At 40.2% G+C, this 138871-nt stretch overlaps 10 protein-coding genes and 1 non-coding gene across 21 annotated transcripts; 3 read left to right on the top strand and 8 right to left on the bottom strand.

The window, feature by feature from the left end:
* Positions 1–845: 845 nt before the first annotated feature.
* On the bottom strand, positions 846–2445 carry LOC129761577 (uncharacterized). The gene is made up of 2 exons (XM_055759314.1): positions 1492–2445; positions 846–1415 (listed from the first exon to the last, which is right to left on the bottom strand). Exons 1-2 carry the CDS (start codon positions 2443–2445, stop codon positions 846–848), a joined length of 1524 nt encoding a protein of 507 aa, XP_055615289.1.
* Positions 2446–3297: 852 nt separating this feature from the next.
* LOC129762935 (tetratricopeptide repeat protein 17) lies at positions 3298–8178 on the bottom strand. The gene is made up of 4 exons (XM_055761566.1): positions 7883–8178; positions 6905–7809; positions 3890–3980; positions 3298–3744 (listed from the first exon to the last, which is right to left on the bottom strand). Exons 1-4 carry the CDS (start codon positions 7991–7993, stop codon positions 3475–3477), a joined length of 1377 nt encoding a protein of 458 aa, XP_055617541.1. The 5' UTR covers positions 7994–8178; the 3' UTR covers positions 3298–3474.
* A 9021-nt stretch (positions 8179–17199) lies between these two features.
* On the top strand, positions 17200–43378 carry LOC129767027 (ubiquitin carboxyl-terminal hydrolase Usp2). Of its 7 annotated transcripts, none has more exons than XM_055767654.1 (11): positions 17202–17784; positions 28330–29024; positions 30300–30791; positions 31237–31453; positions 31520–31666; positions 33964–34186; positions 34249–34401; positions 34466–34638; positions 34705–34857; positions 42243–42321; positions 42397–43378. In XM_055767654.1, the coding sequence occupies exons 2-11, from the start codon at positions 28371–28373 to the stop codon at positions 42464–42466; spliced, it is 2361 nt and encodes a 786-aa protein (XP_055623629.1). In that variant the 5' UTR covers positions 17202–17784; positions 28330–28370; the 3' UTR covers positions 42467–43378. The 7 variants fall into 7 exon arrangements, with proteins under 7 accessions (XP_055623610.1, XP_055623629.1, XP_055623625.1 ...); XM_055767650.1 differs by having other exon boundaries at positions 30285–30791; XM_055767635.1 differs by having other exon boundaries at positions 17200–17784; positions 28330–30791.
* An 11380-nt stretch (positions 43379–54758) lies between these two features.
* On the bottom strand, positions 54759–54896 carry LOC129763670 (U4 spliceosomal RNA). Its single transcript, XR_008741007.1, has one exon. It is a non-coding gene; the product is annotated as a U4 spliceosomal RNA (small nuclear RNA).
* Positions 54897–58453: 3557 nt separating this feature from the next.
* LOC129761825 (nascent polypeptide-associated complex subunit alpha, muscle-specific form) lies at positions 58454–73526 on the bottom strand. The gene is made up of 3 exons (XM_055759611.1): positions 73078–73526; positions 69615–73012; positions 58454–59841 (listed from the first exon to the last, which is right to left on the bottom strand). The coding sequence occupies exons 2-3, from the start codon at positions 73010–73012 to the stop codon at positions 58671–58673; spliced, it is 4569 nt and encodes a 1522-aa protein (XP_055615586.1). The 5' UTR covers positions 73078–73526; the 3' UTR covers positions 58454–58670.
* Positions 73527–75181: 1655 nt separating this feature from the next.
* LOC129763495 (uncharacterized) lies at positions 75182–76251 on the bottom strand. The gene is made up of 3 exons (XM_055762619.1): positions 76012–76251; positions 75833–75945; positions 75182–75762 (listed from the first exon to the last, which is right to left on the bottom strand). The coding sequence occupies exons 1-3, from the start codon at positions 76043–76045 to the stop codon at positions 75448–75450; spliced, it is 462 nt and encodes a 153-aa protein (XP_055618594.1). The 5' UTR covers positions 76046–76251; the 3' UTR covers positions 75182–75447.
* Positions 76252–85252: 9001 nt separating this feature from the next.
* LOC129761187 (3-hydroxyacyl-CoA dehydrogenase type-2) lies at positions 85253–109284 on the top strand. Of its 2 annotated transcripts, none has more exons than XM_055758904.1 (3): positions 85253–85394; positions 108272–108436; positions 108500–109282. In XM_055758904.1, exons 1-3 carry the CDS (start codon positions 85386–85388, stop codon positions 109091–109093), a joined length of 768 nt encoding a protein of 255 aa, XP_055614879.1. In that variant the 5' UTR covers positions 85253–85385; the 3' UTR covers positions 109094–109282. The 2 variants fall into 2 exon arrangements, with proteins under 2 accessions (XP_055614879.1, XP_055614884.1); XM_055758909.1 differs by lacking the exon at positions 85253–85394 and adding an exon at positions 100488–100622 and having other exon boundaries at positions 108500–109284.
* Positions 85259–107422, top strand: LOC129761172 (TAR DNA-binding protein 43-like). 3 transcript variants are annotated; one of them, XM_055758890.1, is made up of 3 exons: positions 85259–85394; positions 98977–100622; positions 106381–107422. In XM_055758890.1, exons 2-3 carry the CDS (start codon positions 99044–99046, stop codon positions 106722–106724), a joined length of 1923 nt encoding a protein of 640 aa, XP_055614865.1. In that variant the 5' UTR covers positions 85259–85394; positions 98977–99043; the 3' UTR covers positions 106725–107422. The 3 variants fall into 3 exon arrangements, with proteins under 3 accessions (XP_055614865.1, XP_055614860.1, XP_055614871.1); XM_055758885.1 differs by having other exon boundaries at positions 85388–86129; XM_055758896.1 differs by lacking the exon at positions 106381–107422 and having other exon boundaries at positions 85388–86129; positions 98977–100837.
* An 11069-nt stretch (positions 109285–120353) lies between the features above and the next one.
* On the bottom strand, positions 120354–121868 carry LOC129761576 (uncharacterized). Its single transcript, XM_055759313.1, has 4 exons — positions 121716–121868; positions 121489–121622; positions 121210–121333; positions 120354–121151 (listed from the first exon to the last, which is right to left on the bottom strand). Exons 1-4 carry the CDS (start codon positions 121866–121868, stop codon positions 120354–120356), a joined length of 1209 nt encoding a protein of 402 aa, XP_055615288.1.
* Positions 121869–122025: 157 nt separating this feature from the next.
* Positions 122026–129776, bottom strand: LOC129766555 (heat shock 70 kDa protein cognate 2). 2 transcript variants are annotated; one of them, XM_055767128.1, is made up of 4 exons: positions 129619–129776; positions 128963–129150; positions 127997–128392; positions 122026–123492 (listed from the first exon to the last, which is right to left on the bottom strand). In XM_055767128.1, the coding sequence occupies exons 2-4, from the start codon at positions 129134–129136 to the stop codon at positions 122149–122151; spliced, it is 1914 nt and encodes a 637-aa protein (XP_055623103.1). In that variant the 5' UTR covers positions 129137–129150; positions 129619–129776; the 3' UTR covers positions 122026–122148. The 2 variants fall into 2 exon arrangements, with proteins under 2 accessions (XP_055623103.1, XP_055623107.1); XM_055767132.1 differs by having other exon boundaries at positions 129646–129769.
* A 232-nt stretch (positions 129777–130008) lies between these two features.
* Positions 130009–130595, bottom strand: LOC129763114 (small lysine-rich protein 1). Its single transcript, XM_055761887.1, has 2 exons — positions 130261–130595; positions 130009–130190 (listed from the first exon to the last, which is right to left on the bottom strand). The coding sequence occupies exons 1-2, from the start codon at positions 130516–130518 to the stop codon at positions 130122–130124; spliced, it is 327 nt and encodes a 108-aa protein (XP_055617862.1). The 5' UTR covers positions 130519–130595; the 3' UTR covers positions 130009–130121.
* Between the last annotated feature and the right edge of the window lie 8276 nt (positions 130596–138871).

The following is a 138871-nucleotide window of genomic DNA, read 5'->3' as shown; positions in this document are numbered from 1 at the left end:
TAGATGTCGTTCTGGAATTTTGTATGTGTTTAGATTTCGCTTGCCAGTGGCATAACTTCCTCCACTAAGGGTGACAGCTGCGCTTCTCTCGAGCATGAGAAAGTAATGCAACTTTTTTCGAGACACGTAATATTAACAGAAGCGTTTCTTTTGAGAATAGCGCAAAATGATAAGAAGGGTTTATATTCCTAGTAGTTTCAAGCCACCAATGTATGGCTCTGTGTGCATGCTATGGCGAACGCTTGTTTGGCGCTTGGTTTGCGTTGTACGAACGATTCCTAGAGGTGCGATTCCTTTGAAACAATACTATTTCAGAGATTATTCTACTAAGCAGTTGTTTCTAAAATTTCACAGCATTATAGATTAATATTCGAAGGTATAAACAAGCGACTTATATAAAATAACAGCGTAGTTCTACGTCAACAATGCGGTCGTATCTTGGACACAACCTCCTATATTTTTTTTGTCTTTATTTAAGAGACTTTCAGCCGTAGGCTGGTTCGTCTCTGTGAAGTACAAGGAAGAGTCCTTAAGGAGCTCATCAAAGTGGCGGGGAATATGGTACCCTTTTATTATTACACCCTACGCATGGGGGCTCAGGGAGCCACCCAAGTGCAGGGAGCCACCCAAGTGCAGCTTTCATTCTCCTTGTCCGTGCTTGGTCTATGCTTGGTGAGTCAGTTGTTGTTGATTCCACGTCCGTGTCCATGTGGGTTGCCTAGTCTTCAATGGTTTCGTTGTTAAGTTCATTTGTCTGGTTTCCGTTTCCGATTTGCTGGTCCGTGGTGATTTCTCCTTGTCGTTACTGTTCCTTGGTTATATTTTGTTATACAGTACGATGTGCTTCATGAATATGATCGTGACATCGTCTCCAAGGGCGCCCCTGATGCTTCCAGGGATGTCATAAGCAGTCCTCGAATTTTCGTACTCTTAAAATCCCCTCTACTCATATTGTAAGCGAAGGCTGTATGACCGGTTCGCAATCTAGAGACCACCTGTTGATCTCGGTGACCTCTAGGGTCTTCCCATTTTTTGATATCGGCCTTTATTTTACGCAGAACATACACACGTGAGTTGTCTTGTCCGGTTGTGTACCATTCTTTAGCCCACCTGTCTTTGAGCATTTTGGTAGTCCATGCTTTGATGTCATCTGCTGGGACCCTTTTGGTGTAGAATTCCATCAGTCGACCAGACCCAGAGAGTTGGTCTGCCTTTTCGTTCCCGGGTATACCGGAGTGGCCCGGGATCCAAACGAAAGCAGTATCCGGTCGGGCATCCTCGAATATTTGTTGTATCCCAGGATGCATCGGCCTCTCCGATTCCAGTGCGGCGACAACGCTGGCTGAGTCAGTTAACACGGCTATGGGATGGTCTGATTGGAGTGTCGCGGGCGGCGATATATGCGGCAGCCGTTTCTGCTAAGAAAATATTACACGCGTCTGGGAGGCGGTAACAGGTGTTGAGGTCGGGGCCCGATATACCTATCCCTACTCTCCCTAGCGCGAGTGATCCATCCGAGTATCGAACGGTGTGATTTGCGTACTTAGTCCTCAGTAGCTCCACGACGGTTTTCCGGATGGCTGCGGGGTTCGAACCTGCTTTGTGTTTGCTTTTCACTGTCGAATCTATTTCCATTGGTGTTCGATTCCAGTCCCTGGTTCCACACCAGTGGATTTTGGAGATATGTGGAAGCTCCAGGTCAATCGTTTCACGGTGAAGGCGATTGGCTTCGACGAGGAGAAAGCCTTCCCTGTCCGACCCTGCTGTCCTGTTGGCGAAACCGATCAATCTATGGCAAATTGTGTTTTTGATGTAAAAACGGAATGGTAGCTTTCCACCCTCGGCGCAGGCTGCATCTGCGGGAGTGGACGGAAGGAGACCGGATGTGGTTCGAATAGCACGATGGTATGTGGGGGCGAATTTATCTAGTAGGGTCCGGATGCCTAGTATGGTGAGTTCCAGTCCGTATGTGAGGCGAGAGTTCACAAAGGCGTTACATACATTCATTCTTACGTCCCGGTTGGCGTTAGCGTGCCGGCCAGCAATGCATTTGAGGAGGTTAATGCGACTGAGACAGTCCCTCTTGACACCGTCGCAGTGTTGGTTGAAAGACAGCTTCCGGTCGATGGTGACTCCGAGGATCCGTATAGTTTTTCGTTTTGGAATACGTTTATCATCGATGTAGATCGGGGTTTTGCTGATTCTATAGTTGTGACCACAAATGTGGGTAAACTTGCTTTTGGAAGGTGATAACTGGAAACCCGCTGAGGAGGCCCATTTAGCTACCCAAGAAACGGCTTGGATGAGCTTTTTCTTGACCAGCTTAACAGAGGCACCCACGAATGCCTCTTGGTAGGCTTTTTTGAGGAACAATGTCACGGCTAGTATGGAGCCTTGGACTCCAGTTTCCTCGGCGAATTCCCTCGATTTTTCGTTTCCAATCATTACTCGGAAAGAACGAAGGCTCAAGAAAGTTTTATTAATAAATTTCTATGATGTTTGTTCTCATCGGCAATAATTTCGTGTTTTGGACATCACCCTTCTTTATCTACTGTTTTTGCGGCTCGCAACACCATGACTAACACGGGTTTGTGGCCCCTATAAGAAAAAGTTGAGTACCGCTGCCTTAGACGATCATGCCAATAGTAGGCACATCATAGGGGAAAAATAAATATGACACGACCGAATCAAGCACTCTAGATCCAGAATGATTTTGACGTCTACTAGATAGCATGAGCAGGTGGTACCATCTGGTGGAAAAATCTGGATTTTACCACACTATTGTTGCAGAACACATTGTACTAGTTAGGATTTCTATCTAACGAATTAACTTTTTTTTAAACAAAATTGTCGAAATAAAAAATAATAATTTCAAGACTACACTGTTATATTGATTCATGCTACAACGTATCTACATGGTTCTTTTAACAGCCGTATAAATATGGCTCGTAAGGTAAAATCATGTTACGAACATGTCACTTCACCGGGCAGCTGATCGACGAGTAGGTGGAAACAAACAAATCTTCGCCCGTTTACACGTATCGCACTGCACCGGACCTGGTCAATACAATAAATTCTCGCGGCAGCCATATCGAATAACTGGAAAGCTCTGAGTGAATGTGTGCCCTTCGTGTTCCCCCTCCTGGGCCAGAATATGAAGCATTGGGAAGCCCTACTGGTTAGAAACCCTTCAAAGAAACTACACTGTGTACGGAACAACCAATCGTACATCATCACGGAGCGGTTGTTGCGACAGGATAATCTCATTACGATGGACTTAAATTGAAAATGGTAACATTTTATCGTAATAACAAACTCTATTTCTCTCTCTCTCTTTATTGTGTAATGGAGAGCAAACAGACTGATTGTGCATTTATATTAAAATTTGTCATCTGTACAAAAAACAAAAATAGCTCAGTACTGCTTTGATTATAAGTATAGAAAATCTCATACTCTTCCTAACTAAAAAAAAGCTCAGAAATGCTCCACAAAAATCTTCTTGTAGATCCCGAGCGAGTTAATCTTGTACGTGTTGATCAGTTCCTTCTTGAGATCGACATAGTTGTTGAGTATCTCGACGGCGAAGTCCTCCATCAGCATTTGCACGTCCGAGATGAAGTCGCACGACAGCATCGGTTCGCTCTTCCCCTTCGTCATCCGGGTGGTGCAAATTTGACTCCGCTGGATGAGGAAGTCCACCTGTTTGCTGTACGCCTCGTCGTAAACGCGGGTTTTCAGCGGGGCCTACGGTTACGATATGAAGGGGAGGGGGAAGAAAAACGTTAACAAACGGGGCTCGCATGTGGTTATGTAAGCAAACCGTATCGGTTATGTAACCGTATGAATAGAGGGACGAAATACTAATGTAGTTTGATTGATTGGCACCTACCTGTTCCCTGTCGAGCTTGCCGTGATATTCATCGAACTCATTCTGGAGGGAGCCGTACCGTTCCAGGCCCGGGATGATGTCCTGAAGCAATCTAGTTGGAGGGGGAGAGAAGAAATTATGTAATCAAAATGGAACACATAAATATCATAATTCAATGCATGTTTTGAATCCATGGCTCGAAAATCATGAGAATAATGTGATTTCAATTAGAGAGATGCGTTATTTGTTCAAGTTTTCGACATTCGGTATCGAAATGAAGATGATTTTTTGGATGTCTCGGAACTCAATGTAACTAGGTTGAGCCTTCGAAAAGCATGTTTTGATTGAAACCAGAAATAATCGTCAGGTGAAGTCTTTTGCATGTCAGATCAATTGTAGAAAAATGGTATCACTCATGCCCATAGAGGAACACGTGTCTTCTGTTAAAAAAAAAAGAGCGTAATTATTAGCTCCAACGGATCAGTTTAAACAAATCCTTCTGCAGCTTCGAAAACAAACTGAAACACCGCTGGAGGGGATTCTTCAGACTTCTTGAACGACAATTATAAAAAAAAAAAAGTGAAAGGTTCTGAGACTGACACTGACGGAAAGTTAATGTAGGACTTTGAGGACAATTGCTTTCGAATTGAGTTTTTGTAGCTATTAAGAAATCCACAAATTCAATTTATTCAATACTCTATACAGCAAGGGTTCTGAATCTAGAAAAACCCTTTGGTATTTGAACTGAACTGAACTTTGAACGAGTTATAAGAGTTGTAGCGCTAGAAAGAACCAACCATAAATTATTAATACTTTATTTTCAATAGTAAACTGTAGAAGATAACTAAATAGATATCCCAACATCAACACAAAAACTTAACATTCTCTGGTTTTCTTGTATCCGATGTTCATAAATTTACATACAAATACTTATTAATATTACCGTCCTTCAGAAATATTAATCGATCGGTCGCCTTTTTTCTCTCTACATGATGGAGACGTACATTGAGTACGATATAACTAGACAACAATCTTCCTAATAAAATCTCTATCAACTTGTAACCCTTTCATCCAGGCTCTCGTCAGAACTTTAGAGATATAAGGTGTCGCTATCTTCCAAGTCATCTCCTCTTCTCTGATTCTGATAAGTACTCAACATCATCAAACGTAGAAAAATACTTGATATGCATCGACTCACCTTGTCCGTCACGAAAAAAACAAGTGAGAACGAATTAGGAAACCAGACCATGGAGTTAAGATCTATAAGGGACTTCACTTTGATGAACGAGTCAGTCGCTTATCGGTCACCTAAATGAACCTGTTCTTTTGAGCTGGCCTCTCCTTCTTTCGCTCACCGATATCGATACCTGCATCAAGAACAACATTGAATGTTGGCTGAGACCCAACAAACAACAAACAGGCAGCTTCACAGCTATTCATGTCCTGGCATAGGTACCGTTAGATTAGATAGGGCATTTTCTAATTTGTATGGCTTTCTTAAATTACTTGGAGAAGGAAAACTGCTTCTTTGAAAGTTCGAAATTGTATGTCAAAATAAGATTCTCACCCTCCAACGCTGTATGTAATAATTTGATTCGCGCGTAATCTTTAATGTTTTCACTTGGGACTCAACCTAGGTTCCATTACAGAATATGTTTAATCCTTTCGCTATGAGCGTCGTCTATGCTGATGAACAGGAAGTATATAAATATTACAAATGAATTGCAAAAATTCATTAAATTGAACATTGACAGCTTTGCCGATGTTTTTTTGCAAAATGAGCATTTTGCAGACACGATTATCGCTCAAGATTCTTTATTCACTTGTTATTTGCATGTTGGAATACATGTTTGATACAAAAAAAGTAATTTTTCTGTCATAATTTTTAGTAATGTTCTATCGAACATTTCTTAATAGATCGGAAAGATGTTTGCATCAATTGATAGGAAATATTTCAACGTATCTATTACAGTTAATAAAATGTTATTTTTCCTGAGATAAGCAATTGAATAACTCTTAAATGTCAAATGATATCTAAACCCCCTAACTGCCCCGTTTTGATTGGCTCGATTTACGGTTTCCCCAACACAGCCATCAAAACCATGGTCCCTGGGGAAATTGGCATTGTAAATACATGCAAGTTGTGGGAACTTTTGTTCCACCGCAAACCCGTATTTTTCCATTTTTACATTAGGATGACCATTTCCATTCTAGGGTTGTACGAAAAATCTACTTTTTCCTCTTTCTTCCAAAAATTACTTTTTTTTTTAAATTCATAACTTGAACTACTAGACCGATTCAGATGATCGACATATCAAGTTAAGCCAATCACCTGTTTTTTTTTTTTTGAAAAAATACTATACCTGCAGAAAACTCGAATTCTGCTCTCGTTATTTTTGATTGTATTCGTTTTTTATTGTTTTCATAGTCTCGGAACCAAAGGCGCTATTATTTTATATCACATTAGACTGATACATGCTGTACAATTATCCGATAGCGTGGCCCATACCACACAGAGCATCAAGCTAAAGTCCCTTAACCCATTACTGCGCAGGTGTAGGTTATGTTTACTTCGCGACTTTCGCGGAAAACTCGAACATTGCAAGCTTCAATACGCAACAAAACAACAAAAATGACACTGACACAAAAAACACTCTTAAATTGTCATGTGGTATCATTTAAAATGCGCTTAACACTTAAGTTTCATCGAAAACAGTTTTTCAAAAACGGGCATTTTTTCGTATAAAATTTCATACGTTGGGCACTAATGGGTTAAGATAAAAAAACGAACGGAAAAGATCGATTTTCGTGATTTTTAGAGTACAAAGAATCGATACAAAAACATCGAAACAATTAGAAATTTTGTTTCATTCCAATGAATGAAACAAAATTTCTAAACATCGATCAAAGATCACCCAATCCTAGTTCCGGAACGTGATGAAACGTGTTCTATTCTGCTGATCTTTTCATGGGCCAACAAATTCAAGTTCAGTCTCATCGAGACATTTACCCCTAAAATCCATCATTCCTAATTACCTCTCCATAGTGAGCAGATTAATCTTGAGATCCTTGAAGCAATTGATCGACTTCTTGATGTAATCGTTGTGCTCCGAGTAGACCGAATCCAGCGTTTCGGCCGCTTTGTACGCCTCGAAGGACCGGTTGAACTCCGACAGCAGCATGTAGGTGTTCCCCAGTGCCATCTGATTCTCCGGCTCACTTGGCTCGTGATCTACGGCTGCCCGCAGCACCACCAGCGAATCGTTGAGCTGTTGTGAACGCTGCAGGATAGTGCCCATACTTAGCAGAGGGATATCCTTGTACTTTCGGGGGGCGAGAACCACCGCTCGCCGGGTGCACTCCAGTGCCTCCCTGGCGTTGCCTTTCCGGCGCCAGTAGTACGAGGCGATTGTGTGATGCTTCCACGAGGTAGGATTGTTCCGCAAGTCTTCACCCAGCGCCTGGGGTGATTTGACCGCGGGTATATAGTACTCTAGCGATTTGAACATCTCCTCCGGGGCCATTTTCAGCTGACTCCGGTTGTGGATACCATCGAGATGATCGAAACTGCCAACGCTTACAGCCATCTTCATGTAATCCCCACACTTCGGGGCAGGAACTTTCCCTTTGGCGGCTAGGGCCTTTGTAGTGGCAGCACCAGCAGCAGCCGAGCCCTTGTCGGGAAACGTTATTCGGTTGATGTAATTCATGTTATTGATCGTGCTCAGTATGTCCGATTCGTCCAAATAGAAATTCGGTATACAGCCAATCTTATTCGTCAAGTCATTGGTATAGGCGTCCAAATTGTTCATCTTCGCTGTGAGATTCGACTTGATGGCAATCAGTTCGCTGATGATCACGTCTATTTTCTGCTTGTATACATTCTGGTTGAGAAAAGCGATCAAATCGTCCGAACGACGCAAGTAGAAGGGCGAGGTAAGCTGAAGTGGAAAAGTTAGATGATCGATTGCTAAAAATATCCACCAGTGAAAATCAATCTATCCTTCTGCATACCTGTGGCACGATCTGTCCATTGGTATTCAGCAAAAAATGTGTGCTGGCCTCGGTGTTATGATAATAAACGCTCTGTATCAGCAGTGCAAGACATAGCAGCCTTGATAACATCGTTTCAAGAACAGTCCGCAGGAGAACCGATGGTTCTCTCGATTCTTATGGATTCACGCTGTGTCCCGACTGTGTCCACTGTAAGTTCTTTCCGTTCGGTATTTATTTTCAGACTGAAATTGAACACCACAATTGAACCGCCGATAAACGCTTTGCATGCACACTTTTATACTGTGTTTTCATGCCGACAGCAAATGACAGATTGCAGCAGTAGCACCAAAACAGTCGAGAGAGAGCGGGTGCTGTGACAAACACAAAAGATGCTCACAACAAACAAAGGTACGCTCACCAAGGTATCGAGATACACGCTTATGGATTTTATACTGAAATTCTTCTAAAACATTTTTTTTTTGTTTTTTTCTTGACAAGAATTCAAGCAATTCTGGCAAAACTATTAGGGTGGGTTTAGACTAGTGATATATTCATGTGAAGAAATATGATGAGATTTATAGAAATCGCATCAACCGTTAACACTAGCGTGAACTTCTATAATGAATATATTCATATTTTCGGTGAATTTATTCACCTGAAGTAGAACTGCATCCAACTTTAGTGGTTTCTCACCAGTGAGAAATTTACAAGCGTTTACATATGCTCAATTTATTCAAGTTATATATACCTCGAATAAGTGTATCATATTTATTCTCACCCGTTTACACCTATTTTCAGATGAATAAATCCATCTATAGCTATAGATCTCCCTAGTGTAAACCCGCCGTTAGAAGTATCTCAACAAGCTGTTTCTGTACGACACCAAGCCATAGGGTGCTCATACACTGTTTGACCGAAGCCAAATATTTGACTCTTTTTGACAGATAAAATTTGGTCAACGTGTACAGATCAAATATATTCTACACAAAACACGACAAGCAAATATTCAATTATTGGATGCCTAAAATATTTTTTCAGTCTGTTCTTCGAACCTGTCGGTACATGGTTAGGTTACCTTGAATATTTCAGTTGATTTTTTCCATGTTCGGTGTTTGATATTGTTTACTACTGTTGAAAATTGAAGAGTGGCAAACAAAATAGTGTTTGTACAAATATCAAATCAAACCTTATCTGTCAAAAAATAACAAATATTTGACCTCCGGGCAAACAGTGTACGGCCACCTATAGTAGTAACTAAAAAATTTAGAAGAAAAGCTATTTGTATCAAGAGATGAGAACTACATATTCAACACAAGAATGAACGTGAACGTGAACAGATGGTGAAGCACTACGATAGTTTCACGGTGAACTTTATTGCGAACAAATAACTCAGAAAATCGTGGTGAACAAAATGTTCTTGTTCTCGTTCTCGTTCATACTGAATGTTTGCCAGTAAATCTGTATATATTAGGCTGTCAAAAAAGTCCTGCGGTATTTTTTTTGAACTTTCATTTGTTCATAAAATTAGTTACAATCATCTGTTTTAAGTCAAATATGCGCCGTTTTGTTCGATGACTTGTTCCCAACGAGATGCCAACTTCATAATACCCCTGTTATAGAAGCTCGCCTCCTTATTGGCAAAAAACCCGGATAGCCAATTTTCACAGGCCTCTTTTGTTGCTAACTTCTGACTACCTAGCTCGTTCGCCATGGACAAAAACAGGTGGTAGTCACTTGGTGCAAGGTCCGGACTATACGGCGGATGCAAAAGAACCTCCCATCCGAGCTCCCGGAGCTTCTGGCGCGTCACCAAAGAAGTGTGTGGCCTGGCGTTGTCCTGATGGAAGACAATGCGGCCTCTGTTTATCAAAGATGGCCTCTTCTTCATGAGTGCTACCTTCAAGCGGTCCAGTTGTTGGCAGTACAGGTCCGAATTGAGCGTTTGGCCATAGGGAAGCAGCCCATAAAAGATTATTCCTTGACAATCCCACCAAACACACAGCAGAACCTTCCTGGCCATTAATGAGGGCTTGGCCACCGTCTGAGCCGCTTCAGCGGACTTCGACCACGACCGTTTGCGCTTCACGTTGCCGTAAGTGACCCACTTTTCATCGCCAGTCACAATCCGCTTCATCCGCAAACGGGTCGATTTTGTTGCGATTCAGCAGCGATTCACATGCGTCGATACGGTCAAAGATGTTTTTTTGCGTCAACGTGTGTGGCACCCATACATCGAGCTTCTTTGTGAATCCAAACTTCTTCAAATGGTTAATAATGGTTTGATGACTTATCCCCAGCTCTTGGCCGATGCTACGGCTGCTACTGTGCCGGTCTTTCTCGGCTAATTCAGCGATTTTGTCGCAATTTTCGACGACAGGCCTTCCGGAGCGTGGCGCATCTTCGCCGACCTCTACACCAGAACGAAAACGTTGAAACCATCGTTGTGCGGTGGAAATGGAAACTGTATCGGGTCCATAAACTGCACAAATTTTATTGGCAGCTTGAGATGCATTTTTGCCTTTGTCATAGTAGTACTGTAAAATATGTCGGATTTTCTCTTTTTTTTTATCCCATTTATTTATTTATTAGGCTCATTAGCATTTAGCTGTAACAGAGCCGGGTTTAATCGTGTACATGTACATATGTTTATGTTTCCATAAATTGTGAATTACACAGTAGTTAGTAGTAGCCATTTAGGCGTTAAATTATCTGTTCCATTACATTATGGTAAATTACACAGTAGTAGCCATATAGGCGTAAGGGTATTCTTTCTGTTCTTCCATTGTTCAGCAGACCGGACAGCGGAGACAGTTGATATTGATCATTGTTGGGTTATTTATAGAACAGCAGCCCGATGTTTCTTGCAGAGCAGAGCAGTTGTATGGATGAATCGATCTTTGTTCCACCGTGGATCGATTTCCATCGCTGATGATGGTTGCGTGGACGTAGTTATTCTATAACAACACAAAGATGGTCAATTGAGGGCCCTGAGTTTGAACTCACGATCGATCGCTTGATAAGCGAACGCGTAACCAAGTGGCTACGAAGACCCCCGATTTTCTCTTTATTTTGCTCCATATTTGCGACACTATAACTCACGAACGACTTAACCAAACAAAACACTATCAAGGACTATATTATAGCGCGCAAAAATACCTTTCCAACAAGCTATAGTATGACTCGATACAATGAATACAACTAGAACTACGCGCTTACAACGACACCTCGCGGAAATACCGCAGGCCTTTTTTGACAGCCTAATATATATAAATGGATTTCTGTCTGTCTGTCTGATTCTTATGGACTCGCAAACTACTGAACCGATCGACATAAAAATTGGTATGTAGGGGTTTTTGGGGCCGGGGAAGGTTTTTATGATGGTTTGAGACCCCTCACCCCTCTCTAAGGAGAGGCTGCCATACAAATGAAACACAAATTTCTGCATCACTCGAGAATTAATCAAGCAAACGAACCAAATTTGGCATGTGGAGGTTTTAGGATGCAATAAATGATTCTATGGTGGTTAGACACTCCACCCCCCCTCTCTAAGGGGGGTCTGCCATACAAATGAAACACAAATTTCTGCATTACTCGAGAATTAATCAAGCAAACGAAACCAAATTCGGCATGTGAAGGTTTTATGGTGCAATAAATGTTTCTATGGTGGTTAGACACTCCACAACCCTCTCTAAGAGGGGGCTGCCATACAAATGAAACACAAATTTCTGCATTACTCGAGAATAAATCAAGCAGACGAAACCAAGTTTGGCATGTGGAGGTTTTAGGGTGCAATAAATGATTCTATGGTGGTTAGATACTCCTCCTCCCTCTCTTAGGGTGGGCTGTCATACAAATGAAAAACAAATTTCTGCATAACTCGAAAACTTTTCAAGCAAATGGAGCCAAATTTGGCATGTGAAGATTCTAGGGGGCCCGAAATGTTTCTATGATGAATAGACACTCCTTCCCCCTTTCCAAGGGGAGAAGAGGGCTGAGCGGAGAGAAAAATCGGAAAATTGAATTCCCATATGTTCTGCAATTAGCTAGGGGTTGTTGGTCCATTTCATGTTGGCGCTAACGAAATTGATTTTTGTTCGAAAGTGGAAAAGGATTTTCAGACGGAATAACGCATTCCTATATCTTCTATCTATATAAACAAAAATGGAAGGCCAAATGTGTTGGTGTGCCCTAAACCCGAGGAAGGAATGGTCCGATTTGAGCTGTCTTTATGTTGTAATATTTTCTGTATTAAACATGTATTCCATGCAACGGAGAAACATGTTATTTCCCAATGCTTGAAGAATCTGGAAACAGAATTGTGTCTGAAAACAATTTTATATTATAAGGACGAATTTTTGTAGACAATTTATAGTAAAAGGAAATTGTAAAGGGTCAAAGGGTAATCAATCAATGAAGAGTTCAATGATTGGACTCACTAACGTTCACTTAGTAAGAAAACGTGGATGTTTGAAAGTATTCAAATCAAAAAATCTATTTTGGGCGGGACGAAGTTCGTCGGGTCAGCTAGTGATAAGTAAATAAACATTGAGCTTCAATAAAATAATTCGCATAAAATGTACAATTGTTCACGAAGCAACCTGAAGAAACGAAATTGTTCGACCCGTGTAGAGATCCACTTGAATGAAGTTGCATCCATATCTAAATTTCCACTGAAAATTCAGAGGTTGCTCAACATTTACTTTTACAGTTCACGGAAAAATAATTTTCAGAGTGCCTCAAGACATTCGAACGTGAACATGAACGGGGAAATATTTTGACGTCTTATACAGTGGTAGACATTCGTTTAGCCGCACCCTATTTTTCCTCAATATTTTTAAAATAAGTCAATTCTTTGTACAGTTTTGCTCATAAAAGACGATTATTGTTTATTTTCATCGAATTCATTCTAAAAAAAAAAGACGGGTGGGTAATGTCGGAGACATAACCGGAGTGTCGTAGGACTGTACAAAGGAGACAGCTTTTGCTAAATATATATTTTAAATATATTGTTTTATGTTCTTCTCCTACGTGAATACCTACCTATCTACCTGAAAATGGATTAGTTTACTATTTACTCTTTATGAACATGTTGGGGGTTCTGAAAAGAACCTTTGGTGTTGTGTTTTTGCGTTTTTTTTACAAACTTGATTCTTGATTTTTTTCTGAAGGCTTTGTACTTATTAAATGTTCAACGTCGGGCATCTTTCGGCGTATACACATATCGTACAATCAAAATGATGGCTGTGATAGGGAATGCATAGGTGGTCATCAGCTCATTCACTATCATATATTTCACTATTGAGCACATTACCGTATCTTAAACTGTGGTTTCGGAGACGAATGAATTGTAAGATTTGTAGTCTCCGCAAACAAAGTAAATAAAAATGAAAAAGAACTGAGGTTTTGGAGACGAACTCTACGATCTGTTGAGAAATAAACGAGCTATAAGCGTTCTGAAAAACCAACAGTAAATACAGGGACGAATGACCTTCGGATTAAAGTCCTTTAAAAGAAGAACAGAGCCGCAGGAAATACATAGTTCATCATGTTGCTCCTTAGTTATTTTTCTATACAATGCAGATGTAACGTTAGTCAATTTTCAACATCAGTTATCAACCAAAGAAAGCAGTTCTTGCTACCGAGAAAATTCATTAATGCCATCCTGCATACAATGTGTTGTAATTTGAAGCCACTTTTAATTCGGAAACCATGCATGGGTTTGTGAAAACTGAATGTTCAATTTAAAAGACCCCAACCACCAATAAGTTCAAGAACAAGCATAAACAAAAAAAAATCAGTTTATATTATATGTGATATTATGTCACTTTAGAATGCATTGGAGTTGTGAAAAACTTTTAATAACTCTTCTTTGAAAGGTTTAATGGCCCTGAAAAGCGCCATGTTTTACGGTGGCTGGTTTTGCCACCAAAGCAGTCTGTATAAACAAACTTTTTCCTTCTTCTACCTGCTGTTGTTTTGCGATTGCGTTTGTCACTCGCCACTCGCTGCAACTACCTGTTGTTGTCTTGATGTCCACCGAACCGAATGTGTTCTGTTTTGAATGCGGGTTTTCTTATCGTCGCGAGCAGCTTTGTCAGCTAACTCGATCACTTCGGCGGCCGAAACTATATAACGCCGACTATGTGGACTGGTGCACTGGTACTAACGCGCTCGGCGTAGCTACCCTTGCGGAGCAATTGGCGAATACACTTACGGGGAATTGCAGACCAACACGGTTCGAGCGGGATTTTGCCTTTCCCTTCACTTTTCCTCCTTTGTCATGTCCAGACATGGCTGCTTGTATTGGTTTGTTGATGTGATGTGATGCGAAACGAACGAAACAACGATCATTCTCATCGAAACCGTACACCACACGGTTTCGATGAGAATGATCGTTGTTTCGTTAATTTTTTTTCTTTTTCCTTCCCAATCATGCTTCATTGTATTTCGCTGCTGCTCTGGTGGCCCGTTTTGGTCGGAACGATTTGAGGAGCACAAAATGGACCAATCAAAAATGGGCACATAGTTATATATAAATACTTGCATAAGCGGAGATGCCAGTGCTTCGCTTGACTTTTTGATCGTTTATATTTTTTCCGAAAAACCTACAGCATCACTACAGAGATTTGCAGAGAAATCAATATTCAAATTTCCACTGAACTCATCATCCATGCTTTGGAATAAGTCTTTACTCAACAAATAAGGAAAGAATATCAGCAGAGGAAGACTTTTTTTTTAGAATTTTCGCTAATTTTAATGATATTTAGTACGGTTATAGATATATTTACCATAGTCCCATCTTTGAAGTTTATTCAACTTTGAATCAGACGAACAAATTACGTATAAAATCTTTTTATATTGACTGTGGACTCAAAAGTTTTCTCTTGAGTAATTTTACATTCTGAAACGTATTCCTACATTAATAACTCTGGTGATACATCTACATACACATTATCCTCAATAAAGCAATGTTGTTCCCCAAACTTAATCTCGTCAGAGAATCTGGTTTAATGAAATTTTCTAGCAATGTTTTGGGAAGCCACGAGGGTATTGAGAGTAGAGATAAAAAAGTTAAGTACAAAGTTTAACCTAATGTAAGATATATACAAGTGGAGCCGGAGAACTATCATGACAGGAAACTTTCTCATGGAAACCAGTATATTTATTACAAATAATGTAAAGAGTACAAAAATCAGGAAAAATCAGGATCATTTCAGAAAAATCAGGATAAATTGAGTATTCGTCAGGATATCAGGGAGCGTGCTAAAAAGTCTGGGAAATCCTGATAAATCAAGAAGGTTGGCATCTCTGTTTGTAAGTGTTATAATCCAGAAAAGGTCTGAATATGCTCGAAATAATCATCTGGTGATCGATTGAAAGTTAGCTCGAATGAGGGGCGCATTGACACAAATAGAAGGTGTATTTTATAATCCTTTGAAACATGTGATTCCGTAAAAATATACTATAAAACTACGGTAAATCATGAAAAAGGCAATTTTATTTATATGTTTTGAAACATTCGAATACCTTATTTTACACAGGAGCGTTAGAATTATTACTGAATTAGAGCATTCAAAAAAGTGGGCAAACCATGATCATATTAACCGCGTTAATTCGAAAATCCGCGTTAAAAAACCTCGTAAAAAAACCGCGTAAAAAAACCTGGGTGTATATTAATTTATTACCTTTACATTGTCATTCATAAGCTGATGCGCCATGGTCTTAATAGGCAATAAAAATGTACATAATTTAAGAAAAATATAAAAAAAGAAAGAAAAATATAAATATATAATTAAATTTAAAAAAATTGAGAACAACTGTTATGCTGTTGTGCGTGGCGAAATGACCAATTGCGACAATCCTTGTATTTAATTTATTAATGAACCCGCTGTTTGGAGAATGTACTGAGGTGTATAATGTTGCTCAGGTGGGTGCATCTACTGTATCACTATTTAAACATGTTGCGGCTTCCCCAAATTAAACTGCCTTCTGATTAATCTGACTATAGAGGCGAATGAACTGCAAAGTTTAAAGCCTCTTAAAAACAAAGAAAGAAGAAGATTAATCTGACTAGTCTGACCAACTTCTTACGTTGCACATCTAATATTTATCTTGTAAATTGAACATTCCCAAGTATTTTTTTCAAAAAACACAGATAAAGACTTGGTGATTATGCGTAAACTCGATTTTTATGCCCTGCGGCTGAACGTATGGAAAAAAACGACGTCTGAATGTTTATATCCACCGATGCCGCTTTGTGTGTGTGTGTGTGTGTGTGTGTGTATGTGTGTGTGTGTGTGATTGTGACGCACGTCCTTTCAGTAAAATTGACTTAAATATAGTATCACTACAGCAAATAAGTATCTCGATAAAAAGAACATTCCTAGTTGTTTTGTAAGTGTTTCAAGTTTTTTTTTCAAGCGCGGCTAAACGAATGTCTATCACTGTAGTAAGTTAAGCAATATGCGTCACATAAAAGCTCTTGTTCGGTAAATAGCTTGCCTAACTGTTTCACAAAGTTCATGTTAGTTCTATGAAATATAATAGAAAGATCGCAACTATATTTAAATCATCTACAAGAACGTCGATTGATGATGAATCCGCTTTTGCCCTATAGAAGCTACGAATGTAAACAAATGATGTTTGCCCAACAGATGCTCTGCATGTATGTGAAGCAAGAGCCCTATCAATCAGTTCAACTGTTATACAGTTAATCCGCGTTGACGGCATTGAGCTTCGTATTACGGAATGGGGGAGTTGGCATGACAATAAGGGTTTACAGAAGAAATGAACACACTTTAAAAATAAAAATTATGAATGAAAATATGTTTTCCCAAATCAAATTAGTATTCTATGTAAATGAAAATCACTTTCGCTTGCAAGAAGTGAAAAAATATCATACAAAAATAGTGTCTAAAGATAATTTTATATTATAATGGTAAGTTTTGGTGAGAATATTTGAAAATATAGAAATACACTGCATTTATTTAGAAAACAGTTTAAATTAGGGTTAGAAAAACGTACTTGTAGTAGGTAAACAACGCCAAGAAAAAATTTTCATACACATTTTAGCAATTTAAAACTGCCTTAGGGCCGACTAATCTGAGAATGAGAATAGTTGGCTTCATACAAACTAATGTCGTATCCAGATGTCGACACCATTCCGCCGTCAACGCGAATTTTCATCATTCGAATGAGGTACGCCCATAGCTCTTCGTGACACTCGTGTGCGCCGGAGCATGCTCTACCATTTGACACAACACCCCCGCATTGGTGGGTGTATTGGGGCGCACAGTATTCCAATAACAAAATTTTGACATTTCACATTTTTCCTTATTTTGGCAGTCGTCTCTAGCTGTCCGTTCTGTACACTGCTTTTGCTTGCGCAAGCCCCAATCGCGTGGCGAATTATTCCTCTCTGTACAAAATAGACAAAAAAGGCAATTGGGGCACACACACCACCACCCACTCGGTAGCAAGGATAAATGTGACATTTCCTGGACTTTTTTTATGCGCTGAGATAACGGAGCAAACGGACAATTTTTCGCAATTGCGTGTCGAAGTCGTGTCACCGTGAGTGTAGCAGTTGTGTGTGAATCACGAGATTCGGAGCAGTCAACATTGGGGACGGTCCATTTTTTTTTCAAGTTCAAATTTTCACCCGTCTCGCGCGCCTGAAATAGAGAGGAGGCAGAAAGTGATTTATCGTGACAAAACACACGCACAGTGACAAACCAGAGCAGCCAGTGTGATTGCGTGTGATTAGCCATCATCATCATCGATTTTCCAAGGCCTCTTCTACTACAACATCACCGCGGGCGGAGAGCATAGATCACCACCACCCACCCCACTTCATCCCCGCAGAGGCAGGCGCAACCCTCCCGCAAGTGTTGTACTATGATCGTTCTAAATTCAGACAGGTTGGTTGAGGTTGTGTTTGTGTGAATCACACGTTTGTGCGAACATATTTCGCAGGTGCAGGTGCAAACACCGCGGCGGCACGGTTTTTTTTTCACGAAAGCGCCTCGCGTTTGGTATTCGGTGGTGGCGTTTTTCACGACCGATTGGCGGCGCGTCAAAGAGTGTGACGAAATGCACCATGCGGTGACGAAAGAGAGCGTCAGGAAAAGCGTGTCGCCTCAGCGAAATGTGTATCGATTTTTGTGGGATGAAGCAGGGGCGGCGCGGGGGCGGAGTGAATGCATGAGCTGTACAATGGAAAATGAGCGAAATTTTCGCACTATAAATTTCCATGCTTCATCGCCGCGCGTAGCGCTGCGGAGTAGGGTCCATTGGTGAGAGTTGGACGTGCAGAAATTTTTACTTTCTCGTGGTCCCACACTGAAGTTACGAAGTTCACTCGCGGCCCACCTGCTTTCCTCGCCTGCAGGAAGGTGGATTGATGGTGGCGGGGGCATGCGTGAGATTAGAACAAGTGGATGGGGGTGGCAAGGTGATATGGCTGGTGATAATCGCAGCGTGCGATCGCCGAATTTGACGTGTGTTCGGTTCCTTTGTCCACAGCAAAACGGTCTTCGTTGGGTCTTCATCCTACCAAATTGTATCGGGTGCATGTTTTTTGTGATATAATTCAAATAGGTTCAATAAAAAAAAACGGACAACTAAAAATAGCCCGCAGTCTCTCGCGCGAAACACGTCAAGGAAAATGTCTATGCTGCCACCTCTGTCACTCTCCCTTGGCGGTGACTGTTTTATTTGTGTTGCTGCTCATGGCCGTGAGTGAGGCGTAAGTGTCGGATCGCCACCGCTGTTGCTGCTGAATTTCTCGCGACGATCTCCAACTTGTCGCGCGGGTGATAAAAAAGCCACCGGAATATCGCGAATGTATGATAATGGCGGTGATTTCCCATTGTTGACACTCGAGAATGACGTAATTCGAGCAATTCGGTGCGCGTGCTTCTGCTATTATTGTTTCGCAGTCGCGACCCCAAGGCTGCCATCAGCCAACAACGGGCAAGAGTCTTCCCCGAGTGTGCAAAATCTTGAGCTCCCCGAAACATCGGGTTCGCGTAGTTCATGGACGTGATCTTTGTGCAAGGATAAATCCTTCACTCGCTGAGGTTGTTACCGATTTGCCCCACTTGTGTTAAATCGATATTTGCTCCTTCGCGTGCCGCGGATGCCTTCATTGTATAAACAAAGAAGCTTTTGCGTTTTGGTTTGGTGTGATTTTTCCAGTGTAATAAAGGGATATTTAAGGTTTTTTCCTCGCTGTATCATCTAAAGCTGATTAAATACTCCAGTAGTCTTCAAAAATTTGAAAAGTTTTGTTTTGTTTCTGGTGTTTTGGAATAGAATGTCGTGCAGTGAATGACCCAGACGAAGTTGTTGTCGACGTTCTTCATAGGCTCTACATTCGGTAAGCATGTGTTTCACATTGAACTGCACGTCTGCGGTCCTCATCAAAAAAGAGACTTCCACGTAGTCTGGATAAATCAGAGAAATTAGTACTAACAGCACTCTAATCATCACCGATCCACCACCCTTCGGAGGAGGAACTGGAAGACTTCTTTCAACTCCAAGAACGAACGTATCGAGGATTCGTCGTCGATGATGACTTCAACGCAAAACACACCTTTTGGGAATCAAGGCTGATAACTACTCGTGGTATGACATTGCATCATGCGGCGAACCAACATACTGGCCAGAGGATCTAGCGCCGTGGTTGTTGTTTCCGGACCTGCTAGTATTCGCTTTAATCGATGCTCCTTGTGGAGTTGTTATCTTCATAGAACAAGACATGAATCATCAGACATCATCCAATCTCACCAATTTTTCAACGAACTGGACAAAATACAAGACATATATTTCTTCAAGCTTTCCCGATCCGATCTGGATGAAGGACATCATATCGAGGACACGGTTAACGAGCTCGGTGAACTAATGAAGAATGCTGCGAAGATAGCTAATCCACTTATGTAGACCCATAATCACAAAAAAAAATTGTAAGGGGTTGTATCTAGGACACGACCGCACATCTTCGACGTAGAACTACACAATTATATTAGGCTGTCAAAAAAGTCCTGCGGTATTTCCGCGAGGTGTCGTTGTAGGCGCGTAGTTCTAGTTGTATTCATTGTATCGAGTCATACTATAGCTTGTTGGAAAGGTATTTCCAATAATATAGTCCTTGACAGTGTTTTGTTTGGTTAAGTCGTTCGTGAGTTATAGTGTCGCAAATATGGAGCAAAATAAAGAGAAAATCCGACATATTTTACAGTACTACTATGACAAAGACAAAAATGCATCTCAAGTGGCCAATAAAATTTGTGCAGTTTATGGACCCGATACAGTTTCCATTTCCACCGCACAACGATGGTTTCAACGTTTTCGTTCGTGGTGGTCGTCGAAGATGCGCCACGCTCCGGAAGGCCTGTCATCGAAAATTGCGACAAAATCGCTGAATTAGCCGAGAAAGACCGGCATAGTAGCAGCCGTAGCATCGGCCAAGAGCTGGGGATAAGTCATCAAACCGTTATTAACCATTTGAAGAAGCTTGGATTCACAAAGAAGCTCGATGTATGGGTGCCACACACGTTGACCCAAAAAAACATCTTTGACCGTATCGACGCATGTGAATCGCTGCTGAATCGCAACAAAATCGACCCGTTTCTGAAGCGGATGGTGACTGGCGATGAAAAGTGGGTCACTTACGACAACGTGAAGCGCAAACAGTCGTGGTCGAAGCCCGCTGAAGCGGTTCAGACGGTGGCCAAGCCCTCATTAACGGCCAGGAAGGTTCTGCTGTGTGTTTGGTGGGATTGTCAAGGAATAATCTATTATGAGCTGCTTCCCTATGGCCAAACGCTCAATTCGGATCTGTACTGCCAACAACTGGACCGCTTGAAGGTAGCACTCATGAAGAAGAGGCCATCTTTGATAAACAGAGGCTGCATTGTCTTCCATCAGGACAACGCCAGGCCACACACTTCTTTGGTGACGCGCCAGAAGCTCCGGGAGCTCGGATGGGAGGTTTTTTTGCATCCGCCGTATAGTTCGGACCTTGCACCAAGTGACTACCACCTGTTTTTGTCCATGGCGAACGAGCTAGGTAGTCAGAAGTTAGCCACAAAAGAGACCTGTGAAAATTAGCTATCCGAGTTTTTTGCCATTAAGGAAGCGAGCTTCTATAACAGGGGTATTATGAAGTTGGCATCTCGTTGGGAACAAGTCATCGAACAAAACGGCGCATATTTAAAACAGATGATTGTAACTAATTTTATGAACAAATGAAAATTCAAAAAAAATACTGCAGGACTTTTTTGACAGCCTAATATTATGCAATATTATTATTATTATATATTATGCACTTCGAATATTATTTTAGAATGCATCGATATTTTAGTAATAGATTATGTTCTTCGTTACAAATAAATTTGACGAACGTCCTTTTACGTTTAATATGATGCCTAGGACTACCAAAATATGTAAACGGAAGAATTGTCATACGATCATTGTATTTTACATTTCCCTTTGAAATTATTGCACATCTCATGTTTGCGATGTTCTCAAACCGCGAAAGTTCATTCACCTCTAGTATCTGAAATGACTACTTTCCCAGGCTTCTTAGTTCAAAAGTAAGGTAAATGATTTTGGTTTGTTCAGTCGAAAATATGATCATGGTTTGCCCACTTTTTTGAATGCTCTAATTCAGCGCTCCTGTGTAAAATAAGGTATTCGAATGTTTCAAAACATATAAATAAAATTGCCTTTTTCATGATTTACCGTAGTTTTATAGTATATTTTTACGGAATCACATGTTTCAAAGAATTATAAAATACACCTTCTATTTGTGTCAATGCGCCCCTCATTCGAGCTAACTTTCAATCGATCACCAGATGATTATTTCGAGCATATTCAGACCTTTTCTGGATTATAACACTTACAAACAGAGATGCCAACCTTCTTGATTTATCAGGATTTCCCAGACTTTTCAGCACGCTCCCTGATATCCTGACGAATACTCAATTTATCCTGATTTTTCTGAAATGATCCTGATTTTTCCTGATTTTTGTACTCTTTACATTATTTGTAATAAATATACTGGTTTCCATGAGAAAGTTTCCTGTCATGATAGTTCTCCGGCTCCACTTGTATATATCTTACATTAGGTTAAACTTTGTACTTAACTTTTTTATCTCTACTCTCAATACCCTCGTGGCTTCCCAAAACATAGCTAAAAAATTTCATTAAACCAGATTCTCTGACGAGATTAAGTTTGGGGAACAACATTGCTTTATTGAGGATAATGTGTATGTAGATGTATCACCAGAGTTATTAATGTAGGAATACGTTTCAGAATGTAAAATTACTCAAGAGAAAACTTTTGAGTCCACAGTCAATATAAAAAGATTTTATACGTAATTTGTTCGTCTGATTCAAAGTTGAATAAACTTAAAAGATGGGACTATGGTAAATATATCTATAACCGTACTAAATATCATTAAAATTAGCGAAAATTCTAAAAAAAAAGTCTTCCTCTGCTGATATTCTTTCCTTATTTGTTGAGTAAAGACTTATTCCAAAGCATGGATGATGAGTTCAGTGGAAATTTGAATATTGATTTCTCTGCAAATCTCTGTAGTGATGCTGTAGGTTTTTCGGAAAAAATATAAACGATCAAAAAGTCAAGCGAAGCACTGGCATCTCCGCTTATGCAAGTATTTATACCATACTTATTAATTCTTTTACATATCCGGCCTTCGCCCGAAGGAAGGAAGACATAGAATTATGGATATAAAATTATGTTATAATGGTTTGATTGAAAATGATGTTTTTGTTTTCCCAAAAATCGATATAAACTTTCCGGGCAACCCAATATGAGCTATTCTGATTTATCCTGATTTTTATTTTCATTCTCCCTGATTTTTTCAAATTATAGTTGGCAACCCTGCTTACAAATATTGTAAACATCATGCTTGTACACAATTTGTATCAGATTTACATAGGCGAACCATTAAATTAACGCAATTTGATGAACTCAATCCTGATCATGAGTTGTCCAATTCAATGATCTTATTTTGTCCACAAGATTTCTATGGCAACCACTTGGCGCGCTGTAGTTTGTTTATTGTGTCCTTCGCGGATAGCAGAAATAAAGTTTCTCTGTGTTGAGTGTGTTGAGGGTAACACCTTTAAAACTTCCAAGAAAAGGTAATATTCTGAAGAAATCCTAAATTATGAATGGATCAATATGATGGCAGTAAACTCAAGCAATGATAAATGCAATATCTACTTGGGAATTCAAATGTTTTCATTCAAAAATGGTGATTTCTAAAACCGGACAAACCATGATAATTTTTTGGGCAAACCATGATCATAGTTCCTCTTTTAGGAAAATCATTAAAAAACATAAAAATTAGAATAATTTCAACACCTTATGGTAGAATTAGCAACTAGGGACATGGAGCTTTTCAACAAACCCAAACTCGTATCGATTATGTGTGATTTTCATGAAGAAAAATCGATTTGCATTTACTAGTAGCGTAAAAACACCCCAAATCGGACAAACCAAGATCATTTACCCTACGTTTTAGGGAAACATATTCCTGTCTGCACAACGATAAGCGAGTACAAAAGTACCCAACACCAAAAAATATCCCCGACTTACATGTATTTGCAAAGCGGATTCCCCCAGGCACATTAATTTTAAAGTGTTAGGGAAACACAGCTCACTGGGAAAAATACCCCCGACTTGCATGTTTTGACAAAGCCAGGGTGTCGACTACCTTGAAAATCCTTGAAAATCAGGGAATATCAGGGAATTCAAACAATGTCAGGGAAAATCAGGGAATTTCGTCACCAATCTGGAAAAAAATGTAATTCCGCCAATTAGAATTCCGATTATTGCAGTAATTGGAAAGTTAATGATACCAAAAAAGTTGTATTTGACTAGTTTGACTCTATGTAGACAAACTTAGTCTTTCCGAAGGGTAAACAGCGCAAAAGTAGACGACTTTTACGTTCGCGCTGTTTTGCTGGCATTTGGCGTCAGTATTTGCAGTTCAGCTACAACCAATTCTCTTCCTTGCCTTTTTCGAAAACTATTGGTAAATTCATGCTTGAAAATCATACTATCAGAGCTGAGATGATGTGGTGCCTGGAAATAGTTATGTGTCACAAATCACTCCGCACTGCTGAAAAAGACATGGTTGTATTGAGATGAATGTTTCATGAAAGCCAGAACGCTAAGAAGGTCTAACTAGGGTGTAATAAAATGAACATTATGATGAAGTTTGACTTGGTGAAACTTTGTAAGCTATACATATTCGTTGGTTTCGACGAGTCTATGAACAAAACTACACAGAAATTACCGATTGATCTGAACGTCAGATTTTGGGATGAAGAAGAGAAGGATTGGTCAAGAAGGCCTGGGAAATATATATTTAAACTAACTTCTTCTTGATGGGCGGTATAAACGTGAATTGGTCACATTACGCAAGCTGCAACTGGTCTTTCAAAATTTAGAAAAAAAAACTCTTGAATATGGATAGCTTCGGATTGCTTATTTTGCACGGTTCATCAAAGGATTGATGGATTCAAAAAAACTCGCCAAATTTTCACGACACACAAATCTTGAAATTTCGTCTGATATGCGAAGCAGTGGTTTTAAAGCTTATGAAGCGTTGATGCGTCCTTGATCATTCCATCATTGATTCCGATAAAAAAATGGAGGGAACACGATTCGAGAAGCTTTTGACTATTGACTATTATGATATTTGACAGATTTTGGACGTATCAGCGGAAGTTTTTGGAAATCGCACAGAAGGGATCCGAAAGATAAAGCGTTTCGTTAAAATCGTAACAGTTTCATGAAATTGATCCGAATCAAAATGAAAATGTCTTATTCTGTACTAGTATTTGAAGTTCTGTCAAAATAACGTTGAACTTAGTAAATCCTTTGTTTTGACGTGGGACTACGTCTAACCGGAATATATGGAGGGTAAAATGAAAACCTAAACACAGAACATGCAGGAAAAAATGAAAGATTTCGAATGCTTATAGCTCGAACATTTCGTACTGGATAGGAGAGATGTTTGCATCACTTGATAGGGAATATTTCTACGCATCTATCGCAACTAACAAAATGTTGTTTTTCATTAGATAAACAATTGAATAACTGTAAAATATTAGGCGTTATCTAAACTCCCTAACTGCATCGTTTTGATTGGCCCGATTTACGGTTTCCCTAACACAGCCATCAAAACCAAGCAGCCTCGGGGAAATCGGCATTGCAAATACATGAAAGTAGGGGGACTTTTGTTCTCATCGAAAAATGTTCCCTAACACAGACTTTAAAACCAAGCAGCGAAATCGGCATTGCAAGCACACGAAAGAGCCTAGAGGCGAGTGAACTGAAAAGTTTAAACCCTCTTAAAGCCAAAAAGAAGAAAAAGAACACACGAAAGTAGGGGGAGCTTTTGTTCCCACCGAAATGTGTTCCCTAATAGAGATTTCTAAACCAAGGTGCCTGGAGAAATCGGTATTTCAAATTCATGCAAGTCGGGGGTATTTTTGTTCCGACTGGAATGTGTTTCCCTAACACAGACTTCAAATCCATGAAGCGTGGGGAAATCAGCATTGCGAATTCATACAAATCGGGGGTATTTTTGTTCCGATTGAAATGTGTTTCCCTAACACAGACTTCAAAACCGAGGATTCTGGGGAAATCGGCTCTGCAAATAAATGCAAACTGCGAGTACTTTTGTCCTCGCTTGCCTTTGTGCAGAGTGGAATATGTCTGTCCTAACATGATCTTCTAAACTTAGGAACCTGGGAAAATCGTGCAGCCACTAGAAGCGAATGAACTTCCCAGTTTCAAGTAAATTCGAGATTCGAGAAGTATGTACACTTTTGGGATGTAAACTTCAGAGGGAAATGTAAAATAAAATAATCGTTTGATTATTTTTTTTTTGTCTTTATTGGAAAGATTTTTAGCCTTAGGCTGGTTCATCAAACGTTTGATAATTCTTCCGTACATATATTTTGTTCTAGTCATCATACCAAACGTAAAAGGTTCGTCATTAAATTTACTTGTAACGAAGAACAATCAATCACAATAAATGAATTGACTTTACACGGCATTTGTTCATTTTTTTCACTCACAGAGCAAATATATTGAACTCAATTGAATTTGGAAACTGTTTCATTCAATCAAGAATTTAATCAATACAAACGAATGATTGCTAAGCTAAGGTAGTTCCACGTGAACCTTGCGGTTATATCATAGATATAACCCACTAATTTTTTTTTTTAATCTTCTACGACACTTCTCAGTCGTCGTTTAACTAAATTAAAAGTCACAAACAATTCATTTATTGGAAAATATCGACAGTCGTTTGTAAATTTCATTGTTTAAGTTAATTGAATGTTTTAGGAACTACAGGTTAAGTACTATTAGAGAATTAGATTACTAGTCTACATCTGGATTTTTTCTGAAAAAAATATGGAAAATCAGGAAATATCAGGGAATTTTTTTCGGATTTTGAGTCGACACCCTGAAAGCGGATTCACCCAGGCACATTGATTTTGAAGTCCGTGTTAGAGAAACACAGCTCGGTGGGAACAAAAATGCCCCCGACTTGCATGTATATTTGCAGAACATATCTACAGGAACATCGATTTTGAAGTCTGTGTCTGGACCGTAAATCGGGCCAATCAAAACAGTTAGGTCGTTTAGATAACGCTTGACAATTCACAGTTATTCAATTGTTCATCTCATGAAAAATAATATTTTATTCATTGTTCTAGACGCGTAGAAATATTATCTATCAATTGATGCAAACATCCTTTCGATCTGTTAAGAACTGTTCGAGTTATAAGCATTCGAGATGCGGGTAGGGTTAGCACACAAATCGGCAAAACAAATGTATGGGAAAAAAGAAGTTCTTCCAGTTTTCATGAATTTAAACCGTTTAAAGATTAGCGAATTGTAATGTATAGTATATCAAGCAAATCTTTCCGATTTTCCGATTCGATTAGTATGCAAATCATGAGAATTCGTTCACAGTGAAAAAAAGTTATTAACGTTAATTTTGTTTCATAAAAACGTGACCTGTTTTCTGATTTGGCACCCTTCCTGAAAGACGTACTTCTACGTCAAAAATCATCTTTATAAGCGATCGTCTTTGTTAATTCGTTTTCAACAGTTCTCAAGAAGTTTAAGCTTCTAAAAGCTTCTTTCATTAGACGCAATCAATTCACATATCGTTAGAAATGGTTTCAGACACAGCCCTAGTGTCGGCAATGTTTCTAAGTAATTTCACTCCACGATGAAAGCAAGTACTTCACATGAATTCCAATTCCAAAAACAAGAAGTGGGTTATATCTGTGATATAACCGCAAGGTAGACGTAGGACTACCGTTGGCTCGGTAATCATTCATTTGAAATTGCATCTGAATCAATTCTTAATGCATGAATGAATGAATATTTTGAAAGATTGCTGAAAGATATTCTTGTTACTGTGTGGGTGGATGAGTATAAGTATGGAATTGTTATTAACATAAAATTCAACTCTTTCTAACTTGTTGGTGGTCCCGAAACGAACGGATGGAATTTGAGTGGCCTTGTAAAAGCAACTGAAAATGCTTGATACATTATTGTTTTCGTGAGAATAACACGAGATTTTTCATGATCACTCCATACGCAGAATAGAAACTGAGGAAACCATTTCACAGTGAAAACGAAATAAAGTCTATATAACCTTGCATAAAATTTATTTCGTTTTTATCGTGATGTGGAAATATTCACTGATGCTAGTGAAAGTACTCACGCCTTGCGTTGTCCGCTATGGATTCCCAAACACTTATGCAAGCAAGCAAAAGCAATCACAGCTTGCATGTATTCGCTATGACAGTTTCTCCAGGTGCCTAGATATTGCGTCCGTGTTCGGGAACACATTGCGATCCCTTATGGGTTCCGTACATCATTGATTTTCATACCATTGTACGATAGGATCGCACGTAAACATTGTTGATGATATACGTTGTCAAAGATCTATTTATGTGGAATAATGGTGGTGGTGAACAAATATAAATTCGCCTGTGGTGGTAGTAACTTGTAAGAAGAACGTTCAGCAAACTTTCAAAACATTCATTCATTCATTCATTGAGAATTGGTTCAGATGCAACTTCAAACAAATGATTAAAAAGCAAACGGTAGTCCTTCGTATACGTTGCGGTTATATCACAGATATAACTTATCTTTTTTAGACGATTTTATTTTTATTACGGTGGGCTTGTTAGGGTACTGTAGAAATGTTTAATGAATGAAGAAATCTATCATTTTACATGACTAATCAGAATAATGGCTTGGGTCAAATTACGTTTAGCCCAACGTTTTGCGTTTTGTACAGTTCTCCCCTATGTACGAAAGACTTATTTGCGTTTTGGTTTGTGTGTTTTTTCCAGCATAAAAAAGGGTTCTTTTCTTTTCTTGTTTGCAGATTTGTCCTGTTGAAACGTACGAAGCGCGAAACCGTCTAATATGCCGGTGATATCAGCGTACTCAACAAGCGGAAGTAGTTACATCTCTCCATCGGTCTATCGCTACAAATCTAGTCTGACCGACCGGAGAAATTACACTACCAGCAGCAGCAGCAGTATCAGCAGTAGCATCTACCGTAGGGGATCCTACCACTATGATCTACCGTCTTATTCGTCCGCTTACCCATCGTACCGCAGTACCGATCGTACGACTGACACAGAGCTATCGTCCTCACTGTCAACGCTAGCCACATCGACGGCAAAAGATACCATAAAAGAGTGTAGTTCAAGTGCCCAAGCGACAGCAACAACAGTTAACCAAAAAGACAGCAGCAGCAGCAGCAGACCTAGTCGTTTCTCGACAGCCTATAGTAGTTATAGTTCGTTAAGTTCCGCGCCAATTCGCACCGATTACAGTTCGCGAAGCAGTGCCCGGTCGTCCGACAGGCGCTACACTAAGGACCGAGACAATAATTGTGTGTGTGCAGGTGGCGCAACAGCCTCATCCAGCTACGTCTCCAATCTACGCAGTACAGCACTCAGCGGTGCTGATACCTACCAAAAGTACGGTGTTTCGACCTACAAACCGAGTAGCATTCTCGCCGCGTGCACATTGAAGGCTTCGTCCACCTCTTCCCCGGTGGACACCAGCAAGGTAAACAACAAACCCCAAGCTAGAGATAAGAACAGCAACTTTGTCGCCAGCATCGTCGCAAGCATTAACAATAACCCTACTAACACAAATAGTACCACCACAACAGGTGTTATTAACTCACTACTAGAGATTAACTGCAGACCCACACCGGCAGCTAACAATACCGCTGGCGTCAAACCGGCTGGCCAAACATGCTTTCTAAGTGCCGCTTCCGAGAGCTCTGCTAGGGGCAGCAGCGTTAACGCTACCACAATTACTACCACCACCACCACTACTACTACAATTACTACCACTACCTCCTCCACATCTTCTGTGTTACTGTCATCATCGTCATCATCTTCGGCGCTGTACGACACGCCCACCACGGCAAAACCTGTCCGCAAACCCCAAGGTACTGTTGTCCCGTCGTTCAAAACATCCCGAGCGGATCCGGGCTACTCCGGGCTAGGCAAATCACCACAAAGTTCGACCCCGGGTAGGCCTCCGGTACCGAAGAGTGCACTCCCCAGAGAACCCCGAAGAGAACTGCTCGGCCTTTCAGGCTACCGGAATCAAAACTTCCTCAAAAACGAATGCGATCTGGTGAAGCGTGAGCTCAGCAAAAGTGCCTCCGATATAGCGTTCAAACGAAGCACCACCCAGTCGGCGTCGGTCGTCCGTCCGACGCTCACGATTGGCTCGACCAACAGTCTACTGCTGGACTCGAATGCTGATGAACCAACAAACCACGGACGGCACCCGAGTTACCTGACAAAGCTGGAAATGACCAAGGTGAAACCATTCCTACCACCGGTACCAAGCTATATCAGCACCGATCAGCCCAAAGATCATGAGGATGATGACACGAAACATCAGCAAAACAACCACCACCACAACCATTACCATCATCATCACAAGTCAAGCGCAGAGCAGCCGTCCTTCACCACTACCACAAACACCACCACAGCAGGCGTTGAACTAAAACCACTCGATAGACCATGTGTTTCTACATCCTCTCCAGCAACCGTTGTTGCCATTGCCGATTGTACTCAAAAGAATGCTACTACTTCTCTTTTCAAATCACCATCTTCACCATCTTCGACTACGACAACATCATCCACAACTACAACAACAACAACAACTACAACTACAGAGTCGCTAACAACAACTGCATCCTCCTCCTCCTCTTCGTGTCCATCTTCAACCACCACCAGTACTTATTATAGTAATTCTCGTTCCGCCGACGCAATGAAATCGCTGCACATCACTTCCGAACTGGAGGAATCCATCACGCAGGCCACCATCAAGCTGCGCCCTTCGCTAAATGGAACGTCCGCCGGCACCGACGGCCCCAGGTTGGTGGCCACCGTTTCTACCACGGATGACCTGAGCGATGGGGAGTGCCACGTGACGGCAACGATTCGAATCAAACCCAAGTCTAGCATCATAACTCACACCCACACAAGCAGCAGCACAAGTAGCAGTAGCGGCCACAGCAGCACCAATGGTAGCCCAACCAACGCCAATAACAATAGCGTGAATGGCAACAACTCAAACAACAACAACAATAATTTGGATGATGGCGAGAGTGGCAATAGCAGCAGCAGCAGCAGCGATGATGAACGTGATGTTCCCAATGGACCCAGCGTAAATGGCATCGTGAACAACAACAATGAAACGAATGGCAGTAGCAGCATCAATAACGGCATAGATACAACGGCGAACATCGGTGCCAATTCGGTAGACAAAGAACCCAACAAAGCAATCGATGATGAAAGAGTTTCTTACGTAAGTAGTATCAGTCTTTCTCTTTGGAAAGTTTTCTCTACCACACACACACCCCGCCAATTTCCACACACAAACTGTGTTCGAGCTTCCTGCTTCCAACCCAATCCCAGAACCCGAAGCGGGAGGTACTAATTCGATTAACAAACCGATTGTATTGGCATCTTATTCAACAGAAGATGCACTTGTTTCTTTTTCATTTACCCAAGTTCGAAACCTAACCTATTACGAGAGTTCTATTTTTGTTGTGCGCGTTGCTTGTAAGCTTTCTTTGTTTCCAAATGCTGTCGAGCGAAACCTCAATACCACATGCACAACACACGAGACACCGTAAACAAACACGCACGAACAACTATACAAAACAGCAACACACATACACACACCGCTTCTAACGCAGCTCCCCTCCGCTCGTGTTCGCTAATGTATGGTTTACAATGTTTTGCTACAGCTCCGTGCCGGTACCGCGTCCAAGAGTATCCATTCGACCAGTCACCTCGGAGGCTATCGGAGTCGGGACTATGAACAACCGGGCTTCGGTAGTTCCCTTGGTAGCAGCTATCAGCCTCGACTTGGATCCACTTCGACGCTAGCGAAATCCAGCTACAATCGAAGCGGCAATAATGATGAACCGTCGAGTGATTCTGTTCGGAGCAGCCGGAAGGAAGGTAAGAACGCGAGATGCCGTGCGGTGCGTTCGACATGCCGATGTCTAAACTAATTTTTTTTTCTAGGTCTCTGCGGTCTGTGGAACATTGGCAACACCTGCTTCATGAACTCTGTGATACAGTGCCTGAGTCACACCCGGGAGCTGACCAGTTTCCTCCGCAATCAGTCCTCGACCGAGCGGGGAACCAGCAAGGAGCACAAAATTCTTACCGGTAAGTTAACGATTATGGTTGCTCTTTTCAACTTCATTTCAGAATCGTTCCTCCTGTTCCCGAGCATCTGGAGAAATGTTTCAGGTGTTTAAACTTCAGCCACATGGCGAAAGACTGCTTGTGGCCAGATAGATACAAACTGTGCAGGAAATGTGCAGGAATGGAGGGACACTTTTTCAGCGACTGCAAGGAGCAACCAAGATGTATGCTCCGCGAAAAAGAGGACAAAAATGACCATACGACGGGAGTCTCCAATTGCCCTGTGTACGGACAAGCCAGGGCCAGGGATGTTGCAATTATCGTGCAGCCGTATCACGTTCCATCCAGTAACGGCAATTGGGTGACCGATAAAGCAGGAATGGCTATCATTCAAGTTATGGGCCGATATCCCATTCAGGAGGTAGTCTCGAGGTCTCACCAGGGTTTCGAGATCACAAAGATCAACGGAATTTTCATCTGCAGTTGTTACGCATCTCCCAGATCGACGATAGACCAGTTCCACTACATGCTGGATGTGCTCACCGAGGAGCCCGCCGAACGAAACCGAGTCGTTGCAGAAGGAGATTCCAATGCTTAGGCAGTAGTGTGGGGAAGCAGATGCACCAAAGCGAGAGGAATCAGTTCACTAGAAGCTATGGCCAATTTGACAACGAGGACACCACTAGTACCTTTCGCAGAGATGGTCGGGAGCCCATCATCGACCTGACCTTCCGCAGCTCTTCGTTTATGATGAAAATGAGGTGCAGGGTATGTGAAGGATACATCCACAGTGATCATCAAGCCATCCGTTGAACCATTGACCAACGAAACTCCGTGGCAGTGCGGATAAATATGACATGCCCATCTGCGCGGAAGACTTTTTCGTCGAAGCACTACGTGTGGAGAGCGACGTTTGAACATGCACGCGGATGAACTGTCAGAAACGCCAGCAAAAGCATGTGAACAACAATGCCAATAAAAAGGGAACCCAGGTATAAGCGACCTACAGCCTATTGGTGGAGTGAGGCACTTGGCGTGCTTCGGGTCAACTGCCTTAGCGCCAGAAGGTGCTTCCAGCGAGCAAGCAACGACACCAGAGAAGAGCGGATAGTGGAATTTAGAGAGGCTAGGTCCACTCTTACACGGACGATGAAGCGGGGCAAATCTAATCTTCTTCAGGAAGTTATTCCGGGCAATGTTTATCGAGTGGTGATGGCGAAGTTCGGGGGCCCAACGACACCCTTCCGGAATGTGTCCAGAAAAACTAAAAATTATCGTGGAAAGGTTATTCCCGCAGCACGACTCGACGACCTGGGTGAAATTGATAACACTGAACGCAGACAGGTGTCGAACGATGAGCTAGTTCCAGCTATGAAACGTCTCAAAACGAAGAAAGCACCTGGCCCAGATGGAATCTCTAATGTAACTTTAAGAGCGGTAGTCCCAGCATTCTCTGATATGTTCAGGACATCAGTGCAGAAGTATCTAGAGTAGAGGGGCAAACCGTTCAATTTTACGAGACCCTAAGACGTTCATGCTATTTGTATCGAAATATGATGATCTGCGAAATTTCTACGGAATAAGCGGGAACGTACGAGAGGTCTTAAGCGATGTCCCGGCGGGAGTAGCAGTGCTTTTCTGCTACCTCAAAGATGCCGAAATATTACCGCATCTAACGCATGAACAATCAGATCAGCCACGACGAACCATGTTCCTTTCCCTCCACGATGAAGGGGAAAAATAACATCTTAGCATCTTCAACGGTACAGCTTCCTCTCCACTGGCCTGGAGCCATGGTCCGAGGACATCCTTACCATCTGGTCTAGCAAGCAAGTAGCAATCGGAGAAAACCAGTATTTTTGTCTAATTATTTAAAAAATGTTTTATTGTGCTTTTTTGTTGTTATTTCAATTTATGCAGTCATTTTATGTTTATGTTCTATGAATATTGATTGCAAGTTGTTGTACCTTGCGGCAATGTCTGCGGGCGTCACTACAGAGGCGAACCTGCCCAGGAGGCTGAAAGTCTCTCAAATAAAGAATAAAAAAAATGCCTCTAGCCTTGAAAAAGGCTAATCAGTAGATCAATCAATAAATTGTCCTGGGATTGAATACACGAACTTCCGCTTAGTAAAAACGTAAATGTTCGAAAGTTTCGCATCAAAAAATTAATTTTGAGCGGGACGAAGCTCGCCGGATCTGCTAGTACTATAATACAACTCATCCGACTCAAATATTGAAGTGGTGGAACCTACATCATGGGATACATACTACAAGTTTGCCGAATAATTTACCGTCTCGCATTGCCGCCCCTTTCAGAGTACACCAAGCTGATCAAGGACATGTGGAGCGGAACCCAGCGAAGCGTCAACCCTTCGGAGCTGAAATACGCCTTCTCGAACAAACATCGGATGTACTCTGGATCGGCCCAGCAGGACGCGCAGGAATTCCTGCGATTTTTCATTGATTCGTTGCACATCGCTCTCAACGTGTCGGTCAAGCGAGAGCCCATCTCGAGGGCCCTCGAGGATGACGATCTGAAGTGAGTAATAAGCGGTACACCTGCCTGGCGAGTGCTTGACGCATTCCACAATTCATTTTCAGCAATCGCATCAAGGCCACCATGATGTGGGAGTGGTACTCGACATCGGAGAATTCCGTGATCAAAGATCTGTTCGTTGGGCTGCTGCGCAGCACACTCAAGTGTACGTTTTGCAACGGGGAAAGTGTGACGTTCGATCCGTTCTGGGATCTGAGGTGAGTATCAGAGCGATTCTGAATAAATCGATTATAGTCTCAACTTTGTCGGATTTGGTTCCAGTTTACCCCTGCCGTCGACCAACTCTCGTTGCAAGCTGGAGAACTGCTTGGATATGTTTGTCAAAGAGGAAGTGATGGACGGAATCGATCAGCCGACCTGTTCGCGGTGCAAAACTCGCAGAAAATGCACCAAAAGCCTTACCATTGAACGATTCCCCAAGTATCTAGTGATACGTAAGATATAAGATACGATAAATGAATTGCGACAGGTTATGATTTACCACTATTTACTCTTGGCAGATCTCAAACGCTTCTCGGAGACCCGATGGAGCAAGCTAACGAACGTCATCGAGTTCCCCACGGGCGAACGTCAACTCAATCTGCAGCCTTATGCCTCCGAAGACAATACCGGACCGGTGTACTACTCACTGTACGGGATCTCTAACCACATGGGTAAGATGAGTGATTCTAGTTGATTCTGGGCGATGGTAACCTACTGAAAGTATCATTTAGTGGTTTAGAATCCCTACCACACCACTGTCCGATGTTTGATAGGAGTAGAGCAGTTTTTCTCAACTAGGCGGACTCTTCTGGTTGGCCCATCTGGTGTCTATTTTGTGTGTGTAACAATAATGAGAACGCACTTTCACAGCATTTACGATTCTTCCAAATAGTCTTTCTTGACGTCGAAATTTGAGTTCAATTTTTTAAATTGGCCTTTATCAAGACTAGTGGCGAAGAATCTGTGAAATTTTAAAGCCTCCATAATTCAAATCATAATCATCACTAATCACGTCACAGTCTCGCTAAAGCTACCAGAGAGCAGTTTTCCTCAATGCTGAAGTCAGTCACAACTGTTTTGGATGAATATGGAATGATAAATATCGCACACAATGGTGCAACTTTATTCGGTACAGAACGACTGGAAGACTGATTTGGTCCGCCGCGGTTGCTGTCGAAGCCGCCACCTCACCACACATCCGGTTTGGTTTGGATTTTCGGTTGTTTTGATTGTTTACGAACGTTGGAAATGTATCTTTGCTGATAGATACTGAAAAACTACTCGGATATTCAGTAAGTTCAGTCTTTCAATGCCGCTCTAGACAGCGATCAATCCACAGTACATGTTGATTCTGAGAGGTAATTTGAAAATCTGCTCAGTTTGGCGTTTTATCGCTTCGCGAAACGTATGCGTCTCTCATTCAATGAAACCATCTGTTCATCAGTTCTTGTCACTGTAACCAAAAGTTTGTATAAAGAATTTCATTCTTGAATATGTTTGTTTCTCTCCGGTTAAAATTTCGTAGTCCTACGTTAACAATGCGGTTGCATCTTGGATATCATTCTTCTTTTTTATTGACGTAGGACTACGTCTTTCATTAAGGTCAGAAAACAGGTCATGTTTTTATGAAATAAAGTTAACGTTAGGACCTGTTTTCGCTGCGAACTGATTTTGACGATTTGCATTCCTATCGAATTAGAAATTATCTAAGATTTGTTTGATATGCTATACGTAGAATCTCATAGTCTGTAAATGGTTTAAATTAATGAAAATTAGAAGCATCCCCATTTCCCAATACATTTGGTCTGTCCATTTGGGTGCTTACCTACCCGTGCTGCCAATAACGGACAACTTATGCAGCCGTGAGAATAGAAACAACGAAGGGGATAACGAAAAGAGAATATTTGCGCCATTAACTTCTACCCATGCACAGTAAGTACGCTGTAGCTAGCGTATGGATATTGCATCTCCTCTGAGGAAAATCTTCGGTCTCCTTCAATACCCAAAGCAGCGAACATCGCTTATTCTGCTCGTTTTGTTTCATCTTCGTTTCCCCTCGAGTTGTGGGCGCGAGCGAACACTTCACACGCTGTACATCTAGGATTACAATCAACACATCGAGCCGAGCCATTCGCGTTGACGGCATTGAGCTTCGTTTACTAGGGGAGCGTCAGACTCCGCCTAAAAATCAATACATTTTGTTTTGTTTTAAAAATGAAAATCATTAATGATAATTAATTTCTCCATATTAAATGGGTGTTCTGTTTAAATGAAATACACTTTTGTGTGTGTGTTAAAAAAATTCATACGAAAAATATAATGAAACGTTTCAGTAAAAATGTCAGAAATAATGAAATAAGATTCCTGACTCGTGTTTCAAGTAATTAAATAACATTATGCAGAAATTTTCATTCAAATTTTATCATCCTAAAACTGGCTTCGTGCCTTCTAGTCTTATAGAGATTACTCTATCGGGTTTGGGACCAAAATTATGGTTGAGAAGGGCAAAACGATAGTAGGTGTATGTACATATTAAGTTGCTCCAAACCACCAGTATTTGGCTTTGTGTGTTTGTTAACGTTTTTGACCGAGTATTCAAGAAACGTTTTCTCATAAACGGTCAGGTGGAGGCGATCTGGCGTAGTGATAACATCCATGCCTCTCACGCTAAAGGTCACGAGTTCAATTCTCACTCCCGACATTCTTCCAAAAATGGAAGTAAAAGTGACGAACCAGCCAAATGAGTTGAAAGTCACTATAATACAGATAAAAAAATAAAAAATAAATAAATAAACGGTCATTCTCGCGATGTTCCATTTTGGAATGGAAGAGCTCTAAGGTTCTAACACTACACCGTATTCCTACAGCACTGTTGTTACAGGGTCTTTCAGATTAAACGCTCACGCAACAAATGTGAATAACTTCTACAAAAGTGAATCGATTTTTATTTTTGAAGAACGAAAACAAAGCCTATTTAAGGACATTTTCGATGTGACCACCCCCTTTTTGGATAACGTATTTTAAACGGTGAACAAAACTTTTCATGCACAACTCTAACATTACGATTTCGATGGTGTTAAAAATCAGACTTATTTCTTCCTTAACCCTTTCGCGCTCAAGGGAAATAGTTTTTCCTTCTACAAAAATTGTTATCGATTGTTCAGTTATTATTGAATCGATAATTTTTTTTACTGAAGGTCAGAAGAAAACGTATGTCCAAGGCAGCAAATGTGTTTCTGAACGAATAAAAAAAAAGAACTGTCAAACATGGTCCGGTTTGACTTAACTCAGACCACATAATAAATGTGTTATGTGCAATGTCTACTTGTGCTCCACAAGTAAACGAAATTGTTTCGTAGAATACCACAACTAACTATTTATTTTACTTTCCTGATCATGTTCATTACGTTTTTTGTATTACAGAGCAATACAGAAAAAACCGATATAATAAACCTAACTCTTCGCTTATTTACTTTTATGGTCCATAGGGAAAAATATTTCCCATGAAATTATCGGAAAACTATACACCCTGCTATGTTTTTCCGGTGATATTCTCTTACTTTACACCCACAATAGCTAAAATATTGTGTTGTATTGGCAAATTTAGTCTTCGACATCTTATGGTCCTGAGAAGGTTAAGTTCTTCCAAAATTTGTGGCTTATTCACATAGCAACGGTCCTTCACTTACCCCCCGAGGAAATAATCGACGACGAGAAGTGTTGAAATTCTTACCAAAAGAGGACAAAGTTTTTTAAGGCTTCGGTTGCTCGAATAATACGATTTTACTAAAAATACACGTTCTTGTAAATTGACACTAATCTTGACACTAAGAACCATCCGCCCAGTAGCCGAATATTATAGTCCCGAAGCGGGGAATTCAGTGTTACCATCGACCGAGCGAAAGAAACAATTCTCATAAGAAGCTATTCGATTTTTTTTTTTTTTGAGTGAGCGTTTAATCTGAAAGACCATGTGTTATGCTTTACTTAGAACGATCGAAGACAAAACGAGCGCTAGAATTTGATGTGTGTTTGTGTAAAATGAGACGCCCATCCCACAAGTGAGTAGCGATGTTTCGTATCTGAGATCTGCGTCGTGCTCAAAAACCGCTCTCATGGTCAATGAGTTTAGTGCACTTCGTTCCAAGAGTGAACACGAGTTTGATATTCTCCGTGGGACGCTTGTTTGGTGCTGGTTGAATGAAGATGCACGAACGATATCTATAGGAGCGATACCACAGGAGGAATACTAAACAACATGACACTTGATACTTGCAAATATTGCCATTTTTGTTGTTTTTATGGGTTGCCAAAGCTATACTGAAGTGGTTGAGGAATGTGGAATAACAGTGGGTGGGTGGGTTCACATATTTAATTGCATGTGAACGAATGTGTGTGTGTGTGTGTTGAATGCGAAAAAGACCGCCGGAAGTGCGTAACAGAATAAAACAAATTGCGACATATGACCAGCAAGTATGGAAAAGTTCATTCGCTCATTTCTCCACCTAATTATAAATCACTCTTGTATCTGCTTGGAATAATCATGGCGAAAAGAATGCAGCAAGCAATCATGAGATTGCACGATGAATCATTTTACACTCCCCGACCATCTTCCTTCGGGACTGATAGTGAACATAACAAAACAAAAAGTGGAAAACAACATACAATGAATGGATACTCCTTTGGAAAGATCGCACGAAACAAAATAACGAGTGAGTCGAAATAGACTGAATCTGTGTGTATGTATGATTTTATTTTCTCTTTTACTCTTTTCCTTGTCAGCATTCAAGTGCAATGAATCCACCTTCCCGCTCACCAATAACTTGCGTTAATATGGCTTAGATCGTTTCATACTAGAAACAAAAAAATTTCATTGCAATAGCGCACAGGAAACAACTCGATCTCAACTATCTACCTATATTTTACTGCCGCGATCGAGGCTCAATGATTGCTATTTGAGTGTAAAACGAATGATTTTACAGGGACACTCGCTGGCTCAATCAAAATTTCCAATTTGATTCTATCACCATCTAACGTCATTCCAAGAGGCAAATGAGGGAATACAAAATTCTCTGAGAATAGATGAGCGTAATCGAGACAGTATTTTTCCGTTCAAATCTAGAATGAACTTTGCGAAGATTTTAGGTGAATGTTTTCTGTCTGTTTTCTGTGAGGCATAAACGGAGAACAGAAGGGTGAGTTTTATCTGTGGATGAGTGTTGTGAATGAATTTTGATGCGATTTTGCCCATACCTGATGATCAGTTGGTGTATTGTTCTCGCAAAGGTAAGGTAACTCTTTTCAGGCTCACCGAAAATTTCCACTACTTTCGTTGCTTTTATAAATAATATCCTAAATGATAAACAAGCAAATTAATGAAACGAATGCGTAGTCCTGCGTCCTAAGCGGTCGGGTCTATTTTTGCGGCCCGCGACCAGAGCTTGACAATTTCGTAACTAAATGACGAAAATGACTTTTTCACTTCTTCCTTTTTCTTTAGTCAATTTCAATTTCAATTGTGTGTATCCACTACGCATGCTGAAACATCGATACTTCAATTTCGTTTTCGTTCTGCTGTCGTTTCCTTTGAATTTGAAACCAGACACCTGATGATTGAAGGTGCCCTACTCATTTTCATTTGAATGGGCTTTACGACGCTTTCAGTTTCACATGTGAAAGGACAGCTCTCAATTGAAAGTTTCATTCGATTTCATTTCTCCAAACTGGATTTTTCCGGGACCGTCTGCTAGTATACTGCACACATTGTCATTTTCATTAGTCTCATAAATACAGTTCGAGCTCCAACGAAATGTTCATTCGAAATGAGACATTTTCATCCGATATACAAAACCTTTCATTTTCATTTGACGATTTGATAGTTTCGCATCGGTGCACAGTGGTCCCTGAGAAAATTTAGGCGGCCAAAACACAGATTTTTTATCTAAAAACCCAATTTTTGGTAGACTGGGGTTTTCGGATACGCTGAGTTCATTTTTCAACTCTGTTTCACCAAAAAACCAAAAAAAAGAGGAAAAATTGATTTTTCGAACCATCGGTTAACTTTGAAAAATCATAACTCAAAAACTAAAAAAAATGCGCCTAAAAAATAGTGCGCCTGGGGTGGGGGAAAAAACGAATAGTGCGTTCGGTAGCTTGAAGTGTCTGCTATAAACGTACGAAAACACGTTTTTTTCACTATAGTACACCCAAACTAGCGTTGGCAGAAAACATGTCATCTTTGGCAGAAATGATGCCATTTAGTGTGCTGGAGAGTCAAATGCGCAAATAATGAGCTGTTTCAAAAGCTTAAAAATGGTTTGTATGTATGCGTGCAGACATCTCTTTCTGTTTTCTTTTCATTTGGGATTATGCCAAAAAAAAATTGGGATTGTGCCAAAAAAATACGACGTCAATAGGGATCGAACCAAGGCCGGCTGGAATGCAAAGCTATTTTACACGACCATGCTATCCACATGGCTAATGATGCTTCAGTAGTTGTTCAGCAAATACGTGATAATATTGCACCTGATTATAAAATGAAGTTGGGAAGTGTTTTCTAAGAGTAAAAAAGGAGCGCATGAAGGAGAACAATATCTATCTCGGTCTGGGCCGTGTATGTGGCAAAGTATGCGGAAAGATTATTTGTCTTTTGTTTCGCTCGCTCGTATTAATCTTATATTGCTGTACCATGTATATTATACAAATGCTTACCAGTATTTGTGAGTCATGACATTTTCTGTTATGTTATGTCTCATTTAATGTCATAAATCGGGATAACAGAACATGAACTAAAAATCAATTTTGGGTGTAGTTTGCGAGCAGCGGTGGTTTGAATGGAACGTGGTTTGTAGTGCGTGTCGGAAATCATGTGTGACAAAAAACACGAACTACAACGCACCTGCCCATAACGCGCAGTCGGTGAAGCAATTTTTAGCCGATAAGGGCACTGGAATGCCATGCTCGAACATGTCCTGTACTCGCCAGATCTAGCCCCATGCGAATTTTTTCTATTCCCCAAGACCAAATCAGTGATGAAAGGTACCCGATTTCAGTTCGTAGAAGAGGCGAAGGAAAAAGCGTCGTGGCTTTTGAAAGCCACCACAAAGGAAGAGTTTCAGCACTGCTTCGAACAATGGAAAAAACGTATAGAAAGGTGTGTGAGGAGCCAAGGGGAGTATATTGAAAGGGAGCATATCATTGTAGCGTAATTTTTAAAATATATATACACACTTTGTGTGAAGTTATCACATACTACAACCAACCGAATTTTGAAACTGACAACAAATGTAAATTCTCCGTTAAAAATGCTTCAAGAATCATAATGAGCCAAAAAATTCGTTTAAAAACTCCACCAAAACACATGTTAGAAAAACACATGCGAAATAGTGGCACCGTTGCCAGAGCAATGAGGCGCGCGCGGAATCGGGTGAAACACTTGATCCTAGATGCCTTGAACATCCTTGAATAAGGAACAGTAGGTTTTTTGTGTTTTTATGCAACTTAATTTTTTGGGTTTTGGCCGTCTAAATTTTCTCAGGGACCACTGTGCGGTGTGAAGAATGAATGAAATGGACGTAAAGTGAAACGAGACTGTATGAAGGTGAAGTGACATTCTCTTTATTGGACGTGAAGAGAAAGAGTAGCACTATTTTCAGTGTGCACGAGTTTGAAGCACATTGATAGGCGATTAGCTCATTATTGAGTGACGATGTGTAAATTGAAGTGAAATTGTATGGCCTTGTTCGCGACACCATTGTGATGATTGAGATGAGATGAGATATGAAGTCGTATCTTCATATCGACTCGAGTACAAAATTGGAGCTTGAATATTAGCTGGCCATCTGAATAAAGCGTTTTTGTTTCTCAATTAGTATTCAGTATTCATAAGAGATCTTATGAATGCGACAAAAATATTTGATTTGAGATTCAATGGGCTCCTTTTCCATTGTGAAACGAGGAGCGTTTTTTTGTAATTAACAAAACTTTAATACATGAATTCCTTACTGAGTACTCTCCAAACATAAAAATAATAAAAAATCACTCTTTTTGCTACTAGGATCCACTGCCGGCGGCCACTACATTGCTGCCTGCAAGCATCCAGTCAGCAAGGAATGGAACGAATTCAACGATAATATGTAGGTTTTTCTAACTGTTACAAAACAATCAAGTCACATTAACTAACACACTCTTACTCATTTTCCAATTTTCAGTGTCAGCGAGACGTCCGAAAGAAGTTTGGTAACATCCAGTGCCTACGTATTATTCTACGAGCGAGCGTGAAAACTCTGAATCTACGATAGAAGAACGCGCGTGTGCAGATATACAGACAAAAAAAATTTTTGAGATTGTATGAAACTACTTTCTCGGACAAAAATGAAGACATAACAGTCATACGCAAAGCATACAACACGTTCAATTGACAATTAACATAATATATGATATATTAACATACGAAGAAGCAAAGTGTATTACATTTGATTAGCAGATAGGAGACAGCTCTAAGGCGGATCCGTCGCCTGGAGAGGGAAAAAAACTAACATAACTATGTGAGAATTGTTAATTACCATCCGAGCGGCAGTAAGGAATTTTAGCAGCGAGACGAAATGTGAAAACAATTTTAATGAGATGACTAAATGAAGTATATCACAGTTAGGGAGTGACATTGCAAGAAGAAGCCACAGATAAGTAACAAAACCAACTAGATCTATAATATTTATTTTCCTATTTATTGAGAACAGAAAAAACAGAACATTAATATTTATCGTAATATGACGAGATGAGGCCTGACAAAGCCACAGCTTTTGTTGTTGACTATTTTTACACACACCCTCACACACCTCATAATACTTTAGTTTTTTTTTTCATCCATCCCAGTTTCTCAGAGAGAAAACCAAAAAAAAAACAAACCTGAGCAGATTGTTGTTAACTTTATTCTAATAAACTATTTCAATGAAAAAAAAGTTTAGTCAGAAATGTAACCGAGATTAAACTTCCTCCCAGAGTTGAGACGAAACGAAGGCAAAAGTAGAAACAAAATAAAAACCCAGAGCAGAGAAATATTATTTAAATTTTACGCCGTTGAATCGAGACACAGAGTCGGGAGGAACTGGGATTGTGGAAACAAGTGTCCCGAACGTAACCATTGCGTTGCGTTGTGTTGATACCAATAAAGAGCCCGATAGTGAAATTTCATTGATGTTTTTCATTCTACTACTGTATAACACCAACAACAGATATGTTGCATAATCATCAATATATCTCACCCCATCTTTTATCACTGGAATTATTTCGAAAATATTTCTGCAAGAATGGACTTGTCAAACCATTTCTACAGGTATACTTGTCATGGCAAGAAATTCCAAAGCAAAGAAGTGCCTCAACGATTTTAACGAAACAAGCATCGCACGATCAAGATGGAATGTTGGTACCCCAAGACGGTTCCATGATAGGTGTAAAGTGGGCTAAACTGAACTTAGTGCAGATCTTGCGAATAGTGACCGGAATAAATAGCTCCAGAAAACAACTGCAACAGAAACAACCACTCAGAAAAAGTGTAATGTCACAAGTAGACTAGAAATATTTTGGACCGGGGAAATCATCATGGGCAGAAATGCCGCAAAGAAAAAAGGATCCCATTATAAATTTATTATTTCATTTCACACGCCAAATGAGTATGTTTTACTAGTCAAGCCCTTTCGTTTGATACCCATATTGATGAATTGAAAAAAATATCCCATTTTGTGACGGCGGTCATTTTGGTTTTACATTTTTCAAAAATAATTGTGTTCTACTAGTCAAGCCCCATATTGATTGGGTTTTGATATAATATGTAGCCCGCCATTTTGTAGCGACCGCCATCTTGGATCATGGAATGCGCATTTGTATAACGACAGCAGAGAGGTGTGCTCCAAATTTCAGATCAATCGGTCAACAGGAAGGGGGACAACCCTACAGATAAACATACAAACATGTTTACAATAGGTAATGCTAAATAAAACCGTTTAAAAGTATCCCAGCAAACATTACATCGTATAATTTTGCACGTGCCAAGTCTTACAAGAAATCCGAATAAATCATAATCGCATATAATATTAGGCTGTCAAAAAAGTCCTGCGGTATTTTTTTTTGAATTTTCATTTGTTCATAAAATTAGTTACAATCATCTGTTTTAAGTCAAATATGGGCCGTTTTGTTCGATGACTTGTTCCCAACGAGATGCCAACTTCATAATACCCCTGTTATAGAAGCTCGCTTCCTTATTGGAAAAAAACTCGGACAGCCAATTTTCACAGGTCTCTTTTGTGGCTAACTTCTGACTACCTAGCTCGTTCGCCATGAACAAAAACAGGTGGTAGTCACTTGGTGCAAGGTCCGGACTATACGGCGGATGCAAAAGAACCTCCCATCCGAGCTCCCGGAGCTTCTGGCGCGTCACCAAAGAAGTGTGTGGCCTGGCGTTGTCCTGATGGAAGACAATGCGGCCTCTGTTTATCAAAGATGGCCTCTTCTTCATGAGTGCTACCTTCAAGCGGTCCAGTTGTTGGCAGTACTGGTCCGAATTGAGCGTTTGGCCATAGGGAAGCAGCTCATAATAGATTATTCCTTGACAATCCCACCAAACACACAGCAGAACCTTCCTGGCCGTTATGAGGGCTTGGTCACCGTCTGAGCCGCTTCAGCGGGTTTCGACCACGACCGTTTGCGCTTCACGTTGTCGTAAGTGACCCACTTTTCATCCCCAGTCACCATCCGCTTCATAAACGGGTCGATTTAGTTGCGATTCAGCAGCGATTTACATGCGTCGATACGGTCAAAGATGTTTTTTTTTGTGTCAACGTGTGTGGCACCCATACATCGAGCTTCTTTGTGAATCCCAGCTTCTTCAAATGGTTAATAACGGTTTGATGACTTATCCCCAGTTCTTGGCCGATGCTACGGCTGCTACTGTGCCGGTCTTTCTCGGCTAATTCAGCGATTTTGTCGCAATTTTCGACGACAGGCCTTCCGGAGCGTGGCGCATCTTCGACGACCTCCAGAACGAAAACGTTGAAACCATCGTTGTGCGGTGGAAATGGAAACTGTATCGGGTCCATAAACTGCACAAATTTTATTGGCAGCTTGAGATGCATTTTTGCCTTTGTCATAGTAGTACTGTAAAATATGTCGGATTTTCTCTTTATTTTGCTCCATATTTGCGACACTATAACTCACGAACGACTTAACCAAACAAAACACTGTCAAGGACTATATTATAGCGCGCAAAAATACCTTTCCAACAAGCTATAGTATGACTCGATACAACGAATACAACTACCCTTAGAAAAATCCTTGGTCGAAAACTACTAAATACATTTGGTAATGCAAAATTAGTAGAATGTACAAATTTTTTGTACATATTGTCAACAAACCCGCATCCCTACCAGAAATTAGTATATTTTACTCGATAACATTAGTAAGCTTGGACATTTTTTTTTTATTAATCCGTTTATTTTTACAGGCTCAGTTACATAGGTTTAAAGGAGCCACGCTCTTAAATATATTTTTACTATAAAATATTAACATGTTTCCTTAATTCTATGGTTAATAAAATAGGAAACCGATTACTCGCGGTCGACTCGAGTTTAGAAGGGTGACACACTTTGATTGGGAAAAGGATGGGATGTAAGGATATTGTAGCAATGTTCACACTCACACTCGCATTTACATTCACATTCTCATTCACACTCAATTCTTAAAACTATCCTTACATCTAATATGTATTCACAATTTAACTTATTCTAATGTTAGTAGGAACGGAACCGATAGTTCGCGAAGGACGAAAAGGAGGGGTAAAGGATGTAAGAACATCACACTCGAAGATCGATGGCTTTAAGGAAAACATATATTTGGGACATATAATCAAGATCTAGCCGAGCCAACACATCTCTCACCGGCACATTGGGTTGCTTTCCTCGAGCCCGAAGGGAGTTTTCTAAATTCGATCTGGCGATAAGATACAACTCGCACGACCAAACAACGTGTTCGATGTCGTGGTAACCATGGCCACAAACGCAGATATTGCTGCCGGCCAGATTGAAACAAAAGAGTAGCGCGTCTAACGAACAATGATTGGACATGAGTCGGGAGAAGGTTCGAATAAAGTCTAAGCTTGGATATTGTCATATCTGAAAATTGGTGAGAAAAGCGCGTATTAACCATTTTCATTGTTCCCATAAGGCAATACGGAGGTATAATAAGGATATAATTCTGATACGTGCATTTTCGGCGAGAAAATGTAGCCGATATTGGGCTTCCGAATCATGGTTCTGCTTGACATATGTGTTTATTAGTACGGTCGAAAATGACTATAGATTGGTAGTATTTACCAAAAAATTCGTTATATTTACTAATTATTTCTCTCAGTGTAGAACTACGCGCTTACAACGACACCTCGCGGAAATACCGCAGGACTTTTTTGACAGCCTAATATCAATCAAAGTATGTATCGTGTATATTTGAAATCGCATAAAATGTAAAAACTCGATTTTATATACCATTATCAAATTAGGTCGCAATTCGGTATAATAAACATTAATTTTATGATGTACATTGTCGTAAAATATATTTAATCCGCATCATATGCGTATATTACGCTGATGCAGTTTGTGTGTCGTATAAGCGTACAATTTAAATCGATTCAGTACTGTAGTAAATTGTGTTGCATGCTGAAAAAAATCATGAAACAGTGAATCAAAATAGATCCTAATAAAGAACATATTACATCATATTGAAATGTCAATGACATGCTGATGCACTCGAAAGTTTAAACCGCTGTTGAATTAAATTTCAGATAGCCGCGCGAGATAGCTGGCGGATGATAATCCAGACAACCGGAGTTCGAACCCACATCGGAGCAGTTTTCACCAAACATCAATCTGTGCCATTTTAAACATTCATATTCCACTCCCAACACAAGTCAATCAAACAATGATTATTTCTACAAACATAAATACTCATATATAAAAATGGCGATTCGTGAGGCTATAATAAACATTTCACAAAAATATTTTGCGCCATTTGTTTTTTTTTTCATGTCTGTAATAAATCGTATATGAATATGGCAAAAGTCGTATTTGGTTCTTTGACAATTCATGAATATACCCAGCAAACATTAAATCGTATAACTTTGCACATGATAAGTCACATATAATTTCGTATCAAATCACAATCGCATAAAATATCAATCAAAATATCGATCATATATATCTAAAATCGCATAAAATGCAAAAACACGATTTTCCATGTCATCGATGGATTGAGTGGTAACGTTGTCGTATCAAATCGCATATCAGTCCAAAAAGCATCGCATATCGTTATATACGGCTTTATATGCGTACAAAATATGGCATATACGTATATCGCCTCCACTTTTGTGTGTATATGCTAGTTATCTGCATCATATATCATACAAATGTGTCTTGGTTGTATGTATATCGCCTCCAATTATAGCTATTCATACGACTTAATGTTTGCTGGGTATTCATATTAGATCGCAATTCAATTTCAACATACCCAGCAAACATTAAATCGCATAACAAGCGTATATACAACATCATATGCCCTAAAATTTGGTTGGCATATAATGCGCCTAACTGGCATATGCATGCAAAAGTGGAGGCCATATACATACATGGCAAATGCTTACCGAATTTGTTTGGATGAATATGCAACTTTGACCGGCTATAATAGCGACTTTTGCAATACTCATATACGATTTATTACAGACATAGAAAAAAAACAAATGGCGCAAAATATTTTCGTGAAATGTTTATTATAGCCTCACGAATCGCCATTTTTATATATGAGTATTTATGTTTGTTGAAATAATAATTGTTTGATTGACTTGTGTTGGGCGTGGAATATGAATGTTTAAAATGGCACAGATTAATGTTTGGTGAAAACTGCTCCGATGTGGGTTCGAACTCCGGTCGTCTGGATTATCATCCACCAGCTATCTCGCGCGGCTATCTGAAATTTAATTCAACAGCGGTTGAAACTTTCGAGTGCATCAGAATTTCATTGACATTTCAATATGATGTAATATGTTCTTTATTAGGATCTAATATGATTTACTGTTTCATGATTTTCTTCAGCATGCAACACGATTTACTACAGTACTGAATCGATTTAAATTATACGCTTATACGACACACAAACTGCATCAGCGTAATATACGCATATGATGCGGATTAAATATATTTTACGACAATGTACATCATAAAATTGATGTTTGTTATACCGAATTGCGACTTAATTTGATAATGGTATATAAAATCGAGTTTTTGCATTTTATGCGATTTCAAATATACACGACACATACTTTGATTGATATTATATGCGATTATGATTTATTCGGATTTCTTGTAAGACTTGGCACGTGCAAAATTATACGATTTAATGTTTGCTGGGTAATCGCTATTATAGCCGGTCAAAGTTGCATATTCATCCAAACAAAGTCGGTAAGCATTTGCCATGTATGTATATGGCCTCCACTTTTGCATGCATATGCCAGTTAGGCGCATTATATGCCAACCAAATTTTAGGGCATATGATGTTATATATACGCTTGTTATGCGATTTAATGTTTGCTGGGATAGCATAAAAAGAATATTTTTGTGTTCTTGATTTTTTGATTATTCTGCATAATCCATTTTTACATTTAAATGCCTATTCTATCAAATTCCGTTTAAAAACCCTATTTAAATTGAACGAGAAAAGTCTCACCCAGATCTGGGTGACGGGGCTATCGAAGTGTTGGCAGGTGTTGAAGACGGCAATGGACTGTTATTCTTGGAAGATTCGTATCAAGATATTTTTGTATGATGATTTTGATTTTGATTATTTTTGTTTACTGTCTGTTTACGTTTCGAGAACTCCTAAATGATCTGATCTGAACCTCTAAATCTCTAAACCTCTCTATAAATATATCTAAAAAAATAATCACATAATTTTGAACTACAGTGGAACCTCGATTATCCGCGAGCGGATGATCCGCGGTGCGGATTATGCGCGACAGCGAGTTTCATTGTAAATCCATAGGCCTCCCCGGAATTTGTCAGTGAGTGATAGACTCAAACACTTTTATTTTGATCACTGCTTTTACATTATCTGACTACTGTTCTACACGACCTTCTAGATCAGCGGTACTCAACCTTTTTTTCAGATGGGCCACAAACACGTGGTAGTCATGGTGTCGCGGGTCGCTTGTGTCTAAGACTCGACCGCATTGTTAACGTAGGAATTATGAATGCCGAAAAACAAACATTATAGTAATTCAAGAATGAAACTTTTTAGCACAAATATTTGGTAGCACTGAGGGCCGTTGAATGAATGCTCTCAGTGAGGGAGAGGTTTCATTGTTTGCGAATGTTTCGCAAACTTCCAGTTTCCACAGAAGAACACAGCACTCACTGCTGAAAATAGCTTTTTCACACCCGGCTTCAAATGCGTTGCACTTTGATAACATTTTAAACCCTGAAACAATGCTCGATATCACGAAAAATTAATTGATCGATCGGAATGTCAGCATTAAATCATTCACGATTTATTAGTCATCTTGCTAGTGACCATTTGGCAGCGACAGCGGCAGCATTCCAAATGGTCTTTGTCAAGGCCGAATGTTTTATTTAGTTTTCCAAATTGGCCTTTTTTAAGGCTAGAGGCGTATTAACTGAGGAAGTCTGAGAATCTGAGAGAGCCTCTATAATTCAAAACATCATCATCATTACACCAATAAATCCGAACACGCTTCCAAATTTACTGAATCTCTCTTCCACCATAAATTCAACAATTTGTACGTGTGATTCAATTATACGCAACAATCTCCAAATATCTGTATGAAAACTCGCACCATGTTGGTTTTCATACCGTTATGTGAAGATTGGTTATATTTTTCATATTTTTTATGCTTAACTTGTGCAAGCTCTGCACGTTCGTTCAACATGGTAGCAATACAGAAACTGAAACCAGCCAGGGTAAGCACGATATTTATACTACTTTCACGGCCATCCGACGACATGCATCATCTACAGAGTTCTTATGATTTCATAAAAACTTATAGATTTTTGTGATTTCATTTGTTGGCTATTAAAGCTGTGAAAAATTAGGTCAATAATTAACTAACATCACTTATACACTTTTTATCTTTTAAAAGTAATTGTAATACCACTTCTCTCAACCGGCAAAGAGATGTTAACGCTCGAATCCTTGCTCCCCAAATGTTACCATATCGTTTTCGAAATTTTCAACTTGCACTCCAGTACAGATGCAAGAATGATGTGGTGCAAAAATAAGGAAACACTCTCCACCAGACGGCGTGAAAATCAACACAGTGTCTCCACCGAACATACATCACTATGTGGATACCAGTCTTTCATTTGTCCTTTCTATCGAACAAATCAGCTTTGTCTAAAATCAGTATTGAGAAAGACTGCGGTCTGCAAGTTCGAATTATAGAGGCTTTAAAACTTCAATTTATTTGGCTTTAACTTTGAGAAAAAAGCCTATTTGGAAAACTAAACTAAACTCTGAATCATGAATGTTGTGAAATAGCTTGTTTATACTCGATAAATTAAAAAAATGCTGCATTTTCAATTTCTATTTCATGAAAGGGGCTGTCCACATACCACGTGGGTAGAAAAAGCACGATTTTAAACTCCCCCCTCCCCCTCCGTGGACAAGCGTGGACATTTTCATACCCCTCCCCCTGTTGTCCACGTGGACATTTTTCTTGATTTTATTAGAATAATTCGGGAAATAACTGAATTGCGCATGAATTAAATTTTAATTCCATTGAGGTTTATTTTGTTTCAAATTTTACTTGCTGAACGTTTGCCGTGGCTCATTGGTTTTTTATGACAGAAAAATGAGTAGTAAAACAAAGCAAATATTCCATATGAGTTTAATTTTGAAATACTTGTATGTTTTTTGTTCATTGTTTTTGAAAGGCATAAAAAACTTTGCAGTTCATTCGTCTCTAATTAAAATACTTGTAATACTTTGTTTTTCTATTATCTTAAAGGCAATCTGCCATCTGGTTTGTCAACACGGAAACGCACAATATCCAGTTGAACAATCCGCATCCGAAAATAAATTACAAAATTCCAAGGATTGATCTTGAGCAAAGCCAATCGAATAAAATTAAATAGATTTAAAATCACTATCAGATACAATTTAAGCTCACGATTTTTGAACACATGCAAAGAATTGTGTTACTGTCACATAGAATACATATTCAATACTAGAAAGTTAATTTACCTACACAGATTTATTTCAGAAGTGTGCTTATTTCATCTGGAAATCTTGAAGCTTCTTGAGGCGTTGGCAGTAGCAACAACAATTTTTGAAGTGGCTCGTATCTTGTGTTATAATATGAGCTCCATCAGAGCTCGAGTTTTTGAAGCGCACAAAAACGAACAGAACGATTTTATATACTCTTTTTCTATCATTTAAAAAGAATTTCAAAAAAAGAAAAGATAAAGTAGGAAGCATGTACTGATATCTATAGATCCTCACTTGACAACGGATGAGGAGTAAAAGGTCGAAATTTTTCAGAGATTTCGGAACGCCTGAATCTTCGATATAAATGATGACATTAAGATAAAAAATACAGCATTTTCAAGCTACAAATTTCTAGTGTGTGATGTGTATATGTGTTGTAGATAAAATACTTTGCAAGAAAAGATAACGCGTTTATAGTTTGTTTTCAAAGTTTCTCTAGATTTTGAGAATATATGCTTAAAAGCAATCCAATCAACATGATTATTTCGCGTCCATTTTATTCATAGAGAGTTTCAGTAGAACTATTTACTACAGAGGTATTCTCTATCGAATGAAAAATTATCCCTTGATTTCGAATTAAGAATATTTCATGAAATAATGAACGCACAGCAAATGATGGTCAAATCTACTTATCGCAATCTTGGAAATATTTAATACATGATCCAGTTGATGCTTTGACGAATGCATTATTTTATAACAGAGTTATAGCGTTTCAAAGATCACTCAAAACATTTTCGACATTTCGCCACAGGAAATGTCGGTTCATTCACACAATCAATTCACTTTTAGTCATCAGCGCAATAGAAACCTTTTCCGCAATAGTTTCAAAGGGTACTAATACCTTATTAAAAATATTTTCAATATCTATATATATATTTTTATTTTTCAACTGCTTATTGACCATCCTGCATTGCGTGTCTAGATAGCTTCCAAAATGCTCGTGGGGAAAAAAAATCAAAAAACTCACGACTCAATAATTTTTTACTAATCTTGCACGGTAAGTTATTTGTATTGCTCTTTAGTTTTCCTCCACTTAAATCCTTATTGAAACGTCACAGTTTACCAGAGAGCAATTCAACGCCAAATTAATCCTCCGCTGCCCCGATCCTCCCCATTTTATTGAAATTTCGTTCATTTTTTCCAAAAATGGCCCTGAAGCCTGTTGCCCGATTGAAACTTTTTTTTTTGAGAAATTCATTAACCTTCTATTATTTTTTTTTATAAATGTTCAAACTATTGAGAAAACTTTCTCATAAATTGAATAAAATATCGAAAACTATTATATCTGTTTAAAATAATATTATTATATATAGGTTATTTGGTAGCTGATCCGAAAAATTTGAAGAGATAGGGGATCATAAAAAATCTTCCACGCTGATGATCAAATCTTAACTACGAAAGAATTATTGAACTTTTCCTTGAGACCGGTTTTTTGCCTTAAAATGACTGAACTGAAAAGTCAAAAAGTGCGCACGATGCTTTCATTTGAGGAAAACTTGCATAAAAATTATGTTGTGAACACATTTAAATTAGGGGAAGATAACAAGAAGGATAATAGTGTGGTGTCAAGGAAGGAACTGTAGAGTGGTTGGAGAGCTTCAATTTGGCTGTTTCTATCAGTTCCAGTTTATCATGCATTTTTGTAAAATTAATTAAAAACACAAAATTTGAGTTGGTTCCTTACATTTAAAAGTTGATCCTGGGTTCTATTAATTTTACAATTACATTCTATGCAAAATTTTCTTATCTTTCAAATGAACAGTATAATTATTCTAAGGAGCGTACTTTCTAAATTAGAGTCAGTTCAAGACATAAAATTAAATTCAACAATGTCCTAGTTGAGAATTGACTACATGCGTAGGATTTTTTCATCAAATATGATCCTCTATCACCTCCTGAAATATTCTATAATTTATCAGAACACTGGCTCAACGACTAGTGATGCATAGACAATCTCCTGCAAATGTAAATATTTATTCCTAGAAATTAATGGAATGAAAATACTTTGGAAAAATGATTTTACACGCAATTCTTTATGAAAAACTATACAGACGTTATTATCATATATTGTTCTCGAGATATAACAAAACGTATAGAAAATTATAATTGATAAAAATCATTTACGCATATCATGGAATCTCAACCATTATGGAATCGTTTAATTTTTATAGTTTTGGCTATGAGGGCTATGCATACCCCATAACTATAAAAGTTCGATCATAGGAAATAGTTGGTCATTCACAATTTACGTGAGATATTTTTATAATACAGATTTCACTGAAGAAGATCCATGATATGAGAGAAAATATATGAACGTTTGCCTGGGCAGCACTCTCAGGCTTCTCAATCCGTTTATTGATAAATACGGAGAGAAAATTCTTCCTGTCCACGTGGACTCAGTCTATACCCCCTCTCCCCTCTCCGTGGACAAGAGTGGACATTTTCTTACCCCCTACCCTCCCTAAAGTTGTCCACGTGGTATGTGGACAGCCCCAAACCGTGTTCTGTTTTCTGATTTTGCACCATTACTGAAAGATATAGCCCTACGTAAAAAAAATATGTGATGATTTCATAGGTTTTCGTTATTGTTACACATTAAAAATAGTTCAAAATAAAGTAACACCAGATGGGCCAACCGGAAAAGCCTGCCGGGCCACATGTGGCCCGCGGGCCGCATATTGAGTATAGCTGTTCTAGATGGATAGTTTAATAATTTCTGTGTTGATAAAACATAGTTCTCATGATGTAATTTCTTTTTCTTCGTGTTTGGAACTCATTTTTAGTCCTTTATTGCGTTATCCGCGATTTTCGTTATTCGCGGTGAGCTAGCCAGACTATTCCGCGGATAATCGGGGTTCCACTGCACTTAAAACGACCTCTGCAGCGTTTAAAGATGTTCTCATACGGAGTATGTTCGGTATATTTTGTGCAATCTCATCCTTATCCAAATATTTTTTCGATGCAGCAACATGCGAAGATACCTCGAATATATAAAAGCCCAACGCACTTCTCCACCAAGTCTAACAGTTGATGAGTCTTCAAATTAGTGAACGTGTCGCCGATCATAATAATTTCGATTTGTAATGAAGTAAGTGTACCCCTTCTCAGACTACCATCCCTGAAGACAGTTCTAAGTTTGTTCTCAATCTCAACGAAAATAATTGATTACTGATTGTATGTAACTCCTACCCTTACTCGGTCATTATTAGAATTATCTAAATACGCTTACAAAAATATATTTATTATAATATAAACCGTTATCAGAAAAAAAAACTGTTCCATATTCCTTGTAGAATACAAGATACACTATTAAATAGGATTTTTTTTCAACTAGCAATAATCGCACCTCGGTAAAACCTTATTGGTTACGATATCTCCACTGCGCAAACCTAATAGGATATTTATTCTTAACGAAAAATTTAATATTCGTTCATTTATTTATTTATTTTTTGCTTAACGTCTTTACAACATGGCCTGATTCACAATTTTTCTCCAATTAACTCGGTTCGTGGCTATCTCCCTCCAATTCCGCGGGCACCCCGTCCTCACCATGTCATGCTCCACTTTGTCTAACCACCTTGCTCGTTGTACTCCTCGTCGTCTCGTACCAGCCGGATTCCCGATGAACACCATTTTTGCAGGATAGTTGTCCGACATTCTTGCAACATGTCCTGCCCAGCGTATCCTTCCAGCTTTGATCACTTTCTGGATACTGGGTTCGTCGGTGAGTCGCGTGAGCTCGTGCCTCCACACGCCGTCCTCCTGTACACCGCCGAAGATGGTTCTCAACATCCGCCGTCCAAAGACTCCGAGTGCTCCCGGGTCCTCTTCGAGTGTTGTCCACGTCTCTTGCCCGTAGAGGACAACCGGTTTGTACAGGGAACATTTCGCACGACTGCTAAGTCTGTTTGACCTTAAGTGTTTGTGGAGACTATAGTAGGTACGACTCCCATTGATGATGCGTCACCGGATCTCGCGGCTGGTATCATTGTCAGACGTTACCATTGAGCCAAGGTAGACAAATTGGTCCACTACCTCGAACTCATCGCCGTCGATCATTACACTACTACCTAATCGGATTCTGTCGTGCTCGGATCCGAAAGCCAGCATGTATTTGGTTTTAGACGCATTGATTTTCAGTCCAATTCTCTCTGCTTCGTGCTTAAGTCTGGTGTAATGTTCAGCTACCGTCTCAAATGTTCTGCCGACAATGTCTACGTCATCAACGAAGCAGATTAATTGACTGGATCTATTGAAAATCGTACCACGCAAGTTAAACGCCGCTCGTCTCATAACACCCTCTAGCGCGATGTTGAACAGTAGGTAGTCACCTTGTCGAAGCCCCCTGCGGGACTCAAATGGATCAGATAATCCACCCGAAATTCGCACACAGCACTGTATTCCATCCATCGTAGCCTTAATCAGTCTAGTCAGCTTCACGGGGAAGCCGTTTTCGTCCATGTTTCTCCATAGCTCTTTCCGTGTCATTGAATCATATACGGCTTCAAAGTCGATGAATAGCTGGTGCGTGGGGACTCTGTACTCACGGCATTTCTGGAGAATCTGCCGCAAGGTGAAGATTTGGTCAGTAGTAGACCGACCTTCGATGAAGCCGGCCTGATAACCTCCCACGAATCTGTTTGTCAGTGGCGATAGACGACGGAAGATGATTTGGGAAAGCACTTTGTAGGCGGCATTCAGGACGGTGATTGCACGAAAATTTTCACAGTCTAGTTTGTCCCCTTTCTTGAATATAGGGCAAATAACCCCATCTTTCCACTCCTGTGGTAGTTGTTCTGTTTCCCAAATTCTGACAATCAGACGATACAGATAACTAACCAATTTTTCCGGGCCCATCTTGATAAGTTCCGCTCCGATGCCATCTTTGCCAGTTGATTTGTGTTCTTCAACTGTTTAATAGCATTCCTTACTTCACCTATCGTTGGGGGTGGTACATCTTCAACATCAACGTAATCGCTTCCATCGTCATTTTGGTTCTCTGCCTGTACTGTATTCAGGTGTTCATCGAAGTGCTGCCTCCACCTTTCGGTCACATCACATTCATTCGTCAGTATACCATCCTTATTCCGACACATTTCTGCTCGCGGCACGAAGCCTTTTCGGGATGCATTGAGTTTCTGGTAGAACTTTCGCGTCTCATGAGAACGGTGCAGCTGTTTTCCCGGAAGAGTTGGGTTTGGTCTCTCCGCTTCTGTCCATATCGTTCCACGTTCTGACGGGTAGCTTGACGCAGCATGAGCTCCCGCGCAGCGTTCTTCTCCTGTAACACTTGCTGACACTCATCATCGAAGCACACGTACCGTCGTCTTTGTTTCACTTGTCCTAGGATGTTCTCCGCTACGCTGTTTATGGCTGTTTTAATCATGCTCCAACAGTCCTCAACAGGAGCTTGATTAATTTGTTCCTCTTCCGGCAGCGCAGCTTCAAGCGAATGTGCGTAGTTTTCGGCGACATCTGCTTGTTTCAGTCGCGTAAGATTATACCGTCGCGGGCATCGGTACCGAATGTTGTTCACAACGGAGAGTTTTGGGCGCATCTTAACCATCACTAAGTAGTGGTCCGAGTCGATGTTAGCGCCTCGATAGGTTCTGACGTCAGTTATGTCCGAGAAATGTCGGCCGTCTATCAGAACATGGTCGATCTGAGATTCTGTTCGATTTGGTGACCTCCAGGTGTATTGGTGGAGGAATTTGTGTTGGAAGAAGGTACTGCGTACGGCCATATTCTTAGAGGTGGCGAAATCGATGAGTCTTATGCCGTTTTCATTTGTTAACTGGTGTGCACTGTACATACCTATTACAGGTTTGAACTCCTGCTCTTTACCGAGCTGGGTATTGAAGTCTTCGATGATGATCTTGATGTCATGTTTTGGGCAGCGTTCGTATTCGCGTTCCAGCTGCGCGTAGAATTCGTCTTTGTCATCGTCGGGACTTGTAAGGTGAAGGCTGTGCACGTTAATGATGCTGATGTTGAAGAATCGACCCTTAATCCTTAATCTGCACATTCTTGGGTTGATTGGCCACCAACCAATCACTCGCATCTGTATATTGCCCAACGCGATGAAAGCTGTACCTAGCTCGTGAGTGTTGCCGTAGCTCTGGTAGATGGTATGACCATCGCGAAATGTTCGTACTGTAGATCTTCCTGCAGCGCTACGATGTCAAACTTGCGGTTTTTCAATAGTTCGGAAAGCACACGAGTGCTTCCGATGAAATTGAGAGATCAACAATTCCACGTCCCGAGTTTCCAATCGTTAGTCCGTTTTCGTCACCTGGGTCTGTGTTGATTAGTCCGGTTCAAATCTTCTTGTGTATCGTTCGTTGCTTGGTGTTTTAGTGGTGCGGCGTGCAAGGCCAGCGACCAACCCCATCATCCCGCAGGAGGACCATCGTGATACTGCTGCTTTACGTCCCGAGTACCACCAAGACTGGGCAAAGACGCTTATAGCGGTGTCAATTCGCTTAAAGGAGCTGTTTCCGGGTTTTTGTGGCTTTTCTTGGGGACTGGCAATGCCCAATGCTCATCCCACCACGCCCTAGACAGTTCCCCTTTACCAGTGCAAGCCAGAAATACGATCTATGACGATAGAATTTCTGACCCGAACGGGAATCGAACCCGAAGTCCCCATCTTGGCAAGCGCAACGCTTACCACTAATATTCGTTCATGAATTTTATTTAAAAATGTGTTTATTTCTTCCTTATATTTAACACTTTATTTGCACCATGTCACATGCCGTTTCTCTTAATTTTGTATTTGCTTATAAAGAGCCGAATATCCGACTCTCCGGTCAAACCACTATCCGTTTCATCACTAATAAATATACGGATTGGATTGTTGTAGGATTGTTCTTGATCAGTATTTCCGATTCAAAAAATCGGTGAACTTCGTTGATTAAAATAAATAAAAACAGCAAGAAAAACAAAAGGTTTGATAATTCATTTGTCCGGTTTATTACTTACAACATTTCATTTTGTCTAGGGCTAATTACATTCTGCGCAATTTTCTCACATCACATCACTTTGATTAATGCTTAATAGATACATTGAAATAATATTTGTAGAAAGTACACACACTGTGTGCATTACACAACAACTAGACCAGATTACCCTTAACTAGAGCTAATCTACCATCCCATCCACTCGCTCAATCTCTGGGATTTTTCTTGTCCTTTTTCTTTCGCTTCTTCTGCTTCTCGTCGCCATGCGGTTCCTGCTTTTTGCCGATACAAACTCGGCAGTACCAATCCTCGTTGGAATCGGGCGGAACTTGAATGCCAACGCAAACCCAGTGATACCACGCATCGCACCCATCGCAACCGATCATAGGCGTTCCGTCGTCCACACGGCCACAGGCCGGACAAATCCACACCACGTTCCCTTCGGCATCCTTCACATTGCTCGGGGTGTTCAGCGGTGCGGGTATCGTGACGCCCAGGCTCGACGTGACAGAACCGTGAGATTTGGATGATTTGGGCTCTTTCGGTGGCTTCTTGGAGGAATGTGGCGTCGAGTCTGGGTTAGTGGCCGCGGGGGCACTCGCAGCGGTAACGTTCGCAGCTGGTCCTGCCAGCGGTGACGGTTTCGGTTGGGAGACCGACGGAGGGTTGCTTGTAGTTGGATTGACCGAGAAAAGATCGATACTGTCCGGGAGGGGTTGTATACCACGGGGTCGTGGTTTCGACGATTGCTCCGCACTAAAGTCAAGCTTCCCGGAAGTTTTACCCGGATGATCCGTCGACTTGGGTAGCTTCGTACCGTCCTCTTCCTTGGATTTGCCCTTGGTGCTGGGTGTCTTCAGTTTCGGGGGTCTCGTCACTAGGGCTGATATTCGTGCCAGCTCCGGCGAAGCTTCCCGCTTGATTTCGACCGGCTCTATCCGACTTGCAGCAGTCTCTGCCGGACTACTAACGACAGGGACAATATCCGGCGTGCCGGATCGGGGAGAGGGTGTCGCGTTCGAACCGAGCCTCAGCATCAACTTCGGCACGGAAGCCGACGATCCGTCACTGTTATCCCGCTGATCAGAGCCGGTGACAGTATTGTTGCTTGTCGTCACAGCCGATCCGCCTCCATTGCTCGAAGTGTGCGGATCCCCGAATCCAAAGTTGAACGGACCAAGATCGAGCGCTGCGGCTGCCGCCCGTTCCTTCTCCTTTCGCTTCTCCTTTTTAAGCTTCTCTTTCTTCTTCTCCTTCTTTTCCTTGCGTCGAATTTGGTCCATCAGGGCGGCCTCATCTGCAGCAGCACTCGCTCCACCGTGCGAACCTACGTCCGAGTTGGTTTCCATGCCGTCTGGATGCATCGAATGAGATGATCTAAAATGGCAAAAAAAGTCATGTTGTTAGCAATATTTTATTTTCTCTTTTGACCGATGCTATTGACAGACCAACGTTATTCGCCAGATTGTCATGCATTGCATAAACATAGCCAGCTAGGCAAACCATCCATTGTTGAATTACCTTCTACACGGTTTAGGATGGTTGAATAATGAATCAGAATCGATGTAGGGTAAATGATCTTGGTTTGTCCAGTCGAAAATATGATCATGGTTTGTCCACTTTTTTGAATGCTCTAATTCAGCGCTCCTGTGTCAAATAAGGCCTTCGAATGTTTCGAAACATATAAATGAAATTGCCTTTTACATGATTTATAGTAGTTTGATAGTATATTTTTACGAAATCACATGTTTTAAAGGATTATAAAATACACCTTATATTTGTGTCAATGCGCCCCTCATTCGAGCTAACTTTTAATCGATCACCAGATGATTATTTGGCACGTATTCAGACCTTTTCTGGATTACAACACTTATAAATATTGTAAACATCATGCTTGCTCACCATTTGTATCGGATTTACATAGCTAAACCATTAAATTAACGCATTTTGATGAACTCAATTCTGATCATGAGTTGTCCAATTCAATAATGTTGTTTTGTCCACATGATTTCTATGGCAACCGCTTGGCACGCTGCAGTTTGTTTATGTTGGTTTATAGTGTGCTTCGCGCATAGCATAAGTATGGTTTTTCTGTGTTGATTGTGTTGAGGTGAACACTTCTAAAATGCCCAAGAAAAGGCAAGATTCTGAAGAAAGCCTGAATTATGAATGAATCAATATGATGACAGTAAACTCAAGCAATGATAAATGCAACATCTAATTGTGAATTCGAATGTTTTCATTCAAAAATGGAGATTTCTAAAACCGGACAAACCATTATCATTTTTTTGGGCAAACCATGATCAGAGGTGGTCAAACCATGATCATAATTCTTCTTTAAGGAAAATCGTTGAAAAAACATAAAAATTTGAATAATTTCAACACCTTATGGTAGTATTAGCAACTAGAGACTTGGGGCTTTTCAACAAACCCAAACTCGTATCGATTATGTGTGATTTTCATGAAGAAAAATCGATTTGCATTTACTAGTTGCGTAAAAACACCCCAAATTGGTCAAACCAAGATCATTTACCCTACGCATGAAGTTAGCAAAGCACAACAGCAAAAGTTAACCTATTTATTAACAACCGGCAAATTTTTTTCTACACATAAAAACATTGGTGATATTTGAAAATGGTGTTACCGAGAAAAAACTTTTGATGCCAATTGTCTTAAAATTGTATGACACTCTCGACGTATGACACTTCGAGACATTTGGTCGGTGTTAAGTCGGACCGGACCATGTGACATTATTATGATTTCGAGAAAAACGTACTTGATGTTCAGAGCTCTGCAATTTCCAAAGCATCTATCTTTTTCGTTCAATATTGTTCTCAGAGATGTTAGCTACTCTCTGGTAATAGTTTGACACATGACACAGTTATTTGCATGCCTATACGTACATGGTCCACTCTGATTGAACCAAATGAAGCATTTTTTATTTGGTTCACGAAATATAAAAAAAAACAAACAAAAAACAGAAACAATCAAATGAACAGAATGCCACAATTAACAAAAAAAAATAGAGGAACAGAATGCGAAGTCAAAAATTTTAAATGATTTTTGGTATGCTGTAACTTCGTGAAAAATTAACGCATATCGATGGGATGCATATCATTTTGAAGCTACAACTTTCAGGTATTAGAATATTTTTCGTACATATTTTTATCTTGGTGCGTGTAGGTGTAGAGGGCAACAATATCGGGAAGAAAAATCGATTTTTCTTTTTTTTTTCAATAATATTCTGGACTAACACAATTTTTTGCCAACCAACTCAACAGCAAAGTTCATAGTGTCTAAAGATAATTTTATATTATAATGGTAAGTTTTGATGAGAATATCTGAAAATTCATAGGAATTAGTTTAAATTAGAGTCAGAACAACGTACTTCTAGAAGGTAAATAACGCCAAGAAAAAAAATTCATACAAATTTTAGTAATTTAAAACTGGCTTAGGGCCAACTAATCTGATAGAGAAAAGTTGGCCTCACACAAACTAATGTCGTATCCAGATGTCGACACCAATCCGCCGTCAACGCGAATATGAAACGTTCACAGATGTTTAGGGAATACACTAGGCTAAAAATTTGCCTGGAAACGTTAGAACTTACTGCGATATTTGCAGAACTACAGTTGATTTTGTAAAGCACTATGAAAATCTTGTTTTTGACCCTTTTTTGAAATCAATGCAAAAAAATTAAATCATTTTTTTTTCGTCAAAGTAACAAAATGTCCTTGTGCAGAATTTATTAGAGATTTTTCAAAACTGCCTTTCGATTTACGATGCGATGGTTGTTCATTGAATTATTCATCATCAAAGACGAAGCGGTAATTTTTCTTTCAAACTGAAATATCTCGGTGTGGGAAGGTGGTACAGGAACGTTCTTGGAACAAAAAAAATTATAAGAGTGTCCAAGATACGACCGCATTGTTGACGTAGAACTACGCTGTAATTTTATATAAGTTGCTCATTTATACCTTCGGATATTATTCTATATTGCTGTGAAATTTTAGAAGCAACTTATAGTAGAATAATCTCCGAAATTGTTTTTTTCATTGTAGAATCAGTTGACGGTAATTGATTGATGATTCATTCTTGCCCTCGCAAAACAATCGTATGTCGCAATTTATTTCATGTCAATGCATTGAAAATTTACCTCGAACGCTATTCCGGTGGCCTTTTTCGCAATTGAGATAGACTCGGTTACAGTCGATTAAATATATGTTGCACCAGATCCATTATTCCACATCTCATAACTACATCAATATATCTTTGGCACCGCATGGAAACAACAACAATGACAACACATGCAAGTATCAAATATCATGCTACATGTTATTTAATATTGCCTCAAAGAAATCGCACCTCTAGGCATCGCATGCCAAACAAGCGTTCGCCATAGAATGCATACAGAGCCATGCATTGGTGGCTTGAAACTACTAGAAATATAAACACTTCTCATCATTTTGCGCTATTCTCAAAAGAAACGCTCCTGTTAATATTACTGGCCTCGAAAAAAGTTGCATTACTTTCTCATGCTCGAGAGAAGCACACCTTAGTGGAGGAAGTTTTGCTACTGGCAAGCGAAACCTAATCACATATAAAATTCAATAACGACATTTACTTTCTTGGTGACTGAACACGCGAAATAAACTCTTTTTGTAAATAACAACCTCGAAAACAGTAGCAATGCTTCATTATGATCAATATTAGCGCAAATGCAATCCTAGTTGAAGGCAGGTTTGCGATTGGCACGCGAACTCAAATAACTTATAACATTCTAGTAAGACATTCAAGATGCTTGGTATTCCCCAAACAATTGTTTGGCGCCCAACCTTAACGCCTGCTTCGCCATAACGTCAGTTTAATGCATTGATACATTCTCAAAGGCACCAACAAAGCCCTTATGATGACAGAAAACAAACAATGTTAATGATTTTGGTAGCTGCCTGGGTAACGGCGTTTGCATTTTCGACCGACGCGCCGAAATCGCCTACTTCGCTGTTGTTCGATGCGGCGTCACACTCGCGAAGGCTCGTTTCTGTACGAGCGCTTTTCACTGCACCAACATCGCGTGCATCATCAGATGACGCTTGCCTCGAAATTTTATTGTCCCTGGCAATGTGTTCGTTTTTTGCAGGGTTCGAGCCTGTCTTCCTCTTCTTCTTGCTCATCATACACTACGCGAAGCGTCCAATTTTTGACGCGGAAAGGAAACACACGATACGAATAACGCGAAAAAGGAATAGAAAAACCCAATGGCGATATCCAAGTTGGATTACCACTGATGGGGTCCAAACTTAGATCGAAACGCAGCGAAAGCAAAGAGAACTGCATTGCTCAACAGTCCAATGCCGAATGAAAGTTTGCCTCAGCGAGATCCACTGTTTATACTCTAGGCAAGTATTCCCCTTCATTCTTCTACTTTTCCTTTGTTCACGGAGACTTTTAATCCTACGATTTCCCCTCCGTTGGTCATCGATAAGTTGCTCGTTATTGACAGCTCTGTTCGGGAAAGCACACAAATGGACAGAACAAATGTATGGGAAAATGGAAACGCTTAAAGTTTTCATGAATTTTAACCATTTACAAACCAGGGGATTCTAATGTATAACATATTAAACAAATCTTACGGGATTTCCGATTCGTTTAATATGTAAATCGTCAAAATCCGTTCGCGGCAAAAACAGTTATTAACGTTAACTTTATTTCATAAAAACGTGACCTGTTTTCTGATTTGTCACCCTTAATGAAAGACGTAGTTCTACGTCAAAAAGAGCTGATTGATTAGGTTATATGGATTTGCTGCTCAGTTGGTTCGCAAGAAATTGTGTCAGTCCAGAATATTCTTGAAAAAACAAAGAAAAATTGATTTTTCACTTCTTCTTGATATTATTGCCTACTACACCTACACACACCAAGATAAAAATATGTACGTAAAATATTCTAATACCTGAAAGTTGTAGCTTCAAAATGATGCGCCTCCCATCGATATGCATTGATTTTTCACGAAGATACAGCATGCGAAAAAAAAATTAAAATTTCCGACTTCGCACTCTGTTCCTCTAATTTTTCTGTCGAGTGTATTTCATGCTGAAATGCTGAAGAACAGCATTTTTCATTGATTCAGTGGTAATCCAACTTGGATATCGCCATTTGGTTTTTCTATTCCTTTTTCGCGTTCATTCAGAGTGGACCAAGTTTATTTTTTAATATACTCAGAATGTGCACATTTTACACTAACGGGTTCGAACGCATTTCAACAAGGTACGTATTAGCTTCAAGAAAAAGTTTTGTTGGTTTGAATTCGGCGCTTGGAAATTGTTTAAATTCAATATGCAAACGGTGGACACATAGTCCATTTTGTCTACACATGTACATGGTCCGCTCTGACTGCATACTATGAAGGGTTTTCGTTGATCAATCATAACAATTTCGATCAATTATTCCTGTTGTATGCGTGATTTTCCAAATCTGATAAATGTGGTATTACGTAATGGTTAACCAAATGTAATCAATAACTCGAAATTTTCAATTTTGCGACTTGGTCTCCTCTGACTTAACACCGACCATTTGACATAAAAAAAATTTATGATGTACCCACACCAAAAAACTCAAACTTTGACCGATTGGCACCACCATACTTTTAGTCCGATTGAGCTGATATTTTGCATATTTTTGATATTTTGATGTTTTGCTGGTATACCATTGTGTTTTTTCGAGGCGAACATTTTGTATGGGGTAACTTTGAAATTTTAAGGTCGATTTATCCCATACAATCTATTGTCTAAGGTACACTGCTCTTATTTATTAGTTTATTCATATCTTTTCGTTGCAAATTCGATCAGTCATTACCAAAATGAACATGGCTGGAACAAGGATACCCATATTTCTTCTTGTTTCTTACTCCACCCAACAGATTTCATTTACTATTTTGCGATGAATAAAATAAACGCCGATCAGAAACGCATGCAAAATGATAGGTCGAAAACAGCACACGCAGCGCTGCACTTTTTCATCCTATTCCTATTGACAAAAATGTTAGTCAACTGTTGACTGACGGAGTACGATGCAACACCATGCCTGTTACTGGACTTCGTTAATATGCTTTAACCGATCAAGTAGGCGGTAACATTGTCAGTAACGAATTGATGATTGTCGCAGATTGCATTTTATCTTCATCGAGCAAAGCTTCGGTTTTCGTTCCAATTGCTATTTCGTGTATTTATTGGAGTAAATGCTATGTCAAACATGCGATAACGTGCGAGCGATAGCAAATCATTTAGGCAACAGAATAAACATTTGACCAAAGCTTGAGCAATCTCTACACGCTGAAATAATGAAGAAATTTCTCTCTTCGTTGAATTTTCTGCCCGATATCCAAATTCGCGTGTTTGAAAGTTCGTTCAGACTCATTTATATTCTTTGTTCCCCTCAAGTCTCAGCATTTTATATGAGAATGGTGTTCAAATAGCTCAACGTAAACAAATGCACCCTGATAAATGTATGTTCCATTACATCATGTGACATGGTATTTCTCGTCTTGACGATCATAGTGCGCTGACTTGCGACATGCTTTGACCGTCGAAACACTCTGACAAACTATTTAGCCTTAAAGAGTGAAGAGTTTGTTTTGTCGTTTATGTTTTGTTGCACGTCGTTTGGTGGTAATGTTGCAGTGGTCGTCATAGTAGCCCAAATATACGCAGTGGCAGGTTCAGGAAAAGCATCAGTTCTCGAAACCACAGAAGAAGAACGGATAGTTGAATGGCTATTAAGCCAAAGCAAAAGCTGGACTCTCCGTGGGCACAAAGAGCGCGTTATGGATGAAAATCAACTCGTTCCAATCCATTCAAAAACGGTATACCGGGTTGTAAATAGATCAATGGGTTCATTAAACGGCATCCAGGAATATGCCCCCTTTGCGGTCGTTTGTCTGCTCTCAGCCACCTCAGCAAGGGAGTATACTAACCTTGTACTTTATGCATCAATATATCAGTTCACACTTTTCCTAAAAAAATTCAATGTTTAGTGAATCTGTTCACGAACCCAAATGATGCTCCTATGAATAATACTTAACAGTACTCAGTATAAACAAAATTTGTCACCAAAATTTGAGGAAAGGCTTGATCGAAATCTCCATCTATTGAGGCAAAGAGCATTGTTCTATAACCAACAGAATCATAAAAGACGGAAATCGCCAAACTAATTATTTTTGTGATACATACTCACATATTCTGCGTATAATCCCATAAAGCAATATATCGGTATTTTTTCAAGTAAAAATAATTCCGGTCGGAGGTCGTAGAATCGGGGCAACACCGCCAGTTGGATTTTTCGTTCTTATTTAGATTTTAGAGTAATATTTCAAAGCGGGATAGAGGCGAATATTATTTATGGTGTAAAAATTAAAATTACCGAAATTACCGGTTATCGATTGTAAAATTATAGGTAATTCGGTAATGGAAAATGACCCGGTATTACCGGTAAAACCGGTTGACAATCCCTAGTTTCGACGTCGTATAGAAATTTCACTAACATTATTTTCATTATAAAGAAATGGTTATATCTCGAGAACGGTTAGTCCTCGGATAAAACATTATACCGCCATTCCATGCCAAACCGATAGAGTGGTTCTCAGATTTTCGTCAAAATCATATCAAATTAAAGCCAATCACCTGGTCTTTTTTGAAAAAATACCATAACTGCAGAAAATTTTAATTCTGCTCTCGTTATTATTGATTGTATTCGTTTTTTATTGTTTTCATGGTCTCGGGACCAAAGACGCTATAGTTTTTTTAAATATTTTTTCTGGAAAGCTAAGGATTTCTCACGTAACATATCTCGAAACCAGGGAGGCGTTTTTTCGTTGTTGAGTAATGATTTTTCAAAGTTACCCGATTGTCCAAAAAATCATTTTTCCCTTTTTTCCCAAAAATGACTTTCTTCAAAAATTTATTACTTTTGAACTACTGGACCGATTCAGATGATCGACATATCGAATTAAAGCCTACTATTTTTTTTTAAATAACAAATTTGCCAATTAATTGGATTTTAATCACATGCATCCAGACTAGTCGCATAGAAATGTTGAACGAAAACTGAAAACATGTTAACTTTGAAAAATCATAACTTAAAAACGAAAAATAACACCTATCTAGTGTTCGGATATATAATGTGAAAAAACCTCAGCTTTCAGGGAAAAATATAAAACAAATATGGCGCTCATGGTTCCGAAACGATGTAAGTTATAAAAAACAAATATAATCAATAATTACGAAAATAAAATCCATTTTTATCCAGAGTGTAATATTTTTTCAAAAAAGACTAGCTAATTGGCTTTAATTTGGTATGTCGATCATCTTTTCATCTAAAAGATGAAAAGTTATGATTTTTTGTAGTGGAAAAAAATGGAAAAAAAAATAATTTTTTGGCCCATCGGTTAACTTTGAAAAATCATGACTCAAAAACGAAAAAAAAACACTTCCCTGGTTTCGAGATATGTTGTGTGAAAAATCCTCAGCTTTCCAGAAAAAAACATAAAAAAATATAGCGCCTTTGGTCCCGAAACTATGAAAACAATAAAAAACGAATACCATCAATAATAACGAGAGCAAAATCCATGTTTTCTGCAAGTATAGTGACCAGGTGATTGGCTTTAATTTGACATGTCGATCATCTGAATCGATCTAGTAGTTCAAAAGTTATGAATTTTTGATAAGTCATTTTTGGCAAAAATGCGAAAAAATGTTTTTTTTTTTGGACTACCCTAAAATGGAAATGGTCACCCAAACAAAACAATGAAAAAATACAAAACTATCACTTTTGACGGAAATCTGAGAACCACATCACCATATCGGTTTGGCATGGAATGGCTGTATATATAGTTTTTCATGTAGAATCGCGTTTTTAAAAAATAATGGTTTTGAATAAATTTAATTTTCGAGAAAAAATTTTTAACAGTACATTTGAAATTATATTTTTCCTAAATGGTTCATTTATTTTCTTACAACTTTGCCAAACATCATATTTTAATCGGACTTCTTGAGTTACTACTTATTAATAAAAAGTTCAATGTTTCTGCATACGCACTCATAAAAAATGGGTCGTAATTAAAACTGGTCATATGATAATGAAAATTGTGATTTTTGATAGCTTCCATCATTTGTACCAAATTTCAATAAAATCGAAGAGGGTCGCGTCAAAATTTACCGTCTTTCGGTTGATTTGGGGTGGAATTGCTCTATGTCTTGGCATCCCTTTTATTCCTTTGAGATACAACGAATTTTGTGAAGCACCTAAAAAAGGCATTAATATCGCCGGACGGCAAAAGAACAAAAACTGCTCAAGGAAACCATATTCTATTTGAAGAGGAGCGGTACGAGATCGTTCTATTAGGCAAGAATGGAGAAGTGTAATTTGCAGATATCAAAAAACTGTCAGCGTTATGAAGGCTCGGAATTATGGAAAACAAACGGAAACTTGACGTTGCACTTAACATATTAAGGACCGCAAATGAATCTGTAAGACATGTGCCTGGGACCGCACGTTTTGAGGCAAACTTGAACGCTTCATTTGTTCGTATTCCACGAGTGAGATCGTTTCCTTCGGTGTGAATGAGACGAAAGCCAGCCATCGGTAGGTTAGATTCTTGACAGACCAAGGATTCAACCATCAAGTGCAGAAATTCCGTGATCCATCCGTAACAGACGGAACGCGAAACACGAGAAAACTCGTGAGCGGTCCTTAATATGTTAACAAATGGACTGATGGACAGAACCACCAAAATTGACTGTGGTTGTTTTTCTATGCATCTTCAAGTATAAACAGAATTTAATTCTGTGAACGACACAAAAAAATGTACCAAGACCAAAATTAAAGCCAGAGGGTTTAGCAAACGCAAAGTTGTTTTGGACGGGACTGCGAGAGTAATAACAAAAAAAAAATCAATTGCTGTTAATGACTTTATCAATAACAATGTTAAGCTAATGCTAGTCTAAATTTAGTGGAATGCGTACATAGATAAGCGTGTATATATTCCGCCAACTAAATCGGAACACTTTAACAAACGAACTTTAAAAATAAAAACGAGATCAAACTTCAAACGATAATCCATCCATCCCCTCTACAGGCAAATTACACACACTTACTTTGGCCGTTCCCGGTCGCGATCCTTGCTCTTGTTTTTGTCCTTCTTGTCTTTCTTCTTCTTGATCTTGCCCTCCTTCAGCTTTTTGTCCTTCTTGTGTTCCCGGTTCTTGCGCTTCTCGGATTTGTCGGATTTCTTGCCGAGGCCGGGACCACCACCAGTGGTGGTGGTGGGATCCATCGGACCACCGGTGGTGCCGCCAATCATCGTCGTGACCGCCGTCGTCGTCGATTCGCTGTTGCTGTCCGAATCGGACCCGATCACAATGGTTTCGCCTGGTGTTATCGGGGGAACGTTTGGTGCTGCCGCGGCCAGCAGGTGATGCATCGGTTGCGTTTCCGGTGCCATCCCGGTGGTGAGCCCAGTTTGTGGTGGAATCAGTGGTGGCGCTGACGATGGTGTAGCCGGTGCGGATGGTCGTAGAGGTTCCTGCCTGATGTCCAGCGTCTGATGTCGAAACTCTGGCAACAGTGGGGCCATACCGGGGGAGGCGGATTGATGGGCATTCTGCGGCGGCACCCGAGACGGTGCCGCGGTGACCGATTTGGTGCACAGATTGAGAGATTGTTCCTGTGGCGGAACGACGGGTTGGTGGTTGAGGGGCGATTGGTCTTTGATCACCGCCCCGATTGCTGGGGATTGCTGTTTGCGGCCCGACGTTGGCGAAGGCGATCCTCCGACTGAGTCGATTTGCAGCGAGGGAGGCATCAGCGGGGCCACATTGCAGTTGCTTTTTTGCAGATCCAGCGGGGTGTGGGCCAATTTCGTTTCGGGATCAAGATTTTCGAAGCTCTCGGCAACCGGTGCTTTCGGTGGACGCGGATAACGAAGCAAATTACCGATGTCAAAGCGTGGTGGCATCGACGGCATCCCGAAGGGTCCGGTCGGCAGGAACGATGGCTGTCCCGGGAACGGATTGAAGAGAGGGTTATCGGGAATCAGCCCTGGTCCGGAGGGCAGCGGGAACATTCCGAACATCGGGTTGCGAATCTGTGAAGACAGAAACGATTGCGGCATCGTTTGATTCAACAGCTTGCTGTAAGAGGCCATCGCTTTCGGGAAGGATTTATCGTCCATCGATGGGGCGGATCCCACCGGCATCGACTGTTGCTGCTGGTGCTGCTGGATTTGCTGCAGCAGACTCAAATCGTCCATAATCTGGGCGTTTTTGTTTGCCTTTTTAGACGCCGTCTCCTTGGGCTGCCGCTGGCGCTGCCTTTTCTTCTTTTCCTCCTTCGCTGGGGGCAGATTGAAGTTGGGAAAATCGCCGAAAATTTGCCCCAACCCGACGGCGGGTAGCTTCCCGGAATCACTCATCCAGGAAGTAGACGAACTGGAACTCGACTGCAGCTTGATGTCCGGTGTTTTCGGTAAATTGGAGGGAGTTTTGGGTGGGGAAAATTCGCGAAACAACCCTCCCGCTCCAGTGCCCGAATGGTCGACGGAATTCATGCCCATGTTGAAGGACAGCTCCGACGAGGAGACCGCATCTTGGTAGGCGAAGACCGAGTTGGACTGCTGACCCTTGGGGGGACGCTTCTTGTTGCCCATTGGCGTTGTGGTGAGAAACTGTGGCTGATGGGGAGGACTTTTATCGTCGTCGATTACAATTATGGGCCCTTGGGTGGTGATGCCGGGAGATGTGGTGTCCTTTTTGGCCACCTTCTTGAAAATGTTCAGCTTGTGTTTATCCGGAGAGGGCGAATGCATCGGAGGGCCTCCTCCTCCGGAAGGGCCTGGTGCGGGCGTTATCTCCAAACTGGGATGGAGCTTCTGCAAGAGATCCAGCTGACTTTGGGCCGGACTATCGGGGAACTTGGGCTGCGGTGGGAGAGCCTGTTGTTGCTGCGGCGGGGGTGAAAATAATGACGGTTGAAAGAGTCCCGGAAGTGGCTTTTTGTTTGGTGTAAACATATCGATGATGTTCTGAGCGTTCAGGGGAGACGACTGGAATTGCTGCAGCTGCTCCATGTATTGTCGCTGAATATCCTTCTTCGTAAGCTTCTGGCGCTTCGGTTTGGGTGGTTTGGGTGGAGTGATTTGATGCATCTGCGAGGGAGGCTGAGGAAGCTGATGGGGAGAAAACAACCCGCCAATGTCCCCAGCTCCAGGACTCATAAGCATCGGAGGAGGGATCGCTGATTTTTTTGGTGTTTGTTGTTTCTTCTTTCGGGTCTTCTCCTTCTTGGGTTTTTCCATTGGTGGGGCAATGGGTAGGGGAGGTACTACGGGCTTCTCGAGTTCAATCGGCGGCAACAATGGTTCCGGTGGTTTCACATCCGGAACTGGCGTAGGAGGCTTTGGCGGAGGCTCAAACGCAACCGGCAAGGGTTTGATATCCTCAATCACACTGGAAACCGGTGGCTCTGCCACCGGAAGCGCTGCCACCGGAGTTGGCGGCCGGCTGGGAGTATCCTTCTCCCCGGAATCCTTCTTTTTATCCACTTTCTTCTCCCGCTTCTTCTCTTTCTCGGCTGGCTTCCGCTTCGTCTTCTTGCCAAACTTCTCGTCCATCCGGGAAACCGGCATCGCACTGATAGCTGGCGGCGGAGGTGGCGGAGGCGGTTTAGGTCTTTCCTCCGGAATCACCGGACACTTCGAGTCCGGCAGTTTACCTTCTCGCGCGGGCGAGATAAATCCCGATGTGGTCATTATAACGCTACTGATCTCCCGAGTGGGTCTCCCCTCTTCCGTTAGGTTCCTCGCTTTTTTAACATCCAAAGAACCACCCTCCGCACCCACATCCAGTGGCTTCTTGAACGTGACCACCTCTTCGTTCGCATTTGTATCCATCAGAGCAACCTCCTCCGCTCCTACCTCTTCCATTTTCTCCACGAAATCCCCGAATTCTGGCTTAACCTCCCTCAAAACATCGTCCTCCAACAGTGCCTGCGACTGTTGCTGATGATGGTTATAATGACGATGCTCCAAATGATGTTGCTGCTGCTGCTGCTGTTGCAGCAGCTGTCTGTTCACATCCTCCTGCTCCTCCTCCAAATCCACCAGCATCGGGGGCATATACTCGGGAATGTGGACCGGCCTCGTCAACACCTCCTTGCTGCCTGGCTTCATAAAATTCAGATGGGTAACCTTCGGAATAGGATACTTGGGCACCTCGAACATCGGCTCGATCGGATCCACAAACTGCACATACTCTCCCACTTCGCTGAGGTTCAAGCCTACCTCGCGGTAAGCCAGTGCCACATCATCCAGGTTCGGCTCGGTTCGATTGTACAGCTCCGAGTAGCGATGCGTCAGCCGGGTTATATCCTTCAAATACTGATCCAGGATATCGACCAGCAGCTCCAGCGGGGTCGACTGAATCGAGTGCCATCCGATGGTCTGGCATATCTGGGCCACGACCACCTTCAGCAGTTGATGGGTGTACTCCTGCGACATCTGAACAAAAAAGCCCCGGAATTAGAGAAAAATCAATTCCACAAATCAAATTCCCCAACTAATACCTCTTCGCGACGACGATTTGTTTATGTTTACGCAGCACTGTCTCCAAATACTAAACTGTCAAACTGTTTACATCACAGTGTTCGTTCGGGAAACCAATCGCAAAAGCAAGAGCGCTGCGAGTAGCGGTACCTACGGAAAAACAGCAGCACACCAATACACACGCACCCCGCGGTGCACTTTTGCTTTTGCTGCTCTCACAAGACGATCACTCATGGAAACACAAGCCACAGAATGGCAAAATTTTCACGCTAATTTTTCGCCACCATACCGCGCGGTTCGGGGTTTCACTACGCGTTCGCGTGATGCGACGACTTTCGAGCTGGCCAACGGTACCACTTTTGGGCGCTTTCGTGCGCGAAATTCCGATGAAATACAGCTGCTTACGGTGCGCGGCGATATCACTACTGCACGTAATCAAAATTGTCTTCTGCTCCATCAGCGCGCTGATGAGTCGCACTTTGGGACAAGGTACGCACAGGTTGGCAGGTGGGCGGGATTTTTAGAGGGTATGAGCCAAGGCAGTTGTATAAATGTATAACAGGTGAAGCAACATCATCACTTCAATAAGAAGGGGATTACGGTTTGTGGAGCAGGGGTTGTTTGTTTTGTTATTGTGGATTATAGTGGATGAACTGGATGAGAATGAAATTCTACAAAATCATCCCTTCTTTTTCACATAAATTCGCGAAAGCCGAACATAGTAGGCATCGTTCGAATAAGCGTCGTAGCAGTTTGTAAAAGGTCGCCGGCAAGAAGGTGGAGTTAACAGGTGGCTCGTAATTTACACTATTTAGAAAAGACGTATGAGGAATGGCAAGACGAAAAGTTTGGATTTGTTCATGTTATTACTTACGTTGATATGGTTACATTTGATTTCGTCGAAGGTATTTGAAGCAGTATAATAAATAAACAGTTGTCGTTGAAAATTGTAACCTAGTAACCTTTATGCATATGCTTCCGCCAGCTGGCTCGGCTAATGTGATTCAAGGAATGCTTTGATCGTGGTACCGACATGGTGCATAATTTGCAGCTTTGTTTTTTGTGCTGGTTCATAACGGCAATCAACCGTGCCGGCGAAACTGTAGTCAATGTTTAGTGTTGATTGGATACCATCTATGTAAATAAGTTCAAACTTACGGGATACGTCCGAACGGCAATTCTGACATTACGTTTTACCTTCCACTTCACTTATCTTGGTCGCCGGCAGCCTTCTGATGGTTTTCCTGTTCCTTCGACCGGGTAGAGATTTTCATCAGAGCTGTTTGTAAACAATACCGACAGCAATTCCAATATGACTGAAATTGCATTTCATATGATTGTTTCACCTGGTATTTATAGAGGCGCCTTGGTATGAGCTAGGGGTGATTTGAGGAATATTTGTTTCGGTTGAAAGCAATTATCATGGAATATTCAGTAAAAATCGATCAAACTTGAAAGTTTTTTAGTTTCGTATTAAAGAGAGAATTTTAAACTATATTTTAGTATAATTTTTATTGAATTGCATTTCAATTACATTTATTTGTATCTTTTGGCATTTTGTGGTTTCGTAGTACTAGATTAAATATCATTTCCGAAGATCTTGAACTCCAATATAGGTCGGACTCGATTATATATAGTCGACCATTTTTTTCAACAATTATTTTCAAATCCTATACATATTGTGCGTCTATTCCCTAAGGGCGATTACACATTATCCGGTTTCTGCCGGACCGGTTTCAAAAAGAGCCGCTGGGTTTGGACGTATAACCGGATAACAATGTGAAAGAGTCCTCGCACTACACAAAACCGTACATCATTCACATACACATACATGCATTTATTTATATAGTGGAATGACAGGTAAACATTGCAAATATTTCAGCTACATGCAGCTGATTGCATATGGAAAAACCTGAAACCACAACTGCTGCGGCAACCACGAGCCTTCCCAAATTTGTGTCCATTGGAGAGTACATTCGGCCGGGGTGTGGTACGCCAGGCCTCGCGTACACTACTCGCACATCAGAGCGGTGTTCTTATGATAAATAAACATGAAAAACCTACTGGATAAAAAACATGGCTGTAATAAACAGTATTACAAAAAAAACTCCAGTTGCGGTGTACTTATCCACAAGCTAAGCTCTTTTATTTCCAAACATACACAACTAGCATGATTTATTTCACACGCTCTGTTGCCACATATTTTTTCAACAGTCTCAGAAATACGGTTAGAGAAAAGTGTACAATTTGATGAACCAATAATTATATCATTTCGTAACAAGCTGGGGGGGGGGGCTACTTAATTATATGTGGTATGTGTTCAGTTCCTGTGATTATCCTTAGAATTTACCTACGAGAGAATATATGCTTATTCATCCATTCTAGACTGTCTATTTTATTCCACCATTGCAGTAATAATTCTTACGATTAAAATTACATAGTAATTTTCCTTCAAACACTATCTCACTATCTCTTCGTCCAGAAACGTGCTCAGCATACATATGTCGCAATTCCTGGTGCACGTACTCCTGGAGCAAGGGCAGCTTCTCGAACGCATTTCGCTTCAACGCACAGCTGTTATTAAGCGGATCGTGGGCGATGAATGACGAATCAGAAATACCAACAACTGGGTGATTTCGCTCTATCTGAACCGATACTTTTGTGTCGGACAGGGGAACATAGATCGTGTTCCGGGTCAGGTCGAACTGTGTGGAATACCGTATAAGAATTAAAAGAGAGAACTATTTTGGTGTGTTTAATTGAACAAAAACTGACCTTCACATTTAGCTGGATGAAGTCGCTCAAAATTTTGCCCTTGATGAACCAATTGGAAATTTGTTTCACATCCTTGATCTCGATCAATACTGATTTAGAATAAGGGAAGTTGTCTGTGAACAAAACAAAAACAGAGGTTAATCAAGAACTAGATAAATTTGTCGAAAGACACTACCCACCGTTAATAACACAATCCATGGCAATATACTCCATGATGCCCTCGTGCGCCTGTGACCATTGCTTCGCTTTGATCAGAAAGGTTCATTACTTAACTTGTTCCATAGCAGCGAAATAAAAATTTCGGCATCCATATCACTTGCGACTTCTGAATTGACTCAAACAAACAAACGTCAATACCACACACATACTAATACATGAGAGGAAAAATTGCCTGAATTGTACTAATACTAACAGACATGACAAACAACTGTCAAATCGCGTTGGGCGTTATGCTCCGCTTTTGGGAAATGATAGTGATAATGGATTTTCAGGTGCAATAAACACATATATAAAATAAAAAATTATGAATGAAAATTAACTTTTTCTTATAAAATATGTTTTTATGTAATAGAGTAGCACGTTTTTTGCAAGAGAGGAAAAACCCCGGAACAATAATTATGTTTGATAGTGATTTTATATTACAATATTGAGTTTTAGTGAAAATATCAAGAAAATTATACAGAAATGATTAAGCAAGAATCAGTACCGCGGGTTATAAGAAATAAAATAAGTAATGAAATAAATTTTCATTAAAAATTTAAACAACTCAAAACTGTTTTAAGGTCTAATAATCTTATAGAGAATGATTTGCCTCCCCAAACTGATGTCTCCACCAGACGTCGACACTATACTACTTTCATCGCGTATAATACTTGTCCGGTCGCCGGACATTGTAGTCGCAGTAGACGGCTGCATCACGGCGCCGTAAAGAGGTTGGTACGGTCGAAATTTGCCATTTGGGTTTCAGACCGGTCCGGCAAAAACCGGATAATGTGTAATCGCCCTAACTGGACACGACGATTAGAAATAGTCGCACTTCAAACGGTCGTAAAAAAGTCGCGTTTGCATTTGACAGATAAATCTGTTATATGTGACAAATCATATTATCGTGTTTACTTATGTTTTTGCAAGCAAGTATTTTCGAGAAATTTAAGTGATGGATAACAGCACGCAAAATCCAATTCTTAAAAACGTTCAGCATCGTCGGGCTAATATAAACACAAAATATCATTGTCCATACGGCTACTACTTCCTGGGATTATCACGATTATCACGCAAAGTGTAAATCAACCATTAGTTTCTAGAACGTATTTTATGAACGAGAAGGTATAATAAGACTAATAAGCAAACGACAGAGTGCACCCGTGGCCGAGTGGTTAGCGTCTCACATTATCATGCCGGGTGTTCGGGTTCGATTCCCGTTCTGGCCGGGGGATTTCGGATTTCGTCAAAGAAATTTCCTTCGACTTGCACTGTGGTCATGCGTATTCAAGAGCTTGCCTCTCGGAATACATTCAAGGCGTGTTATTTGGCTTAAGAAATCTCGACCAAGTATTAATAAATGACGCTAGTTAATGCATACGTTGAGACGGCAAAAGTTCCACAAGGGAACGTTAACGCCATTCAAGAAGAAGAAGAAGCAAACGACAGAGCTTTTCCGAAAGTTTGATGTGGACAAACGAACCTGGCTGATGAACCTGGTTCTATACTACATGCATATCAAATGACTTCGAAACCCTTGGACGGAAACTACGGCCAGACTATCCAGATAAAGTTTCAATGTGGATGATGGATGGTGCTTGTATACATTGTGATGCGAATATTATAAAATTCCTCTCTTCTGAGTGCTGTTCAACGCACACTTATCAAAATTACCTTAAATGGCTGCACGAAATTATTTCCAAAATGCTGTTATACTTTTGGCGATAAATTCAATTAATCGTCTATGTACTAAAAGCTACAAAAATGATCAATGTTTTCTTTATTTTATTCATCAAATAAATCCGTGCAAGAAAATCGGTACTAAAATTAGTGATTAATATCGTTGAGTTCTTGTATCTGTGCATGAACATAGGAAGCTTTCATAACGAGGGAGTCAGTTCGTTCATACAAAGTATCGTTAGATGACAAAATACTCTCGATAATATTATAAGCCAATTGTAGACTATGATATGTCGCTTGAAGTTGGTTTCCTTCCGAGAGTGACACTGTTAGGTACAGGTGAAGGTATTGATCCGGCGGAACTTCTGTCATGACCTTTGAACGCATATCTCCCGGTCTGAAAAAAATGAAAGAGTCTTGGTATCACTGGTTTCTTTAGTATCCAAGTTAGATAGTAGTGGTATGTTATATTTTCTTACTATTTTGTTTTTCTCGGTTTTTTCATAGCCGTTTTTATCATGTCCTGACTACAGGAACTTCAATTTACGAAAACCAGCATCTTCACCAAGAAACTTGCTCGGAATATCATCCGTCTTCTGGAATGCTATAAATATTTTTTATTACAAAAAAATACAGGAAAATTATTGTAGTCCAACCGCAAAATTACATATCGAACCTTTTTTTTAACACTATTTCACCAGTTAATTTATTTATAGTTTGTTTTAATTTACGTTTTGACATTTGGAACAAAGTTGAGGGGTGATCAATATGGATTTTCCATGGATTTAACCACCCCTCGTGAAAAGCGACGATTTGAACAGGTAGCTGAAATGACCTCAGAATCCGACAGTCAAGTAAATTCACAATAATCAAATCTCAAGAAAAGACTTTTTCATTCATGTATGGATGTCAAACATTAATAGAAAAATAGCTTTTTTGTGATTCGATTATGTATTAGATTCGAAAATTAACATTGAAAGTGAAATTGTGATTATATATAATCGAGTCCGACCTGTGTTATTGAAAAAAATTAAAATCATTAAAATCATTTTTGATAATTGAAGAGTTTACGTTAGATTTACGACCAGATGGCACAGCGTGTAAAATGATGATGTTTTGTTTTTTTTTTTGTATGAAATTCGTTGAAAATTTTCAGAAAAATCAGAATTTTTCTTCAAATTTCCATGTTTTAAGAATTGTTTCTGTGCTGAAAAGGTTAGAAAATTAATAATGAGATAAAATCACGACCGAATCGCGCTTTTATGCATCAGAAACATAATCACTTTTGTTGTTCTTAGCTCTAATGAGCCGATGCAGCTTTGCGTTAATTCGTTGTCAATATCAAGTGATGAACAATGGTAAATATACAGCGAGGGAAGATTCTATAGTGAATATTTAAAAGAAATAAAAAAAAATGTAAAGAATGTGGACTCGGTAGCAAATTGAGTAGTACTATATAGCTGTTCTATGTATAGTTGTCCTATGTTCCAAAATCAGCAACTGAGAAAAACGCAATCAATGTTTTGTCTACCAGAAGGTTCAAACATTTCCGTTTAGCAATATACCGGGTTTTTTATAAGCACTGAACTATTGTTTAATGAAATAAAACAAGATTCTTTCACTTGAATCAATTAAGCTTGATTACGGGATGACAAGTTATGGGCAAAACCGCATCGAAATTCGTTCAACAACACTCATCCACAGATAAAACTCACCCTTTTATTCTCCGTTTATAGCTCACTTTATTTGAGACAGAAATCATTCACCTATCATCTTCGCAAAGTTCATTTTCGAGTTAAACGGAAAAATACTGTCTCGATTTCGCACATCTATTCTGAGAAAATTTTGCATTCTCTCTTTTGCCTCTCGGGATGACGGGATGATAGAAAAAATTGGAAACTTTTGCATGTGCCAGCGAGTGTCTCTGTAACATCAATCGTTTTTCACTCAAACAGCAATCATTGAGCCTCGATCGCAGCAGTAAAATATAGGTAGATAGTTGAAATCGAGTTGTGCACTATTGCAATTGCTGCCATACAAATGAAACACAAATTTCAGCATAACTCGAGAAGTAATCAAACAAACGGAACCAAATTCAGCGTGTGGAGGTTTTAGGTTTCAACAAATGTTTCTATGGTGGACAGACACACCTCATCCCTCTCTAAGGGGGCTGCCATACAAAAGAAACACAAGTTTCTGCATTACTCGAGAATGAATCAAGCAAATGAACCCAAATTTGGGATGTGGAGGTTTTAGGATTCAATAAATGATTCTATGTTGGATAGACACTCCTCCCTCCTCTCTAAAGGGGGTGCTGCCATACAAATGAAACACAAATTTCAGCATAACTCGATAATTAATCAAAAAACGGAACCAAATTCAGCATGTGAAGGTTTTAGTCTGCAATAAATGTTTCTATGGCGGAGAAACACATCTCCCCCCTCTCTAAGGGGGACTGCCATACAAATGAAACACAAATTTTAGAATAACTCGAGAATTATTCAAGCAAACTAACCCAAATTTGTGTTCCATTGGCCGAGTGGTTAGCGTCATAACTAACATGCCGGGTGTTCGGGGGAATTTTTCGTCAAAGAAATTTCCTCCGACTTGCACTGTGATCACGCTTATTCTAGAGCTTGCCACTCAGAATGCATTCAAGGCGTGTTATTTGGCATAGAAATCTCAACTAAATACTAATAAAAATGACGCAAGTAATACTACGTTGAGACGACGAAGTTCCTCTAGGAACGTTAGTGCCATTGAAGAAGAAGAACCCAAATTTGGGATGTGGAGGTTTGAGGGGAAATAAATGCTTCTATGTTGGATAGACATTCTTCCCCATTTCTAAGGTGGGGGAGGAAAAATAAATTTTGGGCGAGATGAAGTTTGCCGGGTCGGCTAGTAGCATAAAAAAGTGAACACAATTGGTGCCGTACTAAGTAGCATCGGTAAGTAGTATATGGTAGATCACTTGTGTATCACACAGTGGTGTGATCGCAGTGATTGATCTGCAACTTCTTTTGAAAAATATGTATCTCATCGTTATCAGGCATTCGTTAACAAGGTATATACGTGTTCTGTTATTTTTTTTTTTCATTTGTTTGAGAATTAGCTTGTTTTTTTTCAAACCAGAAGTGAGTACATTAGCCCGATCGAAAGTGTGACATAAAATTCTTGTACTTGAACCGATTCATTTATCATGGATCTACAAAAAATACATAGATAAATCATAGATTATGGATAAAAAAATCGTATTATGCAAGAAAGTGAAAATTGTCAGAATGTAACATGTAACACAACTATGTCTAGAATGGCAGAATAGACCTTATATGAACAATTTTATGTGTAATGAAATCAAGATATTGTATTTTCAAATAATAACGTGGACTAACATAAATTCCAAACCGTATTATTTGACTTTGAGTAAACTACCAAAGTCATAGACGGACAGAGAGGAATGACATACCAAAGAGTTCGCATATTTGAATGTTTTTGTTTCTTATTTGAGCTATAAATAGTTCAATCTTCTGCGTACAAGGGTATTGATCAAAAATATTGAGTGCTAACATATTGGTATTCTTCAGGGGCAACTTTTTAACAGACGACAACCAGACCATATTGTGTGATATTTTTACACTTTGATTTCATTCAAATTTAGCCCAATATAGCAATTAGGATTATTGGAGAGATTGTTAGTTAACCAGATGGAACACATAATCAAAAGTTTAAACTTTATAATGGACCATGTTAATTGCAGGCATGATAAATATTCAAAAGAAATAATCGTTTTCAATGGTTTCGTTCAGCAGAAAACATTGAAATTCAAATGTCAGTGATGGCTTCATACATAGCTGACTGTGTTTGCCCTATCGCACTTGAAAATGCTGAAAAGTGTTTGAATGACGGTGGATTCAGATGAAGGGTTTAAACCCGGTAGTCATTGCTGCATTTGGAAACATGACATTTTGCGTAGTTCGTTCACACTTGGTCAAAGAGAAAGCGTAAAGAAGAGTGAGAAGCCAGTTGTCAGGTCTCGTTTCAGGTTCAGTCCATCACGCTTCCGAAATTACATATTTGTCGTACTTTCATATTTTTCATACTCCTGTAACTCATTAACTTCATGTGTCGTGCCGTAGACCAACTTCTCTATTTGGGAGTTGTTTCTGCCTGTTGACGTAATACTACTTCTATCTTTAAAGACGCTAAATCAGAAAACGTTTTAATAAAATAGTTTTAACTCTTGTTGCTTCGATCGATTTGCGTATCAAATGAAACTCTTATATTGATTTGATATGCTACGCATAACGATTAGTTCAAGCATTATATATCAATGATGATGCATAAAACTTGCACTGGCCGAGAGAATAAAGAGATGTCATTTGCGATTTCTATCCCAGTCTCACTCTAGCTAATGAGCAGTTAACAGTTTTTCTTAAAACTAATAGAAAGAAACGCGAGTTGATAGCTCGTTCACTGCTTTCTCTGGCTTTGATCATCGCATCGAAACCTCGCCAGAACACGAATCATCAAAAACTGGATCAAGCTGGATGATGATGTTCTATAAAATTTCGCCCAGAAGTTTGGCAACGTGAAGCACACGGAAACGAGTGGCGTACCGGGCTCATGGGTGATTTCTTTACAATACGGTCAAGACCGTTACCGCCATTCGGGAGCACTTCGGCAATGGATGAAGTGCAACTCGTAAACGCTACACAACCGGCCTTGAAAGGTTTTGATAGTTACGAAAATATTATATTTTGAGTAGAATGCAAAATAATGGAGAACGTGAAAAGACTAAATGTAGTGAAGCAAACAATAGTAGACTACAGAATTATTTGGTTTATGCTTCTATTCTCGTTCGCATCTGCTGCGAAATATTAGCAGAGGTAGGTTGGTTGTTGTTTGTTTCAAAAAAGTTTGTTCGATGCACTAACATCGTTTCAGTTTCACAGCTTGTTCTGGTAATGCCCAGAAAGGATTTGTCCATATTAATAAAAACCGTTTTTTTTTTCTATAATAATTTCACCTAAAACTCATATTTTACATCACTTAATTTTACATAACATACGGAGACTGAACACGTAAATTGAATGAAATGGTTTCGTGGTCCTACATCAACGACCCAGCAAACATTAAATCGTATAATTTTGCACGTGCCAAGTCTTACAAGAAATCCGAATAAATCATAATCGCATATAATATCAATCAAAGTATGTATCATGTATATTTGAAATCGCATAAAATGTAAAAACTCGATTTTATATACCATTATCAAATTAAGTCGCATATCGGTATAATAAACATCAATTTTATGATGTACATTGTCGTAAAATATATTTAATCCGCATCATATGCGTATATTACGCTGATGCAGTTTGTGTGTCGTATAAGCGTATAATTTAAATCGATTCAGTACTGTAGTAATTCGTGTTGCATGCTGAAGAAAATCATGAAACAGTAAATCATATTAGATCCTAATAAAGGGCATATTACATCATATTGAAATGTCAATGAAATGCTGATGCACTCGAAAGTTTTAACCGCTGTTGAATTAAATATCAGATAGCCGCGCGAGATAGCTGGTGGATGATAATCCAGACGACCGGAGTTCGAACCCATATCGGAGCAATTTTCACCAAACATCAATCTGTGCCATTTTAAACATTCAATTCCACTCCCAACACAAGTCAATCAAACAATTATTATTTCTACAAACATAAATACTCATATATAAAAATGAGGCTATAATAAACATTTCACGAAAATATTTTGTGCCATTTGTTTTTTTTTCTATGTCTGTAATAAATCGTATATGAGTAGGGCACAAGTCGCTATTATAGCCGGTCAAAGTTGCATATTCATCCAAACAAATTCGGTAAGCATTTGCCATGTATGTATATGGCCTCCACTTTTGCATGCATATGCCAGTTAGGCGCATTATATGCCAACCACATTTTAGGGCATATGATGATATATATACGCTTGTTGTGCGATTTAATGTTTGCTGGGGATGCATTATGTAACAACCCAGCAAACATTAAATCGCATAACAAGCGTATATATAACATCATATGCCCTAAAATTTGATTGGCATATAATGCGCCTAACTGGCATATGCATGCAAAAGTGGAGGCCATATACATACATGGCAAATGCTTACCGAATTTGTTTGGATGAATATGCAACTTTGGCCGGCTATAATAGCGATTATGTTGGAATTGCGATCTAATATGAATATATTCATGAATTGTCAAAGTACCAAATACGACTTTTGCCATACTTATATACGATTTATTACAGACATAGAAAAAACAAATGGCGCAAAATATTTTCGTGAAATGTTTATTACAACCTCACGAATCGCCATTTTTTATATATGAGTAGTTATGTTCGTAGAAATAATCATTGTTTGATTGACTTGTGTTGGGAGTGGAATATGAATGTTTGAAATGCCACAGATTGATGTTTGGTGAAAACTGCTCCGATGTGGGTTCGAACTCCGGTCGTTTGGATTATCATCCACCAGCTATCTCGCGCGGCTATCTGAAATTTAATTCAACAGCGGTTAAAACTTTCGATTGCATCATTGACATTTCAATATGATGTAATATGTTCTTTATTAGGATCTAATATGATTTACTGTTTCATGATTTTCTTCAGCATGCAACACGATTTACTACAGTACTGAATCGATTTAAATTATACGCTTATACGACACACAAACTGCATCAGCGTAATATACGCATATGATGCGGATTAAATATATTTTACGACAATGTACATCATAAAACTGATGTTTATTATACCGAATTGCGACTTAATTTGATAATGGTATATAAAATCGAGTTTTTACATTTTATGCGATTTCAAATATACACGATACATACTTTGATTGACATTATATGCGATTATGATTTATTCGGATGCAAAATTATACGATTTAATGTTTGCTGGGAATTCAGGCTTGATCTTGTTTATCACGATCCAGCAAACTCAGCATTTAATTTGAATTTGTTACGAGTTTTCCTTATTATGAATTATGTGCGATTCACAAAGAGCGTTACGGAAAAGAACGTCCACGAATTGACGTAACGGAACGTGGCGTGACGAGAACGTGACGTGGATGTTGTATGTGAATCGCACTTTGTTGTGATGGCAAATATGTAATTACATTCTAGTACGTTCCCAACACGGCTTTCTGCCCCACCTTAATGCAGCCCTGTGAAGAAATCCAAAGGATCCGTCACACCGTCGGCAGCCATTTTCGTCTCATTCATCTAGGAGCAGTCGAGTGAGTCGAGTGTGCGGTTCGCGTTGTTTTCGGTGCCGTTGCGGTTTTTTGATGTGCGTTACGTAAGCCTTCCTCTCCCCTGTGTGAGCTACGGCGGTCTGAACGGTTTTATTTTGTGTGCGCGAGAACGAGAGGGTCCGAGAGCGAGTTGCGGCGGTGTGGTGGTGGAGCGCTAGTGTTCTTTTTATAACCAGTGGCGGAAAAAAAAGAGTGGTGTGTGCAAAGGGAAAAGATAAAAAAAGTATTCACCGAATACTACTCGTAGCCCGAAATTTTTCGTTCTGGTGATTTTCTTGGCGAGTCATACCATCCTTTCCGTGCGGAGAATTTTGCGTTTCGTTTCGAAACGAAAGTAAAGAGCGAAAAAAATAGTGTGCTGTGATGCTAAAGGTATAGAAAAATCATAACGCCAAAGCGTTTCAACGTTTTTTCTCCGAATTGCGAAGCCCGTGAAGTGCGTGTGTGCGAGCAAATCAATTGAGCAGGATTGTCCTCCTCCCTGGATGTTTCACATATTTTTCTTCCCTGTTTGCGATTGAACGAACGAACGAGTGTGGTTCCTCCATCTTGCTTTTCACTGCTCAGTGATTGAGAGCAGAGTTTTACCCTCCTCCTCCTGCTGGTGCTATCGTCCGCCCAGTAGTAGCAAATCTCACGTAAGCAAGTGTACGAAAAACAAGGATTAAAACGGGGTCACAGCCTTCTGCGACCACTGCTGAATCCTAGGTGTCCGTGCCTAGAACAGAGGATGACAGTTTAATTGTAAATAAAACCATCAAAGCTTGACGGCAGAACGAAACGTGTGTCCACTTATGGACTAATCGGGAATCGATCTTATTTTCTCAACACGACGTTCGATTTTTGTATTCCCACTATCGCTGTCTCTTGAAAGGAAAGAAAAAAAAATACATACACTGGTGTATTTCTGTGTATCTGTGTGTAATATAGCATCCGAACAGGGCCTGTGGTACCGAGAGAAGAACAACTAGTCAAAGTAGAAAAAATAATCCCTGTGAAGGAAATAAAGAAAGAACGACTGAAAACGGTGGCACCAACAACAAGAGCTGCCTGCTGGGAGAGCGAGTGAGAGAGCTATAGTTTAATATTCTGTAGAACGAGTTTTGAGTGAGTTTTTTTTTCGTTAAACATATCGCTAATGCTATCTATTTTTCAACTGTATGTATTATTCAGCACGGCGAAATCAGACGAAATGTGAAGGAATAACATTGATCTTTTTTCGAATGTTGTGAGGCTTGACGACATTTGCATTTAGATAGCGAAATAGATGCGAAAAAGAGCGTTTGCTTGTGGGCGAGATTAATCGAATTGGAAACAGCAATCTATTGATTTTCGTTCGGAACTAGGTCGACAACTTTTGCTCTTCAAAAGTTACACTTGTTATAGCAAATTGGTATGTCGAGAAGAATTTTATCGGTAGTTGTGAAATCAGTGAATTTGCGTTAAGTGAAAGATGATTTGTTCTGAATTTAATGATTCTTATTTTCTCCATTAGGTTTTGGGTGAGGAGTTCTATATTACGAGTGCAGAATTGTTGTGGCAGAACAAGAAATCCGTTCCAGACGTTCTTTTGGTAACCTAAGTTCTCACCAAGATACAGTGTCGGACAATAGAATAGGACCACAGCTCAATCCAAAACAGAAAGTGACAAAACTTTGAGAAAAAAATTTCCATTTAAGTGCATCAAACCGTTTACAAATTGTAAATTCCATTCTTCGAAGAAATTAAAATCATCCGTAGTTAAACCAATTGTCCTTTATTTAAAAATACGTTTTAAGCATACTTACTGACTAAAATAACGCGACATAAAATAGGACCGCTTTACAATTCATGGTAAAAAAAATTAAAAAAAAAAGGAAATTCATACCGTGATATATTTGCAGGGTTAGTACTTGGTGGTATAACCCTTATTACGCATCACTTCTCGCACCCGGTTCGGCATCGACTCCACCAGCTTTTGGCACGTTCTCAGCGGGATAGCGTACCACACCGTCTGGATTCTCTCCCACAGCTGCTGCTTGTTTTTTGATTTGTCGGTGTACACCTTACGTTTAACTATTTCCCATAGGTTCTTTAGGGGCATCTCCCACTCGGCGTGTGGCAGCATTACTTCCCGAAGTATCTGGGCGTAGAGATGCTGGTCCATAATCCGGTCGATCCAGTACAAGAGACCCACCCCGTACCAAGAAAAGCACCCCCACACCATGATGTTACCTCCTCCATGTTTGAATGTTTTATTTGTATACTGGGGCATATACGCACAGCCGAGTGGGCGATGGACCCGGAAAAGGAGAAACTATGGAGAAATGTGCTGTGGTCGGATGAGACCAAAGTGAACCTCATCGACTCGGACGGAAAGAGTTGGGTCCATCGACCGGATTATGGACCAGCATCTCTACGCCCAGATACTTCGGGAAGTAATGCTGCCACACGCCGAGTGGGAGATGCCCCTAAAGTGGCAGTTCCAGCAGGACAACGACCCCAAACATACCGCTAAAACGGTTAAAAAGTGGTTCCAGGATAATAAGGTAGACGTTATGGAGTGGCCAGCACAGTCCCCTGATCTCAATCCCATAGAGAACCTATGGGAAATAGTTAAACGTAAGGTGTACACCGACAAATCAAAAAACAAGCAGCAGCTGTGGGAGAGAATCCAGACGGTGTGGTACGCTATCCCGCTGAGAACGTGCCAAAAGCTGGTGGAGTCGATGCCGAACCGGGTGCGAGAAGTGATGCGTAATAAGGGTTATACCACCAAGTACTAACCCTGCAAATCGATCACGGTATGAATTTCCTTTTTTTTAAATTTTTTTACCATGAATTCTAAAGCGGTCCTATTTTATGTCGCGTTATTTTAGTCAGTAAGTATGCTTAAAACGTATTTTTAAATAAAGGACAATTGGTTTAACTACGGATGATTTTAATTTCTTCGAAGAATGGAATTTACAATTTGTAAATGGTTTGATGCACTTAAATGGAATTTTTTGTTTTAAAGTTTTGTCACTTTCTGTTTTGGATTGAGCTGTGGTCCTATTCTATTGTCCGACACTGTATATCATGTCTAGTCACACAGTTTAAAAACATCGTTTCAAAATGCATCGTGAACAAATTTCGTATTAGATTTGCAATAAGAATAAGAACAATATTTGACCCTTCTTCTTCTTCTTCTTCAATGGCACTAACGTTCCTAGAGGAACTTCGCCGTCTCAACGTAGTATTACTTGCGTCATTTTTATTAGTACTTAGTTGAGATTTCTATGCCAAATAACACGCCTTGAATGCATTCTGAGTGGCAAGCTCTAGAATACGCGTGATCACAGTGCAAGTCGGAGGAAATTTCTTTGACGAAAAATTCCCCCGACCAGAACGGGAATCGAACCCGAACACCCGGCATGTTAGTTATGACGCTAACCACTCGGCCCCTTGACCCTGCTCAAGGAAAATTTACAAGTCCTCAGTACCTGCCACAAACATAGCGAGGCGGCGCAGGAACTATTGATGTGATAGAGCAAACTTGCAATTTTTCTGTTCGTTTAACTGTATCTCAAACTTTTGTCTAGCAGAATCGGTCCAAAATAAACAGAGTTTTGGCTATTTCACATTCTTGTCAGCAACCAGAATTGACCATCAATCTGACTGTTCTGGACTGACCATCTCCTATCTATCGTCCTTTCGTCCGGACAGTTGTGCTACTCGTTAGTTTGTCGTCAGGTACTGGTTTTGACTCTAATTCTAGAAGGACCGGAGATGGTAAGTCTAATCCCATATCCATCGACTAATGTTTATAACGTACAGCTGGAGTTGTTTGATCAGGCGGTAGTAATATTGAACAAACAGTTCGACTGAACTCTATATCTTCCGGGACTTTTGTTGATGTTGACTGGCTATCTTTGCAAAAATGTTTGCAATGCTTTCTCCAGTGTTTTTTCTCCCGATGGAATTTTGCGCAAGGTGTGCCTGTCAGAATATCTGTGAACCCTTCTGCGAAACTCTTTCAACTGGGGATGACATGGTGTAGTTTGAATGCAGATACCAGAAATTCAGAAAAAAATGGAAAACCTATGATTAAAGAACTATCACTAGCGGAGTGAAGTTACAGTAGGCAGGGAAATATCAACGCTGAGGATGAGAAAAATCTATTCGAAATCAGTCTAGAAACATCGATCAAAAAAGTTGGTTCGAAATTAGTTAATTTTAACAGATTTAATTTAATTTTCGAAAATAAGAATTAAAACAAAAAGAACTTTGTGAATTGATCGATCAGGAAGTTGAGTTCGATTAACCAGGTTCCGGACATCCAGCCTCTGGATCGCGAATCTGAAATGGCAAAAAAAATAATAATTAATGGAATTCGATATAAAAGATTTTCTTTTATTCTTTATTTCAGAGGTTTTTAGCTTTCTATGTTTCCTATGTTTCAAACGAACCGGGCAATCGATGAAACACAGGTTTGTTTGCGAAAGGCCGCCTCTTCCGACGGCGGGTCGGCTATCTACTGTATTTCGGCTCCGGTGACGCTAACATGAAAGTACCAAAATTTTATATATTTTCTGGCATTTTGAAAATAAAAATAACTTTGAAACCCACTTCTGCTCTAATTTTTATTGACGTAGAACTACGTCTTTCAGGAAGGGTGCCAAATCAGAAAACAGGTCACGTTTTTATGAAAAAAATGGGTGGGTTATATCTATGATACAACCGCAAGGTTGACGTGGGACTACCTTAGCATAGCAATCATTCGTTTGTATTGGTTAAATTTTTGATTGAATGAAACAATTCCAGAATTCAACTGAATTCAATATATTTGCTTTGTGAGTAAAAATAATGTATGATTCCATATAAGGTCAATTCATGCATTGTGATAGAATATGTTCTTCGTTACAAATGACAGTCCCTTAACGTTTTGTATGATGCCTAGGACAAAATATGCGAACGGAAGAATTATCAACGATTATTTTATTTTACGTTTCCTTCTGAAGTTTGCATCTCTCAAGTGTACGTATACCTCGAACCGCGAATGCTTGATTTGACGAACTTCAAGCACTCAGTTTCGATTTTGACAGGTACGTCGAACGCATATTGCTTAATCAAAAGGCGTTATCGCAGCAAATGGTTTACAACATTTTGCCTAATCATCAAATGGTATGCGTAGAAATTCAGTGAGCAGAAGATATGAAGGCATATCCTTCAATGCAATCTTGAATAACCAAGCCAAAGCGTGGTGTTCGTACCCGCTTTTGTAATCCGTGTTAGGAAAACACTTTTCGGAGTGCAAAAAAAAAATTAGTGGGTTATATCTATGATATAACCGCAAGGTTCACGTGGAACTACCTTAGCTTAGCAATCATTCGTTTGTATTGATTAAATTCTTGATTGAATGAAACAGTTTCCAAATTCAATTGAGTTCAATATATTTGCTCTGTGAGTGAAAAAAATGAACAAATGCCGTGTAAAGTCAATTCATTTATTGTGATTGATTGTTCTTCGTTACAAGTAAATTTAATGACGGACCTTTTACGTTTGGTATGATGACTAGAACAAAATATATGTACGGAAGAATTATCAAACGTTTGATGAACCAGCCTAAGGCTGAAAATCTTTCCAATAAAGACAAAAAAAAATTATCAAACGATTATTTTATTTTACATTTCCCTCTGAAGTTTACATCCCAAAAGTGTACATACTTCTCGAATCTCGAATTTGCTTGAAACTGGGAAGTTCATTCGCCTCTAGTGTCTGCACGATTTTCCCAGGTTCCTAAGTTTAGAAGATCATGTTAGGACAGACATATTCCACTCTGCACAAAGGCAAGCGAGGACAAAAGTACTCGTAGTGATCTCCGATAATCGTTCGATTAATCGATTAATCGAATACTTCCTACAGAAATCGATTATTAATCGAACGAATACTGCGCAACCAATAATCGAAGCAAACGAATAATTTACGTCGATTAATCGATCCAAACCCAGGGAAAAAAAACCTACGGCTGCTGCAGTTTTATCCCGAAATTCAATCATTATCTTTGACGCTCCCCTAAAAACGCAAATGAAGCTCAATGCAGTCAACGCGAATTGAGCTTCGTTTACGAGTTCAGGGGAGCGTAGAAGATAATAATTGATTTTCTGGCGGAATGAACACTTTTTTTGATTCCAGATGGCTTTCTAGCAAATGAGAAATATTAGTCTAACTAGTTATTTCTCGCAGTGTGACGATTAATCGATTAATCGATTATTTGGGACGATTAATCGTATCGAATAACAAACTGCTGAAAAGTATTCGATTAGCTGATGAACGATTAATTTCAAAAATCGGGGATCACTAAGTACTCGCAGTTTGCATTTATTTGCAGAGCCGATTTCCCCAGAAACCTCGGTTTTGAAGTCTGTGTTAGGGAAACACATTTCAATCGGAACAAAAATACCCCCGATTTGTATGAATTCGCAATGCCGATTTCCCCACGCTTCATGGATTTGAAGTCTGTGTTAGGGAAACACATTCCAGTCGGAACAAAAATACCCCCGACTTGCATGAATTTGAAATACCGATTTCTCCAGGCACCTCTATCACTTAATCTATCACAGGCACTTAAATCTCTATTAGGGAACACATTTCGGTGGGAACAAAAGCTCCCCCTACTTTCGTGTGTCCTTTTTCTTCTTTTTGGCTTTAAGAGGGTTTAAACTTTTCAGTTCACTCGCCTCTAGGCTCTTTCGTGTGCTTGCAATGCCGATTTCGCTGCTTGGTTTTAAAGTCTGTGTTAGGGAACATTTTTCGATGAGAACAAAAGTCCCCCTACTTTCATGTATTTGCAATGCCGATTTCCCCAAGGCTGCTTGGTTTTGATGGCTGTGTTAGGGAAACCGTAAATCGGGCCAATCAAAACGATGCAGTTAGGGCGTTTAGATAACGCCTAATATTTTACAGTTATTCAATTGTTTATCTAATGAAAAACAACATTTTGTTAGTTGCGATAGATGCGTAGAAATATTCCCTATCAAGTGATGCAAACATCTCTCCTATCCAGTACGAAATGTTCGAGCTATAAGCATTCGAAATCTTTCATTTTTTCCTGCATGTTCTGTGTTTAGGTTTTCATTTTTTACCCTCCATATATTCCGGTTAGACGTAGTCCCACGTCAAAAAACATGCGAGTGCAGAAGTACCCCCGGAAGACCGTTTTAAGGAAACATACTCTAGTTTGCACAAAGGCAAGCGAGTATAAAAGTACTCGCAGTTTGCATTTATTTGCTGAGCCGATTTCTCCAGATATCTTGGTTTTGAAGTCTGTGTTAGACAAATGCATTTCAGTCAGAACAAAAATGCACCCGACTTGCACGAATTTGCTCAGACACCTTCTTTCTAAAGTCTGTGTTGGGGAAACACATTTCGGTCGGAACAAAAATACCCCCGACTTTCATGTATTTGCAATGCCGATTTCCCCAAAGCTGCTTGGTTTTGATGGCTGTGTTAGGGAAACCGTAGATCGGGCCAATCAAAATGAGGCAGTTAGGGCGTTTAGATAACGCTTAACATTTTACAGTTATTCAATTGTTTATCTAATGAAAAATAACATTTTATTAATTGTAGAAATATTCCCTATCAATTAATACAAACATCTTGTCGATCCAGTAAGAAATGTTTAAGTTATAAGCATTCGGAATCTTTCATTTTTTCCTGCTTGTTCTGTGTTTAGGTTTTCATTTTACCCCCCATATACTCCGGTTAGACGTAGTCCCACGTCAATAAAGTAAACGTTAATAACGATTTTCACTGTGAACGAATTCTCATTTGCATACCAAACGAATCGGAAATTCTCTGAGATTTGTTTACTATGCTATGCATTACAATTCGCTAAACTCTAAACGATTTAAATTCATGAAAACTGGAAGAGCTTCCTTTTTTCCAATACATTTGTTGTGCCGATTTGTGTGCTAACCCTACCCGTATTTCGAATGCTTATAACTCGAGCATTTCTCAGCAGATTGGAAAGATGTTTGCATCAATTGATAAGAAATATTTCTATGCGTCTATCACAATTATTAAAATTTTATGTTTCATGAGATGAACAATTGAATATCTGTATAATTGCATGCGTTATCCGAACGCCCTAATTGCCAAGTTTTGATTGGCCCGATTTACGGTTTCCCCAACACAGACTTCAAAATCGATGTACCTGTGGAAATCCGCTTTGCAAATATACATGCAAGTCGGGGGTATTTTTGTTTCCACTGAGCTGTGTTTCTGTTGCATTTGCAACCGGATTTTCCAAAATGATAATCAAACACAGTTTTCATGTACAGGTTAGATTATAATTTTCCTACGATTATATACATAATTTCTTAGTTTATCAGTAGTTTGCATGTAATTCATTCCGCTTACGTTTAGTTCCTTCTAATAATTCACGATATAAAGTATAAATAGTATAAGTAATATGGATAAGGTGAAAATAATTTCTATAATGCTTCAGTTCAGTTTGTTGTTGTTTTGTATGTTATTGTTTAGCACAGATCAAGATCTCGACAGTGGTTCACTGGCCAGCGAGTTACAAGGTAATGGGATGAAGGTGCGCGTTGCAGGTCATGCGCAACAGTTTCCCTAACACAGACTTCAAAATTAATATGCCTGGGGGAATCTGCTTTGTAAATACATTCAAGTTGGGGATATTTTTTGGTGTTGAGTACATTTGTACTCGCTTGTCGTTGTGCAGAACGGAATGTCTCCCTAAAACGTACTTTTAAACTGAGAAGCCTAGGAAAATCATCATTTCAGATACTAGAGATGAACGAACTTTCGCGGTTCGAGAACTACGTAAACATGAGTTGTGCAATAATTTCATAGGTAAGGTAAAATATAATGATCATTTGACAATTCTTCCGCGCATATATTTGGTAGTCCTAGGCATCATATCAAACGTAAAAGGACGTTCATCAAATTTATTTGTAAAGAAGGACATAATCTATTGCAAAAATTTCGATGCATTCTAAAATAATATTCGAAGTGGTAAACATGTGGTTTGCATAATATAATTGCGTAGTTCTACGTCAAAAATATGCGGTCTTGTCAAAGATACAACCCCTTACAATTTTTTAAATGTCTCCTTTTTGTTTCTTTTTTCTACATGTGGCGTAATTTTTCCAGAACTATGAGAATCATTGCGAGACGATAATTTTCTTCATCGTCTGTATTATTTTTATTTTCTTGAAATCGATTATTTTATTGTATTCCCGGTATTCAATTGTAAGATTAAAAAAAAAACAATTCGGATTTTTTAAAGTGTTCTTCTCATCAATCCGAATGATGTTTCCACAAGGACTTTATTTTCTCTCACAGAACTCTATCGTACTACTGACTCTTATGAATTCGGTAAACCATCTAAATCTGATGTAAAGATAATCTCATATATTTTAAGATAGGAGAAAAAATTGTACAGCGCAATGCTCTCAATATACCAACAAAATTTAGACACATGAAAAACAAAATTTAAAATTATTAGAGCCGTAATGGGTAAATTTAAAATAAATTCAAAATGCCCAAAGGCCAAAAAAACTATTTTTTTTCGCGTAATCCTCTTAAAAAATTCAAGAAAAAATTACGCTACTTGTGAAAAAAAAACAAATACGAACGCATTTAAATAAAAATAAGAGTAAAAGCACTTGCTTACCCATTAGAGTAGTACTCAATCTCTAAATCACAAAAAAAAAATTCAATATCTCAATTTTTTTTAGTACTTCAATTTTTGATGAAATTTTTTTTTGGTAATATTCTTGATACACCGTAGTAAGATGCGCATTCAGTATTTTTTTCAAATTTTTACCTCGAAGCTTTTGAGGATGGCGTGAAATAAACGAAAAAGTTAAACCACATAAGGGTTCAAATAAACCGTCAAAATTTCTTATTTGATATCCTATACAATATTTGCCATATAGCTGGTGATTTGGTTTGGGGGCACTTTTTACTCCCGTATCCGACCAGGCCCTTTGGACATAAAAATTAAACAGTTATAAATCCTTTTACGAAACATAACTTAACAAAGAACTTGCTGTTTGCTTGCTGGACCAGATGGCAAGAATGTCCTCGGATCATGGTCTCAGGCCAGTGGAGAGGAAGCCGTGCCATTGAAGATACAGAAGAGTTCTTATTCCCCTTCATCGTGGAGGGGAAGGCACAAGGATCTTCTTGACTGATCCATTGGCGATCTAACACAAAACGTAAACGATCGGTGAGACATCTGGATTTTGTTTTTGAACTAAGAAAATGATGCTAATGTAACCTAAAACTCAAAAAACAAATCACGTATATTTTACTTCCGGACATTCCAAGGTAGTTCTCACATGCAGGAATCGTGCATTTTTCTACTTGTGTTTGATCGTGCTTTCGAATTTCCTTCTTTAATTCAACCATTGTCAACATTTTTATATTTTTCACTACTGAAAGAGGTAAATAAATAACATGTTATATATAAAATTGCGCAGAATTAAATTTCTTACGAACTCATCGCAATCAAATAATCTTTTATGATTATAACATTGTAATTTATGGAAAGAACTACAAACCTTCCATAAGCTCACATGGCAAAATTTAAAACCATCATCCCTTTCACCGCAGCGCCGCCTAGGTGTAGATTTGTACGTTAGATCGCCAATTGTTCAGACGCTAGATCTTAAAAAATAGTTCGGCAAGCGCTGCTACTCTCGCTGAATCGTCCCTCAAGATGTCTCTTACACTCCCGCTGATTCCATGAAGATTTCGTAGATTATCAAATTTCGGGCAACCTCACAAGAAGTGCTCGACGGAGTTGTGGATTTGGCAGTGGTCGCAGAGTAGATGGAAAGGTCCTCTATTGAATCCGTGTGACACCGAGCAGCGACCGGCCCTCAGTCCGGACAGAATTCATTGTTCTCTCATTCCTTTAACATCGTCAAACCTGACAATCGAGCTCTTGACTTTTCTGAGGAACTACCCTCTCTCTGCGAACCAGCTTTCGGTCCAAAAGGTGCGGAAAGAGAGTGATCCGCAACCTCACATCGTTGAGCGGCACATCCCGAGTAAAAAACGGTCTGGTGTGACCGATTTCAGCAACCCGGTCGGCCGCTGATGGTCTGTACCCATGGATGTTTGGACTTGGTCGCACCGCTGTCATCAAATGAAAACAGAACATGCAGGAAAAAATGAAAGATTTCGAATGCTTATAACTCGAACATTTCCCAATAGATCGAAAAGATGTTTGCATATATTGATAGAAAATATTTTGACGCATAATTTTTTTTTTTTTTTCTTATAGTGACTTTCAATACATTTTGGCTGGTTCGTCACTTGACGCATCATAATTATTGAAATGTTATTTTTCCTGAGATAGGCAATTGATGTTTTTTTTCCAATTGATTTCCAATTCCAATTGATGTTTTGATTGGTCCGGTTACGGTTTCCCCAACACAGACTTCAAAACCAAGGTGCTCGGGGGAAATCGGCATTACATATATAGGAATGTAGAGGGAGCTTTTGTTCTCACCGAAATGTGTCCTCTAACAGAGATTTCAAAACCAAGGTGCCTGGGGGAAATTGGCATTGCAAATACATAAAAGTAGGGGGAGCTTTTATTCCCACCAAGATATGTTCCCTAACACAGCCAATAAAACCAAGGTGCTTGGGGGAAATCGGTATTGCAAATACATAAAAGTAAGGGGAGCTTTTGTTCCCACCGAAATGTGTTCCCTAACAGAGATTTCAATACCAAGGTGCCTGGGGAAATTGCCATTGCGAATACATGCAAGTTGGGCTACCTTTTGTTCCCATCGAAATGTGTTCATTACATGGCTTTTGTTCAGATTCTTTACTTACACAGCAAATATGTTGAATTCAATTGCATTATAGTTGTTTCATTCAATCAATAATTTAATCAATACAAACAAATGATTACGGTAGTCCCACGTCAACCTTGCGGTTATATCATAGATATAACCCACCCATTTTTTTGAAGAGGCAACACTGATTACGGTTGAAATGACCTCGGGAGCGTGTAGAGCGTGTTTTTTTGTTTCCAGAACAACTGTCAGTATTGTTCCTACACTCGTTTGTTCCGGATGAGTACATGTGTTTTGAAATCGTGTTGGTTTTCGCCTCCGATAACGTGACGCTAGAATTGTAACCGAATACCTGGAGAAAAACAACAATTAAGTTATGCCAAACCCCTTTTAACTCCCCAGATTTGGCTCCTTGTGATTTTTCGTTGTTTCCTGAGCTGAACAAACACCTTAGAGGCCATCGATTCACCAAGAACATATCAGTAAAAGCACGGGTTTTTATTTATGAAAATTGAAATAAACCGTTTCATATTTCAAGTCATTTTTAACATAACCGCTACCTTATACAATTTTAAACTTACACTTGTGCTAAACGTTTTACAATGCATGATATGAAATTTCACGAAGCAGCCAACATTTAAGTTCCACATTTATTTTTATTTGCTATGATTAATTGTATCAATGACATAACTTGCAATACAAAAATGTCCTCGACTTGCATGTAATTTACAATGACGATTTCCCCAGGCTCCTTGGTTTTGAAGTCTGTTGTTTCATTGGATATATTATTTCATTCGTTTTCACTGTAGTGAATTGTTTTGGAGTGCTCAAAATGATCGATGCAAAACTCGTAAAGCTATCAGAAAATGACTGAGCAATAATTCTGAGTACAACACTTTATTTATAATGATACTACATCCCATTGAGAGATTAGATTTTCTTTTCGCCAATAATACCGATCCATGGCTGCAGTTCTCCAACTCCCGGCTGCACCGATTACAAGACTTGCATCTTCGATTTCGGCCAATCGGAACGAGATATTTCCGTTTGGATAACGGTTGAGATTTTTTATAGTGTTTGATACTTAGTTTCATGACACATATTATTTTATTCAATTTATTCAATTGTTATGGAATGCCGCAATCGATTGACGCAAAAATCTCATCAATCCATCATGAAATGACTGATCAACAAGCGTTTTGAATTGGACATTTTTCACGATGCGATCGATTTTCGTTTTTCAATTTGTATCCCCAATATGTTCCCGGAAGACGTAATCCTACGTCAAAAAATACGGGTCTAAGTTTTTGTGATAGTGAATAAATATATATGACTTAGCGCTTCGTACTGTCCTAATGAATTTTCGCGAGCTCTTTTTGTTACGTGTCTTAAGGGAGTATTCTAGTCTAGAAATTTGAAAAAAATCATTTTTTTTTCTTCTTATTTGTTTAGTTTAGCCGTTCAAGGATATACTCTAGAAAGGACTTATCGAAAATCCTATTATTTACCGAGTTAAATGCGGTATCGACGTTTTTCTCGAAACTAGTTTTTTCAAACTGGCGTACACGATATCTCAAGTTCTACTGAACCGATTAATATCGAAATTATATGGATACAATCTGCAGGCATCTCTCTATCGCATGAACCTCTAAAAATAATATTCTTTTAAATTTTACTATTTAAAAAAACGGGAATCGTAAGAAAAAACTTTTTATACCGCATTTTGTTTTTCAAACGGCCGTCATTTTGCCAAAAAAAACATGTTTTTGACTTGTCCGAGGTTCATGCAATAGCGACATCTTTACTGATTCAGAATCTGTTCGATTTTTTTGTTTGTTTTATTTTTACGGAGTTCGAGAAAACGTCCGAAATTCGTGTCTCTACACTAGAATACCCCTTAATCGAATTGGAAGCATGAATTCGATTGTCTTAGATGTCACGCTGGGAAGTCAAAGATTCTATGCGAACCGCTAACGAGAAAAGATCAATATTATTCTTCACATATAATTCGCCGATTATTTGGTGAATAAACTCTTCGTTATGAAGAAAAAGATAAAAAACAACCATTTTAATGTTTTCTCCCTACCCACTCACACACACTGTTTCGCGGTGCGTGTGCGTGTATCCCTTTTCTCTCCCTCTTCTCCATCCAGGATCAACGGCAGCACACTGTTCGCGGGAATAGATCACCGCCCGTATCCGGTAGATCGAGCGGACGAAATGGACACCGAGCATGTGGCCGACACGATGCCCCTGATGCCGGGGGGCGTTCTAGTGGTCGAGGACGAAGGCGAGGAAGCGGTCGAGTTGCCGCTGGAGGACGACGGGACGCTATCGCTGTCCACGCTGCAGGCCCAGTTCTATGGGGCCTGCGGGCTCAAGTACCGCAACCCGGACAACAAAGCCATCCGAGGGGTGCGGCTGAACGATAACAAACTGCATCCGTTCTCGCCGGAGCAGGGCTGGGGCAATCACATCTACATCTGTGTGTTCCCCAAGGAGAACAAGCGCAAGAGCGACGACAAGTTGGAGAATTCCACGCCCAAGACGAAACGTATCGAGAACCGATACCGGACTACGACGGATCTGATTGTGTTAGGACTGCCCTGGAAGACCACCGAGGAGGGGCTGCGTGAGTATTTCGATGCGTTCGGGGATCTGCTGGTGGTGCAGATCAAGAGAGATCCGAAGACGGGCCAATCGAAGGGCTACGGATTTATTCGGTTCGCCAAGTTCGAGTGCCAGATGAAGGCCTTATCCAAGCGGCATTTGATCGATGGGCGCTGGTGCGATGTGAAGGTACCCAGCAGCAAGGATCAGATGCAGCACCAGATGCCGAGCAAGATCTTCCTGGGTCGTGTGACGGAGGATATGACGGCGGATGATATCCGGGAGTATTTTAGCAAGTACGGCGAGGTGACGGATGTGTTCATTCCGAAGCCGTTCAGGGCGTTTGCCTTTGTGACGTTTATAGATCCCCATGTGGCGCAGAGTTTGTGTGGAGAGGATCATCTGATTAAGGGAGCGTCGGTGTATGTTTCCACGGCTTCGCCGCGACCGGAACACAATCGTAACCAGCAGAAGAACCAGATGGGGAATAATTTCTCCAGCTATGATGAACGCGGACGTGGTGGCGGCAGCGGAGGTGGCGGTGGTGGCTCGTCCGGATCCGACTATGGTAGCCAGCAGGCCCATTCGAACATGAATAGTAATTATCACCATGGAGGCGGCGGTGGTGGCGGAGCCGGTGGTGCCGGCGGCGGCGGATATAACAATCTGCCCCAGAATCAACCGATTTGGAACTACAATGAATACTCTCAGCAGAACCGCCAGAACAACAGTAATATCGACAGCATGCCCAATCTGCAGGCTCTCGGGCTGAACTCGACAGGACCGGGCCCCAATGGTGGCCAGGGAAACGCTGGAGGTCTTCACGGAGGTCATCACGGATCGGCTTCGGGGATGGGTGGTAACCATCTGAGCGGGGGAGGAGCTGCGGGTGGAGCGGGAGCTGGTGGAAATAGTGGAGCGCCGGGTGTAATCGGTAACCATGGGGGTCCGACTGGTGGCAATATGAACCTGAACCAGATGCCGATCAATCCCGCCATCATAGCGGCTGCCTTGAGCCAGTGGAGTCTGATTGGCAACCAGATGCATAACAATCCGCAAGGTTCGGGCGGTCCGGGTGGACCGGGAGCCCCGGGTCAGAGTGGAGGCGCTGCTGGACCAGGCAATCCGGCTGGACCGGGCTCGAGTGGTCCGGGCGCTGGCCAGGAGTATCTGCCGTGGAATGGATCAGGTAATGGAAACGCAGCCGCCGGTGGTCCTGCTGGTAGAGGAGAACCTAATCGGCAGTAGACTCCCAGCAGCAGCGGGGTTTCCTCTCTTTGATGGCTTTGTTGCTTTACACATTGAAAACGCGTTCACTCGATCCATACCGCAAATTAATAAAACAGAAAATAGCATATCCCCCACCCCCCGTGGGGGAGAGAAAGTTGGCAGTTTGAACTAGAACTCTCGTTAATTTTCTTTGTCATATAATGTAGTCGTTTTCGAGGTGAACCCCTCCCCTAAACATAACAATGTTAGAATTGAAGGCAACACACGGTATCTATTTTTCGAGAGTAGTGGAAAGCTGCGCGTTTGAGAGCGATCGCGGGAATGTTTCTACTTTTTTTTCTAACTTTTTTTAACCCATCTTTGGTTTAAGTTTTAATTATACGAATGATTTTGGTTTGGATTTTTAATGTGTAAGTTGAGTAAAAACGGCAGTGTATTTATAGGCTAGCATCGGTGTGATTGAGTTTGTTTTCGGTTGTTTTTTTTTGTTTGTTTTAAATCTGGAATCGGTTCACTCTAGCAGCAGGCGGCGGTAAAGAAGATCGGTTCCAGGTCCAGGCGGTGCCGGTATCCGATCTTCTTTACCACTGCACAATGGTCCAGGGAACGCATTTGAGTGGAAATTTGAAAATGTGCAGAGCTCGAGAATATTTCTCTTCGACAAAGTTGTTACATATGATGGAGCGCTCATTTTCATGTCGGAAAAAATAGGGTCAGCATAATTGTAGGTGAAATGAAAAAAATAACTTTCTTATTTTAGGTAACTTTGTAGAATTTGTTTTTCCTATCTTTCACTATATGCGATCTAGCGCTTTTTTTCTAAGTTGCATTAGGGTGATCACGAAAAAACGGGTTTTTCGCACTAACTTTTATATTTCAAATCCTACATGCAAGTTGTTCTCAGAAGACTTTTAGAGCTTACTAAGACACATTTTTCGATGCAGAAGACATTTACCAGTCTCAACCCTTACTCAAAGTTTTTGATATTGCTCAAGAGTCTGTGAGTTTGAATATTTTCAACATTTGATTCAGCCACCAAATCTCTCCTTGATGGGAAATTCTCGGAACGAACCATTTTCTTCGTCATCTTCCTTTCCATCATCAGCCGGAACCCTTCTTTTGATTAACAACAAACCCGCCTAGCAATAATTTTATCATTTTTTTCATCAACTTTTTTTTTCACCCACCCGGCAGTAACATGAGGGTTGTGGTATTTTTACCACAGATCATCCCCAATTTCCAATTTATCCCAATGAGTTTTCTAATTGAACTGGAAAAAATTGCAGAATTTCGGATTATTCCCGGTGTTTGCTTTAAATAATTTTTGTAGTGCCTCTTTGGGTTCACTGAATCAAGTTTCTTCCATCCAGGTGCTAATAAAGAGTGTTTTTAAAATCTCCCCAACAATCCGTACTGAACTCTAGTCTGACCATTATTAGATGAATGATTGTAAGGTAGAATTTTCTTCACTTTGATATCCTGTTTTTCTAAAAAAAACTCACAAAACTGAGTAATCTAGTAATCAAAATCTTGCATATAATTTAACAAACTTCTTCAAAACTTTCTTGGTGTCTGTACCAATTTGCATCCACACCACCTCAATCCATTTAGAAAAGCTATCTGCAATTAACAGACCTGCTATATCATGCTAATTGGAAAATACATTTTTAAACTGTTTCTCTATTTTCTCAGGCCAGCCTTTTTGCATGAAGACAATAACCCTTCGTAGAAAACATTCTTTGACGATTCCTTAGCCCCTATCATACAATCGATTGGGAGATCATGACCAAAATTGATATTGGATGAAGTGCATACAATTTACATACAATTCATTTCGTTTTCAACGCGAAGTGACGTTCGTGATCAGGCCCATTATTGATCAACACAGGGTCGCACTTTTCTGGTACCTGTTTGTTGGTCTAAAGGAAATCGCGAACGAAAATCCGCGTTCCACATTTTTGATGATGTCCTGTATTTTATTTCAAAGTCGTAAATGGATAGTTCCAAAAACATTTTTTTTCAAAAATACCCACTAAAGGGTTGTGATCTGCATATGCTGTATTTTGACCAAAAAGATACTTATGAATTATTTTTATTTAATTTTTTTATCCAAAATATATATTTTTATTAAGTCTCATATGGCGTCAGCCTAACGGGACCGGGAGTTCAATATTTTGACAATGTTTGCTTACAACTATGTTAGTAATATGTAACCGATCACTCGCGGTTGGCTCGAGGTTAGTATTACAAGTGTTCTCATAATTGGGATGTTGCAGTCTTCAGTGCTCTGTAAGTGTGCCCGATATGGGATACTTCCTATTGGGAGGCGGCTGACCGTTAATCAGCAACGCCCCCCTAGTCTGCACCCCATACCTAGCGTGGTGCGTCTTTCTTGACGCGAGGAATCCAGGATAGAATGATCACTAGATCACAATTATTTTAATTGTTCACAATAAGGCCATTGTCTCCAAGTATAGTATTGGGTATGATCTTTGAGCTTTAATCAGAGAAAATGAAGTGAATGCTACTGGTCTTTCTATTCCAGCTTTATCACGAGCTATAACAAATTTGCTTTCAGAAGATCCAATTTATTTTCGCTGAAAACCATATCAAAAATATTAGAGGGGAATGAACTGCAAAGTTTAAAGCATCTTAAAAACAAAGAACTGAACTGAGTATCACAATTTTCATTCCACAGAAATAGTACATTTTTCTTCAATAAACTGTACAAGTGACACAATTTAGATGGTAAATCTGGAACGAAACTACTGTAATAATTGATGAGCCCCAGAAATGATTTCAATTCTGTAGTATTCGTCGGTATCTCGGCCTTCTGAATTGTAGATAATTTGTCAGGACATAGAACAAGACCTATTTCAGTGAGAATGTGACCTAAGCAGGGCTAGGGGCAAAGTCATATTCAACTGACGATCGTCAGGGGACTGTGGATCCATCGGTCCACGCGTTCAATTGGAAATGAGTTGGGCCCTTTCGTCGCTCCCTGCTCTACGATGGTCCGTGTTCATTTAATTTTTCACCGTCAAAAATTCACGACTCATCAGTCATCCAGCTAGCGACCAAAAGGCAGCGAGGTTTTCCAAACAGCTGAGAGTTTAGTTTAGGTTCCCAATTGGACTTTATAATTCAAACCTGTACACTAGGGTGGCAGCGAAAATTTCAAAAACCGACCATGTACATTTTGTTTGTTGGCCCAAAAAAATGATCTGTGCAAAGTTTCAGCTAAACCGGACATTGTTTTGGGGTGCCTCAAAGCGCTCGAAGTTTTCATCCTCAGAAATCTTCCAAAGGAAACTTTGGGACTTAGCCTGAGAGGTAATGAAGGTATGGGAAAAAAATAATTATCGAATTAAAAGAAACGAGTATGTACATTTTGTTTATTGGCACAAAAAAATTATCTGGGCCAAATGGCAGCGCAATCGGACATGATTTAGGAGTGCCTCAAAGCTCTCAAAGTTTTGATTTTTTGATCCACGAAAATCTTCCAGGGAGGGAGTGAAGGAAATTTAGAAAATTGAAATTTTTTTTTCGATTCGGTAATCATTCGATAACTGAACCTAATCTAACAGGACCGCTTTTTAACTGGAATTTCGTAAACAATTGACGCCATATCCGATTTTGAAGATTTACTGCGAGATGCCTTCGAATGTAATTTGAGATGTTATAAAAATTGACATTTTTTTCGCATGCCGAAAACATTGAATTATAGAAAAAAAATCACCCAATTATATATCATACCTGTTGTTGCAACACATCCAACAACCAACAACCAGTGGAAACCTTTTTTTCTACCCAATTTCACGACTAACGCAAATCAAACAATTCATTGAAGTTCCCCTCGATTTTATTGGACGTTTTACATGCCGGTTCAGTTAGAAAGCGAATGACGATAACTGGTCTTCCTTCCTGGTTCTGTTACCAAATGATTACTGTATTCTAGATCATAACTAAAAGCATGATTATCATTATTGAAGCTACAATCTCGCTCCAGCTAGCAGACAGCAGTCTTTCTCCAGGCTGATGTGATACACAGCGGCTCTATACAAAGGCAGAATGGAAGATAGATATTGTACCCAATGGTGCAATTTTGTTCAGTGAATGTACCGCGTCGATTTTCATGCCGTATGGTGAAGAGTGCTTCTGTATTTTGGCATCACATCATTTTTGAATCTGCACAGGGGTGTAAGAATTTCGAATGTTTGGGGTACAAGTATTCGGGCGTTTGTTCTACTATGTTGGTTGAACGAAGTGGTATCACATTCACTTTCGTAAGATAAAAGGTGTATGAGTGTTACTTATTGACCCAAAAATTTTCTTTCAAAGCTTCAAAACTGCTTTGAAAGCAAATTATTCAAATCATAAAAAACCTACAAATATTACAGAGTGGCCACCCAGTCGAGAAAAGCGGGAAAAGCGGGAATCAGGACACATCGGGAAAAATGTGTTTAGTTCAACTTCTTTTCTCTCATGGTTTTCTTATGGCACCCAATAGAAACATTCGTATCATTGAAAAAATAGTAGTTGATAGTTGAAATGTAGATCCAGCATACGGGTCGAACATGTCCTTAAAATAAATCAAGTACAAATGGGACGCATTTTAGAGAAAAAGGAGTCAGATTCTGGGTCATTAAAGAAGCTACTTACTTCGTGTTATTTGTTTCATCTCGTCTCATATGCTCCTATTCCTGCTAAGCATTTTTGTTCAGCGTTTTTTTAACAAGATAGATTTTCTTGGCATACTTTTTAACTTCAAGTGAGCAGAAAAGTACCCACAGCTTGCAAATGTCTGCCTTGACAATTTTTCCTGGCCCTTGTGATTAGGTGTCCCTGTTCGGGCACACATTCCGATCACCACAAATGCGAGCATCGTCAATGAGTTTGATCGTCATGATTTCAATAGCTTGCTTTCGAAGCAACTTTTGAACTCAATGGCTCAATTTTTAGGATCAATAAGTAAGAATCATGTAACTCGTAGACATTTTATCCTTCGAATGAAGTGACCATCAAACTAGTTCGTTCAGCCGGCAGAGAGATATTAACGCCTAAAATCTTACTCACATCCCTGTAGAGAAAGATAGAGAAAGTAGGCGTAGTCCTACGTCAAAATACTACGTCAATTTTGCAAATTTCACATTTTGTAGAATCAAATATGCATTTTGAAATGCTGCCAATGAACATTTTTTATGTTTGCCCCACAAAGAACGACAAACAATTGAAAATAACGTATTTTTGGGGAAGAAATATTAATAACTTTGAGTAGGGTTGAGGGTAGGGTAGGGTTGTCAGGTTATGCATCGCAAAATATTTGTTTCGGTAAGCTCTAAAAGTCGTTGGAAGACAGCTGGCATATAGAATTTGAAATATAAAGGTTAGAGTGAAAGAAAGATTTTTCTAAGGTGACCCTAATGTAACCTAGAACAAAAGCGGAATATCAGTTTTATTGAAAGAGAGAAAAAAACTGCCTAAAATAACTGGGTCTAGAACATTGTTGAACTATGCTTACTCTCTCTATCTGTAAAGATAAGAAAGTTAGATTTTTCATCTCATTTCCAATTTTGGACACTCTATTTTTGACAACATTGAAATGTGCGATCCATCATATATTACAACTTTGTCGATGACAGTTTTTGTCTAAAGAATAACTGTCGAGCTCTAGATGCAAAATTCCTTTAATTGCGCCCGTGTACACACACATCTAGAAAGTAACCATCATCGGCACGTGGAACAAGTATATGCGCGAGACAGTAATAGTAACAGAGTGTTGTACCATTGTTACGATCAGTACAACAGTGTTAGTGAGTGCAAGAGCAAGTCCCGACGATATAACAGTGTGGTAGTGATACCGTGTGCAGAGGCGGAAACGGATGGAAATGATACTGCAGCTGCTTGCGGTAGGCGAGAGAGAATGAGAGAGCGTTCGGGGAGAGAATCTGCTGGCGACAGTGTTCAAAATAGAGCGGGCAGATACAACAATAATAATAACAACAGCAACAACAATAGAGGAGGCGGCGCTCGAGCAGGGTTTTTACGTAAACAATATTGAACGAAATATTAACTTTTAACTCGGAAAATAGCCTGAGATGAGCGCGCGCGAGAGAATTGATTAATTTATTTTGGATTTTCATGGATTGAATTGAATTGGAATTTGTCGTCCAGCTTGAGTTTCTTTGAAAAAAAGTCGTTTGTGTTGATGTTTTCCTGTGCGAGAAAATATTGAGAGGAAAACCACGAGAAAGAAAGAGAGAGAGAGAAAATATAAGAAAAGCAGTAAACACTACTTTGCGCTATAGAACTTAAGGAGAGAAATCGAATTAAATTCATTATAATTATAACTATTATATTTAAACGGCGAGAAAGAGAAAAGAGAGAGCATTCAATCATATTATATTATTAACAAACAAAAAGTAGACAAAAAGAAGATGAATTCAGACGATGATGACGATGATAAATGGTATGGTATGGAGTATGATGATTATTAAGGTAGTGTTATTACAAACGAGCAAGCAAGCAAGAATTATGAATGAGTTCGCAAACAACAAAACATAAATAAATGAATAACAAACAACAAAATAGCAATGTAATAGATTGAGTGTGTGACCCTAGCGTAACATCCCCAGTAATTAGAGCGAGAGATGAAACAGAACAAAAAACAAGTTGTGCAAAATTAACCGATTGTTGTGTGCATATGTTTGTTATTTTAAAAATTGAGAAATAGATGTCCTTTGGAACGAGTAAAGATTAGCATTTAGTTTTTTTTTCTTCTTCTACTCGTCGAATGTGAGTATCCTGTGGATGACTGCGTTTCTGTGCGTACTTCGAATTGCTCCTTTTTTCTGTTGTTTTGTCTTCTTTTTCCAAAATCAACGTTAGAGGAGCCTCTCTGTCTTCGTTTGCTCTGGTCATGGGAAAAAGGTTCGCTTGTTGTGAGAAGAGGAACGAACGCGGAACGGAACGGATGATAACTGCTGATTATGATGATGATGACTGATGTGAATCCGTCTGGCGCAAGTGATGATAATGATAATAAGTATGATGAAAAGTGCGTGAGCGAAACAAGAAATGATATATGATGATGAGAGGCCTGCGAGGGAAGAAACGATTGCTGGGTTCGAGAGCGTGGAATGATAATGTGAAGAAGATTGTTGGAAGAACGAGATGTAAGTAATTGTTAGTGCACAAAAATTAAGCAGAAGCATTCCGGCATTTACTTAAGTCTTCATTTCCAACTTTAAATTTATAATCCCCTGTTTTGTTTTGTTATGTTTTCTCATCTCTCTGGTGTGCAAATATTATTATTAACCAACCATTCCCCCCTCCCCATCACATCCGAAATCCAACCTCATACGAATAATTCCTGTTTTACCTCCTCCCCAACCCAGTCTCGGATCGACCGTGTGGAAAGTCAAGATGGAAGAATACACTGCTAGTGTGTGAGACTTTCTTTGGTCATGTTTGATTGTGTTGTGTTTGCTTGTGTGCTCTTATTTTTCGAAGACGCTTATCTTTCATTTTCCAAGCCTGCCCCACAAAATTGCACGTAAATATTAACCGTTTTCTGTTTCTTTCTTCCAAATTTTCCCGCCCGGACAGAACGCGGTAACTCTGGTGACTGGTGGCGCCTCCGGCCTGGGCCGTGCAACGGTGGAACGCTTCGCACGGACTGGAAGTAAAGTCCTGCTGTGTGATTTGCCCACTTCCAAGGGTGGCGATGTCGCGAAGGAGCTGGGCGACAATGTTGTCTTCGTTCCGGTCGACGTAACTATCATCCATTGCGCAACTCACCATCATCGCCTAAACTCTTCTTCTCTCACCGCGTAGGTACTCTCCGAGACGGATGTCACCGGCGCGCTGGAGGTGGCCAAGAGCAAATTCGGTCGGCTGGATGTCGCGGTGAACTGCGCGGGCATTGCGGTCGCCATTAAAACCTACAACTTCAACAAGAAGGTGGCCCACAGCCTGGAGGATTTTCAGCGCGTTCTGCTGGTCAACACGGCTGGATCGTTCAATGTGATCCGTCTGTCGGCGGGACTGATCGGCGAGAACGAACCCAACAAGGACGGACAGCGAGGTGTGATCGTGAATACCGCATCGGTTGCGGCGTTCGATGGACAAATCGGTCAGGCCGCCTACGCGGCCTCCAAAGCAGCCGTTGTTGGAATGACGCTCCCGATCGCTAGGGATCTCAGCACGCAAGGGATTCGTATCTGCACCGTTGCCCCAGGGCTGTTTAACACTCCGATGTTGCAGGCTTTGCCGGAGAAAGTTCGTGCCTTCCTGGCGAAAACTGTGCCGTTTCCACAGCGGCTCGGAGATCCGTCGGAGTACGCGCAGCTGGTGGAATCGATCGTTGAAAATCCGATGCTCAACGGGGAGGTTATCCGGCTGGACGGAGCACTGCGTATGATGCCTTAGGCAACTTAGTCTTTGACGAGACTATGTAAATCGCGAAAATCAGTTATGCATTTATAAGAGAGGGGACACTCGTAAAACGATGTGACCTTTTATTGTGGACACCACGCGAAACGTGTTTATATATTTTCAACCTCAGGATGTTATTTTTGGAATAAAGTTTTTCAATGGTGTGTTTTCAACAAAAATAAGTTTTGATGCTAATTATAACAGCGATAATATCTTATCAATGAATGGTGAATGTTATTGGTTAAATATAGGGCCCTATTATACAAATTGAATCGAGAAGTCGATACAATCACTATCACACCGAGCAAAAGTATTTCGTATGGTTGTATTCAGGGAAACATGAATGTTTCCCCACGGAAAATATTAGAGACGCAATCCAAAACAAAAAAAATCTGAAGATATGCAACAAGCAGGACTTGGAAATATTGAGCTTATTAATAGCGAATTCGTTTTTAAAACTGAGTCAGTGCCAAACTGACTCTGTAATAAAAAAACGTTTTCAGTTTCACGAATGCGGTGGTTTGTTGGTGTGCGTTATATAGTCTGATTTGTTTATATTTACGACGGCAAATGTACAGTGTCGACGTCTGGTGGTGATATTAGTGCTTGGGAGGTAAATTGTTCTCCATCAGATCAGAAGGGCCAAGTGCAGTGTAAACATATAAAAGTTTGAATGAAAATTTTTACTTAATATTGTTTGATTACCTAACACATGTTGTTCTGACACTCACTTAACCATTTGTCGATGCATTTCCTGTTTGTTCCACAAATAATTACTATTATAATATAAAACCATCATTAGACACAGTTTTCGTTCAATATTCTGCGATATCGGAAAAAAACTTTTATTTAATCACATAAAATAAATATTCGATACGATTCCAATAATACAAAAGCAAAAGCAGCAGGTTTTCCATTTTCATAGTCTTTATTTTTAGATTTTCCAAAACAATATTCGGAACTTGACAGTTCAGTATAGTTGTATTGGTGAACCCGAGTGCCAACCCGTGAAACATCTCAGTGCGAAACTAACAGCTTTCGGGGCGAACTAGTGCGACCAGCCGGGTGACGTCTTTAGAGAACCCCCATTGAACTGACAGGAGCCAACATATCGGGTATCCCACTGACATTTTCCCCTTGTTTTCATATGAATTGGGTATCCCACTGACAGTTCTGCTTTAGATTTTGCTAACGATCCTAGCATCAATCATAGCACCCGGCTGAGTGCGACACTGAGTGCGAAACTGAGTGAATAAAAAAAACGTTTTGACAGCAGTTAGTGCGGCACTGGGGTTGAAACTGAGCAAAAACGAATTCGCTATAAGTAACATTGAAAATACGTTTTTATCAGTGTAATGCGTTTCTTTATTCATTGCCCTTGAATTGTCAGGAATGTTGTGACTGTTTATATTCAATATCCTGAGAAGTGTGTGATTTTCTCCTTGAGAGAGAGTTTCGCTTAGTTTAGTTTTCGCGAAGTTTCTCCGGCAACGCAAATGAGTGTTCAAGCGGAAATGCCAACAAAAGAGTAAGATCAGCTCGCACATTCATAGAAATTGCTAAAGAGTATATAGGCTTGGACGGCTAGGAAGCATTCTGCAAAATCGATCTGATTAGCGAATGCAAACTACGTCACCCAAAGCTGGACGTTGGCAATTTCATCCACCATTTCCGATTGCAACACTCGGAATTATCTAGCGATTACGAGGATCTGCTGGAGGAGTTTGATCCGAATTTCGAGAGAAACGACACATTTACGGCCATCCGGTGCGAGAAGTTTGAGACATCGATTGAATGTCATCAGGTGGCAAACACAATATAAGTGGAAGGATGTCACAACCTCGGTGGCCAATGAGCCATTCTAGGCTCGATTGCATCGATATTTCCATCGTAAAATTAAAATAAAATCGATTTCTATGTAATTTAGTTGTTTCGCAAATATTTTTCATTCAATTGTAACTGGATTCACTTTTTGCTCAGTTGAATTGGAGATTGTATATTCAATATGGAAAATGTATTACAAATTTCAACTCGCCTGCAGTGTTTGCCAAATGATCCACTCATTGAAAAAATCGCTTTCGTTCGTTCAAATATGATCTTTCAGGAAACATTTCCCCCAGCGGTATTCTTTTGTTGTTATGTGTTGCAAATCACGACGAGAGAACGAGACAACTCTGCATCGGCTCGCACTTTATTGCACACCAGCATGCAAGCAAAGCTATGTTTGATACAGATCGGATATGCAATCAACAGTCTTCGTTCCTCTCTTAGTTTAATCACTAAATATTACACAAGTGATTACTGACATTCATACAAGTATCTGAATGATCCTCTCATATTTGGTTATATGTTCGTGAGAGTTTACTTGCATGACACATTGTGTATCATTCGATTTTAATCGAAATCCAAACACTGCTCGCCTGCTTGAACTGTTTAACACGTTGACTGCCAACTACGAGATAACTCGTAGATTGCGATCTTTTTAAGGACGCCAACTACGAGTTATCTCGCCCTATGTTTACTTACCATTTTTATGAAAAAAGCAACAAAAATTTTGACGTAGGACTACGTCTAACCGGAAGATATAGGGGGTGAAATGGAAATCTAGGCACTGAACAAGTAGGAAAAAATGCAAGATTTGGAACGCTTATAACTCGAGCATTTCTCAATAGATCGCAAAGGTTTTTGCATCAATTGATAGAAAATATATCTACGCATCTATCATAACGAATAACATTTCATTTTTCTTGAGATAAATAATTGAATAATTGTGAAATATCAAGCATTGTCAAAATGCACTATGTGCCCATTTTTGATTGGTCCATTTTGTGCTCCTCAAATCGTACCGACCAAAACGGGCAACCAGAGCAGCAGCGAAATAGAATGAAGCACGATTGGAAAGGAAAAAGAAAAAAATGAACGAAACATTGGTCGCAGTCTCACACATGCGTAATTCTTGAGCCAGCCAGTCAGCTTAAAAATCCCCGCTCCGCTGCCGTAACGATCATTCTCATTCAAACCGTACACCACATCGGTTCGCATCACAACACATCAACAAACCAACCCAAGCAGCCATGTCTGGACATGGTAAAGGAGGAAAAGTGAAGGGAAAATCCCGCTCGAACTGTGTTGATCTGGAGTTCCCCGCAAGGGTAGCTAGGCCGAGCGCGTTAGTACCAGGGCACCAGTCCACCTAGCCGGCGTTATATAGTTTCGGCCGCCGAAGTGATCGAGTTAGCTGGCAAAGTTGCTCGCGACGATAAGAAAACCCGCGTTCGGAACAGAACACATTCGGTTCGGTGGACATCAAGACAACAGGCAGTTGCAGCGAGTGGCGAGTGGCAAACGCAATCGCAAAACGGCATCAGGTAGCAGAAGAAAAAAGTTTGTTCTTTATACAAACTGCTTTGGTGGCAAATCCAGAACAAGGCGGCATCGAGGGCGTTCGAAATGGTTTTTTCAAAACTACGAGTACTAAGTTTTCTAAATTGGAACCATTCCATAAAACAAGGCGCTTTTCAGGGCCATTAAAACTTCCAAAAAAAGAGTTTAGGAAATACAGTTCAATGCTTTCTATAACATTATCCAAAATAATAATAAAACACAAATTGATTTTTTCATAATTTGTTTGCCAGGATCTGATGAGTTTGTGAATTTGGCAGTTGTTCTGAGCTTAATGATAGTTGGGGACTTTCCTGATTATTCAATTTTCACCAATTCTTAAATTGTTTCCAGATTGAAAGTACAGTAATTTACAATTAGTTCGACATTTAGCTAATTGGACGGACATGTAATGCGACTTATTTAGTTGGACATTTTTGTAAACATAGAGATCCAAATTATGACCCCACATTGAAAGTCGACACTGTACCACTGTCATCGCAAATGTTCAATTACAGGTTAAAATCGCCTCCAATGCAACACTGAGTGGCGCTTCGGCACGTCGCATTGAATGTAATTTAAGGCCCATTTATACGTTGCTAGTAGCTGACTTGACAATGAGCAGCTACTGACCCGGTGGACTCGCTTGACAATTGGTTGACTCGCCTTGTCCGTTCACATAGTGTGAGCTGCTGGCGAGAAACTAGATACTACGGCACGGGTTTACCTGGGATGCCAGGCGATTTTTCAAATGTCCATCAAATAGTCAGAAACAGCAATCAGGTCCGAATTTGTCAAATGATTGGTCCGAAATCGACTTCTTTATTGGTAGTTTTCATCTTAGGTTTTCAGTTGAATGTATCATTACACAATTTTATAGAGATTACAGAGCAGTGTTGAGAATAACACCTGAACAAGTGGAAAAACTGTTGAATTTAATTGCTCCACAAATACAACGCCAAGATACACTCATGAAGGATGCTGTACCTGCAAGAGTGATAATATAAATGACATTGATATGCCTTTCTTCTGGAATATTGTTCAGATTGTTGGCGGTATTTTTTAAAATCTCGAAAGCATCCATAGCTAAGATAATTCCGGAAGTATGTGATGCTTTAAATGATAGTCTAGAAGACTTTTTAAAATTTTATTCACACGCGTCAAAAATTAAAATAATGAATGAAAATGTACTTTTTTAAATCGAATATGTATTCTGTTTCTTAGAACCTTACTTTTTTTCGCAAGTTGTGAGTGAATTTTGAATGAAAATTGTGCCTGATAATGATTCTATATTAGACATTCTCCAGAAAACTATCTCAAAAAGAAAGCGTGCCCCGCCAGCGTGCAAAACAGAATAACAATGATTTCGTTAAGAAACTATGAGGGTTTTATTTGTTTTTCCAATAATTTTCAAGTCTATAAATATCTTCGCATATTTTCAAATATCTTAAAAATAGAGACATTTCTTTACATTTGGCATCCCTGATTCGAACGCTAAATTCTGTTTTTGACGTTTTGAAGCATGCGAGTGCGAGTAAATTCAAAAAACTTTGAAGTAGCTCGCACGCCGGATCACACATGACAATAACTGGCATGATGTGTTCACACGGTGTGAGTAGCTGCACTGCAGTAACTGACTAGACCGACTCGTATGCTTGCTCGCACCGTCTGAACCCGGCTTTACTGTACAACATGTCACAAAGCTGGATGGGAAGAAATTTTCCAACTGTGAAAGCTGTGGCGAGTGGCAACAAATCGCTAGACAGGAAGGTTTAGCCGAACAAGATGGGAATATCGAGATGGGGATAAGGCTCTCCAACGTGAATATGTGAAAACAATACGACCAACGAAGGAAAATATTAAGGAATTATCAGTATCGAGTTACTATGCGGAAGAACATGTTAATATCAAAAGAACCCCAATTCGCATGTGTTATAAATTTGCTCATGTTACGCTCGCGTTTAATCAGAATTTTACTCCATATGCAAATTCACCTTCTATATATATATTTATGTTTGCAATTGTTCATCGGAACATATCGTTCATACATTTAACTTTAGTATTGAATTATTATTTTTTTTTCAAATGTATTCAAAGTCTCGTGTCAATGAAGCGCCACACAGTCTGATAAGTGAATTGATCTATTTACATGTGCTTTGCTCTTCTCTCACAAACACCCCATTTTTACACGTGGGTTTACCTATACTACTACAATGGCTAGCTTCCACCTTCACTTTGAGGGAAAGGCAAAGTCTCACTCGAACCGTGCAGGTCTCCAGTTCCCTGTTGGTCGCATTCACTGATTGCTCCGCAAGGGTAACTAGGCCGAACGGATTGGTGCCGGAGCACCAGTATACCTAACACGATTATAGAGTTTCGGCCGTCGGAGTGCTCGAGTTGGCTTGCAAAGCTGCTCACGACAATCAGAAAACCCGCATCAAGAACAGAGCAGCTTCGGTTCGGCGCTCATCAAGGCAACAATTAGTTTCAGTGAGTGGCAAAGTGTTTCTCCGGCACGTCGCATTAAATGTAATTTACTGATCAACATGTCACAAACTGGATGGGAAGAAATATTCCAACTGTGGAAGCTGTGGCGAGTGGCAAACGCAATAGCTAAACAGGAAGGTTTAACCGAACAAGATGGGAATATCGAGTGATAACAAAAACACAACACCAAAGGTTCTTTTCAGAACCATCAACATATTCATAAAGAGTAAACAGTAAACTAATCCATTTTTCAGGTAGATAGGTAGGTATTCACATAGGAGAAGAAAATAAAACAATATATTTAAAATATATATTTAACAAAAGCTGTCCCCTTTGTATAGTCCTACGTCACTCCGGTTATGTCCCCGACATTACCCACCCGTCTTTTTTTTTATGATACCTATGTACTAGAGCTTGAGTTTTTAATAATATAATGTGATAAAATCAAATTGCCATTTTTGGCCAGATTTCAGAAAATTGCCTTGGCAGTCAACGTGTTAAAAAAGTCTCTTCCTCGGCTTACACTGGTGATTTCTTCACACTTTGCAACGCAATCCTAATTTGCTGTCACTACCAGTGTTGAAAAAAATCATCTTCGCTAAGCTCAAATACTTAGATTTTCGGGCTAGAAAACCTATATATTCCAAACGAAAATCAAAATGGCAGATCCAGACCCGTTCACACGAAGACACTAAACTGTCAATTGACCCTTCACCTCTGGGTACAGTAAAACCTGTTTTTCTGCGGTTTTTTTTGTGCGATTTTCTGTTCTTGTGCGGTGTATGAAAAGAAGCATATTTGACGAAGTTATCGTCCATTTAGTTTTTTTCGATGGTTTATATGCATTTCAGTGCGTCAAAAACTTATTTACGTCTCAATTATCCACTTCTGAATCAAATGCTCTAAGTTTTTCTATGTTTTTGCATGACATGATTTCTAACAGCACCACGTTTCGACATGCAACTAAAAGCACAAAACAGTCACGCGCAACCGAAGAGGCAAAGAGTCCCATCGCAAAGCAGGGAAACAAAAGGAAATTGAACGGTGAATGGCGTGGATTTGAGTTATTTTCTTGGGGGAAACTTTTTTTATGCGGTCCCTATCTACCACACAAAAATTTTTTTTTTCTCAAAATGTGTACCGAACACGATTTTTTAAAGCTACTGGTGAAGTTTTGCACGATTTTTTTTATGCGACTTTTTGTGTGTGGTCCCTATCCCCCGCACAAAAAAAGGTTTGCCTGTAATTGAGGTATACAATATCATCTCGGGTGTATTTTTATGGAATATAATTGCTTTGTATGTTCATGAATGACAAATCCTCTAAAAAATCAGCAATATTGATTGATGAAACTTCACAGAAAATAAAGTAATATTTATTGATTATTTAGTAATTATCGGTTACTAAATAATCAATAAATATTACTTTATTTTCTGTGAAGTTTCATTTTATTTTATTAACTAATTTCTCATTGAATATTTATGAGTATGACATATGTTTTCCTTCAATTAACCCTCTCACAGACCGAGAATCTAAGATCCGAGAATCAATAATTTTGTTTTGACTACGTTAAATGATCTTGGTTTATCCGATTTGGGGTGTTTTTAGGCAACTAGTAAATGCAAATCGATTTTTCTCCATGAAAATCACACATAATCGGTTTGTTGAAAAGCCCCATGTCTCTAGTTGCTAATACTACCATAAGGTCCATGTTTCTAGTTGCTAATACTACCATAAGGTTAGATTCTTGGAATTATTCAAATTTTTATGCTTTTTAACGATTTTTCTTAAAGAGGAATTATGATCATGGTTTGACCACCTCTGATCATGGTTTGTCCAAAAAATGATCATGGTTTGACCGGTTTTCACCATCACCATTTTTGAAAGAAAACATTCGAGTTCTCAAGTAGATGTTACATTTATCATTGCTTGAGTTTACTGTCATCATATTGATCCATTCATAATTTAGGCTTCCTTCAGAATATTGCCTTTTCTTGGGCAACACACTCAACACAGCGAAACTCTATTTCTGTTATGCGCGAAGGACACAATAAACAAACTGCTCGAAACTCGAATGAGGGGCGCATTGATCCAAATAGAAGGTGTATTTTTACATGTGATTCCTTAAAAATCTATCTATATAAAAATGGATTCCTGTCTGTCTGTCTATCTGTCTATCTGTATCTGGACTCGGAAACTATAGAACCGATCGATGTAAAAAATGGTATGTAGGGGTTTTTGGGGGCGAGGAAGGTTTTAACGATATTTCGAGACCCCTCCCCCTCTCTAAGGGGGGCTGCCATACAAATGAAACACAAATTTCAGCATAACTCGAGAATTAATCAAGTAAACGAATCCAAATTTGGCATGTGGGTGCAATAAATGTTCCTATGTTGGGTAGACACTCCTCCCCCTCTCTAGTCTACCATACAAATGAAACACAAATTTCAGCATAACTCCAGAATTAATGAAACAAACGAACTCAAACGAACGAATTCTTAGAGGGTACGAAATATTTCGATGGTGTATAAAGGGTGTGTCACATCAAATTGCATCACGGAAAAAACGCTGTAGAAATTTAATTTTTAGGAGTTATATTTTCAGCTTTCGCTTATAATCAGATAAGAGTGTATAGATCACGTTGGCCATGCTTCACTGTCAATTTTTCGTAAATTTGGAAAAATGTCGTCGAACGAAAAAGAGCGTCGTGAATTAATCCTGTGCACTCATTTCGAGAATCCGGAGTTGTCACATCGGGACATCGGTAAGATGCTGGGAATCGTCCAATCCACGGTCAGCAGAGTACTAAAACGATACTTCGAGAACCTAACCATCGACCGGAAGGTGAAGAACGGCAAAAATGGATGCTCCGTCAGTGAAAAAGATCACAAGCGCGTAGTTAAGCAGTTTAGACGTGATCCGAGAAGTTCGGTCCGGGATGTCGCCAATAAGCTGAATTTGTCAAGTTCATTCGTCCAGCGGACCAAGTAGCGGGAGGGCCTGCGTACATACAAGGTTCAGAAGGCTCCTAACCGCGACGAAAGGCAAAACATGGTGGGGAAGACGCGAGCCCGGAAGCTGTACACCGAAATGCTGACGAAGCCGCATTGCCTGGTAATGGACGACGAAACCTACGTCAAAGCGGACTTTCGTCAGCTGCCGGGCCTGTTGTTTTTCTCCGCAGAAGACAAATTCAGCGTTCCGGAGGAGATTCGCAAGCAGAAACTATCCAAGTTTGCCAAAAAGTACATAGTGTGGCAAGCGATCTGCTCTTGCGGAAAGCGGAGCGCCCCCTTCGTGATGACCGGCACGGTAAACGGGCAGGTTTACCTTAAGGAGTGCCTACAGAAGCGCTTACTACCACTATTGAAGCAGCACGAGGGCCCGACCATCTTCTGGCCGGATCTCGCTTCGTGCCACTATTCAAAGGACGTGTTGGAGTGGTACGAAGCCAACGGGGTCACCTTCGTGCTAGAGGAAATGAACCCGCCCAGCGCGCCGGAGCTTCGCCCAATAGAGAAATATTGGGCGATTATGAAGCAGGCCCTCCGGAAGAACCCAAAAGTTGTCAAATCGGAGGCGGACTTCAAGAGAAAATGGATTTCTGTTCAAAAAAAAACTACAACCTGACGCTGTACAGAACCTTATGGACGGGGTAAAGAGGAAGGTGCGAGCATACGGGCTTGGGCTCGAAGTATGAATAAAAAGAAAATGCCAAAAGTTGTTTAATAGTTTTTATGTTACTGTCTAAAATTTTCAAAAGGATCGGTCTACTGGGCGAATTTCTACAGCGTTTTTTCCGTGATGCAATTTGATGTGACACACCCTTTAGACACTCCTCCCTCTGGGGTGGAGAAACTTCCATACAAATGAAGCATGAATTTCTGCATAACTCAAGAACTAATCTAGCAAACGGAACCAAATTTGGAATGTGGAGGATTTAGGGGGCAGTAATTGTTTCTATGGTAATTTGACAATCCTCCCCTCTCTCTGAAGGAGAGAGGGGCTGAATAACTCGAGAACTAATCAAGCAAATGGAATCAATCTTGGCATAAAAAGTTTTTAGGGATCGATAAATGTTTTTATGGTGGTTCGACACTCCTCGCGCACACCCCCCCCCCCTCCCTCAGGGGGGAAGCTGCAGAACTCGAGAATCAATTAATAATAATATAAGGGGCAATAAATGTTTCTATAGTGGTTGACATTCGCATAACTCGAGAATCAATCAAACAAACGGAAGCAAATTCGGCATGTGGAGGTTGTAGAGGGAACGAAATGTTCCTATTGTGGTTCGACACTCTTCTCCCCTCTTTAAGGGGAAGGGGGCTGCCATACAAGTGAAACACAAACTTCTGCATAACTCAAGAACTAATGAAGTAAATAGAGCCAAATTTGGGATGTGAGGGTTTTTGGATACGAGATGATGGTGGTATGACACCCCTTCCTCCTAAGGAATGGAGAGGGGGTCCCATAAAAATATTACACATATTCCAACCAAACATGACAATTGAAAATTTTCGGAAAACTCTGAAGGGAAAATTCGGGAAATTCAATTCGAATATGTTCTACAATTACATAGTGACAAGCGTTGTTAGTCCATTTGATGTTTGCGCCAACGAAATTGATTTTTTTTTCGAAAGTGGAAATGGATTTTAATGTGATAAAACGAACTGCTATATTTTCTTCTATCTATATAAATAAAAGTGGACCGTCGAATGTGTTGATAAGAGCAAAACTCGAAGAAGGAATTATCCGATTTAGGGCTATCTTCATTCTATCATATTTTCTGTATCAAACATTTATTCGATATAACGGAGAAACATAAATTGTATCTGAAAATAATCTGATATTATAATGACGAGTTGTGAGAGAAGTCCTAGGAAATTTATATTAAAAGTAAATTGTAAAGGGTCAATTAGAAGATGAATCAATGAACAGTTCTGCGATTGGACCCATGACTGTAAGTAAGAAAACGTGAACGTTTGGAGGTATTGATAACAAAAAATAAATTTTGTTCGGGACGAAGTTTGTCGGGTCAGCTAGTATACTACAAACCATGATCATATTTTCGACTGGACAAACCAAAATCATTTACTTTAGGCTGGATTACATGACATGACTATTGAAACTGCATGAATTTGAAGAAAAATATTTTCTGGAGTTTTTTCATTTAATTATATCTTTCTTGGCTCGTAAAAAATTTAAAATTGTAAAATTAAAGCGACCGTTTGTGACATATGAGTTATGATTTTGCGCGCGAGTACAGAAGCTTTTAAAGTAGGTTTTATTGTCAACAGTCAACGTTGGTATGATCCTCAAAGAATATTTAGCTTAAATATAAGCACTGATCATCCCAAAATTGTCCCTAACCTTATTGCCACACACCCTAGCTCCGATACCCCATCATAATTTCCGCATATCCTCGGGCCAACGTCTCCGACCGACCGCTCGTCCCGTTGTCCATCAGCTTGTGGCAGTACCGGTTGGTATAGTACGGATAGACAACCCGCAGGTGGTACATCATACCCAAACTGAAGGCGTACGCCAGCAGTGCGGTCGGCAAACGATCCACAACCCTCGCCAAACCGGGTTTCGGTAGGTTCGATCTCATGTACACCAGCCAGTACACTTCGATCAGTTCGGTGATCGGGTAGGTGAACAGCATATAGTTTGGGTAAAGGCAGTAAGCAGCACCGCTGGCGAAGCCAGCGATCGACGCTCGAACAAGTGGATTCGTGGTGATGTTGTTCCGAATGAGCATGCAATTGCAGATCTCGTAGAGTGCCTTGTAACCAACGAAGAAGCCGATCAGACCGTAGTCAAAGCGAGACACCATGAGTCGGAGGAATTTGGTGGGCTGTTTGAATGGCAACAACAATCGCGGTACGATGTTTTTGATTAGGAATATAGCCAGGCCGAAGTAGAAGGATCGTTTGATTTGGAGGGTGATGTGCTGCAAACAGGATTTGCCTTTGTGATGTGTGCAATGAGTCTTCGAGGGGTTTTGGGGTGACGGACTAGTTTTGTACACATTGGCGAACCAGAATCGATCGATCTGTAGATATTGTAGAGCGGGCATCATGGCAGCACTGAAAGCGCTGAACAGAAGTGTCCCGGCAAGCCTCGACGTTCGGAGCATTTCCATCGTTCGTCCCCGGGATCGTTTGATAAGGAACTCGATGTACTGAGGGAAAAGGAGTGCGATTATAATCGATGAACTTTTGGGGGTATTTCGTACTTGCCATGTTGAACAGTCCAATTCCCTGAGCCCGAACGATTGAACGGGGAAGGAACATACAGGTGCAAGCACCTAGCAGCGACGGAAGGAACACGAAGAATGTTGCCGAGAAACGACCCAAAAGATTGCTGCAAATAGTTAGAAATTGGTTTCGACAACGCTCGGTTAATATATGGCAACGAAATTGCGCGACCGGCAAATAGAGGTGAACTCATTCTAAGTATTTAGTTTCAACACTCAAATTAATTAATTCAAATTCAAATTCTGCGTGCGTGTGACTCACTAGAAACCGCAGAAGAAATGGAAGCTCCCGACTGTCATCGGTAGTCCTGCCACGATACATCGCACATATTGCACCACGCAACTCCTCCACACTTCGGGATCGTCCCAGTGGTTCATCCGGAACAGGAGGGCCGTCTGTCACAAAACGCAAATTGAAAACAAAACATATTAAAACATATTGCACTAGGTCAGTTCATTGGACTCGCTCTGCTTTCAATCTCGTCATACCGCCGCTCCGGGTAGGTAGTGTTTCATCGCTCCGAGAACGCCCTGGCGGATGTAGATTTTTCCCGCTTCATAGCAGGTGCACCCCGGATGGAGCATATCGCGACAGGTTTTGTCACGCGTAGCTTCGTAGAAGTATTTACTCAGAGTTCCCATCGTCAGAAGGAATTGGTTCTACACTGCGCCGTGGTCGGAACTAAATTGAATATGCTCGCGGAAACGTGCGGTGCTTTTTACCGAGTTTGTTTTGACCTTACTTCGGAGAGAACCACGCAATATCAGGGATGAAGTTTTGGGTGTTGAATGAAAGGCATTTCTATCGGTTATGGCGGTTATTTATTCAAACATTGTTAAACGTACAAGCGAAGGCAAGTTTGTTAATAGTTTTGGGCAGCAATGAAGCGTTATGGTAGAGAAATGGTTGCGCCATCGGGATTTAATCCACCTCCTCAACGGTGGGTCCCTTTCCTCCGGCGGAAGCGGAGGAGGCTCCTCCCTCAGCACCGCCACCACCTTGATGCATTTTAGCCATAATCGGTCCGCAGACCCGCTGACACTCCTTCAGATGGTGATCGTACTCATCCTTCTCGGCAAGCGAGTTCGCATCCAACCAGGTCATCTCCGACGAACATTTGTCCTTCACCGTTTGCTTGTCTGCATCGGTTAGCTTCCCGGCGGGAGCATCTTCCACGGCTTGCTTGCAGCTGAAGATGTAACCCTCGAGTTGATTTCGAGCGGCAACCCGTTCCCGCTGCCGTTCGTCCTCTTCCCGGTATTTCTCAGCGTCCGAGAGCATCCGATCGATATCCGCTTTCGAGAGACGGCCCTTGTCGTTCTTGATGGTGATTTTCTCCGATTTACCGGTGCTACTGTCCTTAGCGGAAACGTTCAGAATGCCGTCCGCGTTCAGATCGAACGTGACTTCGATCTTTGGCACACCGCGTGGTGCCGGCGGGATGCCGGTCAGGTTGAACGTTCCCAGCAAATTGTTGTCCTTGGTCATAGCGCGTTCACCCTCGAACACTTGGATCGAGACAGCGTTCTGATTGTCACTGTATGTCGTGAAGGTCTGCTGTTGTTTGCACGGGATGCGCGAGTTGCGCTCGATGATCTTCGTCATAACGCCACCGGCGGTTTCGATGCCCAGCGACAGAGGCGTTACATCCACCAGAAGCACATCCTGAATCTGGGAGCTCTGATCACCGCTCAGGATTGCTGCCTGCACTGCTGCTCCGTATGCCACCGCTTCGTCCGGGTTGATCGAAAGGTTCAGTGCTTTGCCACAGAAGAAGTCCTGCAACATCTTCTGGACCTTTGGGATGCGGGTTGAACCACCCACGAGAACGACATCGTGGATGGCGCCCTTGTCCAGCTTGGCATCGCCAAGCGCCCGCTCGACCGGAGCCAACGTCGAACGGAACATATCCATGCAAAGTTCCTCGAAACGAGCCCGGGTGATTTTCGAATAGAAATCCACCCCCTCGTGCAGAGCATCGATTTCCAGCGAGGCTTCCGTGCTGGAAGATAGCGTACGCTTCGCTCGCTCACACGAAGTACGCAAACGGCGAAGGGCACGCACGTTGCCGGACATGTCCTTCTTGTGCTTGCGCTTGAACTCCTCCGCGAAGTGATTCACCAGACGGTTGTCGAAATCCTCCCCACCCAGGTGGGTATCGCCGGCGGTGGACTTCACCTCGAACAGCGAGCCCTCGTCGATGGTCAGGATGGACACGTCGAACGTACCGCCTCCGAGATCGAAGATCAGCACGTTCTTTTCGCCCTGAAAATGTATTGGAATGATTACCGGATTTGAACACAATGTTAACGCTTGCGTTAAAAGAAAAGGACAATTTCTACCAATTTTTCATGCGTTCATCTTAACACTTGATGATGAGAGCACTTGGTTAAGTCAGTAAGGACCAAGTCGTAAAATTGAAACAAAACGAGTAATTGATTGCATTAGAATAAGCATTTCGTAAGCTACACCCCACATTTCTCAGATTTGGAAAATCATGGATACAGCAGGAATAACGGATCGAAATTGCTATGATTGATCAACGAAAGCCCCTCATAGTATGCAGTCACAGCGGACCATGCGCTGTTAACCATGGCGATATGGTTCTGTATCATTTGCAGACATAGCGAACCATGTGTCAATCAGTTGTGTATTGAATTTAAACAATTTCCAAGCACCAAATGCAAACCAACAAAAGTTTCTCTTGAGACTAATAGGCGCCTTGGTGAAATGTACTTGAACCTGTTTGCGTAGAAGGTACACACTATGATTGTATAAAAAAATGTACTTGGTTCACTCTGACTGAACGGATCAGTGAAAAATGCTGGTCTACAGTGTCATAGAGAACTAAGTCTTAAAAGGTGCTTCATTGGTTCAATCAGAGTGGACCATGTACGTATAGGAAGTCAAATAGCTGTCTGTTTTGGGAATGAGACTTGATTTTTTTGGATCTTGTCGAATCGATTTTCCAAACGGCTTAGGTATCGATCCACTGATTTAGCCATTTAACCGATTTAACCAAAGAATCGATCTTTGTCGAATCGATCGTTGAAAACTTAAAAGCCTTCTTTCGATTTATCTACTTATTCTATTAGGCTGTCAAAAAAGTCCTGCGGTATTTCCGCGAGGTGTCGATGTAAGCGCGTAGTTCTAGTTGTATTCATTGTATCGAGTCATACTATAGCTTGTTGGAAAGGTATTTTTGCGCGCTATAATATAGTCCTTGATAGTGTTTTGTTTGGTTAAGTCGTTCGTGAGTTATAGTGTCGCAAATATGGAGCAAAATAAAGAGAAAATCCGACATATTTTACAGTACTACTATGACAAAGGCAAAAATGTATCTCAAGCTGCCAATAAAATTTGTGCAGTTTATGGACCCGATACAGTTTCCATTTCCACCGCACAACGATGGTTTCAACGTTTTCGTTCTGGTGTAGAGGTCGTCGAAGATGCGCCACGCTCCGGAAGGCCTGTCGTCGAAAATTGCGACAAAATCGCTGAATTAGCCGAGAAAGACCGGCATTGTAGCAGCCGTAGCATCGGCCAAGAGCTGGGGATAAGTCATCAAACCGTTATTAACCATTTGAAGAAGCTTGGATGCACAAAGAAGCTCGATGTAGCTTCTGGCGCGTCACCAATGAAGTGTGTGGCCTGGCGTTGTCCTGATGGAAGACAATGCGGCCTCTGTTTATCAAAGATGGCCTCTTCTTCATGAGTGCTACCTTCAAGCGGTCCAGTTGTTGGCAGTACAGGTCCGAATTGAGCGTTTGGCCATAGGGAAGCAGCTCATAATAGATTATTCCTTGACAATCCCACCAAACACACAGCAGAACCTTCCTGGCCGTTAATGAGGGCTTCAACCACGACCGTTTGCGCTTCACGTTGTCGTAAGTGACCCACTTTTCATCGCCAGTCACCATCCGCTTTAGAAACGGGTCGATTTTGTTGCGATTCAGCAGCGATTCACATGCGTCGATACGGTCAAAAATGTTTTTTTGCGTCAACGTGTGTGGCACCCATACATCGAGCTTCTTTGTGAATCCAAGCTTCTTCAAATGGTTAATAACGGTTTGATGACTTATCCCCAGCTCTTGGCCGATGCTACGGCTGCTACAATGCCGGTCTTTCTCGGCTAATTCAGCGATTTTGTCGCAATTTTCGACGACAGGCCTTCCGGAGCGTTGCGCATCTTCGACGATCTCTACACCAGAACGAAAACGTTGAAACCATCGTTGTGCGGTGGAAATGGAAACTGTATCGGGTCCATAAACTGCACAAATTTTATTGGCCGCTTGAGATACATTTTTGCCTTTGTCATAGTAGTATTGTAAAATATGTCGGATTTTCTCTTTATTATGCTCCATATTTGCGACACTATAACTCACGAACGACTTAACCAAACAAAACACGCGCAAAAATACCTTTCCAACAAGCTATAGTATGACTCGATACAATGAATACAACTAGAACTACGCGCTTACAACGACACCTCGCGGAAATACCGCAGGACTTTTTTGACAGCCTAATACTTCCACCAAACTCGTCATTACAATATCAGATTATTTTCAGACACAATTCTCGTTCAAGATTTTTCAACCACTTGCAAATAACATGTTTCTCCGTTATAATAATAAATGTTTATAATAAATGTTTGATATTTAAAATATGATAGAATAAAGACAGCACTAAATCGGACAATTCCTTTCTCGAGTTTTGTTCTTATCAACACATTCGGTGATCCATTCTTATTTATATAGATAAAAGAAGATATAGGAGTGCGTTTTATCACATTAATAAAAAATTCAATAATCATATTTGGTTGAAATATGTGTACTATTTTTACGGGACCTCCTCTCCATTTCAGAGGAGGGCGGGGTGTCATAGAACAACCATCATAGAAACATTTCTCATATTCAAAAACCTTCACATGCCAAATTTGGTTCCATTTGATTGATTAGTTTTCGAGTTATGCAGAAATTTGTGTTTCGTTTGTATGGTAGCCTCCCCTTACAGAGGAGGGAGGAGCGTTGAACCACCATAGAAACGTTTATCGATCCCTAAAACCTCTATATGCTAAGTTTAATTTCATTTGTTTGATTAGTTCTCGAGTTGTTCAGCACCCTCCCCTCCTCCTCTTTAAAGAGGAGAAAGGAGTGTCAAACCACCATAAAAACATTTATTGTTCCATAAAACCTCCATATGCCTAATTTGGTTTCATTTGCTTGATCAGTTCTCGAGTCATGCAGAAATGTATGCTTCATTTATATGGCAGCCCCCCCTTAGAGAGGTGGGAGGAGTGTTGAACCTCCTCAGAAATTTTTCTTGCCCCCCAAAACCTCCACACGCCAAATTTGATTCCGTTTGCTGGATTAGTTCTTGAGTTATGCAGGAATTTGTGTTTCATTTGTATGGCAGCCCTCCCTTAGAGAGGGAGGAGAAGTGTCGATTCACCATAGAAAGGTTTCGTGCCCCCTAAAACCTCCATATGCCCAATTTGGTTTTATTTGCTTGATTAATTTTCGAGTAATGCAGAAATTTGTGTTTCGTTTGTATGGCAACTCACCCTTAACACTAAACCTACCACGAGGGGTCAAATGACCCATTTTAAACTTTTGGTCAAAATTTTCTTACAAATTACATTTGTTTTTTACTGAGAAATATATGTAATCTGACCTAACTACCGGTAACTACGTGCAAACATATCATATAAATGTTTGCAGAAATAAAAGATTTGTATGTGTGGTTGTGATACAAAACCATTGAATTACACATTTTTGCTATTTGCTATTGTTGTATTTGTGAATTAATTGTATTGCTGACTATCCAAGCGAGTTAATAGTAACCATTCCAGGCTACAGTGCTATTTTGCGTGTCAAAAATTGTAATTTCATAATTTTGCTTAAAATTGCTATCCTAAAATTTCGAAATGTACAGGAGAAATATGGTATGCCACGTTTCTCAACAAAACTAAATAAATCGAGTCATTGTTCACTAACTATTCTCATAAAGGGTCACTTGACCTGCTGTGGTAGGAATAGGTATTCATGAAACATCGGTAGGTTTACTGTTAAAGAAGGGGGGGGGGGGTGTAGGTGTTGTCTAACTATTTTTCTCAAATCACATACACCGGTGCTGGGTGCCTTCAAAATATCATCATATCATCGCGAAAATAACGAAAAGTGGAGGCGATCTGGCGTTGTAACATCCATACCTCTCACGCAGAGATCAGAGATCCAAAAATGGAAGTAAAAGTGACGAACCAGCCGAAATGTGTTGAAAGTCACTATAATAGAGAAAAAAAAAATAACGAAAATTTGTTCGTTTCTATGAAGATGAGGGAGTGAAAATGACACATAAAAATATCACTTTTGTTCATCTTTTCCGACATCATTTCACAAATATCCACTGCGCACTGTCACATTATACGCATATTCAGTGGGAACTCCACGAAAAGATCTGTTTTTAATTGATAAAAAACATGCCGAAAAAACGCGTTTTCACATGGATGTGGAAGGCAATTGAATGTAAACACAAATATCGACGTCACAATGTGAAAAGTAGCTATGGCAGCGCATGCTATCACGCACACTATGCCCGCAAAGTCTGCCATCTGCTCCACCTAATAATCCTTCTCATGGGGTAATTCTAAAGGGTAGATTAGAAAATCAATCAATGAACAGTTCTGCGATTGGACCTATGAACGTGCGCTTAGTAAAAAAACGTATAAATTGTCCATTTCTTCAATACAAGCGTTACATCTATGCGTTACCTTAAGATTCTTATCCAGCCCGTAGGCCAACGCGGCCGCAGTCGGTTCGTTGATGATCCTCATCACGTTCAGCCCAGCGATGGCTCCCGCGTCCTTGGTAGCCTGCCGCTGGGAGTCGTTGAAGTAGGCCGGCACGGTGATCACCGCATCGGCCACTTTGCCGCCCAGGTACACCTCGGCTACCTCGCGCATCTTCGTCAGCACCATCGAGCTAATCTCCTCCGGGGCGAAACGCTTCGTCTCACCCTTGAACTCGACCTGGATCTTCGGCTTGCCCCCGTCGCTGATCACGCTGAACGGCCAGTGCTTCATGTCGTCCTGGATCTTCGGATCGTCGAAGCGGCGCCCAATCAGCCGCTTGGCATCGAACACCGTGTTCTTGGGGTTCATTGCGACCTGTGTTTAATAAAGGGGAAAGAAGGACGTTATTTTTGGAATTTCGGTCAACGTATCCGGTGTGTGACAAAGTTCGCCGATCATTTGCGGAAATTTATGGGAATAGAGAGTGCGCGGGAACGGGGTGTTAATTGTGGCGCGAGATGACATTTTGACAAGGTAAAGCGTTCTTAATATTCTGGGTGCAAGTACATACACGCATAACCAACACGTGAGTCCGCCGTGAGAAAGTTTATCTGGTTGTCGCGATCGCGAAATGTGCGTCGAGCGAAACTGTGCGCTGTGCGCACGAACGAGAGAGCCTTTTAAGGCGAAACAATTGATTAACACAGATGCTGCTGCGGCTCGCTAAAGAAGTTGTCCATGTTGGTTTTGTGCATGTGTACAAACACGCGAGATCGTGACATGTTACCATATCGGTACATACGCCTCTAGGGAACGGCGCGCGGTAAACATATGCAGTGTTAATATTCCGCGAGTTACATCTGTCTAATTCGATTAGGACCAATCGGTTTGCGCGATAAGGAGGCGTGTTTCATGAATTGCAAATCTGCGAAGCTCTTGGCTCACCTGATTCTTGGCCGCGTCACCGATCAGTCGCTCGGTGTCGTTGAAGGCAACATACGATGGGGTGGTCCGGTTGCCCTGGTCATTGGCGATAATCTCCACCTTGCCATGCTGCCAAACACCGACGCAGCTGTACGTGGTTCCCAAATCGATCCCGATGGCTGGTGTTTTTCCCATTATGGCGCCCTAATCTGGAAGAGATCCACACGCAAAACACACACTGCTCATTACTATTGAAACAAACATTTGGCAATGGCTCTAAAAATAGCTTCGTGCTGAATAAATTCTCCAGCCAATGCGGACAGGCAAGAGGGATGAATCTTTTCTAGATCTTCCTTCGCGTTGAGAAAGCACTCGAAAAACCGAGGGGGACGCCCACATGTTAATTTTTCCATCTATTTTTACTGCACTTTTCTCCTTCAACTTTTCATAATCAAAACCAGCTCTTTCCCAAGCAGCTGATCCGCACAACGGAGGAGGATATTTTCCCACAATCACACAATCAATTAATCACCAATTTGCCGACCCAGAAGGTAATTCATCGTCCTTTTAAGGGCTTCCCCCAATTAGGGTTTAATTACCCCCCATTGCCTATTTGTATCACTTGGGAAAAACGACACCGATCGTAGCGGCCACTGGCTCGCAAATTAATTACGCACTTTCAGGTGGGTATTATGTGATCCTACCACGGTGGGCACTGGATGCTGCAGCTGGATGGTGGGGGTGGTAAAATAAATACAAACACACACAAACACGATCCGGCGCTGATCTACACGGTGCAACTGCGAAAAACTGAGTGCGGCGTTGACGTCGCGGTCTGGTCGCTTATAAAGATTCTCCCGCAGGGCGGGAGAGTCGTGTCTCGAACACTCCGGAAATCGAAGATTCTCGTGAAGATCGTTTGTTTTTGGCAATGATGTTTGCTATGATTTATGATTTTGGGGGAGAATTTTCCGCAAAATTACATGGGATATTCCTAATCGGGAAGCAGTAATCATTGTACATTGAACAAATCGTATTAGAATTTTTAGAATCAAATTTTATTCCTATTAATCACATTTGTTTCTATAACAGATCGTTTTTGCTATAATTCATTTCGACAGTATTTATTCGCCTACAAGTAGTCTATACCGCTGAACACCCACAACCAACTGTTCGACGCTCATTTCTTTCCCTTTTTCTTCTTCTTCTGCCCCTCGGGCCAGGCAAAGCCGCGTGATTTCAAGACATCCTGCAAGTTGAGCGAAAATCAAACACCTCAGGATAACGTTTCAATCAGGGTTCAAACACCAAAAGCCTACCTGAATGTTGTGACACACGTAGTAGGCGTTCTCCATCGCGGCCTCGCTGAACAGATCGCCCTGGAACTTGGACGATTTGCCACCCTTGCCTTTGCCCTTCTTACCTTTACCCTTTTTCGGCTTAGCGTCCGCTTCCTCTTCGTCGACTTCGTCGTCGTCACCGCCGCCGCCGCCTGCTGTTGCGCCACCGCCACCGCTGGCTTTTTCGTCCTTGCCACCTTTGGCGGGTTTCTTTTTGCCACCCTTGCCACCGGGCATTTGGGATTGGCAGATAAGATCTGGAGATCTGGCTGAGAAAAGTGGTCAATTCTATGGAAACTTTATGCTTAGTTTATTCCTGGTAAACACAGTAGGCGTTGCCATGGAGAGCAGCCGTAAAGTTACGCTAAGTTGTTCGGGTTAGATTATTTAATTGTTGTTAATTTTCCTATATCGCTCAGCGCAAAAAAAAAAGATTGAGCATAAATTCTCAAGATTTATGCTTCATTGTACAGGAACATTCATTTCGTTGTTTGGAATCGGGGAATGCGAAAAAACTTTATTGAGCGATTGATTTGCGCGAAAAGAGTTTAGGGACTGCCCACATACCACGTGGATAGAAAAAGCATTATTTTGGACACACCCCTCCCTCTGGACATTTCTTATATCCTTCCTCCTGTTGTCCACATGGACACTTCTCCAGTTTTCGAAAGAAAATCAAGAGAATTCTATATTTTTCGCTTAAATTTAATTTCAAGTTTGTTTCAATTTTCTATTACATGTTTTTATTAATAGGAATAATAGCCTTATTAATAGTAACTATTCGTTTTAAATTCACCGATGTTGATATCATCGCGCTGTTCAAATTGTCTAAGTCTTGTACTGTATTGCTGGTTGCGGATCGTTCAACACACTCGTCACATTCTCACTCAAACGAATAGACAGTATAGTGTCCAAATTCTGTTGCTGTTCATCTAACTGATCCGAAGATTTTGAATAACATTAGTTTACTATTCGCGCTTGTAAATGTATTTCACGCATTACACTTTGTGCTTCGTTTATGGGAAGGAATAATGACAATGGATTGGTGGATTGAGCACACTTTGAAAATAAAAATTATTTATCAAAATTTACTTCTCCGTATCAAATATGTTTTCTATGTAATTTAAAATTATATAAATTTTCGAGTGGTGAAAAATTTTAAAGGAAGGTTATGTCTAATAATGATTTCATATTATAATGATCAATTTTAGCGGTAATATCATAGTAGTTAAGTCGGGGTCAAGACTACGTGTTTCAAGTAATCAAATAACACCAAGTCAAAATTTCCATTCTAAATTGAAAGTAATATGTCTCAGAATCCGGATGTCACAAATAGATGTTGACACTGTACATTCATGATTGCGGATTGCGAAATATTTTCTCGTCTTACGGAAATCTTAACAGTTGATAATCTGAAGATACCATATCTGGTGAGTAAAGCGGGTGGAATCTTGAAAGCGCCCTTGAAGCGTTCCACATCGTTTATTTTAATACGTTCAGCTGCGAGCAGTACTTGATGGAATTCATCGAGACTAGTTGCTTGGTAGAAGCTCATAATGCAGATTTTCTTCCAGTCCTACCAGACACAGAGAACCTTCTTCGGGGTTATATTCAAATGCCCAATATTGTTTTAACTTTATTATTGTTTTAAATTATTATTGTGAATGATTTGCTCTTCACAATTTGCTACAATTATGTATTTTTGTGCTCCCGTAGCCGAGTGGTTATCGTCACACATTATTATGCTAGGGATTCGAGTTCGATTCCCGTTCTGGCCGGGGGCTTTTTCGTCAAAGAAATTTCATCCGACTTGCACTGAGGTCGCGCGTATTCTCGAGCTTTATACTCCTGAATACATTCAAGGCGTGTTATTCAGCAAAGATATCTTAACTTAGTACTACCAATAGAAATGACGCAAATAATACCTACGTTGAGAAGCCCAAAGTTCCACTGAGAACTTTAAAGCCATCCAAATCAAGTCATGCATTTTCGTTGCGTTTATGAAACGAATCGTAGATTGAAATGCGTTCTTTCAAATGTATTTTTTTCGATAAAATAAACTCCCGTAGTCCGGTTGGATTTGAAATTAGCACAATATTGCGTTTTTTTTTATCTGACCGAGCCAAATCCAATCGGGTTGTGCAAATGTTGCAACCTTGGATAGCAGTATGCTAGAAGCGTATTACAAAAATTACCAGATAGCAATAAAGAAAAACATCATTGCAAGAAACTGATCTCCACAGACACGGCCCGTGCACCCATGCAGGATTTTGTCGTTCGTTTCAATTTTCGGAAAACCTTGGGAGCTCTCGGAAAATAAATACGAATCCGTTTTATCATTAAGAGCAGAAGCTGAATCGAAACCCGCAAATAAGTCGTGATTTTTCATTCTACAAAAATCCCAACATTATTTGTGTCTTTATCCTGATGCAATAGATGGTCCTCTATTACCGATTGGAATAAATAAATCGATGCCAGTTAATGCGCGTTCCTTCCAGAATATACATCTCCGGGAAGAAATCCAGCCATATGAAAATATATGGATGTTTGACCGGGCAGCACACTCAGGCAACTTAGTCTTTTTATTGTTAAATACAGAGTACTCAGGGTGGGCGTAAAGTTAAAAATGTCTTGTAAATATAGAGCAGATCTCATGAAATTTTGACTATAAATATGATTGACTATAAATAAATAAATATGTTTTACTTAAAACTATACTTTACATGTCCACGTGGACATTATCTAAGCTTCCTCCCCCCTCACGTGGACAAACGTGGACATTTTCGTAACCCCTACCCCCCCTAAAGTTGTCCACGTGGTATGTGGACAGCCCCTTAGAGGCTGTGTTACGGCTCAGACCGAACAGTCAAGAAAAACACACCCTTTCGAACGTTACACAAAATTTATTAACACATCACTTTATACAAAAACTGAACTACTAAAAACAAAAGTCACAGGAGGGTTGTGTCCGAAGACACGACCGCATAGTTGACGTAGGATTCCGTTAGGCTATCTGTTGATTTTGGATATGTTTGAAGAATTACATCGTTAAACTCTTTGATAATGATTTGGTGACCAAACGACCCGAGCGGGAACACACCTTGGTTTTTATTTATGAAAATTGAAATAAATCGTTTCATATGTCAAGTAATTTTCAACACAACTGCTACCATATATTTTACACTTACACTTGTGATCAATTTTTCACAATACACGATCAGTCATATGCAATTCCACGAAGCAACATTTCGGTGCGAAGGGAAGGAAGGTCTTGAATTAGAGACTTTAAACTTTTGCAGTTCATTCGTCTCTAGCCTTGAGAAAGGCCCTTTGAAAACTCTACTCTACTCTACTTCAGCGCTACCACCTCCGCCCTCTTGCCTTGAGAAAGGTACTCGATCCCTCGCCGTCCAGCTCGTCCAGCAACGATGTTGTCCAGTCGGTGTCCACACAAAGAATGTTCGGTGGGAGCAAAAGCTCCCCCTACTATCATGTATTTGCAAAGCCGATTTCCCCCAGGCAGCTTGATTTTGACGTCTCTGTTAGGGACCCGCCACACGTGTCGTAAATTTCGACCAATCAGATGTGGTTATTTCCGTTAGGATAGGGGTTGAAATTTTTCAATAGTTCGATCATTAGTTTCATGACATATATTATTATCTTCAATATAAAAAATTGTTTTGGAGTGGCGAAATCGATTGACGCAAAAATTTCATCAATCCATCATGAAATGACTGAGCAATATGCGTTTGAAATTGGACAATTTTCACGATGTGCTCGATTTTCGATTTTCAATTTATACCCCAACATGTTCCCGAAAGACGTAATCCTACGTCAAAACTAAAACCACAATCCGCGATAAAGGTCCTGAATCCACGCCTGGAAAGGAATAATACATAAGAATATTTGTTCTTACTAACCTCGTTTACCAGGAACAATCGCCTGGAAAGAATATTGATTAATTGTACCACACATAATATTTACCACAGCACAAAACAAGAATCACAACTGAACAACATGTAAACAATCACAACACACAAACAATAACCAGAGAATTGTCATGGGATAGGAACAGGTGGAAAACGAACCCGCTATACAATGAGTAATTTTGTTATAGCGAATATTCCAGACGCAATCCAAACAAGGAATGACTATGGGACCGTTCGTATAAAAGGGCACGAACAGGGTCTCAGGGACGAATGACCATCGGGTTAGAACCAAAACCGGTCCCTTAGAACCAAAACCTGAACCAGAACAGGGTCAGTTGCAATAAAACCACCGACCACCGACTCTTCGGAACTCTGCTCAGATACCTCTCTAGGCGGAGACAGGCTGTTCACACACCACATGGACACAAAAATCACGATTTATGATTCCTCTTTTCCCCTCCGTGGATAATCGAGGACATTGACTGTATTAGGGCTGGGCGATCTTTATAAAAAGATCGATCTTGTCGAATCGATTTTTCAAACGGCGTAGGGATCAACCAACTGATACCAAAGAAACGATCTTTGCCGAATCGATCTTTGAAAAATTAAAAAAATTAATTATCTGCTCATTCTTTATGAATATCGTCTTTTCTTTAAATAGCGAATACAAATATCATATTTCTATTCAAACATTAAAAGCATTTTATTTGTTCCTCAGCATCAGGTTTGCACATATACAGAATATTCTGTATTTTACAGATTTCTCACCAAATTCCAGATACAGAATCTGTATATACAGAATTACATAATTACATAATTTACAGATTTTTTTCAAAATTCAATTTTAAATATTAAATTTATTACAGTGCATACATAGATACCTGGTTTTATAAAATGTTATAAAATGTTGAACGCAACGAATTGTGAATAAAGTAATTATAATTGTGGACAAGAGATAAGCTTCCATAAAGATCATTCAAAATCCAAAAAATAATAGATAATAGAATACTAATCGCGATATAAGAAGAAATCAAACAAAAAATAAAACATTTTGGTTCGTAAAATATAGCGCCTTCTAGTCCAAAGGCAACGGCAAAAGCAAAGGCAAAGGCAAAGGCAAAGGCAAAGGCAAAGGCAAAGGCAAAGGCAAAGGCAAAGGCAAAGGCAAAGGCAAAGGCAAAGGCAAAGGCAAAGGCAAAGGCAAAGGCAAAGGCAAAGGCAAAGGCAAAGGCAAAGGCAAAGGCAAAGGCAAAGGCAAAGGCAAAGGCAAAGGCAAAGGCAAAGGCAAAGGCAAAGGCAAAGGCAAAGGCAAAGGCAAAGGCAAAGGCAAAGGCAAAGGCAAAGGCAAAGGCAAAGGCAAAGGCAAAGGCAAAGGCAAAGGCAAAGGCAAAGGCAAAGGCAAAGGCAAAGGCAAAGGCAAAGGCAAAGGCAAAGGCAAAGGCAAAGGCAAAGGCAAAGGCAAAGGCAAAGGCAAAGGCAAAGGCAAAGGCAAAGGCAAAGGCAAAGGCAAAGGCAAAGGCAAAGGCAAAGGCAAAGGCAAAGGCAAAGGCAAAGGCAAAGGCAAAGGCAAAGGCAAAGGCAAAGGCAAAGGCAAAGGCAAAGGCAAAGGCAAAGGCAAAGGCAAAGGCAAAGGCAAAGGCAAAGGCAAAGGCAAAGGCAAAGGCAAAGGCAAAGGCAAAGGCAAAGGCAAAGGCAAAGGCAAAGGCAAAGGCAAAGGCAAAGGCAAAGGCAAAGGCAAAGGCAAAGGCAAAGGCAAAGGCAAAGGCAAAGGCAAAGGCAAAGGCAAAGGCAAAGGCAAAGGCAAAGGCAAAGGCAAAGGCAAAGGCAAAGGCAAAGGCAAAGGCAAAGGCAAAGGCAAAGGCAAAGGCAAAGGCAAAGGCAAAGGCAAAGGCAAAGGCAAAGGCAAAGGCAAAGGCAAAGGCAAAGGCAAAGGCAAAGGCAAAGGCAAAGGCAAAGGCAAAGGCAAAGGCAAAGGCAAAGGCAAAGGCAAAGGCAAAGGCAAAGGCAAAGGCAAAGGCAAAGGCAAAGGCAAAGGCAAAGGCAAAGGCAAAGGCAAAGGCAAAGGCAAAGGCAAAGGCAAAGGCAAAGGCAAAGGCAAAGGCAAAGGCAAAGGCAAAGGCAAAGGCAAAGGCAAAGGCAAAGGCAAAGGCAAAGGCAAAGGCAAAGGCAAAGGCAAAGGCAAAGGCAAAGGCAAAGGCAAAGGCAAAGGCAAAGGCAAAGGCAAAGGCAAAGGCAAAGGCAAAGGCAAAGGCAAAGGCAGAAGCGAAGACTGGTTTAAGAAATTTCAAAACACAAATGGGTTTGGATAGTAATGCGTAATTAAATTTTGCTGGCTAAATATGATTGCGTCGTTATGGATGATGTCATCCGTGTTGTCATATTTCAACAAATTCAAAAAAATATACCTCACTTCCCTGTAACTGTGAAATGAGAAGTGACGCTTTCGTAGCTTCTGAAATCATGAACGAAAAAATAATCAAACATGTGATTTCAGAAAGGTCTGCTGTCTTTTCTGGAGCAGTACGTCATCGAATGTCTTTTCTGGCAAGCTGTCACTATTCAAATTTGACCAGAAATTGGTACAACATTGTTCATTTCGATTATTCAATTTTCGAAACTACATTACGGAAAGATCATACTGTCAAAGACTTGGGAGTCATGCTTGATTCTAAGCTTACTTTTAAAGATCGTATCGCATACATCTCAGCAAAAGCTTCAAAAAGCTTAGGATTTCTCTTCCGAGTTACTAAGCATTTCAATGATATACACTGTTTAAATGCATTGTATTGATCTCATGTTCGAGCAACACTGGAATATGCTGCCGTTGTCTGGTCCCCACACTATCAGAACGAAATACGGATTGAAAACATTCAAAAAAAATTTATGCGATTTGCTCTTCGTGTTCTGCCTTGGAGGGACCCTCTGAACCTTCCTAGATACGAAGATCGTTGTAATCTTTCTTCTTTCTTTCTTTGTTTTTAAGAGGCTTTAAACTTTGAAGTTCATTCGCCTCTATTGTAATCTTATAGGTCTTGAACGGTTATCCTTGCGTCGTGATGTAGCTAAAGCGATATTTATTTCCGATCTACTGCTCTCGAATATCGATTGCTCTCAAATATCGATCTACTCAGTAGTCTTAATATAGACATTCGTCGTCGTAATTTTCGCTTCCATAACTTTTTTCGTCTGTTGCTCGGACTAATTATGGTAGGAATGAACCTTTCAATAGTTTGTGTAGGATTTTCAATCAGTGTTACAGTGTTTTCGATTTTCATTTATCTCGCTAAGTCCTCAGAAAATTGTACTCTCGTTTATGTTAAGTTATTATTTTTTTGTTGAGTTTAATGCCCAATTTAGAAAAAAGCTTTTAGCCAACTAAAATGGGCTTTTCCCTGCTCCAAAAATAAACAAATAAAAATAAAAAAATAAACAAATCATAGTGGTTCCCGAGGAGTGGAATCCGACCAATACCCGGGTACTAAGACCGATTGAGGGATACTGGTCGATTGTGAAGGAGAAACTGAAACTGCATTCAAACTAAGTAACATCGATGGTGTTTGAATAATGCGGAATATCGGTTTCTTTATGATGACTTGTAATCAGACTATTTGCTCATTGATTGTTTTGGAAAAATACTATAATCTACAATCTACACTATCTATTCTTATTTTTTTTGGGCTCAATAATGTGGGAATGAATGAAGGTATTGATTCGGTTAAATGAACGTCTAAAGTATAAAGGCTTTTATATTTTTTTTCTATGAAGGGTCAATTCCGTCAATAATGAAATAATACATAATGCATTAACAAACCTGTAATGTAAACAAACAACACAAACCAATTCGCATTGTTCTAACTGCGAGACCCCTCAAACATTTAAAAATAATTAATTGTAGTATAATCTATTTTCTTTTATTTTCAGGGGAAAAGGAAAAACAATTCACGGACAAGATAATTCGACGAAAGACGACAGAATGCGACAAAAGCCAAACGTTAAATCTAAATCTAAAAATTGCGTTTTGCATCACACATAAAACAGAAGATTGTCTAGTCGCTCATTTAGCATTTGTTGATGGTACAAGAAGACAGCAGCAGCTGGCCGATGCACTGACGCGAGCTACCAGACGGTAATGTGTTTATGGATGATGCCGTCGGAATAAACCGTTTTTTGTCTGATGGAAATTCTGATCTTTTTTTTGGACCACTGTACACAAACTTTCTAATTTCTCTGAGCAGATCTGATTGCGTTTGAGAAAAATGCAACTGACAATCAAATGAATCGAGTTTTATTTATTTATCGTGTGAAATGATGAAAAAACAAATAGTGGAAAGTGGTCCTAAATCGACAATCGACAACAGGTCATAATTATTTGTACTTATCGTAGTAAATAAGTAATCAGTTTCATTCTAGTTTTGTACTGTTTTACTTGTGTTTTAATCACTAGATAAAATTTGGAGGAATTCTCCCTAATCGCATTGCAGCTCATACATTACCAAGCGTTGCTTGAACTGTGCCAAACTTTATGGAAATGTCATTCACGTATGACGATATTGCCTACTGTATAATTTATGGCCACTGTATAATTGCTCTGCGTTGGCCCGAGAGGCGTAGAATCTCTGCATTGTAAGGGAAGGTTGGGTAAGACGCACACCTTAAGGAAA

The sequence above is a fragment of the Toxorhynchites rutilus genome, chromosome 1, assembly GCF_029784135.1.
Source record: "Toxorhynchites rutilus septentrionalis strain SRP chromosome 1, ASM2978413v1, whole genome shotgun sequence".
Classification (NCBI taxonomy): Eukaryota; Metazoa; Arthropoda; class Insecta; order Diptera; family Culicidae; genus Toxorhynchites; species Toxorhynchites rutilus.
This window is presented reverse-complemented; position numbering and strand designations above follow the sequence as displayed.

Bases quoted from the DNA above. Each gene is read 5' to 3' on its own strand.
- LOC129761577 (XM_055759314.1), bottom strand. From the start codon at position 2,445: ATGATTGGAAACGAAAAATCGAGGGAATTCGCCGAGGAAACTGGAGTC. The intron at 1,416-1,491 runs GTAGGGATAGGT...TTTTCTTAGCAG, and splicing joins GATCACTCGCGCTAGGGAGA to AAACGGCTGCCGCATATATC.
- LOC129762935 (XM_055761566.1), bottom strand. From the start codon at position 7,993: ATGTTATCAAGGCTGCTATGTCTTGCACTGCTGATACAGAGCGTTTAT. The intron at 3,981-6,904 runs GTAATTAGGAAT...CCCTCCAACTAG, and splicing joins AATCTGCTCACTATGGAGAG to ATTGCTTCAGGACATCATCC. The intron at 3,745-3,889 runs GTAGGTGCCAAT...TCGTAACCGTAG, and splicing joins GCAAGCTCGACAGGGAACAG to GCCCCGCTGAAAACCCGCGT.
- LOC129767027 (XM_055767635.1), top strand. From the start codon at position 28,371: ATGCCGGTGATATCAGCGTACTCAACAAGCGGAAGTAGTTACATCTCT. The intron at 31,454-31,519 runs GTAAGAACGCGA...TTTTTTTTCTAG, and splicing joins TCGGAGCAGCCGGAAGGAAG to GTCTCTGCGGTCTGTGGAAC. The intron at 34,858-42,242 runs GTAAGATGAGTG...TTTTGCTACTAG, and splicing joins CGGGATCTCTAACCACATGG to GATCCACTGCCGGCGGCCAC.
- LOC129761825 (XM_055759611.1), bottom strand. From the start codon at position 73,012: ATGTCGCAGGAGTACACCCATCAACTGCTGAAGGTGGTCGTGGCCCAG. The intron at 59,842-69,614 runs GTAAGTGTGTGT...TTGCCATTTTAG, and splicing joins CGCGACCGGGAACGGCCAAA to ATCATCTCATTCGATGCATC.
- LOC129763495 (XM_055762619.1), bottom strand. From the start codon at position 76,045: ATGGAGTATATTGCCATGGATTGTGTTATTAACG. The intron at 75,946-76,011 runs GTGGGTAGTGTC...TTTTGTTCACAG, and splicing joins CATGGATTGTGTTATTAACG to ACAACTTCCCTTATTCTAAA. The intron at 75,763-75,832 runs GTCAGTTTTTGT...TATTCCACACAG, and splicing joins TCATCCAGCTAAATGTGAAG to TTCGACCTGACCCGGAACAC.
- LOC129761172 (XM_055758890.1), top strand. From the start codon at position 99,044: ATGGACACCGAGCATGTGGCCGACACGATGCCCCTGATGCCGGGGGGC. The intron at 100,623-106,380 runs GTAATGGAAACG...ACACACATCTAG, and splicing joins TCTGCCGTGGAATGGATCAG to AAAGTAACCATCATCGGCAC.
- LOC129761187 (XM_055758909.1), top strand. The intron at 108,437-108,499 runs GTAACTATCATC...CTCACCGCGTAG, and splicing joins TTGTCTTCGTTCCGGTCGAC to GTACTCTCCGAGACGGATGT.
- LOC129761576 (XM_055759313.1), bottom strand. From the start codon at position 121,868: ATGGGAACTCTGAGTAAATACTTCTACGAAGCTACGCGTGACAAAACC. The intron at 121,623-121,715 runs GTATGACGAGAT...GTTTTGTGACAG, and splicing joins ACTACCTACCCGGAGCGGCG to ACGGCCCTCCTGTTCCGGAT. The intron at 121,152-121,209 runs GCAAGTACGAAA...CTTTTCCCTCAG, and splicing joins GAATTGGACTGTTCAACATG to TACATCGAGTTCCTTATCAA.
- LOC129766555 (XM_055767128.1), bottom strand. From the start codon at position 129,136: ATGGGAAAAACACCAGCCATCGGGATCGATTTGGGAACCACGTACAGC. The intron at 128,393-128,962 runs GTGAGCCAAGAG...TATTAAACACAG, and splicing joins GTGACGCGGCCAAGAATCAG to GTCGCAATGAACCCCAAGAA. The intron at 123,493-127,996 runs GTAACGCATAGA...ATACATTTTCAG, and splicing joins GGCTGGATAAGAATCTTAAG to GGCGAAAAGAACGTGCTGAT.
- LOC129763114 (XM_055761887.1), bottom strand. From the start codon at position 130,518: ATGCCCGGTGGCAAGGGTGGCAAAAAGAAACCCGCCAAAGGTGGCAAG. The intron at 130,191-130,260 runs GTAGGCTTTTGG...CTCAACTTGCAG, and splicing joins ACGTGTGTCACAACATTCAG to GATGTCTTGAAATCACGCGG.